The following is a 144,179-nucleotide window of genomic DNA, read 5'->3' as shown; positions in this document are numbered from 1 at the left end:
CAATAAATGAGCTAAGGAACTGGACAGACACTTCACAGAAGAAATATGATTGGTCAACAAATATATGAAAAATGTTCAACATCTCTAGCAATTGGAGATATGCAAATTAAAACTATGCTGAGATTTTATCTCACTCCAGTCAGAATGGCAATTATCAAGAATACAAGTAATAAATGTTGGTGAGAATGTGGGGAAAAACATACACTCATATATTGCTGGTGGGACTGCAAATTGGTGCCTCCACTCTGGAGAGTGAAGATTCCTCAGAAAACTTGAAATGGAACCATCATTTGACCCAGCTATCCCATTCCTCAGCACATACCCAAAGGACTTAAAATCTGCAAACTATAGTGATACAGCTGCATCAATGTTTATAGCAGCTCAATTCACAATAGCTAAACTATGGAACCAACCCAGGTGCCCTGCAACAGACAAATGGATAAAGAAAATGTGGTACATAAACAGAGTGGAATATTACTCAGTCATAAAGAAGAATGAAAGTATAGCACTTGCCAGTAAATGGATGGAACTGGAGACTATCGTGCTAAGTGAAATAAACTAATCCCCCAAAAAACAAAGGCCAAATGTTCTCTCTGATATGCAGATGCTGACTAACAATAGGCAGTTGAGGAGGGTGGAGTGGAGGTTCACTGGATTGAACAGGGGGAGTGGAGGTTAAGGGAGGGGGGATAGAACCGGAAAAGACAGTAGAATGAATAGGACATCACTTTCCTATGTTCATATATGAATACATGACCAGTGTAACTCCACATCCTGTACAACCATAAGAGTGGGAAGTTATACTCCATGTATATATGATATGTCCAAAAACATTCTATTGCCATGTATAACTAAAAGAACATATTTTAAAGAGTAGGAATGTCCAGGGAGGGTTGATGATGGAAATGTTCCATGTAATATACAGTTTAGTACTAGTTTTGGTTTCAGGCATCCATTGGGTTTCTTGGAACGTATCCCTTGCAGATGAGGGGAAACTGCCGTACCTGCCTCACGAGGTAAGCTTGTAAGAATTAAACGAGTTAACTCGAGAAAATGCATTTGGGACAGAGCTGACCTGTAGTCCATCTGTTCCTGTGCTATCAAGGCAATGTGTCCAGGCGCCACAGACAGGGGGGACAAAACAGGCGTGGTCAGGGCTGGGGGAGTTGCTAGTTAGGGTGGTCAGTAAAGGACAGGATGATGCTTAAACCAAGCCCTGAAATCAGCTGTTGGCAGTGGGTGGGGTACAAAAGTCAAGAACCAGGACTGAGGCTGGCACAGGAGGGCAACAGGAAATGGTTCAGAGTCGCCAAACCCCACAAGGCAGTGGGGAAAGAAGAACTGGAGAGGGACATAGACGCCCATCCTGGAGGGCCTCCCCGCAGGAAGCCAGCAGTGGCACCGGGAGGGTGACAGGAGAAGGCAAGGGGAGGGCGAGTTTGGACAGGAGGCGGTTGCCAGAGTCCAAACCAGAAACCAGCAATGATGAGGGTTGACCGAGTGGCAGGAACAGGGACGGGCGGTGCACAGCAGCAGAATGCATAGGCCTCCTTGACCGTCCAGTGTGGCAGTGAGGGAGGGGAGGCCTAAGCCCCCTGCTCAGTTCCGGCTGGTGGGACCCAGGGCAGCCAGGGAAAGATGGGGCTTAGAAAGACAGACAGGGCGAGGCGATGATGGGCACCTCCTCTGAGGCAGGCACTGTGCTAAGTAGTGTTCACTTAGCCCTCAAAACATCTCTGAGGTGGGTATTAAAGTCCCCGCGACACAGGAAACTGAGGTCGAGAGAGCGTCAGCGACTTGCCCAAGTTCAAGTTCACACAGGCCAGAAGTGCAGCCTCAGATCTCTGACTTTTCATTCTTCACCACACTGCCTGTTTATCTTCAACCGTCTCCAGACAAACTGAACCTCGGGGAGGAGAGCGCCAAGCCTTGGCAGAGTGCATGTGGCCCAGCAGAAACTTCACCGCTGAGGCGGCTGATGCAAGCCCCGGCTCTCACGTGACTTACGGACAGTTCCAATTTTGCTTATTTCAACTCAGCCAAGAACTTCAAAAAGGAGCATCATTCCTGGAGGATTTGTTCATCCGTGTGTCATAGTCCAGCTATTGAGCCTACGAGCAGGAAGGAAATGAGCAGGTCCGGAGACCAAAACATCTGTCCCCTGTGCATCTTAAGAAGTTGGGAAGCGGGGACCCAAGGACTCCTGTGGAGACTGGGTTTCCCTCTGATTTGGACAGTTTGGTCATCCCCCTGCCCCGGCTCCCCGACAAACACGCACACTGAGCTAGGGCTTAGAGCATCTGTCCAGTCTTTCAGGCAGGGTGGGAGAAGGTGACAGCAGGAGGCGTTTCCTCCTCCAGGAAGGTGCTTTCATGGCGTGACCCTGTAGCAGGGCCGGGGGTTGCCTCATCTTGCCACCCTGGGAAGAAGAGAACAATCTGCTGCAAGCTACCTTGCTTATGTCCCACCGAAGCTCGTGCATCACTGTCCCCTCAAGGATGAGGAACCAGGGGCTCAGAGATGTTAAGTAAACTAGTCTAGGCCACATAGTCAGGAAGGTGTTGATCTAGACTCCAACAGGTCTCAGGCATCCACCACAGTCCCTTGCTAGTCCTTAGGTTGGCACTTGTGACTCTAAGAAAAGTCTTTCCTTGTGTGAAATCCAGTTCCTTTCAGGTGTTGCTTTTTTCTGTTTCTTTTCTTTTTTTAAGCCTGGGGGTTGGGGTTGGAGCCTGAAGGTGGAGTTTGCTATTTTGCACAAATGACCTGCCTTGCACGTCATCCAAACACCAAGTTCCGTTCGCAGAGGAAGTGAGAGGTGTCCGATTTGGTCATGCAGAACGCAGCTGGCCCGCCTGAAACCGAATGCAGCGGCAGTTCTGAAGGAGGTGTCGTCCCTGGGCTGGGCCGGATTGAGTCAGAGCAGACGCCACTCCCACGTCAAAAAATACCGTGCCATTGTCCCACAGTTTGGCGGCTCACTCAGGTCACTTCCTCCCCACTCCCTGAATTCCACATTCAAGAAGAAAAGGAAAGGAGGCAGGACCCAGGATGGCCAAGGAGCCCCGTCAGAGCAGCCTGACCAGTGCCTATGCCCACTGGGTCATCTTGGCTTTGGTTTTGTCTGGAACCCATGAACAAATCTAGGTTGTGTCAGCATGCAATCTGGCACGCTCCTTAACAAAAAGAATTTAAAGTGATGAAAGCGACATTAAGTAGAGATGTGAATATTTATTTTGAAAGGAGAGAAGGGGAATCTCAGCATTTGCTGACACGCCTCAGACTCGGATCTCCTTAGAGGTCTCCTGGGCAGTTTACCAGAAATGGGGCCAGGCAACACTTCCTGTTTGTAACCCGGCCTCCCTTCCCTGCCTTGAACACGCCTGGCACCTCCCCGTTGTCTCAGCAGGTGGCTGCTCATGTCTCTTCACTTCCAAGGAAACTCCAGTCCACCCTGAAAGCTTGTGACGCCCAGGGCAGGTGCTGTGCATCTTTGATGAGCCCCGGTTTCCTTTAAGAATAGAATGGCAGCCCTGGAAACCTTGCCGGAAAAATCCACAGATACTCAAGGCCACTGGATTTTACATTCACTCTTAAGGATTCTTAGACCCCCTAAAGCCCATCTGTGGAACCCAGGTAGGGAACCCCTGGCCCAGCACATGCCTCTCATTCCACAGATGAGGCAATGCAGCAAACCAGAGGGATGAGTGACTTGCTCAAGTTCAGCCAGTATGCTGGAGCTAGGTCAGGACCAGATCCAGCACCACTCCCTCCCCTCCGACCTCGAGGCCCCTGCCTTCAGCACCAGAGGTGGGTCTCCAAGGAAGCAGACTCCAAGTTAGACCTCCCTCACGGGGTCTTTCTTACGTTTTCTGTTCTTTCCCAGACACATATTTTTTGCTTAATGCAGCTCAGAGAGGGCAGAAATGATGGCATTTAAACGTAAATGCAGACAGGAAAAGACTGCTGCAGTGTCTGAGTATAAATGTACTGAGAAATACAAAGAAGAGAGAGAGAGAAATAGTCAACAAATACTTGCAAGTCTCCTGAGAAAGAACTTGGGGCTGTTCTATTCAGTACCTGGAGACTGAGCCCTGGGGAAACCCCAGTAAGAGACCGAGCTGATTGGGCCCCAGCTGAGCCTCTGCCCACTCCGTGCCACAAACTGTGTGCTGAGGAGGTGGCTGCCTTCTGCCTACACAGCTTCCGCCTCCTCCGGTCTCGGCCACTCTGCCCCCAAAGCTGCCCAGCTGTCTCACGCTTCCTCTGAGCCCCCCACCCCACTTAGACCTCCTGGTACCTCCCACCCAGCACCTGGCTCTTCTCTTCCACAGTGCTGTCCTTTTCAGTTTTGCATTTATTTGTTCCAGGTGCTGGTGCCCTTGAATGATATGGAAAATTACAACCCCCAGTGAGAGCAGAGAGGATACTGATGTATCAGAGCATCAGGATCCGGGTCCCTGTTCCCCTGGTGTTTAAGATTGAACACCCAAGAAATGCCAAGGCAAGAGCAAAGTTTTATTTAAAGGATAGAACAGAGAGAGAGAGAGAGAGAGAGAGAGAGAGAGAGAGAGAGAGAGAGAGAGAGCTCCCTGACCCATTGTGGCAGATAGCATCACTGGTAGAGGAGAGCAAAAGGAGCCAAGAGGCTTCGCGCACATCCCCAGGAGTGATCTCTGAGGAATCTGAGCTGACTCTTAAGAGTAGATAGGAACAAGGTGAGTGTTGACCAACTTGGTCTTAAACACCTGGCAGGAGAGTACAGCCTAAGCACGGTCCTACCTGGACATTTAAAAGGAAAAACAATGGTTTTCTAAAATGAAACTTAAGGTGTATTTGTGTAAGTAAAGCTGGAGGCTATAATGGAAGGGTTCTTGTGTGGGAGTGCCTAAGTATAATGATCACAAGGAACTCAGAGTCGTAAGTTTGTCCTCAGTTAATTTGAGCCTGATCTCATAGACTTACCAATCTTCCTAACTTCCTACATTGATAAACTCAATCTGTTTTTCACTGATATGATTATGAGTTACTGTCTTCATGATGTTCAGAGACTGGCTGAAATACTAATTGCTTTTGGGCTAATTGTTTACAAAAAAGTAACACTTTGCTGTCTTGTTTATTGTTGTCTTAGCATGATCCTTGCCCTATGTGTGCCTTGTCCAGTCACCTGCCATCTGCCACTGTGGACCTCTGACCTGCTCTGAAGCTGAATACCCTTCACTGTCCACACTCCCCGCTCCCCTGCCACCCCAAAAACTAGGACTTTGGGTTACTTCTCCACAACTTTGCCCTCTTTCAGCAGGAAGCACTGTGAACATGTCATTGCCCATTTTCCCATAGAAACGAAATGTAGAAATTGATCGTGGGGAAATGTAATAGTGGGTCACTTTATGCTTTGAATATAGCCCTTGTTGCTCTGCCACTGCAACTTATTTTTAAAATGGACACGTTTCTTTCTCTTCCTCTCTCCCTGTTCCCCACTAAACTCTCCCCATCCCTAATCTCAGGGGAAACAGGATTACCTTTCTTCCCCATCCTAGGCAGAGTTATCTGTCCTTGAGCACACACCCACCATGGGAACAAAGTAATCCAGACTTTGGGGATGGTACCAGAAGGTCTCAGAAAAGACTGTCTTCCAAATTAACAAGTTAACTACAACTCCAAAGGAGAACACGTGGAATGTAGCCTTTGAGTCACCTCTTTAAAAGCCCTCTGTCCCTGACTATGGGCAGAATCACAGCCTCTGGGACAGGAGTCTTCTGTGCTTCTCCTTTGCTAGCAAAGCAATAAACCTTCATTTTCATTTTTCTCAAAATTGCACCTTCATTACTGAAGTGGTGTTGGGGACAAGGACTGAGCTTTGGGAAATATTCAGACCCTCCGTGTCCACTATAGCTAAACGGCAGCCAGCGTGTGACCCTAAATCAACCCCATTCCTGGGCTAGATTTTTGCTGCCTTACTGCCACGTGGATGGAGCAGGGACCTGTACTGGGTCTTCTATTTGTGTTGGCGGCATCCTCCTCCTAACCCTAGCTTCTCCTATTTCTTCCTTTTCTTGAACATTCAGACCCACAGATCAGGGGCTGCTTTCTGCCATCTTGTTCCCACATGCAACACCAGCTTTCTCAGACTTTGGAGAGGTAAGATCCCTTCTGGTCGCTCACAGAGGTGCCCTGCCCAGGATCTTTCACCTTTTGGCTCGTCCAGACCCCCAGGGTCCTCCACCATTGGGATTGTAAGAGGGGGTGTCCGCTCATTCCCTGGTGGAACTGTTTTGTCCAGTGACAGGAGGAATCGAATGATGATGCTTCGACCTGGACCGCACCCCAGTCAATGCCTCTCCGACACGGGGCTCACTGTCTGTACCATGGGACTCCCCCTTAGGTCATCTCATAAAAAATTTAAAAATCCTCCACTTCCAGTCTGATCTCAAAAGTGAACACCTCATGAGGCTAAGTATCCAGATCTGGCCACAGTACAAATTAGACAACCCAAGTCAATGGCCTGAATTTGGAATTCAGGAACTTTGACCCCCCAAATCCTCCAAGACTTAAACTATTTCCTCCAGCAAAATGGCAAATGGTCTGAAGTTCCTTACCCCCAAGCTTTCTTTTATCTCTGCTCAACACCCTCGTTACGTCAATCTTGCTGTACTTTACAATTTATTCTTGCTGACTCCCCACTCCATAAGCCCCCTAGACCAAGCCTTGACCCCTGACCCTCTTCTTTGGGTACTGCCCCCCAAATAGCAGATGAACCCCCTCCTAGCCCACCTTAGAGCAATCCTTTGGAAATATGCCCACTTCCAGCTTTCCCAGCCCCAATCTTTAGGCGCCCCTCTCCTATCTCCATAGGGACTTCTCCCCAGCTTTCCATGCCTCTCCAAGAAAAATGGAAGGGTCCCTTCCAGGTAATCCTCACCACTCCCACCGCAGCCAAACTGGAAGACCATCCTCCTGGATTCATCTGATCAGTCTGAAACTTGCCCCTACTAATGACACCTGCCAATCTAAAGTCTTCAAAAAAACTAGAACTCTTTCCCCCATACCTGAACAGGAAGAAGCCAACAATGAAATGCTCTCACTCAAAGAATTCCACTTCTTGTTGACCACCATTCATTCATATCTAACCCCCTTTCCTCTCCTCCTCTTCAAAGGACACCCCACTTCATTCCCATCTCTCCTTTCCTGGATTACCGATTTATGACTCCAAGGAACCCTCTCTCCTCGTGCCGCCCAGTTACATTCTTTTCCTTCTGTCCCATTCTTATGCTCTACTTGAACTAGCCCCATCCCTTATGACCGCCCCCCACCTCCCAGCTCGGTGGCTGCTGCTGAGAACTCCCTCTAACCCTCCTCAGCTCCTTAGCCACCCTCCTCTTTGAGGCTAATCAACGTGGTCAACCTGTTGGGTGTGCACTCAGGCTTTTTCCACACAATGACTCTTCACCCCTGTGTTTCCCCAACCTTTGGGCTACAAGTTCTCTGAGGCTCTGTCACCACCTATCCAAGGGTTCTATACTCTCTTCAAAAAAATCTCAATCTAATGTCCCTAAAAATGGCCAACGAAGTTCTCCAGACACTCATCTAACAACTTAAACTCATACCCATCCACTCTCTGGACCAAGCTCCCTACTTTCAGCCATATTGCTCAAGGTCTTCCTCAATCCCAAGCCCCCCTCTGCATCTTTTCAGGGAGAAAACCCTCTGGGTACTTACCCAAACTGCTCCCTCACCTTAACTATCCCACTCCCTCTACCCTTAAGATCTCCTGTTCTACCACTACAGGGGGATCTCAAACTGAATGGCTTCAAGTAACACCCACTCACCTGCTTCAAGACACCTCATTTCAGGCCACCACATCCACAACATCAGCCTTTTGTCAAGGCCGAGCCCCCACAAACCGGGGGCGGGGCACATTATGGCTTATCCTATCCTGAACCTTTTCAAAACAACATTGCAAAGGGCTTCCCACCTCTTCTGCTTACCACCCTTTCCTCCACCAGAACGTGGGAAGACTCGCCTCTGAACACCCGACCCTCCACTGTGAGCTCCAATCACTTACAGTGGCACATCTAAGCACCAGCCTGACGGTTTACCGCCATGAGCTGAATGCAGATTGAACAGAACTGCTTCTCCAAGTCACATCCAGGGGACGCCTGGAATCTAAGCAGGGAGTATTCTCCACATGTGGGGATGGGGCCAACTTAGTCCTTCCCTCCAACTGGACGGGAACCTGTACCCTAGCACTTGCATCCCCCTTTATCCTACACCCGGGACACCTCTATCATCTCCATTCCTGCCACCCATTGTCTCCATCTTAGCCAGCAGAGCCCGGGGCCCGATTCCCATCCTTGGGGGTCTCGGAGTTCTCACAGGGTGGTCACAGGAACTGCTGCTCTTGGGGTCTCCCTACATAAGTCTGAGCACTTGGGGAATCACCAGACGAAATAGCTTCCCGACTTATTGACATCCAAGATCAGTTGGACTCTCTGACTGCTGCTGTCCTTCAAAACTGGAGGGGTCTGGATTTAATTCTCATGGGAAGATGAGGTTTATGCTTATATCTGGAAGAAGAACGCTGTTGTTATGTTAAAAAATCAGGAATAGTAAGGGATAAGGTAAGAAAGCTGAGGTAACAAGTCACTAACCTAGCAACCATCTCCTCCTCACCTGGATGGTGGCGAGAACTTCTGACCTGGATTTGGCCCATTATGTCTCCTCTTCTCCTGATTATCTTACTTTTCACCCTTCTTCCTTGTTTCATTAATTTTTTCCCAAAGGTTTCTAACCAAACATGTTTCTACCATCTCCAGGGCCACCACCCAAGGACACATCAAAACTATTCTCCTCCTGCACCCGCAACTTGACCCTCCTGAGGCAGACAAGGGGGTAGTCATCACAATGACTTTGAGGTTCCCTCCCTCTACACCCCTCTCAAGTCGCAGCTGCTGGAATCTTATGGGAACTCAGGCCATCCCTCATCTCCATATTCTTTTCCAGAACTCTGATTGGGGGATCCCCTCCTACGCCCCTTCTCAGTAGAAAATAGCTAGATACGATGTTGTTGCCCCAATTCCAGACCCTTTTAGAGTCTGGAATGAAGGATACGGAAAATTACAACCCCTGGGGAGGGAAAGGGAACAAAGAACTTTGGCTTTTCATAATATCCCTTATCCACAAATGTTCCCCTTCCCACTCTAAATGAGTCCCCCAAAAGCAATGGACAAAATTCCTTCTGTGACTCAGCCCTGCTAAACCTTGTAAAACTCAGACCCTTCTTGCAGTCATCTGCCATTTTCTTCTTGAAAATGTGCCCCTCAGCTGCCTAATAAAGCCTCACTGATCTGTTGAGGTCTGCCTCTGTTTCTTTTCCTCTCTGTATTCTCTTTTCTTCTCCTTCACCCCTAGTGGATGTGAAATTCCACGTGAGCGGGGTCTGGGTCCTTGGTGCCTTTGGCCTGGTATGCAGAGGCTGTCCATGATCACTTGTGACTTAAAGGAATGGTGGCATCTGGTGGTTTGAACTGAGGCACATGGAGTGAATGACCGCTGGCCAGCTCGTTCCTGAAATCCCTGCCAGGTCGGCGTGCTGCTTCTAGGGCAGGAGGGCAAGATGAATGGTACCCAGCCCCCCAGAGCAGACGCTCCAGCAGAGCAGGCACAGACCTCCAGGCTGGGCTCTCTGTGGTTCTGGGGGTTCTGCCCATCTCTCTGAGCTGTAAGGACCTCCAAACCTGCAGCCAGCCAGCCCACCAGCGACTGTGCGAGGGGCTGCCAGCCAACGTCCACAGCTGATGGCTGAGATGGGCATCCCCTGAGGGCTGCGCACACCAGGAATGACTAAGAAACTCAGAAACAGCTCCCTCTCCCGCCTCCTGGGCTCGCCTCCAGATAATGGAGCTGTCTTGAGAGAGCAGCCTGTTATTCATACCCAAGTATTTTTTTTCTTCCATTCCATTTAGTTTGGGGTAGAGTGGTTTTTTTCCTTTGAACCTCACACCCACGACTCCGTGACTGATGCGGTGTGTGACTATCTCCCAAGAGCCAGGGACCCCTGATGGATTATTCCTTCTCCTTCCTCTTGTTTTTCTCAGTTTGGGGCTGGTGGGGTGGGGAGGCAAAGGATTTATATGACAAAGAAGCTCTGAGGTACAACCTGTTTTTCTCCTCCCAGGCTGGCTGCCTGGGAAGCAGAGGCTGTGGGTGGAGAGCCGGATGGCAGTGAAGGCCGGCCTCCCCTTGCTGCAGGCCTTTCTTCCCCTCCCTGCTCCCCAGCATCAGTGAATTCACCTTGGCCGGTGGGTGCCTTCAACCATCTGCTCTTTGCTTCCTCGTAAACGCACTCCAGCAAAGCATCCTCCTTCCTTCCTCCCACCTCAGATGAAATGATCAGTGTGAAAGTATGAAGTTTGTTTTATTTTATTCTATTTTTTTTGCCTCTTGACAGACACCAGGTCCTTCACTTCCTTGCACCAATCGCCTTTGCAGGAAGATGAGAAATAAGCCGTGATAGGATATTTAGGCAACTGAAGCTGATAGGTGCTGATGGGGGTGGTGGTCATCCATGTCTCAGTCTCATCAATTGATCACGAGCAGCTTTCAGCAGAGCCCTACAGCCCCCAGCAGGTGTGAGGTGTCCTCAAGGCCCTGCTGACTCGTCTCTGAGAGTCATGACAGGCCCTGCAGCCTCCCTCCCTGCCTTACTCAACTGGTGACTCCGTCTTAGATCACGGCATCCTGGCTTTAGCACTTTGTCTTTGTTCCGGAAAAGCCTTTGCTGGGTCACAGCTTCTCTCCTCCCCAGGCCAGTGCATCAAAAGAGAATCACCACCTTGCAAATATTTTGCGCTCCCAGGTGAGAGGTAGGCATCATACCTCAGGGTATACGGGGCTGTCAGGAAACTGGAAAGAAAATACCTGAGTGGAAGGAAACAGTTGGCTCTTATTACAGCCCCAAGAACTTGGCCCCCCTTGCAGTTCCATCCTCCTTGAGGAAGGAGGACTCACAACGCCCAGGACTCCTAAGGGAGTGAGATGCAGCATGCAGCGGGGTTTCCCACACGGCCTCTCAGGGGCACTGCCTGGCAGAGACCCTGACTCTGTCACGTGTCCGCTGTGCGAGCTCAGCCATGCTGTTTGATCTGTGTCCCTATTTCCTCACCTATAGAGTGGGGATGGTAGTTACACTAAACGGCTGAAATACTGTCTGACGCTTCCAGCACCGTGAACGTGTTTGCTAGTATTAGTAAGACTAGAAGGATGGTCATTCTAGGGAATTGAAGGATGCTTTTAACCAGGAGCTGTGGATTTTTCTCTTGTAGGTCTTCACCCACCGCGGCCTCCACAAGCTCCTCCTCCAAGCAGGGAACCGTCTTCGCACAGGTCCACAGGCTTCCTTCTGTAAAGGCTCAGACTCAATATTCAGATTCAGACCTGGCAGGCAGGTCATTGTTTCTGTCAGTTACCCGGCTCTGCTATGGTAGCATAAAAGTGGTCATAGACATATGTAAATGGAGGCAGGCTGTGTTCTGATAAGGCTTTATTCACACAAAAACAGAAGGGTGGACAAGATTTAATCAGCAGTCCATCATTTGCTAATCCCTGCCCTATAGTGATTCATTTCACAAAAACTCTGCTCAAATCCTACCTCTTCTAAGAAGTCCACCCAGATCTCTTGTGAGACTTCACTTTCCTCTTCCCAGACTTTTAAAGCACTGGGCTTGGAGGATGCTTAGTCCCCTGGAAAGCTCTGGACCTGCTATGAGCAAAGCACTTCAAATTTTTGGAGACTCAGTTTATCCATGTGCAAAACGGGTATGATTTTTTTTGGTCTCTTTTTCTTATAGGATAGTTTGAAGGTCAAATAGACTAATGCATATGGATGTGACTTGCAAACTGGAGAACATTACACACTGGAAGTGGATCTTCCTGGTGTCATACCTAGTGCTCCGAATAGGATCTGGCCCCTGGTCAGCATTGATAGCACCAAATCCCAGCGGGATAATATGTATGGAATTTTGTATCGCACATTGTTGGAACATGTCTACATGTATACTGATCTCCATGGCCGAATGGAGAGCTTGAGGGACACAGGCCCAGCAACAGCAACTGCTGGGGCAGGTCTGCAGAATGCTTGTGTGCTCGAAATGTAGCTTAGGGTCCGATGGCAGTGGCTCTGGATTGCCACAATAGGCATATATGGCTGGAAATCTGGATTTATTTCCTGAGACATGTAACGACTACAGCTTAAAGCAAGAGAAATTCATTTTCACAGAGTTCTAGAAGCCAGAAGTCTGAAATTTCTGAAATCAAGGTGTTGGTGTGGCTGTGCTTTCTCCAAAGGATCTAGTGGGGAATAGTGCCTTGCCTCTTCTGGCTTCTGGTGGTTGCTGGTATTCCTTGACTTGTAGACACATCATTCTGATCTTTGTCTCCCTCTTCACATCAATATCTACACTTCCATGTCTTTTCCTTTTCTGGCTCTTATAGGGGATATTTATCATTTGATTTAAAACCCTTCTGGGCAACCCAAGGTGATCTTATCTTCCGATCTTAATTTCATCTGCAAAAGTCCCTTTCCCAAATAAGGTCACACTGGTAAGTTTCAAGGATTTGGACATGAATAAAGCTTATAGATGCCACTCTTCAATTCATTCTAGTATCATTATTTGCACCAACTTCTTTCTGAAATATCTCCTGTGCCGCCACTGAGCAATCTTCCAGAAGCATTCCTTTTGATGGCTAACCGCGTTCCATTCTATGGGTGTATCATAATGAACTCCATGTATTTTCTTCTTGCTAGATAGTCAGACTGCTCTTGGTTTTCCGTAATTATAACAATACTTTACATGGGCTTTGGAGTCTTATATTCCCAGAAGAAATTCTGGCTCTGCCATTTACCAGGGATGTGCCCATAGTCAAGTTTCATAATTCTTTCTGAGCCTCAGTTTTCTTATTTGTAAAGTGAAGATCATAATGCTTATTTTATGGGTGACTCAGGATCAGATGAGTCACTTATGTGTAAAGTAGCCAGTGGCAGAGTGTTTGACAAATGCAAATGTTTAGTAAATTGCAACCCCTCTTATTTTACTAATATCAATGACATCTCAGTTAATTTTCTTGGATAGATTCCTAAATGCATTCTCAGATCAAGGTGTAAGGATAGTTTTAAGGTTCTTGGTTTATATTGTCAAATTGAATTCCAGAAAAAGAACCAGCAGAGATGTAATACCACACGGTAATCACTATCCCTGGGCTCAGAAGACCACCTTACCCTATGGATAAGCACAAATTATGAAACTAGTATTAGACTTTGAAAATATTATAATTTATTTGGGGCAACCAAATCGCATGCATGAAATAAGACCCCCCCCCAAAAAAAAGGTGTGGGGGGGTTTCAAATGTATATTAAGCACCTACTATGTGCTGGCTATCCTAAATGATGGATCTTATACATTGGGGAATGAAACAGGAATGACCCTTGTCCCCATGCAGTTTATACTCTATGGGTCAGGACTAAGTTGTGGAATTTCATTCCTACAGCAGAGTTTGGGGGAAGAGTGGAGAACCATGGAGAAGGGGTGAGAAGAGGCTTTAAGAAGGAAGAGAAGGGGCTGGAGTTGTGGCTCAGTGGTAGAGCACTTGCCTGGCCTGTGTGAGGCCCTAAGTTCAATACTCAGTACCATAAATAAATAAATAAATAAATAAATAAATCCATTGATAACTGAAAAATATATGTAAAAAAAAAAGAAGGAAGAGAACCCAGAAATAGACTTGAAAAAGGAGCAAGGACCCAGAGCAGTGGGCCCAGAGGCTTACAATGCACTGCCTCAGGTGGCTTATGGAGGGCAGGAGAGGGAAAGGGCTGGGAGGGACTATCATGGAAGATCAGGAAGGACAGCCTTGAATGTTAGCCTGGCAAGGTCATATATGTTTTGCTTCAGAAAATCAGCCACTCATAAAATTTTCTGAGCAGAGAAAAACCAAGGAAAGGTGTTTAGGAAGGGGGGAAGGTTCTGGATGGGCCAAGCTGGAGTCTGAAAGGCACCCAGTCTTGGGTGCTGCAACACTTGGTGCTATAAATCTCGTCTTGTTTCACAAGGAAAGGCACAGCAGCATGACTTGGTGGCCTGGTTATGCTGCTTGGCACGTGGAGTCCTGAGCCCCTGTCCCACATCCTCCTCCACCCACCGTTTCTCTTGATGACTGGCACTAAACCCACAGCAAGCTCTGTGCTTCTTTGAGTGGTTGCCATTGCTTTCTGGGGCCTTGGGGGTGATAAGATCCTAGCTGTTCTGGTCCTAGGGTGCATCAACCTGATGTTTATTATTAACTTTTTGGTTTACAAGTGTCCCTGGGCCAGTGATTCTTCCAAGAATTTCTGTTTCACTGTGGTATGTTCCCCAGGGAATGGTGGATATCTAATGATTGACCAGTTCTCTGTCCCCGTCGGTGATCAATGTGCTGCACTGGAGGAATCAGGGAGCAGAGAAAGAGTGCCTTCTCCCCTTTCTACCTGACACTCAGCGTGTTTCATGTTCCAGTCAGTGACGGAAGCTGGCTGAGGTGGAGGGGGATTCTAAGGAACTACAGGGAAACCCCATGTGTGCAGAGAAACCTTCATCCAACCCAACCCTTGGGCCCAGTCCTGAGTCACAGGCCCTGGAAGTCAACAGGGGCTCATGTAGAGTCTTTGCAGAACATAGAGCCACTTCTCTGATTTCCTCCCATTCCTGTAAATTGGTGCACTGCTACCCATATAGAAATGATGATTGTCTTGTCTAGGGACAAGGACAAGCCCACTGAGGCCACCAACAGACTCTGGGGCTTTCCAGGGCTTCTCCACAGTGGAAGAAATCAACTCCCATGGATACTAAGCTCTGGGAAACCTGGCGAGACAAAGTTAGAGAGCACTCAAGATCACCTGTGAAGCCCTTCCTGGTACAGAGAGGGGCAGTGATGTGCAAGGTCACCATCCAGGGATGGGGTCAAAGCAGCCTCAACACCCAGAGTTCCTGCATCCAGACTGGAGCCCCTCCTACTGCTTTGCCAGGCCTCCAAAAGCTGGTCTGTCCTTGAAGGTGACTTTCACCAACAGAGGTGTTTTCTCCTTGCTATTACTAGGCACACCCCTCTTTTGTTTAAAAATAGAAAAGTTCCTGAATAGGTAAGGAAAATCCAAATCCATGTAAACTTCAAACAAAACAATCCGGGTAAAAGCACAAAAGTGTACAGAAACGAGTCCTAGGAAGACTATTATCCAACTAAATATGGATGATGCCAAGGGCGGGAGCCAAGATGGGAGAAAGAGAAACTGGGAGACTTTCCTGGTGGCCTCTTTTTGGAGGGGATGGAGTAAAGGGTTTCAACAGAGTGGGGAAGGGAGGAGAGTTTAGTAGAGGGGCCAAAAGAGGACTTGAGTCAAAGGGCCCACAGAGGCTAAGAAACCCTCTTCTGCTTGTACATGGTGGGCACTAGGGACCCAGCAGGGAGAGAAAGAATGACAACAGAAGCCTCCAGTGCATTCAAAGAGGCTGGACTTGCGGAATGAACTGAAGGCTGTACCTCCCATACATCCGCTCTTGCTGCCATCTTGGTCTGATGACATCATAACCATCTTTTCATCATTCATTCATTCACTCGTTCATTATCAATGTGTAATAACAGCTCGGATGATTTCAGGCACTGGACATGAGATACAACGACAAACTTGACCGACAGGGTAAACGCCATCCTGAGCTCGTGTGGGAGATGGTGGGACTGGGACAGACATCAGAACGGTACAGAGATGATTGCACAGGCAATTGTTACAAGATAGTCGTGGTAGGGGCCATGAAGGAGCAGTGTGATTTGTTCTGAGCATCTGATGGAGCCAGGCCTCTGGGGCAGTTAGGAAGGGCTTCCTTGAGGAAGCGACACTTAAGTAGAGCTCTGAACCCCAAGTGTGGATTAATTAGTGGGAAGCAGTGGGCACTCCAGAGTGTGTGCGGAACCTGAGCGGGATGACTTGTTTGAGGAGGACCGGCGGGGCAGGGGGTGGGGGCAGAACTAAGGTGGGATGGGGGCAGAACTAACGTGATCAAAATGAGAGGGTTATTATGTCCCCCACCAGCTGTGGGTTGGGGTCCCAAACCCATGGACCAGGCAGATAAAGTTCAGTGTTGCAGTCCAGTGAGAGGGAATGGGGGTGCGGGATTGTGGAGAGACCATGGAAAGCTAAAGGATATTTATACTGCACCCAAAACTTCTGAATTTAAAGTATGTCAAGACCTATTATTGACCAAAGCAAAATTTGCTGGCTGACAGAATTTGGGGCTCCTGATTTTAGGGGAGCAAATTGCCTGGAAACAAAGCATGTGGGGAGGAGAACTGGGAGGGGCTTGACCATAGAGCTAGAAAAAGAGCCAAAAGGGCCTTTCTGGTCCTTTTTCTTCCCTGTGGCTGTCAGATCATCTGCCCTCTACCCATCCCCTTTGTGACCTCCAGGTTGCGTTTCAGGAATCACCTGTCCCCAGAGTCATCCCACTTTCCCCAGAGTCATCCCACTTTCCCCAGAGTCATCCCACTTTCCCCCAAAGCAGAGTCAAGGCCAGGATGCTAACTGCTGCTTTATGAATGGTGAACCTCCCTTAGCTCAGGAGGGCCACTGACCTTAGCCATCACTGGTCCCTGAGCCCAAGTTCCCATGACTTAAAGATTTAGGGGTGGGTGGAATTGGGGAAATAAATTGAAGGGGGATGCAGAAAGGAGCTGAAACCGATTCATAAGCTGAGAAAATAAGGTTAGAGAGTTGACACACTCCTGGGTTATTTCAGTGTTAATTTCCAAGTAGAATTTTGGGTTATTTGCTTCCCATTATTGATCCCTTCAAAGCTTGAAGGTGAGGGAGCTTATTTAATGGCTTCATCTACTTTCCTGTGCAACATAAAAACAAGAGTGAGTTTATATTAAAAGCAATGTCATATTTAATCAAAAAGAATCATTGGGGCTGGGGTTGTAGCTCAGTGGTACAGCGCTTGCCTCGCATGTGTGAGGCACTGGGTTAGATTCTCAGCACCACATAAAAATAATTAGAATAAAGATATTGTGTCCATCTACATAAAAAATTTTTTAAAATCATTTTCCCTCCTCTGATTTAAATTCCCTTATATGGACAGTGTTGGGGGTTTCTAATCCCCACCATTTTCAAAGTCGCGTGGAAGGAAGATGATCAGCCCCTACACTCTCCTTGCCAGCAACACTGATTAAGAACTACACTCATGTTGCCAGATCTTTGTAGGGCAAACCTCTTTATGTGGCAGAGATGAATTTTCTTCTGTCTCATAAAGGAAGAAATATTTTTAAAGTCCATTTCAGTAGGTAGACACTGCTCTCACCACACACCTGCATCTAATGGCTTGTTTCCACTGCCTGATAAAGCAGACTGCAAAAATATTCCTTGAAAGGAGCTCAGCTGTCTGAGCCAGAATTTTCAAAAGGACAGGCTCATGAACAGCAAGTCCCCAAAATGTGGAGAACATCTGTGGCTTCCTCATGGCCCAGTGTCCATGCCTAGAGCGCCAGGAGAGCTCTGGGTTTATTGTCGGAGGTCCACTCTTGCCCCTTGGTCCACAGGATTCCAGTGGTATTGACTCCTCTTTGAGTCCTGGAAAAGGAATTAGATCCAGACGAGGACAACCAGGCGATCGTGGTCTCTCAGGGAGGGCTACCTGACCTAGAACTGTCCAGAGTCATGGAGGCTTGATTTCAACCAGGAGGGAAGAGAATCCCTTCCCTTTCCTGCTGGACAGAGCCTGGAAGGATTCAGGGTTTGGGCTGCTATGGCTGTCCTGTCCACACAGGGGACCTGGGAGATAGAGACACTACACATAAAGGCAGGACAAGACAGAGAACTTGAGTCCTGGTGATCTTTGAATCTAGCCATATCGAAAGCTGGCTCTACCCAGGGACTTGTAAGCTACAGGGAGGATCAATTTCTAGTTTTTCCCTAAGGCAGTCTGAATTAGGTGTTCTCAATCTTCTGGGTACCATCTATTCAAACCTAAAGTCATGTGGCTGATTCCCAGGTATGATTCCAGTAGAATCTGTCCCACTATTTTGCAGTCAGAACTTAAGCTCGGTATGATACTTTCAACTTCTTAAAGCCCCATGACTAATGTGCCATCCCATGTCATCCAGACCTTGCTCAGGGGAGTTTTCTTACTTCATCCCCATGTGACAAGTGACTCTCCTGATGAGACACAGTACCACACAGAACAGCCCGATTTCCTAGCAGGCACCTCAGAAGACCATTCCATTGTTCACCTTCCCCCACCCCTTCAAAGAAAAACATTTAAAAGACTGCCCTAGGAAACCCAGTCTGGAGAAGGACGATTGCAACAGAGATCCTGTTTCACTGTAATTCCACTAGGAAAAATCCTAGGTAATCATCTCTTGGACCTTCCATATAATAGAGTAGTATAAAGTCTTTAACAAGTAGAACTGAATGTCCTTGTACAAACAATTGTCAAGAAATAGGAGCTAAGGTTGTAGCTCAGTGGTAGAGCACTTGCCTAGCACACATGAGGCACTGGGTTCAATCCTCAGCACCACATAAAAATAAATCAATAAAATAAAAGTTTTGTGTCCATCTACAACTAAAAATAAAATAAATTAAAAAAAAAAAAAGAAATAAAGTGCAGTGAAAAGGCAAACATTGGGGATAGTATGCTGTTGCTTGAAGTTTTGAAACAGTAGAAGCCAGTGTAGGGCTGGGTTTGTGGCTTAGTTGTAGAGCACTTGCCTGGCATGTGTGAGGCCCAGGGTTTGATCCTCGGCACTGCATATGAATAAATAAATTAATTAAAGGTCCATTGATAACTAAAAAATACTTCTTAAAAAGTCAGTGTACACTTAATCTTGCACATATAGAGAGACTGTCTCTGGCAGAAACCGCAGTGTTACTTCTAGAAGGGACCCAGGAGGCTGGAGACAAGGATAAGAGTAATTTTTTTGTACATCTTTTCACCTTTTCACTTTTGCAAAATGTGTTTGCTTTACCTATTTTATAAGTAGATTAACTTTTTGAGAGAGAAATGCAACAACTAACAACTACAAAAACCCCATTTGGGTGTGAACATATCACAGAGCTTCTAAGGAGTTGGTGACTTACCTCCTTCAGAAGCTGGAGCTGAGACTTGTTCTAACTGGATGCTGATTTTTTTGGAGGGGTGAAGACTAAGAGTCAATTTTGAGGGTTCCTAAAAGGAAAAAAAAAAAAAAACCCACAAAGTCTTTTGGAGCAATCAGTTAAAATGTAATGAAATCTTTGTGGGCGGGAAGGGGGAACTGGAAGATGGGCTTCAGGAGTGGGCTTCAGGGACACGCAGTTGGGAAGGAAAACGGGCTGATTATTTTCTAGAGGAAAAGTCAGGTGCTGGGTACCCTGTCTGTGCATTCATCGCACATCTTAACGTTTCATCATGTGCCTTCCATCCAGTCACGATTGCAGAGGCCAGGACCAAGACTGCCTCATTGTCTTGTGCTCCTGGAGGACCTTATTTTAAATTAGAGTGTGTGGCTTGAAAAATCCCTCCTGACAAAAACCATTTAAGAATGTACTACGCTTGCAGGGAGAGAAGAAAGGAATGAAGGATGCAAGGACCTAAGAATATCTTGAGCCCCACAACACCCCCAGACCCTTGAAGAGGTGGCACCAGGAACACAGGAGTCACAGCTGAAAACAGCAGCAGGAGCTGGGAAAACTCTGAGAAAAGCTGGTCACAGCCTGCAAGAGCAGAGGGATGTGAGACTCAGCCTGAACAAGACCTGTGGGTCAAGAACAGGGGCGGGGGATGCTCTCTATGGTAGCAACATCAGCAACAATCAGCATAAGAGGAGAAGACCTGCAGCAGAGAGCCCAGAGCTCCTCCACTCAAGACCCCATCAGGGCCCTTTCTCACCCCCATGACATCTGGACACCAAGAATGGGCCATTTGTAGGGAGGAATAACCCAGCACTGGGACATTACTGAATTTATGGAGTCTCTGAAATGTTCTGCAGATGCTATGGGGAAATCAGACAGGACCAACGAAGCCCCACAGTATGACTAGAGGGCCTCTCCTGCTGCTTACTATTCCAGAGCGCAAATATGACAACATTTATCTGTCCAGTCTGCTATTGGTGGACATTGGCTTGTTTCCACTTTGTGACCATCACAAGTCATGCTGCCATGAACGTCCCTATCCTCAACTTTGGGTTCTCGCACTTTGTGTTGGTTCCCAGGACTGGGATGGGGCAGAGCCGCTGCGTGGGGTTCAGCTGAGTGTTCTCAAGGGTTTCAGCAGGTCTGATCTCCTAGCGCTTGCCGGAGCTCCTACTGCTCAGTGTTCTCAGAACTTTGGTGCTGAGAGACATTTTGGTTTTTGTCGACCTGGTGGCTCTGGGACCTCTGTTATTGTTGCTGTTGTTGTTTGCAGTGCTAGAGATCAAACCCAGGACCTCAGGTATACCAAGCAAGTCCTCTACCACTGAGCTACAACCCCAGCCCTGTTGTGTGTATAATATCCATTTTCCTGGTGACAGTGAAGTTGAATGCTTCTTGTGTTCACCAGGCATTGGTACTTCCTCATACAAAGGGCCTGTTCATGGTTTTTACCCATTTTTGTTTGAATCAATTCTTATAACCCTCTTGATGATATGTCATAAACTCCTGTCTCCCATTTTAAGGCTTATTTTTTAATTCTTTCTATGCCTTTTTATGAAGTGCATTTTGAAATTGTAACATTGTCTATTTCATTGCTTCTCAACCTATCTACAGGTGATGGACCAGTTTTTGTTGTTTTTATTTCCATTAGTGGTGGTCTGATATGTTCTAAAACAAAATAAGATTATTAAAATAAGTTAAAAATAAAAATGAAAACTGTACTAAAGTAATTGTCATGGAAACCATGCTGAGCCCTCTTCTGTGACTTTGTCTCTTAATACTCAGGTTTTCTTCAAGTGAAGCACCTGTATTGAGCCGCACATATTTAGACCCTCAACAGATGCTTTAGAATTTAGAATGGAGAGGATAAAAATATCACACAGTCCTGGATTGCTGGAAATGGAACATGAAAGAAAAGAAAATCGAGCTGGCAGACATGAAAAAGAGGAACACTACCACAGGAGGATAATGACAAAATGTCCTCACAGAGCAGAATCTGAACACAACAAGATTAAGAATGGAATATATTCTACCTTGGCACATTTCTTACCATATGAAACCGTCTACCAGAATCGCAAGCCAGGAACACAGTGATCTTCATTTACATGCCATTACCCAGAATGTTCTAGGGCTTCATCATTTTGAGGAAGAACACTGCTAGCGTCAGAGTTTAGAAATGAAAGCAAATTAATTTTAGAAATGGCAAAATCATCCATTCCACTTGTTCACGGGATTCTTCATTAAAGTTTTGGTCATATATCACTCAACGCCAATTAATCTGCCCAGATTATATCTGGAATATTCTCTAAGCTTTTAAGTTTAGAGAGTTCACTTAGGATTACTCATTTCAAACAGGTCTCCTTTAACAGTCATAGTACACATTAACTTTCTGTTGAGGTCATTTCTAAGTGGGTCACCTTTCTGGGCCAGCTTTTCCATAATTAAAGATAGAGATAGACAGGGATAGAGACAGAAATAAGAGGGAAATGGAGACAGAGGCAGAGAAACCGTAGGGAAAGACAGCATACTATGCTAGTTGTATCTTCATTTGTAAGAACTACCTGCTCATTTTTCTTGATCTTCTTTCTACCAGACTCTGCTCTGGCAGATAAGTGGCATAAAATGTGATAACTAAGGAATAGGAAAGTGGTGGATCTTTCCTAACTCACTTTAGTTCTCCACACTGACCAGCTTTCAATTTCCTGGGCAATCGAGGCAAAGAAATGGGAAATAACTCAGAGTCCTTTAGCATCACAAATGTTTAGGTTGTGCACTGACGTGTGTGTGAGTGTTGAATGAGTGGGTGCTGAGTGTGGATGTTTAGTGTTTATTGCATTGTGTCTGTTGAGTATGTGTGCATTGAGTGTGTGTTGAGTGTGTGTACATGGATACTGAGTCATGCATCTGTCAGGTGTGTGTATAGAGCATGTGTGTGTGTTGAATAACTGTACAGATTAAATATCTGAATGTTAAGTGTGTATGTTATTGAATATGTATCAAGTATATATGTGTATGTGTATGTGTGTGTGTTGAATGTGTGTGTGGGTCTGTTGAGTGTGTGTGTGTGCCTGTGTGTCCCTGGTAGGAATGTGTGTGTAAACCAGAGTTAAAACTCATCCACTTGGGACTGGGGTTGTAGCTCAGTGGTAGAACACTTGCCTAGCACGTGTGAGGCACTGGGTCTGATCCTCAGCACCACATAAAAATAAACAAACAAAATAAAGGTGTTGAGTCCATCTACAACTAAAAAAAAAAACTCATCCACTTTAGGTCACACATGTTGCATCAGGAACCCAAAGAGCTGCTCCCAGCCTCTGATTTCTTTTGTGTGGTTTGTACAAATGGGAGAGCCAAGACCTGCTATTAGTTATTTGGAGGGAATTATTTTGACAAATCTAGAAAAACAAAGAGGACACCAGGGCCAACCTCACAGTTGGCACCTTCTTCGTTATGTCTTCACGGTGACTCACAACCACCTTTCTCCCTTTGGAGTTAAAGAATAAAACTAATTATCCAGAGGCAACCATCTGATGGGGACACAATTCACCAAGAGAATGTGCGGGGCAAAGGCAGGCAACGACAACACACTGACCATCAAGAAATGGTCGCAGGCCATCTTATCTAATTCCCTGTGTAATCTAGACCCTTGGACAGATTAAAAGCTGTCCCAGGTTGGGGGTTTCCTCTCCATTTCCATGCCCTTCCCCCCCAGCCCCCTTACACTTTGCCCTGCTAAGCTCTTGGTGGTAACAAGGACAGGGGCACCGGTGTCCTGCTCCCTGGGGAAGCCTCACTCGGTTGACCTCCGCATTCTCAGCTCTGTGCTCAAGCCACGTCAGCCTTTTTTTCTGTTCCTTGAACCCATTAAGCTTGTCCCCATCCCGGGGCCTTTGCTCTTGCCGTTGGTTCCTTCTGTCTGGAAGGCCCTCACCAACTCTCAGCACAGTCAAGCTGCCCGATTCTACTGGAAGGGCGACTGGATTCAGAATGGAGCTGTCATTGCTGGACTTGGGCAGCACAGACCTTATTGGTCATCCTGACAGGGGTGGTCTCAGTGGCTTAGTGGAGACAGGAGCCCCAACCACAGAGGTTAGAGGAGAGAACAAAGAGGGAATAAGCTGAGATGGTAACTGCAAAAATTTTGCCACAAAGGGAAGCAGAAAAATAGGGTGATGGCAAGAGAGAGGTGTGGGGTCAAGGAGGGCTTGCTGTTTGTTTGCATATTTCCTCTTAAAGCAAGAGAGGACTACAAGTCTGCATATGGATGGAAAAGACACTGGCGTCTGCCACAGAGCCCAGATGTAGGGGGCAAGGGAATCGTTGCTAGGAAGAGTCATTTTAGAGAGGAGCAAAGTAAAAGTGGAATCTGATTGGAGAGTGTTGTGGGATTTCTAGGCACTATTTAGCTTGTTCAGTAAAAGTAATTCTCACAAAATCCTATGAGGTGCGTAGTGTTAGTCTCCTTATCTTAAAGATAAAAAACCTAAGGACCAGTAATGTTAACTAACTTGTCCAAGATCACATTGCACACTGAAAGAGGAGTTGGGGTTTGAAGCAAGTTTCAACTCCTGCTTAATTATGCAATCTGAGTCAAGATTATGAAGGACGGAAAATCAGTTTTAAATAGTCAATAGAGAGGACTTTGAATGGTCCCAACACAAAGAATTGATAAATATATGAGGTGATAAGATATACCAATTACCCTGATCTGATTGTTACACATTGTATACATATATTGAAATGTCACACTATACCCCATAGACAGTTACAATTACTATCTGTCAATTAAAAATAAAAATACATTTAAAAAACCAAAGAAAAGTCAGCTCCTTAATCAAAGGCTATCAGAGGTACAACTAAAACCCAAGGAGCTACAGAAGTGGAATAGCTCCAGTGGTTTATAAATGGGAACATTTTCAAGATTTTGTTTAGCTGCTAAAAAAATACGTCTGTTGGCGATGTTCTACCTCTCAACTGTGAGGAAGAATTTGCGGTGTTTGCACTTGAGCTAAATTACCGATCCACGTTTCTGTTCTGTGTGTTTTTCTTTATGAATGTTATATTTTACAATAAAAGGTTTAAAAATACACCTGTCTTATTGGTAGATATCTGCCTTATGGTTTAGACATTGGTGTGCCCACAAAGCTCCTGGGTCAATGTTCAGAGGTGAAATGATTGGGTTATGAAAGCCATAACCTAACCAGATCATCCTAATTTGAAAGGACTGCTCTGCTGGGTGGTAACTCTGGGCCAACAGGGCATGACTGGAGGAGGGGAATTGCTGGGGACATGGCCTTAGGGATTGTATCTTGCCTCCCTGACTCTTATCTCTCTCTCTCTCCTTCCTAGTCATTGGGAGTGGAGAAGTGCTCCTCCTCCTCTCCTTTCTGCCATGAAAACTTCTGCCATGATGTTTGGCCTTATCTTGGGCCTAGAGTGATGGAGTTAGCCGACCAAGGACTGAACCTCTGAAACTGTGAGTCAAAAGAAACTTTTCCACCTCTAAGTTGTTCTTGTCAGTTTTTTTGGTCATAATGACAAAAAAAGTTGACTAATACAAGATGATATGTGACTGACTTACTAACTTAGTTGTTACTTACTTATTGGTCGTCCTGACAGGGGTGGTCTCAGTGACTTAGTGGAGACAGGAGCCCCAACCACAGAGGTTAGAGGAGAGAACAAAGAGGGAATAAGCTGAGATGGTAATACAAAAATCTTGCCACAAAGGGAAGCAGAAAAATAGGGTGATGACAAGAGAGAGGAGTGGGGTCAAGGAGGGCTGGCCTAACTTGGTTATTCCAAACCTGATCAGTTATCAGAACCACCTGGGGGGATCTTTTGAAATAAAGATTTCTACCTAAGACCCAGCAATTTGCTGAAAACTTGCACAGAACGTGTATCATCAGAGAGCCTCAGTGCCTAGTGCTCAGCCAAGTCTGGGGACCACCAGCCTCAAGTACATCCATTCAGTTAAAATTAGTGTTTTCAATGATGTTGATTCCCATGGCCCTGCAGAAATGCTCAAAATATGCCTCATGCCATACGGAAGTCTGGTTAATTCAGCAATGTTCCTGCCTTATGCACTGAGCGAAACCCATTCTTTGCCTTCCCTCTGATCTTTCTGTTGCTTTGAATCACCGACAGAAAGAAAACCTATGCAAATTCAACGTAAGAAAACTCTTTAGCTTAACCCTAAATGATCATAAACTTGATTGCATCTCTTCCTTCCCTTTAATGTCCGTCTCTCTTGACACCCTCTGGGGAAAGACCTCATACCACCCTGAGAAGAGAGTTTAGTAGGCAGGCCAGGGCATGCATGGAAGGGACCAGCCTCCTCAACAAATGGCAGTTTCTCCCAGCTAAGAGGGCCACAGTAGAGTACCAGGGGAAGGAGCTATTCTCCACATTCATCCTTGATCTAGAGCCACTTGAAGGCCCAGAGCCACTGAGACCACTCCTGGGAAGGAAGGGCAGAGGAGCTTAGATGTGGGCTGGTCCTGGGGGAGCAGGTGAGGAGAGCCAGCCTGTGTCCACCATCCAGACTCATAGGGTCCTTAAGGCAACAGCTCAGAGAGCATCACTTTTCTTCATTCTCTACCGGAGAAAGAGCACAATGGAAGCATAGTTCTATTTGCTTCCCTTCCCAGGAAGAAAGTAAGAAAGGAGCAGTTGGAATCTTTGCAGTTTGAATCTCAGGAATGCATAAGAAACAGCAGTGCTGCCTCTGAGCAGAGCCGCTCTATTGAAATTTGACTCATCTTGGCAGTTTATTGTGTTTCCCCCTCGCCTTCCTTGTGACACAGGAGTGAGGTGAGTAATGCTCTGCGCAGTGAGAGGAAAATAGATCCCCAAATGCCTTCCATTATGCTAAAGGCCTGTGTCACCAGCTGTGGTGGCAGGGGGTGTGGTCACCACCCATTAGCAGGGGAAGATGCAGAACATCTGACTCCCTCTCTGCTGGCTGTCGCAGAGGCTATTTGTGGTTGTAAAAGCCCAAGCAGGATCTGAAAGCTGATCCATGAGGAGGCCGCCTAGAGCCCCAGAGCCCTGCCAGAGTCTCAAGGGAGCCAGAATGGTCAAGAGGCCCCATGCCAGAGCTTCAAGGTCACACAAAAGGCAAGCAGTCAGACCTACTTTCTGCTGCCCAATCTTGCCAGCCCCTTCCCCACAGGTGTAAGAACTACCTCTTTCACCCAAGGGTAAAAATAGCCAGCATTTCCTGAGTTCCTGTTACATACTGAGCAATGGGCAAAGCATTTGTGAGTTCTGTTAGCTAATACGCTGCACGCTTGGGCATGCACTTACACACCTCTGGAGGTACTTTCAGTGTGTCCTTTCTCAGAGTAGGAAGTCGCAGGAAGGTTCAGTAACATGCTCAGGGTTCCTGGGTTCATGCAGGACACAGACCAAGGCCGGCTTTAGGACACGGCTCCAAATACAGCCACATGAGAACACCTGCTTGGTTATATGTGTGCAGTTGTTTGCACAATGAACAAGAGAAGGACAGAAATGTTTCTGTTGCCCCATTTCTTTTGTTCTATAGATCATCCAGGTTCTCATCACAGAAATCAAACTCCGGATCAATAACCCCAGACTTCCTACAGGCATTTTTGTTGTTGTTGTTATGGTTTAAAAGAAGGAAGTGGGGATGAGATTGCTGCTAGAGTTAGATGCTTGTTAACCAGTCAGCAGCGAGTACAAATCACAGGTAGTTATCCTGCAGCTTCTCTCCCCTACAAAAACTTAAAAAAAAAAAAAAAAAAATTAAAAGCCTCCTTTCTCTCCTACTCAATTTTTAAAAAAATATATTAGGTTCTAATAGATCAGAAACATCTTCCCTTTCTGGAATTGACCGAATTATCCTCCTACCCAGGTGGAACCATGCTAGAGAGAAAAATAAATGTTGGTCTCAATGGCATTTTCTGATTCAGCTAATTGATTTTTTAAAATAACAATAATGCTTGAACATCCCACCACCTAATTACCAGCAGCTTTTTATTTGCACTATCATTAACTTCGCAGCTGCCTTGTCGGTGATAAGCAGGACCACAGACATGTCAGCTGCAAGTGTTGGTTTCTGAAAAGAGAAACAGGTCCAACTCCTCTTCTGCCAAGGTCAAGGACCAACTCCTCCTCTGCCAAGGCTGGGGCTGGTTTCAGCAATACCAGTTGGAGAACCATGTTGGGTGGAAAGGACCTTGGAGAGTATCTGGCTCAACTTTCCATTGACAGATAAGGAAGCTCAAGGAACAGAGAGGTTAACTGACTTGCCTAGGATCACACGGCTAGTCACCTTCATTGCTGGAACTGAAGCCTGGCCTCCTGGTTCCATAGTTATCAGAATTTTTTTTAAAACTTGAAACATATAGAAAAAAAAGGTACATGTCATAATTATATGGATTAAGTAATTACCTCTATGTGAACACATCACTGTAACCATCACCCAGGTCAAGGAATAGACCACCTCTAGCAGAAACCCTTCTGTTTCCCTTCCTCTGTCACAAACTCTCTCCTCAAAAGTAACCACGATCTTGACTTCTGTCACCACAGATTAGCTTGACCTGTCAATATGCTTTCAATAAAGAGCTGTTTTATGTGAAGCTCAGCTATTTGGACCTCATAAATGAACTTTATTTTCCATGGAGTGTATTAAGTATACTCCTGACTGAGAATGGGGCTTCCTTTTAGGGTTATGAAAATGTTTTGCAACTAGACAGAGATGGTGGTCACCCACACTGTGAATGTACTGACTGCTACCAAATTGTCCACTTTAAGTGATTGATTTTGTTACATGAATTTCGCCTCAATTTTAAAAAACCTCACCACCACTTAACTGCATTTTATGTATGTAAATTTAACAAGAAATAAACTGTAAAACTATTCAACTTAAAAAAAAAAAGTTTATCCCTACCAAGGGCTCATCCATACTTTCCATGTCTAAGTGGCCCTCCGTGGCAGGCCAAGAAGCCTGATGTTACCACCTGGGCATTTTCCACTAGCTCTCTTCTCCTGACACCCTCACCCCTCCACTGCAAGGTCCCTTATCAGGGTCCTCTCACTGAGGCCAATGGGCAGTTCTCTGTCCTCATCTGTCCTCATGAGCAGCATTCAACCTGGACGATGCTCCCTTTCCCTGAAACAGCTTTCATCCCACCTCACTGATCCCTTCTAATTCTCCTCTGTAAATGGCAGAGTCCAAGGCTCTGTTTGTGACCATTTCTTCTCTCCCTTAGCTGGGTGGCCTCATCCCATCCATTCCTATGTCTGTGATTTACAAATAAGTACCTCCCAGACCAAACATCTCCCCATCTAGCCTCACACCTCACACCCCACGGTCCATCCTGTTGGTTCTGCCACTGAAATGAGCCCTGAATGCAAACATTCATCTCCATTTCCATCTCTGCTGCTCCTGCCACCCCCCAGGGCCCGCCATCATCTCTTGTCCCGATGATTGCATTTTCTACCAAGAGGTCTCTTCCCCGGCTTTCCATTTAGTCTAACCTTCACCCAACAGTCAGAATTATGTTTTCAAGGTAAATCGGTTCTCACCAACACTCCAGCCAGTGCCCATTTTATTCAGAATAAAATCCAAACTCTCACGAGGGCAAAAGGACTCCCAGCTTAGCTAACTCTCCAGCCTGTTTTCACTCTGGCATCTCCTCATGGCGCTGCAGCCACGGTGGCTGCTCCAAGTGCTCCTCCCCAATCTTTGAACAGCTGCCTCTTCTCGTGTCATTACGACCCCAACTCAAATATGTCCTCCTCTGAGAGAACATCTCTGCTTTGATGTCAGGTGTCTCTTGCCGTCTTCTTCTTCTTCTTCTTCTTCTTTTTTTAAAAATTTTTTTAGTTGTCAATGGACGCAGTGCGTCATGCGTGCTAGGCAAGCGCTCTACCATGGGGCTACAACCCCAGTCCTTCTGCCATCTTCTTGATGGCTCTTATTTAGATCTAAATTTTTTAACATATTTATCGTTAACTCATTTAATGACTGTCTCTCACTGTAATGTGAGCTTCTTAAGAGCAAGAACTCCCATTCATGGCTGCATCCCCAATGCTTAGAATAGTATCTGGCATAGAAAGTACTCTATAAATATAAGTTGATCAGCTGGGTCTCATTAACTCTAAGATATCATTTATAACATAGTCTCTACTATTTACATCAAGTTGCAAGTAATAGGAACACAATTCAGGTTATCTTAAGCAATAATAACAGAGAAGTTCAGGAGTACTCTTCTATTTTCCATTGCTAAAACAAAATACCTGCGACTGGGTAATGTATAATGAAAAGAGGCTTATTGCCAGTTTTGGAGATTTGAGGGCATGGTACTGAGATTAGCTTAGCACTGGTGAGGCCCTCACAGCAGATGGCATCGCAATGGTGGGAGAACGTGTGGAAGGGAGAGATCTCAGGGAGACAAGAAGCCAGAGAGTTGGGAGGGACCAATCTTGCTCTTTTATAACAACTATCTCTTGAGAACCAAGGTCCCATATGAACTACTTTCGTACCTTCTGAGGGCTCCAATGCTCTAATGACCTCCCACTAGGCCCCACCTCTTAAAGGTCCTACCACCTTCCAACATTGCCACGCTGGGGACGATGCTTCCAACACACGAATCCTTGGGGACACAAACCACATCTAAATCATAACAGCTTTTCTTCAGGCACAGATAGTACCAGAGACTCCAAGCACATCACCAGGATTATTGTCTTTCAACCTCTCTCTCAACTCCACTTTCCTCTGGGTTTGTTTTACTTTCTGGCAGTCCTTCTCTATGCAGCAGTTTCTGCCAGCTCTGGGCTTACAATGTACATTGTACAACTCAGCAACCTCAGCAGAAACAGAGCAGCCCTTTCCAGCAATTTCAGCAAAATATTTACAATTGATTTTCATTGGACCAGCTTGCTTTATGTGCCCACCTTGAACCTATCACTGTGTCTCTCGGGACAGAATATGCTAATTTGGTAAGCCAAGTCACTTACTCACTCCTAGATGAGAGCGTGTGGTTGGGAGTTGGCAACACCAACCCTCAAGGTGTGAGGGCGGAGGAAGGGGTCTCTCAGAGAAATCTGCAATGTTATCACCAGGGGAGGACACAAGTTGGGTGGGGAATAAAGGTCCATCCCAATTATCTTTTTGTTTCAGAGAACTAAATCATCACTGAAATTTGTGCCAGTCCCAAAGAACTTGCAATTTTAGAGTTTAGGGACGAAGAACTAATGAATGCTGCCATCTCATAACCCAGCCTCAAGACCTCATGCACCCACTGAACATTTGCTCAGCACTGACTGTGTACCCTATCTCACAAGGCCTCTTGGACACCCCTTGGAGGAGCCACCCTTTATCAGGCTCCTTTCTGTCAGCTGGTGCTGAGGTTCATGATCAGAACCTGACATCAGGACCTAGGGGTCGAAGTCCTTGCCTCTCGTTTCTCCAGTGCTCAGCTAGCTCTACAGTCCCTAAACCCAACTCTATGAAGCTCTTGCCTCCCCGGTTCTGCAGTCTTGGCTTTTCTTGCATCATCGTTGACCTTCGTGATTTTGCCCCTTACATCATTTGCTGGTCTACTCCCTCTCATCTCATCCCTTGGAACTTGCACTCTGGTTAACCCAAAGCCTGCCTTCACTGTGGTCATTTCACTTGCCAGGTGACCCTTCCATTTTCCAGTTTAATCTGGTAAGGGACAGTCTTCAAGTTGAAGTCATACTCTTGTAGCCTGCTTCCCTGCAGACAGCAGACCTGCAGATGAGCTGGTCCTACCTCTCATGATTGCCTTGTGCAGACTCAAATATTTTTTAAATATTTATTTTAGTGTTACATGCAGTGCTGAGAATCGAACCCAGTGCCTCACACATGGTAGGCAAGTGCTCTACCGCTGAGCCACAACCCCAGCCCCAGACTCAAATACTGATGTTCAGTAACTTATCAGTTTCCCCTTCTCCCAATTTTACTCATGTATTAAAATAAGATTTTCCTAACTCTTCCAGATTGTTCCTCCCCACTTGGTCCCTGCAATTACCTGTCTTATGCTCTGGGACTGAGATCTAGGAACCAGAGCACTGTAGCTTTTCCTCTTAGTCATAAACGTGAAGACAAAGTATTATTCATGATCCCAGTTGTCATTTCCTTTTTCTTTAACTGCATAAAGTCATTCTGGTGGTCAGGTAAATTCCTAAGCAATGATCCTTTGACACAGGGTTACCATTCTAACCACTTATGCAGGTTGAACCTACTTGCAGAAGCAGAAATGAAGCTTATTTCTCTACAGAAGCTACTAATCTGATCTACAAGTACAGATTTATTCCTACCAGAGTACAAAATCCATGAGGCAGGGATTTTGTTTAGCTGCTATTTACCACCAGCACTTGGCCTATATATGAACTCAATGACAATGAATTCATTCATTCCACAAATGCTTATTGATGTATTTATTAAAGAGGGCACTGTGTCAGGTGATGCTTGAGACAGAAAGAACAAAAATAAATGTAGCCAGGACATTTTGACCATAAGTAACAGAACTGCCCTAACAATTAGGCATTTATTAGTGCAGGTAAGTGCAAGTCCAAATTTAGATCAGCTCAGGTTTGCTCAATCCACCATCCAGAACCCAGGTTTTATACAGCAACCATCTAAGATTTGTTCTCTTTGGAAAAGATCATAAGATGAACATCAGTAAACAAGGATAAGAGTAAGAGAGGGTGTGAAACTCCCAGAAGAATGAGGAAGACTTCTCCCAGAAGCCTCCAGCAAGCCTCTTGTATCTCAGTGGCCAGAACTGGCTTTCATGTCCCCTCCTGAATCACAAATTTAGCCTTAGACCCATCACTTGACAGTGAGGGTAGGATCAGTTTCTGCTGACACAAAGGGGCTGTGTGGAGAAGGTGGACTTCAGAGCTGCTGAGTACACACATGTACACACACCCACATACAAAGGTATATACCTGCACATATACCATATACATATATATATATATGCCATACATATATATACCACACATATACCATATATACATACACATATATGCGCCTGCCTACTTATTATACACATGTACAGTAGAAGTCAGGAAGCTGGGATGGGGAAGCTTTACTACAAATTATAATTAGCATTTGCCATGAAAGTCTGAAGTTTAAAATAGTGTCTGTCTATATGTTAGCTCATTTGATCCTTCAGTGATGGTAAAAAAGTGGTAAGTCTGAATCATCTATGGAATGATTCTGGTCCAGAAAGTCTGAGATGGAGCCCGGTCATTCATAGATTTTAAAAGTTGCCGACACCCAGCCTGCCTTGCATACCAAGGCCATAAACTAAGTGGCACCATCCTACCGGTGTCCACACAAGAATCCAGCACAGTCCCTGCCCTGGGAAGTCTACAGCAAATGTCAATTAAGAGACTTTGGCATACATGCCAGAACAATTTTAAGGAAAAGAAATGTTTTATACAGGCCAGAATGTTAGGGAAGTTCCTGGGAGACAGAGAATGTTGGGGAAGATTCTTGGGAGACAGAGAGACCTCCAAAGATGATTAAGACTTGAGTCAACAAAAAAAATAGACTTGAGTCAAGATCCAGGGGGAGCAACACAGCCAGAAGGGCACAGTATGAGCTGGGAGGGGAGGAATGGAACAGATGTCACAATCATGTGCCATTTTTGTCAAAAGACAGGCTGATCTATGGTTTGTTGCTATACTAGTTCATGGGAAAGAGAAATTTTCTCATCTTGAATCAACAACTAGAGAAACTGAGGGTTTTTTCCCCCCCAGACTTTGGTGAATCAGTGCTATCTGATATTCCTGATACTTTGCTGGAACTATTCACCAAGCTTCCTCTTAGAGCACAAAGGGGATTTTAAGAGGCAGTACTGGGGCTTTCACATATTTATGTTTTTAAAATCAGATACACTGGATGGAAAAACCCTATGAGATCACCTCTGTGCTCTACCTAAGCTGTGCAAGGGGTACACAATCATCTTAGAGAAGGAAGCCTTTCAATTCTCCCCCTCAAAGCAAACAAAGATAAACCAAATCAAATCCAGTCAGGCTGCAAAAGTGATTAGGAGGAAGGTTGGAAACAACCTGAGAGTATGGAGGAAGTTTGTAAATTGGTTGGCAATTTGATTCCATTTAAAGATTCAATTAGTGACAGATTCAGAATAGAGTTTCCTTTAGTGAGTGTGTTAACTAGCAGGCAGGGGCTGGGTGGTTTGCTGATAGTGCAGAAGGTGAGTCATCTAGCATCAGCTCCCTCAGCCAGGCAGGGACAAATGTCACCCACTCACTTTGATGGATGCACCCCATGCATAGAAATATGTGGACAGATATTGATTTTTTGAACTCTGCCATTACTCACTATTCTTGAAAACTTACTTTCCTCCTTTGGCTTACCTTTGTTGGTGCTACTTCTGCTGTTTATAAATTTCTTCTTAGTGAATTCTGAAGGGGTCTCCCTAATGATAAAAGAGAGAGCCTTGGGTAGATAGTTGGCAACAGATGTTCAGTGTATGGCTTAGGCTGGACTCTCTAGAGGAACAGTGCTTCTCCCAGGTTTCAAGACCCCTCCATATTATATGCTAAGTGGTTTCAGGATGAAAACTCTGGGCTAGTCAAGAGGAAGCCACAGATGCACATGTGGCAATTAGCTTCTTAAATAAAAAATATGTACATGACTTCCAAGTAGGGGTCACAATGTAACACTCATAATAGAATGGTTTTCGCCTCAGATGATAGTAGAAAGAAAAAGAGAAAAACATCAGGTCACAGAGGACAGGACTGGCAGAAGCCAGAGAGGGAAGAGTTGAGAACTGGCTCACTCAGTTCCCAATTCTATGCTCAACCAGCTTGGGAAGATAGAAGAGGGAGTAGACATAAAAGAGGTGCATGAGAGGGCAGCTAGTGTGGGGGTGATGCAGCAGCAGAGGCCTCCCCACAATGTGTAAGGTAACCTGTTTAGCCAAGAGAGTCAGACCTTTCTGTGGGTCCCATCTTTCCTGGTCTAAGTAGTTCCTAAATATAGAGAGAATCATTTTCCTAGTGTTAATTCTGCAGACTGCTCTTCCCAAAACCAATAATTCCTGAAACCAATAATGCTGATGAGTAAGAAATAATTGCAAACAAAAGATAATATTTTGGAGAAATTTGAATCTTGTTTCAGCAAATGAGTTACTTGTCAGTTAGAAGCAAGGACCCTAGAAATATGAATAACAGGCATGAATACTATTCCACCAAAAGTAGCATACAAAGCAAACAAGAGTGATCTATTACCTGTAGCTGAGCAGAATGTGAAGTTTCACTGTTCTATACTTCTAAAATTTCCTTTTGATTCTTTATTGAAGTTTCTATTCCTTTGCTGAAGTTTGCTCTCTGTTCATTCATGATGAACATATTTTTGTTGGTGTTCTTGAGCAGTCATAATAATTATTTTAAAAGAAATATATCCTAATTTTGACTTCTGTATCATCTTAGGGTAAATCTCCACTGATTGTCTTTTCTTTTGAATATGGGTCATGTTTTTATTTGAATTGTTCAAGAAGTTTGGATCATGACCTAAACAAACTATAATTTTCTTTGCTCCTGTGAAAAGCTTTGAATTGTTTGTTTTACTAAACTGTTAACTTGCCTAGATAAAAAATCCAAACTCCTTCTTCTCTGTCCTGAGCAATGTTTCTGTTCAGTTATTTCATCATTATCTAGGGTGCCTGAAGTCTACTTATGTGTGTATAATTTAGAGACTAGCCAGAGATTTGGGGAAAGTTGATATACAGTTTGGAGCTTCCCTTTTCTGTGGTTCCTTCCTTTCTAGGATTCCCACTACCATACCATTTTTCAGTTGCTGCAGTAGCTGTGAAAACCTAAAGCTCTATCTTCTAATTCCTCAAATCAGTTCATCAAAACTGTGAGTTTCTACCCAAAATCAAACAAAAGCCTGCCTTCAGGCAAAAAAAAAAAAAAAAAAAAAAAGAAAAAGAAAAAGAAAAACAGTCATTTAAAAAACAAAAACAAACAAAACAGGAAACTCTCCAGTACTATTCCCTTCTTCCAAGTGTCAGCTCTCTGGTTTCTAGTTCATTCTTTAGGCCTTTTTCCCTCCAAAGTTTATCATTGTTATTTGCAGAAGGATTAATACAATATGAATTATTGTTATTAGTAGACATGGAATTCCAGGTGCTCAATAATAATAAATAATGAATAAATTCAAGTGTCCACTTTACATCTCTGTGTTGATCTTTAATAGACAACATACACTTAATCTAGTAGAAATTAAACTCAACTTCTGTTCCTCTTAGTCTCCCATGACCACCTCCAGCAAACCTGCTCCTCCGCAAGTCTAGAAGTATAGCACTTTTTTCCAGCTGTCCTGACATTTCCTCTTGAATGTGTAATAGGTCTTTCACACTTAACATATCCCAAACTAGCACCCTCACACCTTGGAGTCTTTGCACTCACCATTCCTTCTGCATGGAATGCCTTCCACCAATTTTTACCCGCTTGAGGTCTCAAAGTGAGTTTTTCTACAAGGCTTTTCTGACCTTTTGTTATAAAGCAAATACAACCAATCCCTCATTTTGCACTACCCATCTCTTTACTCTGATTTTTCTCCAAAGTGCTTATGTAACTATTACAGAGCTATTTTTTAAATTGCTGCTGTCTCCCCTCACTGCAGTGTAAGCTCTCTGAGCACAAGGCCCTTTCCATCCTGTGACCCTAGCACTGAGGCAACAGCCCGGCAAGGAGTAGGTATTCAGTAAATGTGTATGAAATGAACGTGAGAAGAAAACATAAGGGAGGGATGAACACAAATGTTCAAAGGCTATATGATAGAACAAGAGTCTATAAAATAGACAAAGACCACAATCGCTAAAGGGAGAGAATACAGGAGAGAACAACGTCACAGAAGCCACAACAGGAGTTTCCATAGGGCAGATATAAAATATTACCGAGATCAAGTGAGGTGAGAATTGCAGTGTGAATCTCTGCCTTTGGGAGTTAGGAGGGCCTTGGTGACTCTGTGATGACAGTCATTTCAATGATGCAATGGAAGAGGAAACCAGATCACAGTGAGATATTAAGTGGCAGCAAATAGAGACACAGGGTAAAGGCTGGGGAAAGGTCTAGAAAGCAGGTAAGGTTGAAACTGCAAAGATGACAGAATACTGAGGGGTGAGTGGAAAAGAGAGCAGCTCAGTCTAGATGGAGGGCTTTGCCTCATGCAGAAGGAGTACCTCTCTTCGACTCTAAGATGCAAGAAAAGAGGGGAAGAATTTACTACCCGTTCACTTGATGGACAGTCAGGGCTGCTAAATATGGTTGTATTGGTTATGTCCTACATGCAAACTCCTGGCTGAGAAGGGCATTTTGTTCTCCAAGTCATAAGCCTTGATGTGGGGCTGTGTCTGTCCAGAGGAAGAGTCATTTTTTACTAACAAAGGATGTAAACTGAACCTCTCTGATGTTGTATCTGCTGGAAAGGTATCTTTTCCTGAGATTTAAATTTCAATATAGTCATTACCTCAGCCTGTTTTCTGTTGCTACCTAGCCAAAAGATACGGACTGGGTAATTTATAAGGAAAAAAGGTTATTAGGCTCATGGTTCTGGAGGCTGGGAGGTCCAAGGTCAAGGGCCTGCATCTAGTAAGGTCCTTTTTGCTGGTGAAGACTCTCTGCAGCGTCCCAGCACAGCACAGGGCACATGGTGAGAGGGGCACAAACTGGCTGTTATAACACATCTTGGATAACCCATTACCCCATTTGTTCATGAGGGCAGAGCCCTCATGAATTAATCACCTCTTAAAGGTCACCTGGTCTCACTTCTAACACCTCACAATGGGGATTAAATTCCAACATGAGTTTTGGTGGGGACAATCAAACCACAGCAGTCACATTTTTTTTTTTTTTTTATCATTTCAATGATGAATCAACATGAATAATTTTTAGGTGTGTGTGCTGGAGGGGAGGAGGTATCTGAGGAAATTCTCGTCAAATGACCTTCCTTTACTCTGTGAAGGCGAAACAACTTTTAAGAGATAGCTGTAGAGTTCTCGAGCTTCCTCCTTCAGTCAACTTGCATTAATTGAATCTACATCAAATGTCTAGACCTGGGAGTTGTTGGGGCAGGTGGGGGAGGGGAACGAGACAGGATTTCATACATGGCATTCTGCCTTTCTAGAACTTACCAGAAGACTATTAAGGATTAATCCATGTAGATCTGATACTGCAGTATAAATTCAGAGGAAAAAGAGATGGGTGATTGAATAATTATCTATAGACTGAATCTATCAGGGAAGACTATGTTGACTTTCTTGATATCCTATAAACTTATGAATCAGAGTCTTAGTACTACAAGGAAATAAGGAAATGAGGATGTACTAAAGTTCCAGCCTCTCTGTTGAAGGTCTCAAAGTGAGTGAGAAAAGATTCCACACTAGACCTACAGATTCCTGTCCAGTGTACTATTTCACCTGCTAGTTAAGAATGCAGACAAGGGGTTGGGGTTGTAACTCAGTGATAGAGTACTCGCCTAGCATCTGTGAGGTACTGAGTTCGGTTTTCAGCACCACATATAAGTAAATAAAAACAAAGGTCCATCAACAACTAAGAAATATTCTTAAAAAAACAATGCAGACATGTCCTCCTTTGATCATAAAATAGAGATGTGAGAATGATGCAAAAAGAAAAAGAAGTTAAAAAAAAGAAAATAGAACCTCAATAACAATCAAAATCAACTATAATGTTCACTAACAGAAAGCCCACTGTCATTTTTTTTAGCAATTTTTTTATTTGTTCTAATTGGTCCCACTGTCATTTAATCTGGGCTTACAAACTGTCAAAACTCTCTTTACATCAATTTGTCTCATGAGATTACAGAGAAATACCTTATTCTCAACTTTTTCTCCCAGATAGAACATGAAGTAATAAAATGTCTTAAACCAGGTCGCTTTAAAAGTCACAGTAAGAGAGTAAATTAATGTGGGCACATGTATCTATATGTTGCAGTCACTTTTTTGTCTCAGTTATATGAATTCTGTCCTTTTACTGAGTGTCAGCTTAATTGACTCTGCTTCTTTTTGCCTGTGGAAAAATCAAGTTTGGATGTTAATCAGTTAACACTGAAGAAATAAACCAAAGACATACCGACTGAATTGCTAATTTCCAAGTTGCTGTTACAGTCCTCATTTTTCCTATCTACCTTCTTACCAACACACATGAGCGTAAAAATCACTTCCAACTGAATGTGAGAGACAAGCTGTAATTAGGATCAATCAAAAGATCTTTTTGTTATGAAAACACTTAAAACATTAACTTCTTTTTTTTTAATTTTTTAAAATTTATTTTTATTGTAAACAAATGGGATACATGTTGTTTCTGTTTGTACATGGAGTAACAGCATACCATTTGCATATTCATACATTTACACAGAGTAATGATGTTTGATTCATTCCGAAACATTAACTTCTTATATTTTAGTATAGTAATAAGCTTAGTAATAAATTGATGTGATGTGCACCAGTGTTAGGAAATATAACACCAATTACAAAGAATCTTTAGAATAGTCATGGAAGTGAACTATAATGTTCACTAACATAAAAAAATTGCTTCCTCCATGTTCTCAAGAAGACTGGTTCTCGGTCCAATAGGATAGTCATGCTACAGAGAATCCACTACTGCTAGGCACACCTTGCCAGAGGTTGAAGATACAAGAAATGAGATGTAATGACTGCCCCTTTTGATATGATATCTAGAGAACTGGTTTTAAATACCAATAATACAGAGTGCTCTTGACAGATATAAGATTGCTAGGGGAGCAGAAAAGGGAAGATCTACCTGCAAAAGCTGGTGTGCCATCACTAATACCCATCCAAAAGATGTGTTTAAAGACACTCTTGTATGGGGAGAAGGGAAAGCAGATAAAGTAGAACACATACCAGGAGCAAAAGCAGTAAGGCAGGTCTGAACATGGAATGTACATATCTTTTGAGGCTGTGGCTACACCATGATGGCCTTATGTGGTCGGATAACAAATTGGGATTTTAATATGGGAGTGAGCTCAGCATCTAAGTGGGCATGCTTCTAGATCAGTTGGATAGCCAAGAATGGAGGGAGGCATCTCAGGAAAGGAATTCATTCTTAGGTCATTGCATTAGGCTAAGTGAAAAGTGTTGACAGCCTGGTCTACAGCATACGGGTGAGAAGAGAGGGAACATCTTCAAAAGACTTTAAGGGGGTCACTAGGATTAGTCAAATAAATGTAAGTGAGTAAAGTGATTCCTTCAGTTGAAACTCAAAAAAGTCAGGAAGAACATCAGTGTTAATAGAAAATAAAAGAAGCCAAGGTCAGGAAAAATTTAAACAAAAAATATTTTATAAATAGTTGATCATACATTGATTACTTGCAAAGAGGCTATATTCAGAAAATACCATTTATGCCTCCTCCCCTCCCTTTTTAAAAATCAAATTCACTATAATGGTTTTTGATATACTGTTATAATCAACAACTGTGCCAAAAAAGTTTAAGAGTATTCTTCAATAGAGGAAGTACTTAATCTTCATACCTGAGAAGTTTATGCATAATTAAGCTCTCCTGCAGCATAAAATATATATCTGAAATCAATTTGAAACAAACATGGTGTCATCAGCAGGAAGTGCCAAGGCATTTTTCCACTAGTTTTAATCTGAGGAAAGCAAGATGAGAAGATGACACTGTTTTCATGGGTTCTAAATAGCTTCTGCACAAGAGACGGTGTCAGAGATCCCCAAAAGAGGAGTGATATGAGAAAAGTGTGCCTTCTTCCCGACTGCAGCAGGTATTGTGGCATACTGCCCAGTCTCCACTTCAGCCCTCAGGTACTGTCTCCCAGCAGTGGGAGTGAGCTCAGCTGAATTGCTCTTAGCTCCCTTTACAGGGGCAGCTGATCAACTGATTGAACAATTAGGGTTGGGTACATAAAAAACCCTGGACTCCTACAAGGAAGGGACCAGGCATCTCTGAAGGGACTGGCTGAGGCATAGCAGGTCATCTTCTCCCCACCACCCTTTATAAGTGACGTTCCCAAGGGCACTCTTCAATAAACATCTTGCACAAAAATCTCAGGAATCACTGTCCCAAAAGTCCAACCTACAAAACCTATCAGGACCACAAAGAGCCTTTTGTGAACAGTAATTATAAAGAATGAGAGTGTCACTATAAAAATTACCTATTAAATGTACTGGGTCTTGAACAAAATGACCCACCTTCCTATTTATGTTCTAAAACTAACAATGCAAAGATGCAGCACAAAGTGGTCTATTTATTCATTCATTTATTTATTTTGTGGGGCTGGGGATTGAACCCAGGGCCTTGTGCTTACGAGGCAAGCACGCTACCAACTGAGCTATATTCCCAGCCTCACAAAGTGCTCTAAAGGGCTTTAGATATAAACAAATACACAAAATTTATTAGGAATCACATCAAGGACACATAAAAACATGTTAGAACAAAAATGAGAGTAGAGTACAGGTGACCTGCAGTTCTTCATGTTATGGATACTTAGCTGTTTGGGTTGGTAAGCCATAGTTTTCAAAGTTTGTTTTAACCCTTCTCCCCATAAGCTGCTTGGTAATGTTCGCTAAGGCTCCATTAATGGAGCGGGGGTGGGGTGGGGTAGGAGCATGCTTCAAAAAATGCCTGGATCCTGACTGCCACCTAATGGACTTTTTAGTATTAGGATCTCTAGCAGCTTTGGGGTTGGTTTGTTTAGCTGCTTACAACATATCAATAAAATGGCTATATGTGGCCATGTTAAACCAGGGAATACTCATCTTGAGAGGGCAAAACTTTAGGCTCATTTTGGTTTACATAAAATGTCAAGTTCACTGTCTCCTTTTTCCACTCTACATGTGGGAACGCATATTCCCTGCGATCCGTAGTCATTTGGTTTCAGTAGCCTTCAGAAAAAGATCATTCTATTATCACTGTGCAGTAAAAGAAATATGAAACATTTCACCCTGTTTCTCCTTTTCCTAAGATTAATAAGCTATAGGTGTTATAAATAGGGGGGTAGGAAATGACCAGATAAAAAAGGTGCTCTCACCAAAGCAATTCTCAGCAAGAAGAGTGAAGCAGGAGGCATCACAATACCAGAACTTAAATTATACTACAGAGCCACAGTAACAAAACGGCATGGTATCGGCACCAAAATAGACATGTAGATTAATGGTACAGAATAGAAGACACAGAGACAAACCTACATAAATACAGTTATCTTGTATTAGACCAAGGAGGCAAAAATACATTGGAGAAAAGATAGCCTCTTCAACAAATCATGCAGGGAAAACTGGAAATCCATTATGTAGCAAAATAAAATTAAACCCCTATCTCTCACCTTGCACAAAACTCAACTCAAAGTGGATCAAAGATAGGCACTAGAACAGAGACCCTGTGCCTACTAGAAGAAAAAAATGTAGGCCCAAATCTCCAACATGTTGGCTTAGGAACTGAAATTCCTCAACAAAACTCTTGACTTCACAAGAAGTCAAGTCAAGAATCAATAAATGGGATGGATTAAAACTAAAAAATTTCTTCATAGCAAAGGAAACAAGAATGTGAAGAGAATCTACAGAATGGGAGAAAAATCTTTGCCACCTGCACCTCAGATAGAGCATTAATATCTAGGATATATAAAAACCTCAAAAAACACCAAAAAACAAGTAACTCAATCAATAAATGGGCTAAGGAACTGGACAGACACTTCACAGAAGAAGAAATATGATTGGTCAACAAATAAATGAAAAAATGTTCAACATCTCTAGCAATTAGAGAAATGAGATTTAATCTTATTCCAGTCAGAATGGCAATTATCAAGAATATAAGTAACAATAAATGTTGGTGAGCATGTGGGGAAAAAGTTACACTCATATGTTGCAGGTGAGACTGCAAATTTGGTGCAATCACTCTGGAGATTTCTCAGGAAACTTGGAATGGAACCACCATTTGACCCAGCTATTCCACTCTTCAGTTTATCCCCAAAAGACTTAAAAAATCAGCATACTACAGTGATGCAGTTGCATCAATGTTTATAGCAGCTCACTTCATAATAGGTAAACTAGGTGTCCTTCAACAGATGAGGGATAAAGAAACTGTGGTATATATACATAGTGGAATATTACTCACCCTTAAAGAAGAAAAAAATTATGGTATTTGCAGGTAAATGGATGGAGCTGGAGAATATCATATTATGTTAAGCAAGATAAGCCAATCTCAAACAATCAAAGGCCAAATGTTTTCTCTGATATGTGGATGATAATTCACAATAAGGGGCGCCTAAGGAAGAACAGAGTACTTTGCATTAGAAAAAGGGGAGTGAAGGGAGGGAAGGGGGTACGGGAGTAGGAAGGATAGCAGAATGAATCGGACATTATGACCTTATGTGCATTTATGATTACATGACTGGTGTAATTCTACATCATGTACAATCAGAAGAATGAAAGGTTATACTCCATTTATGTATGATGTGTCAAAATGCATTCTACTGTCATGTATAACTATTTAGAACAAATTTTAAATTTTTAAAAAATAAAAATTTCATATATTCAATAATTGCATCCAAGACTTTTCTATGTCTTTAGTACAAGTACTGTGGAAATCCAGTGATGCATTTGAGTATGACATTATTCAGGATTAAATGATTCTATGCCTTAAGTGGAAGTTTCAGGGGACTTTCAAGATACACATGCCTAAGAGATCCAAGATGGCGGACTAGAGGGAGGCTACGTTCCTTGTCGTTTCGTAATGCCGGTTTCAAGCAGAGGATGTCTGTTTCTCGGTGAGGCAGTTTTTGCTGCTTATCGATCCCCTGGTGTTTACCATTTGTCTGCTGTGATGACCTGCAGTCTGCCAGCATATCTACGCCTTTTTTGAGAGCAGATTGCTCACTGTCAGGCGTCTATCATCCGCCATTTGCCTGCCTCTCCCCTGTCCATTGCCTGCGTTACTCCTATCCATCACCCAATGCTCGAGGTTCACCTCCCAATCATCCGACAACAGTCAGCAAACTGATCACCAACTGCCAGTGGAGCACCAGCTGCCTGCTGCTGCCTGGAAGTTCACTGTTACAGTACCTGCAGATTTGATTACATGTGGCTGCCGCCATTTTGAGACAACAGCCAGGCCCCATAGGACCCCTGGCTGGACTGACTGAGCCCCGTCTCCAGGATCCCTCAGCCCGACCGATCACTCCTTGCCTCTGGGGTCCTCACATCGACTGACTGCTCCCTGCCGCCAGGACCCCCAGACTAACTGACTGCGCCCTATCACCGGGATCTCAGACCGACTGATTGCACCCGGCCTCCAGGATCCCACTAACACAACAAACACACCGGACCTCCAGGACCCCTGCCAGACCAACCGCATCCCGTCTCCAGAACCTCCAGCTGACCACGTCCACCCCTGAGCTGCAGCTCCCCATCTCCCAACACATTTTGAAGCCAGAGAGGCCATCTTGGATAATCCTGGAAGCCGTAGCTCCAAGCTTTGGGTGGGGCAAATCCCATCCTGCGACGCCTGCTGGAGGCTTGAAGCTCATTGTCAGGTACCTCTCATGCATCAGGCTACTGAACACTGGGAGGTTTCATTACTATATGACTGTTATACAGTAGATTTTCTTTTTTCTCCTTTTTAAAAAAATTTAAGTTTTTATTTTACTTTTCTTGCTTTCTTTTCCTTTTGTTTACCTGTTCCCTCAGAGTCTCTTTCTCCCTTTTTTGCATGCTAACATCTGATTTCTTTTGATTACACTATCACCCTTTCTATTATCTAGAACTTCTGTATATTCTTTTCTTATCCCATTAACAGCCACATTCTACATCCCTCTGCATCCTCTTTGTCCTCCATTAGAAACTGCAGACCTTATTGCAAACCTGTTTGTTTTACCGAAGATAATATTTGAACTCATTTTGTTTATTATGACAATTTTGTTATTGTCCCCATAGGGGCTATTTGGTCTAGGATTGCATAGTGTCTGAATTGGGCACTGCTAATATTGATCTCCCCTTAAAGAAAGGGTTTTGGAAACCTAGAGGGCCACTATAAGCCTATAGGGGGAAATCTGCAGTACCCCAGATCTGCACTGCTAGAGGGGAAGATACATGAACAACATGAAAAAACAAGGGAAGAAAATGATCCAAACAAATCTAGATTCTATAGTAATAGAATCCAATGACAATATGTTAGAAGAAATGTCAGAAAAGGACTTCAGATTATACATGATTAAGATGATTTGCGAAGTAAAGGATGAGATAAGAGAGCAAATGCAGGCAATGAATGATAATACCAATAAGCTGAAAGAGCACCTGCAGGAAGCAAAAGATCATTTCAACAAAGAGATAGAGATTCTCAAAAAAAACCAAACGGAAATCCTTGAAATGAAGGAGACACTAAACCAAATAAAAAACTCAATGGAAAGCATCACCAACAGACTAGACCACTTGGAAGACAGAACCTCAGACAATGAAGACAAAATATTTAATCTTGAAAACAAAGTTGTCCAAGCAGAGAAGATGGTAAGAAATCATGACCAGAATCTCTAAGAACTATGGGACATCATGAAAAGACCAAATTTAAGAATTATTGGGATTGAGGAAGGCACAGAGATACAAACCAAAGGAATGAACAACCTATTCAATGAAATAATATCAGAAAATTTCCCAAGCCTGAAGAATGAAATGGAAAATCAAATACAAGAGGCTTACAGAACACCAAAAGCACAGAATCACAACAGATCCACACCAAGGCACATTATAATGAAAATGCCTAACATTCAAAATAAAGATAGGATTTTGAAGGCCACGAGAGAAAAGCATCAGATTACATATAGGGGGAGACCAATACGGATAGCAGCTGACTTCTCAACCCAGACTCTAAAAGCTAGAAGGGCCTGGAAAAACGTATTTCAAGCTCTGAAAGAACATGGTTGCCAACCAAGAATTCTATACCCAGCAAAACTAACCTTCAGATTTGAAGATGAAATAAAATCCTTCCATGAAAAACAAAAGTTAAAAGAATTTACAAATAGAAAGCCTGCACTACAGAATGTTCTCAACAAAATATTCCATGAGGAGGATATGAAAAACAACAATGTAGGTCAGCAAAGGGAGGAACTACCTTAGAGAAAAAAACACACAAAGGAGAAACCAAGCCAACTTAATAATCAAAAATAAGCCAAATGACTGGGACTACAAATCATTTCTCAATAATAATCCTGAACATTAATGGCCTAAACTCACCAATCAAAAGACATAGACTGGCAGAATGGATTATAAAGAAAGACCCAACAATATGCTGCCTGCAAGAGACTCATCTCATAGAAAAAGACATCCACAGACTAAAGGTGAAAGGATGGGAAAAAACCTACCACGCACATGGACTCAGTAAAAAAGCGGGGGTTTCCATCCTTATATCAGATAAAGTGGACTTCAAGCCAAAGTTAGTCAGAAGGGATAAAGAAGGACATTTCATACTGCTTAAGGGAACCATAAATCAGGAAGACATAACGATTGTAAATATTTATGCCCCAAACAATGGTGCATCCCTGTACATCAAACAAATCCTTCTCAATTTCAAGAATCACATAGACCACAACACAATAATTCTGGGCAACTTTAACACACCACTGTCACCACTAGATAGATCTTCCAAACAAAATCCAACCAAAGAAACCATAGAACTCAATAACACAATCAATAACCTAGACTTAATAGACATATATAGAATATTCCATCCATCAACAAGCGAATTCACTTTCTTCTGAGCAGCACATGGAACCTTCTCGAAAACAGACCACGTGTTATGCCACAAAGCAGCCCTTAGGAAATGCAAAAAAATAGAGATACTGCCTTGTGTTCTATCAGATCATAATGGACTGAGAGTAGAAATCAGTGACAAAATAAAAAAGGGAAATTACTCCAACACTTGGAGACTAAATAATATGCTATTGAATGAAACATGGATAACAAAAAACATCAGGGAGGAGATTAAAAAATTCTTAGAGGTCAATGAGAACGATGATACAACATATCAAAATCTCTGGGACACTATGAAAGCGGTACTAAGAGGAAAATTCATTGCATGGAGCGCATTCAAGAAAAGAATGAAAAGTCAACAACTAAATGACCTAACATTACAGCTCAAAGCCCTAGAAAAAGAAGAACAGAATAACAGCAAAAGTAGAAGACAGGAAATAATTAAAATCAGAGCTGAAATCAATGTAATTGAAACAAAAGAAACTATTCAAAACATTGACAAAACAAAAAGTTGGTTCTTTGAGAAAGTAAACAAAATAGACAAAACCTTAGCCACACTGACAAAGAGAAGGAGAGAGAAGACTCAAATTACTAAAATACATGATGCAAAAGGAAATATCACGACAGACACCACTGAGATACAGAACATAATGAGAAGCTACTTTGAAAATCTGTGTTCCAACAAAATAGAAACTACTGAAGACATTGACAAATGTCTAGAGTCATATGCTCCTCCCAAACTGAACCAGGAGGACATACACAATTTAAACAGATCAATATCAAGCAATGAAATAGAAGAAGCCATTAAAAATCTACCATCCAAGAAAAGCCCAGAACCAGACGGATTCTCAGCCAAGTTCTACAAGACCTTCAAAGAAGAACTCATTCCAATACTTCTCAAAGTATTCCAGGAAATAGAAAAGGAGGGTACCCTGCCGAACTCATTCTATGAAGCTAATATCACCCTTATACCCAAACCAGGAAAAGACACGTCAAGGAAAAAAAAATTTTAGACCAACATCCTTGATGAATACAGATGCAAAGATCCTTAACAAAATATTGGCAAACCGTATCCAAAAACATATTAAGAAAATTGTGCACCACAATCAAGTGGGGTTCATCCCTGGAATGCAAGGATGGTTCAACATTCGTAAATCAATAAACATAATCCACCATGTCAATAGACTTAAGGATAAGAATCATATGGTTATTTCAATTGACGCAGAAAAAGCGTTCGACAAAACACAACACCCCTTCATGCTCAAAACACTAGAAAAAATAGGGATAGTAGGAACATACCTGAACATTGTAAAGGCTATTTATGCTAAGCCCATGGCCAACATCATTCTTAATGGAGAAAAACTGAAACCATTCCCTTTAAAAACGGGAACAAGACAGGGATGTCCTCTTTCACCACTTCTATTCAACATTGTCCTCGAAAATCTAGCCAGAGCAATTAGGCAGACTAAGGAAATTAAAGGGATACGAATAGGAAAAGAGGAACTTAAGCTGTCACTATTTGCGGATGACATGATTCTATATTTAGAGGATCCAAAAACCTCCTCCAGAAAACTTCTAGACCTCATCAATGAATTCAGCAAAATAGCAGGCTATAAAATCAACACGCATAAATCTAAAGCATTTTTATACGCAAGCGACGAAACAGCTGAAAGGGAAATGAGGAAAACAACTCCATTTGCAATAGCCTCAAAAAAAAAATAAAATAAAATACTTGGGCATCAATCTAATCAAAGAGGTAAAAGATCTCTACAATGAAAACTACAAAACATTGAAGAAAGAAATTAAGGAAGACCTTAGAAGACGGAAAGATCTCCCATGTTCTTGGAAAGGCAGAATTAATATTGTCAAAATGGCCATACTACCAAAAGTGCTATACAGATTCAATGCAATTCCAATTAAAATCCCAATGACGTACCTTACAGAAATAGAGCAAGCAATCATGACATTAATCTGGAAGAATAAGAAACCCAGAATAGCTATAGCAATCCTTAGCAGGAAGAATCAAACAGGGGGTATTGCAATACCAGAACTTCAACTATACTACAAAGCAATAGTAACAAAAACAGCATGGTATTGCCACCAAAATAGACAGGTAGATCAATGGTACAGAATAGAGGACACGGACACAAACCCAAATAAATACAATTTTCTAATACTAGACAAAGGTGGCAAAAATATGCAATGGAGAAAAGATAGCCTCTTCAACAAACGGTGCTGGGAAAACTGGAAATCCATATGCAACAGAATGAAACTAAACCCCTATCTCTCACCCTGCACAAAAATCAACTCACAATGGATCAAGGACCTTGAAATCAGACCAGAGACCCTGCATCTTATAGAAGAAAAAGTAGGTCCAAATCTTCACCTTTTTGGCTTAGGATCAGACTTCCTTAACAGGACTCCCATAGCACAAGAAATAAAAGCAAGAATCAATAACTGGGATAGATTCAAACTAAATAGCTTTCTCTCAGCAAAGGAAACTATCAGCAATGCAAAGAGAGAGCCTACAGAGTGGGAGAATATCTTTGCCAATCATACTTCAGTTAGAGCACTAATTTCCAGAATATATAAAGAACTCAAAAAACTCTACACCAAGAATACAAATAACCCAATCAACAAATGGGCTAAGGATATGAACAGATACTTCACAGAAGATCTACAAGCAATCAACAAACATATGAAAAAATGTTCACCATCTTTAGTAATAAGAGAAATGCAAATCAAAACTACCCTAAGATTCCATCTCACCCCAATTAGAATGGCGATTATCAAGAATACAAGCAACAATAGGTGTTGGAGAGGATGTGGGGAAAAAGGTACACTCATACATTGCTAGTGGGACTGCATTAGTGCAGCCACTCTGGAAAGCAGTGTGGAGATTCCTTAGAAAACTTGGAATGGACCTACCATTTGACCCAGCTATCCCACTCCTTGGCCTATACCCAAAGGACTTAAAATCAGCATACTACAGAGATACAGCCACATCAATGTTCATAGCTGCTCAATTCACAATAGCCAGACTATGGAACCAACCTAGATGCCCTTCAATTGATGAATGGATAAAGAAACTGTGGTATATATATACAATGGAATATTACTCAGCCAAAAAGAATGATAAAATTATGGCATTTGCAGGCAAATGGATGAAATTGGAGAATATCATGTTAAGTGAGATAAGCCAATCTCAAAAATCCAAAAGATAAATGATCTCACTGGTAAGCAGATGATGACACATAATGGGGGGTGGGAGGGGGGCAAGAATGGAGGAAGGAGGGACTGTATAGAGTGAAAAGAGAGGTGGGAGGGGTGGGGGGGGAAGGAAAAAAAATAACAGAATGAATCAAACATCATTACTCTATGTAAATGTATGAATATGCAAATGATATGCTGTTACTCCATGTACAAACAGAAACAACATGTATCCCATTTGTTTACAATAAAAATAAATTAAAAAAAAACAATGAAAAAGGAAAACCATATTGTTGGAATAAAAAAAAAAAAGATACACATGCCTAAGCTTAAAAGTACCCAACTCTATTGTTTCCTAGGGTTAAATTGTACATACAAATGACATATGAATTTCATTTGCCATCATCCTTTATGGCTTAACATTACTCATAGTAAATAGAGTAACTGGAGGCAGAGTGTAACCAGTAAGTTTGCCTATTTGCTTTTTTTTAAAAAATGTTTTTAGATGCTGATGGACCTTTATTTTATTCATTTATTTATATGTGGTGTTGAGGATTGAACCCAGTGCCTCACACATGCTAGTCAAGTGCTCTACCACTGAGCCACAACCCCAGCCCAACTTACTTTTGAAGCCCATCTGTGTATGTTATTCATTCTAATAAAGAAATTTGTCACAACAACAAAACACCAACAACAAAAGGTGCTTTCAGAGACTGTGATATAGATGGGTCCAATTAACTCCAGGCATAAAAAACAATCTTAAAAGACTACTGCTAGAGCTGTCCTACAAGAAAGCCAAACAGGGTCAAAAAATGAAAACTGTTCCTATCACCACACATCAGAAGGCAAGGCCCATTGAACTCTCTTGCATGTGGGGAAGTCAAAGTAATTATTTCACATTTTAATCATGCTTTCTTTCCTGCCCTTTGAAGAGCTTCCGGTGACAGCTTCTTCAATCTCCACTGCCCCCCTTTCCCATTGAGCCTTGACCCATCCAGCTCTCTAATTTCTGTTGTTTCTGATAACCACATATTCGTCATCTCTCATAATACTTCTGAGCTTTCTAAGCTAATTCCTAGAGTTCCCTCCTGCACTTCCCCACCATTCCCAAACACCCACTCCTCAAACCATTCTAAAAGGTATTCTAACCAGTCTATGAATACTTTTCCCCATCTTTTTATTTTGAAAAATGTCAAACATACAGAAAAACTTTGAGACTAGTACAATGAACATTTAATATACCCTCCACCTAAATTCAATGACTGCAAACATTCTGCCATTTTTTTTCTGTCTCTATATAAGTATATGCATTTTGCAAAATTTTATGTTTTTTTAACCAAACAATTTGAGGGTAAATTTATTGTTTTTTACCCATAGTAGACATGAGTTTCAAAATTACATTATCATTAATACAACTAGCATTAAATCTATGATATTTGAGGGTTTTTGCTTGTTTGGATTCTTTTTGTCCCCAGAATATATACCACAAGAAAGGTATACTTGTTGAGCACCCTTAATTTGAAAACCTAAAATCCAAAATGTCCCCAAATCTGAAATCTGACATCACAAGTGACATCCTGTGATAGGTCAGTCAAAATGCAGGTGCACTAAAAATTCTGTATAAAATTACCTTCAGGTTATGTGTACAGGAATATATGAAATAGAAATAACTTTTGTATTTAGACTTGCATTCAGTTCCCAAACTATATATATGCAAATATTCCAAACCCAAAAAACAGAAATTAAAATACTTCTGGCCTCAAGTATTTCAAAAAAGGGAGACTAAACCTGTCCTGTTAAACAGCACTTCTGAAAAGTTCTAAAGAACTTTGAATAACAGTGATTTCTGATCCTTGTAAAGCTTTAGATCATCATCTTTTTCAAACTGCTCAAATCCTTGTGTTTTTAGTGGCATGTTTTCTATTCCTTAGTGGTTGTTTTCTGTTCTTTAGTGACAGAAAAAACAGAATGGCTGGAAATGCACAACCTAAGACCAGCAAGGTAATGCAAATTTAAGTGGATTGCTACGACCTATGAATATCTAAGCACCTGCAGTTACTAATATCTAAGATTGTTTTCCCACTAGCCTTAAATGGCTGATGCCACCTAGGTAGCATCCCAGGATATGTGTATTCGATGCCCTGTACCCCCAAACACTCAAACACAAAAAAGCAAATAGTTCACCCAGCAGAAAAACTCCATGAAAACATTAGAAACATCTTATGACAAAAGAAACCAAAAAATACATAAGCAAGTTTTAGTACTGTGCACATTTATAATTCTTCTTAGGTATTTGTTGAAGTAGGAAAAAATGTAGGCAAATCTGGGGCTTTTAATCAGGAAGGATACAATAAAAGATAAAAAAATGCACTATCTCATTTGACCAACGCATATTATTTATTGCTTACTCTTTGTCCTATGAGAGGTGGCATATTTCCTAAGGCAGCAGCTATACTATTTTATTTAGTAGTTCTTCAGTTTTCTTTAGATGTGAAAGAAAATAGTTGTGTATTCTGGTGGCAATTTGGAGTCTTTACATTTTATTTACTCACTGGGTTTCAATGAAATAAAGAACCAGAGGCTTTATATATTGCTCTTTTTGTTGTTGTTGTTCTGGGACTGAATCCAGGGCCTCATGCATGCTAGGATACTACTCTTTTAAAGAATAAAAATGAGTGTTTTAAGAAAAATCAGACATGTTAGAGTTTGATACTTCAAAGTGGTAAGTCAGAAAGCCTACCTGAAGTATCACTTTTAGTCAAAGTCTATACTAACACCACACAGAATTGTAAAAACTGAATACACATAAAGTGTTTAGAATGGTTTCTGGTACATACAACTGCTATCATGCCCTTGTGATAATTAAAATTCAACATAACTTTTCTTTATAAATCAAAATTATCTAGTTGGGAGAATTAAAAACAATACTGAAAACAAAACTGCTAACATGGTATAGAAACCTATACTGGAATTTGTAATATTCCCTAATTTCTGATCCAGAAGGTTCAGGGAGACTTCTCATTTGAGAGATTTTTACACACCTTTTAGCATCAGTTCTTAAAATACAAAATTAGAATAAGAACCACTGTCAAAAATTACATTTATTTCAAACCATTCTCTGTTTAAGGAAATGTGCATCCTTCTTGGTTTGTTTTCCACCTTAATCCCAACTACACACTGCTGCCCTCTGCAGCATTTTCAATTCTTGCAAGTTGCCTTCCATCCCAATCACACACACCTGACTTGGTTTTCATCTCTATAGGTTACATGACTGACTTACCATATGGAGTGTGTGTGTGTGTAGGGAAAAAAATGGACAGCTCCTTCAAAAGAAAGCAAGGAAATAAAGCAAGATGTTGTACAATTCAAAAGGATAGCCTGAGAGGAGGGAGGAGGGCCTTCTTAGTTAATCTTCAAGGGAAGGTTTCCTTCCTGGCCGATATTTAGATAGCTTTGGTTTCAGGTCTTTATCTTTTTAAGAAATGAAATAAAATTATATAAATATGGTAGGAAGAGAGGAGGGAAGAGAAGGGGAAGGTGGGGGAGCTAAAAAAAGGTAATGAAAACATTTGGCCTTCATTCCAAACTCTAGATAGGTTTGTGCATCAGACCTCACACACACTGTACTACTGCAAACATGCACACTTAACGAGCCCTTTTTTTTTTTTTTTTTTTTGCAGTGCTGGTAATTGAACGCAAGGCCTCATGCTTGACAGACAAGCAATCTACCAACTGAGCTATATCCCCAGCAAATGAGCATTTCTTTTTGGACATAAATGGAAGTCTAATACCAGTCTACTCATTATTCAAGACTATAACTTGGAGATTGTATCCTATTAGGCAAGATTAAGTAACACCAAATAGGTTTTAACAAATATTTTTAAAATAAATCAACCTCTTCTCCAACAGTTTCTGCCACAATTAGTTTTCTCTTTCTATTAAGGCATCTATTATTATATAAGGCAGAGGTTCTTAAAATTCAGTGGACATCGTTATCACCTGGACAGCTAATTCAGACTGCTGAGCTCTTTCGCAGTTTCTGAATTCCAAGGTCTGGGGCGGGACTTAAAAATTTACATTTCCACTCAATTCCCAGGTGATGCTGACGCTGCGAACTTGGGGACTTCACTTTGAACACTAACAACTAGTATAAAGGCTGTATTAAATCCCACCACAGCTCGTTTAAGAAGGCAGTATGAAAGGACCCGACGGCACCCGCTTCACGATAAATATCCAACGACTACCCACTCCAAGCCGGAACTGAGGTCTGAATAACCTACACACTGCGCGCCGCGCACCCCAACTACGTCACTTCCTTCTTACCAAGCCCCGCCCACTTCACGTCCCTAGCGAGAGCAAGGCGGACAGTCTAGAGGGCGCCAGGAATCACGTGAGTCTAGTTACATCTCGCGATGTTTTTTAAACCTCGCGAGACTTAGCTTGCCTTGTCTTTTCCTCCTTCCAGCGCCCGGTTTTCCCTCCCCTCCCCCTCGCCACCGACGGAGTTCTTCCTTTAGAGACCCGGTCGCCCTGTTGTCGTCGCGAAGATTTTTTTCGTACTGCTGCTGCCTCTCCCGCCACCGCCGCCACTGGGCTCATTTTTCCCCGACCCCTTCCCGCTGCCCCATCCCCAACCCCACACAAGGTAACAAACCCCGTGAGGGAGCATCAGGCCTCGCCGGGCCTCGGTCTCCCCCGAGTTGGAGCGAAGGTCTGAGACCGAGGAGCTAGCCTCGCAGGAGAGGTCTGGGCGCGGGCGTGGTGTAGGAGCCCCAGCTCCTCTTCCACCCAGAGATGATCCTGAGCGGCCCCGGCCTGCGTTGCGGCCTCCGCGCCTAGACAGCGAACACCGCCAAAGTGGGGCGGCCGTCGGGTGGGGTTGGGACGCCCGCGCGGTTCTGCAGAGTTTCGGTCAGCTGTAGGGTTCCGGCGTTTCCCTGGAAGCGGATGTTTGGGTTTCTAGGCCTGAAACAATCGACAAAGTTGTGTCGGGCTTAAAGGTGTTGGTGACTGGAAGAAGAGCTAGCTGCCTGGCTTGCCTTATAACCCTTTGGGGTCTTTCCACATTCCAGGCTTCTGCTGGATGGGAAAACCCCTTGCGTTTGCTTACAAATCATCAAGGAAGAGTTCATTCAAATCTCATTTTCAGGAGAACGTGCGAGTTGTGTTTGGCGAAAGGCAGCGTTTCTTGGAATGCTTACATGCGAGAGTATTTTTCTGTTGTTTTGATTTGCGGAGCTGGGGATCGAACCTAGGGCCTTGTGCACGCTAGGCGTGAGCTTTAGCGCTGAGCTGCATACATCCTCAGCCCAGCCGAGGTATTTGTGTTGCTCCTTAAGAAAATGAATCGACAACTGCATATTTAAGTGACTGGGTGAAAGATTTTTATTCTGGAGAAGAACTACATACATGCTTAATTGATTTGTTCAAGTAAATAGTTATTTGTGTAGTTAACTGGAAATCAGTTTTATTTCTGTCATGTTTGTAGTCTTCAGAATCTGTTACCTCGAAGTTTGTGATTTAGCTCAAGTCTAGTGTAAGTAAAAATAATGGTGATAAATTAAGCTGCAGGAGGTGTTTGGATTAAAACTGGTTAATTCAGACAGGTTAGGGAAATATTTTTTGTGCTTTGATATTTGCCTTAGTTTTCATGATCTTAACATCTTTATTTTCACCAGATGTCAGAGGATCTAGCAAAACAGCTGGCAAGCTACAAAGCTCAGCTCCAGCAAGTAGAAGCTGCGTTATCTGGAAACGGAGAAAATGAAGATTTGCTAAAATTAAAGAAAGATTTACAAGTAAGTATGTTGGACAATTGTAGTTCACATTGCTTAAAAATTTTTTCTATGACTTTCAATTGATTTATATTTTAGAATCCATAGGTACTCAGAACACCCTTGGAGGGGGTACCCTTCCTGTGTGAATACACATATGTGTATATATGTATAGGCACTGAGACTTGTAGAGAAATATGATTGCTTCCTCAGTTTGTACACATCAAAAAGAATTGTGTACTCATAGGATTTTTAAAAAATTAGTTGATTTTGAAAGTGTCTTAGACTTTCAAGAGAAGAAACTTTACAAAAGAATTTGCTTTTAGTTTTCAAGTCTTCGAAAAGAAATTGAGTTCAAAAGGTAAATAAGATAAAAAGAAAATACAATCAGATTAAAATTCTTTTTATTACATAATATTGAGAGTGAAACATTTAATAACATTTTCTTTTGTAGCTAGTGGGTTACACCTTATAAAAACACATCATAAAGATATCCAAAGAGATACATGGTTTTGGTATTAATGTTAGTTAGGTGTTTGAACTAAAGACTGGGTTTTACAGTGTAGTTTTGACCTTTGTCAAGTTTAGTTGATGTGGTAAAAGGAGATCTTAATTTATTGTGGGAGAGTTCAGTAAGTATAAAATTTTTTAAACCTGCACTGAGTTTCAAGACAAACATAAAGCCATGATAGTAATAACTGTTGTTTCTCAGGACAACAGGTTAAGAAAAGTACCATATGTAATTTGTAAATACTGTGTATGTAACTTTTCATTTTTAGAACTTCCTTAAAATTCTGGACCTGATTTTTTTTAAGTTTTCAGGGTGTTTTGATTAGGTGATCTTTCTACTGGTTCCACATCCTATTTAATTAATCTGTCCCTTTACCATCCTGTTACCCTTTAAAACTTAAATTTTGGGGATATTAAAAGTGAAAACAAGTGAAACTTTTCTGAATTAGAATCTAGATTTGGGATTCTGAAAGAACTTATCCAGGCATAATTAAAATGAGTAAATATTTTCAAATTCAGATACTAGATTTAGGACAAACTTGAAGTTGTATGTTGTTTTTAAAAACACAGAAAATATCTGGGATAATTTCAATTCAAACAGAATCCTTTCAATACATAGAAGCCAGACCTGGGGATTTCAGGATTCCAGTCAATAAAAAAAAATTTTTTTTTGAAAATTTCTCCTACTTCGAGACCCTTATGTAAAAATAATCTGGTGGTTTGCTCCTGTCCATTCAGTGAATTGCTCACATGTTCTGTGAGTATACATTGCAGATATGACAAAGGTAAACTAACCTCTTGTCTACTTAATGTATCTGTTTTTTTCTTGCCTCAAAGAGATGTTCAGTCTACCTCTACCAACTTATAAGCAGTTCTTTTTTCTTTGAAGAAAATAAAACATTTTGTGCAATGTTGTATATTGTATCTTGCTTCCTGGGCAATGGGAGGGAAGATGTGGAAATGGTGGAGAGGGAATTGGGAGTGGAATTTAAAACAGCATTATTATCAGGTCTTTTTAATATTTCTGGAAAAGTCTTTAGACTCTGGGTGCAACTGTCTTAATATAACACAATCTAGAGCAGTAAATACTGTAGGGAAAAACCACTGTAGTAGACATTGTAGTGAGTACCTGAAAGACTCATGTAGGGTTGAGTTAATGACTTAGTTGTTTTATCTATAAAATATCCTCCTTTCTACGCTGACATGGTGGTGCTGCAGGCCTGTAGTTTGATCTCTCAGAAAGCTGAAGCAGGAAAATCACTTGAACCCAGTAGTTTTAGGGAATTCTGGGAAACATTGAGAAACCTGTCTCAAAAAACAAAAAGACAATAAAAATATTCTTTTGTATAACTGTGTAGAACAACACTGTCCAATAGACCTTCCTGTGATCATGGAAATGTTCTTTTTTTAATATTTAGTACCATAGCCACTGGACACGTAGGGCTGTTGAATATTTGAAACGCAGGGTAACCAAGGAGCTAAATTTTTAATTTTACTCAATTAAATGACTACACATTGAATGGCACAGATTTAGAAGTGTAAGTGTTAATACTTAAGATAGTGATAAATCAGAATGTTTTACCTAACCAGTCTTGATGAGTTTCTTTTTTTATTCTCATCATGAGAAAATAAAATTGATTTTGGTTACTAGATAGAGGACTGTTAAACTGAAACTACTCAGATGGAAAGCATCTTTTAAGATTAGATTAAATTTTGAACGATATGTGGATACATGTTTCCACCTAGTAATTGTTGTCTTTGAGACTATAGTTATAGTTTTATAGTTTCCATTCTACAGTGTTTTTCCTTTTCTGCAGTGTATCTAGTGCCATTAGTATTCAGTTCTGCCACATTTGGTGAAAAACCTGTTCAGATTATTAAGTCTATGGCTTCCTCATTTTTATAATTTTGGACCATCATATAGTTTTTAGTTTCTCCTATTCCTCTGGAATCATATTCTGATTATTAATTTATTTGCCCTTTGATTTATGATAAAACATTTTTTCTGAACTTTTTTCAGTGACTTCTATTTTTCCAATAAGGTTTCCATGTTTATCTCTTTTATAATATATTGTCTTTCATAGTATAGTTACTCAGCAGGCAGTAGATTAATCTACGGAGTCCTAACGGCCTTTTCTTTTTTCACTTTAAAGATAAAATAGGTATATTAAAATCCGGGCTAGCCAGCTGATTAGCTCCCCAGGCAATCTATGATAATCACAAAAATAGTCAATTTATTAGGCTGTTTTGCTGAATAAACTGGTTCTAAAGGAGGCAGGGGTCAAGTCACTTGTCTCATATATTACAGTGGCTCTCTGCATCCCCGAAACGCCTTCCTTCAGTAAGCAGAGTGCTTGAGTGCACCCCCTTTGACCTGCTGATATGTAGATCACAACACCTGATGCTTCCTGGAATTGCCGATTACTGTAACTGCTGCCCATCTGTCAATGAAGGAGCAGTTTCAGAACTCAGACTTGGGGGAGGAAAAGTAATTAATGGTATGTACCTTCAAGAACCCCCTCATACATAAAATAGTTTTCTGATACTTTCGTCCATATGCACATGTGAAGAAAACAAAAAATTAGAAGGTTCATAGTTTGTTGATGTATATGTAAAACTATGGCAGAGTTAGTTATAGGACATTAGGGGTAAATGCTCTGGATTTTGTTTTTGTTGAAAAGGGGTCATTTCAGAGCAGGACTCTGAAAATTCTTTATAACATGCACAGCTTTTTAGGATCATTTTCCTTAAAAATATTTTTCCTTATGAGTAATAGTGGGAAATGTTCTGTCTTAAGAAGAGTTCTGAATATGAGGTGTACAAATGAAAAATTTGTATTTGAGCTTTAATGGTTAAACCATCTGTAGGAGGATGGTGAAAGTATTTAATGGCTCTTGAGTCAGGTTTATTGGATATATTCCTGGCTTTAAAAGGGGTTAAATAAAAACAAGACTGGGAAATTTACCATTCACTGTGTGACTACTTCATTTGGAACATCTTTGCTTTATTTGCAAAGGACCGTCTTAATTAAAAAGCATTTGAGGGGCTGGGGTTGTGGCTCAGTGGTAGAGCACTTGCCTGGCATACGTGAGGCACTGGGTTTGATCCTCAGCACCACATAAAAATAAATAAAAATATTGTGTTCATCTACAACTAAAAAAAAAAAAAAAAAGTATTTGAGGACTGGGGTTATAGCTCAGTGGTAGAGTACTTACCTAGCATGCACAAGACCTCAGTTTGATCTCCAGTGCCACCAAAAAAATTTAGAATACAGTCATGTCCTATCTTCAGGGACTATGCAAAAGAAAAAAAAAAGTGTTGAAATTAACTATGGCAGCTAATAGAACTTTGAGATACTACTCTACTAAATCTTTAACTTAAATCTGAGTCTTCTTGTTCTTTAATCCACAAAATCAGCCTTCCTCCAAAGGCTTACTACTTTTTCTTTTTCTCTTCTGTTTTTTTTTTTTTTTTGACCCAAATATTAGTTTTTCAGAAGTAGCCAGTAAGATTTAGAAACTTTAGGAGAGAGATAATATTTAACTGTCTTGGCTACTGAACCAGAACTACTATTATGAAATCTCAGAGTAAGCCAGAAGAAACTAAGTAGAGTTAACTTTGCCAGTTTTTCTTCCCAAACACACAGTTTATTTTAAATAAAACAATGTGGGGGAAATAGGTATGCAAGCTTTTAAACAATCAATAAAATGGTGCATAACTTGGATCTTCATTAGAGTAAAAATATAGCAGATTGGTAGCAGAATCTATTAATTTGTATTATTTCTCAAGTTTTAGAACCATCCCTAACATACCTTTGAAGGAAAGCAATAAATGTGAGCCTGATTTAGAAAAATATTAGCCACACAGAGGCATTACCTGTCTGTGTTACTTTTGTTTTTTCCTTTTAAATGAAGCTGTGCTGATGTACTTATTAAATATCAAGGTGTAGGATATTTAAATTAACTTGATGTGTGCTTATTACTCAGTTGATGTGAAGTTTATAATAAATGACTAGGAAGACTACTGGTTTCTTTTACATATGCCTACAGTGTTTTAGTAGAAATATGTGTAAGTGGGAATATTTTTGTTCACAAATAAGGTAGTTTAGTGTTTTGGGAATTGGGGAGTAGGGGATGTTGGCTACACAGTTAATACAGCTACTAAGTAGTACCTACAAAACAGAACAGTTGCATGAAATATACATGACAATAAAAGTAAAAGGGACCTCAAATCTAATTTAATCCCTCATACTTTATTTCTCATCTTTAGAGATTATTTGCTAATAAGCATTTTGAAATAATGCATGTCATATGTTCAAGTCTACTTTATTTCTATTAGTATTTGTGGTTAAGTTGAAGATATCTATTAGGCTTAAATCATAGCTCCACTACTTGTGTAAAATACTATCACAGTTTCAACAAAGAGATAATCTCAATATTTTCTTAGTAGTGTTATAAACTATGTAGAGTACTTAATAAACGCTGTGTGGTTTGAGAGCTGTTATTGAAAACTAAGAAAGTAGTTAATAGTGTGAATTATAAAATTAATTCTATGGTTTTGTCGTCCTTTTTAGGAAGTTATAGAACTAACCAAAGACCTCCTGTCAACTCAACCATCAGAAACTCTTGCAAGTTCAGACAGTTTTGCTTCTGCTCAACCCACTCATTCATGGAAAGTTGGAGACAAGTGTATGGCAATCTGGAGTGAAGATGGACAGTAAGTGTAGAAAAAAAAAAAAAAAAAACCTCTAACTATAAAATGAAAATAATAAAATACAATGGTAAGATTTTTTATTCAGTTTGAACTACTGTATTTTAATCTTTCCATATAGGCAATGTGATTTATAGAGCCAGCTCCTGGGTGGTTGTCATAATGAAGTTTAGTTTTAGCTTTAGATAAGTTTGAGGGAGAAGAATGGCTTAGATCCCAGGGGAGAGAACCACGAATAGGTATTTTCCAAAATAATCTAAATTATTTTCGCCTTAAGTTGAAAACTGAGTGAATAGTTGGTTACTTCAGATTTCTATGAAGTGCATATGCTGAAATCATTCCTGTAAGAATTTTTTTTCCTCAAAGAGATGAATTAAAGCACATTGAGTAGATATATATTTAAGAGACTTTCCTGGTAATATTTTTTGTGGTAATATTTAGATTAGGGCTTCTTTTTTGATAGCAGATGCCTAACACCAACCATTCTTGATTTATTTTTGTCAAAGGGGCCAGTTAACTACAGAAGTTTCATTTTAGTCACATATAATAATTGAATCTCTGCAGTATAAGTCTTGTAGGCTGAGTACTAAATCTTTACTCACCTGCTTACAGCCATGATATCTTTACAGGTGTTACGAAGCGGAAATTGAGGAGATAGATGAAGAAAATGGCACCGCTGCAATTACCTTTGCTGGTTATGGCAATGCTGAAGTGACTCCACTGTTGAACCTGAAGCCTGTAGAAGAAGGAAGGAAGGCAAAGGAGGACAGTGGCAATAAGCCCATGTCAAAGTAAGTAATTTTGGCATTTTAGATGTTCCCCATTTGAGTACTTGAGGTAGTCTGCAAATAGAAACTATATATAGGCTAGATTGGGGTGAGGAAGTTAGACTACTATCATTGGGGGGGTTTTTTGTTTTTGTTTTTTGTAATTTTTTTTTTCCAGCTGTAAATGGATCTCTTTAAAATTTTATTTATTTATACATGGTGCTGAGTATCAAACCCAGGGCCTCATACATGCCAGGCACATGCTGCACCACTGAGCCACAACTCCAACCCTATCATTCTTTCAAAGATTAGTGACACAGCCTCAATGTGGTCTGTTATATGTATGCCTAAGTAAAGTGAAGACATATTGGTTACCTCCTGGGCATTCCATATTCGGAGGATACAGTAGTGTAGTAAGTAGTAAGAACATCCTCCTACTATGTTTTTTATAAGCCAGGTGCTAAAACTACACTACAATGAATACCAACTTGGGCCTTGTTTCTACTGAGTTTATATCCAAAGAGAAAACATAATCAAAGAAGCACTTTAATAATAAAGTGTAGAAGTTATGAAGGGATAGAATATACATGTGAAGGGAACAAAGAGGAGGTACTGACACTGCAGTTATCCAGGGTAGTTTTCTCAAGAAAACTGCCCTACTAGAGGGATATGGAGGTAACAGAAAGATCCTTGTGGCAAAAACTTGGGACTGGAAGGTGGCATTTTCAAATTTTAAATTGCTACATAAATATATTTGAATTTGGGAAAATTTTGTCATTTGTTAAAATAACAAATAAACATCCCCAGTAAGAAAAATTAGATTGTAAAACAGTGTATAATCTGGTTTTAGTTTTTTGGCTTCTGTGTGAAAAGCCATACTTAGGGCTGGGGAGATAGCTCAGTTGATAGAGTGCTTGCCTTGCAAGCACAAGGCCCTGGGTTCAATCCCCAGCACCACAAAAAAAAAAAAAAAAAAAAGAAAAGCCATACTTCATGGTGGTGATTACATGGCATAGGGGATCTAGGTTTTATTGCCTCTCTCAGATTTATTTCTTCATTCTTCATTTGGTAGGTATTAACTGAGTGAAGAGTTTTGGTAGTTTTAGGCTCTAATCCTGTTTAGAATCCTGTGTAGGATTTTTTTGAAACTCCCAGTTTTTTGCTTTTTTGCTTTTTGTTGTTGTTTTTAAGAATTATTATGGGTTGGGGTTGTGGCTTGGCGGTAGACTGCTTGCCTAGCACGTGTGAGGCACTGGGTTCGATCTTCAGCACCACATAAAAACAAATAAATAAAGGTATCATGCCTGTCTACAACTAAAAAAATGTCTTTTTTTGTTTTTTAAAGATTTGTTATCTGTGATTTCCCTTGTGCTGCTGCATTCTCCCAATCTAGGTGAAATAGTTTTATCTGCATTCAATCTATTTATATACTTTTTCAAATGCTGTGCATTGTACTTACTATGTCTATTTGGAAATTGATTTTTAGCAGCTATTAATATTGAAATTCAACTTATTTCTAAAACACATTTGTGAAAGATATATAAAAGTGAATTAAAAAGTGCCAGGTGTGGTAGTGCATGCCTGTAATCCTGGTGACTTGGGAGGCTAAGATAGGAGGATGGCAAGTTTGAGGCCAGCCTTACCAACTTAGTGAAATCCTGTCTCAAAAAATTTAAAGGGGCTTGGAACATGGCTCAGGTTAAATATCCTCTGGGTTAATCCCTGGTACTGAAAAAAAAAAAAAAAAAAAAGGTCAAATATAAAGTTACAGTTATGTGCATGTATGAGTATGGCATAATGAATACCACTATTATATATAACTATATTTTACCAATAAATATTTTTTAAAAAGTCATAGTTGAAATATTTGATTTATATTTGTGAGCGATTACATTACATATGAAAGCTTTCAAGGATACTAAAAACTTTAAAAAAAAAAAAAAGTATACTAATGCCAGGTGATTGGCATTGATTTTAATGATTCAGTGCTTTTATTCATGGAGAGGTGTGTATACGTTTATCGGGTTTTTGTTTTTGTTTTTTCTTTTATGCACTTCTAAGGCCTACAAGGAGTTTGTTTTTTAAATCTTAATAGTTGACATTTAACTGTTTTTTTACCACATAGAAAGGAAATGATTGCCCAGCAGCGTGAATACAAAAAGAAGAAAGCTTTGAAAAAAGCACAGAGAATAAAAGAACTTGAACAGGAAAGAGAGGACCAGAAGGTGAAATGGCAACAATTCAACAACAGAGCCTATTCTAAAAACAAAAAAGGCCAGGTTGGTAAATCTATTTGTTGCACTTTGCAAATCTGAAAAATGCAACTGTCATTAAAATCTTAAAATGAAAAAGGAGGTATGTAGATTTTTGAAATGATGATTAACCAGTTATATGCAAAGTCCTTGTCAGTCCTCAATTTTGCTTTTTGAAAAATATCTCATTAGCCACTGTCTCTACAATAAAAACATTACAAATGAGAGAGTTTGTATCAGGAACGACAGACTTGAAAAATTATTTGCTGCTTTACATACCACTTAGGGACATTGTGCTGAACTCTGCTTTATTAATATGCCTTTATGTGCATCACGGTTAGATCTTATTTAAAAGGGCTTTTCAGTTTTGTTGGTTAAGTTTCTGAGTGTTGGGTAGAAAATAACCATAGCGTCCATGGAAGTTCAGAGTAAGAATAACCTGGCTTTTGTTCACATCTTTGTTTTCATTGCTGTCACTTACATCGGTAGACATGATTTCTGGAAAATAGTATTTCCTTTTCATAAAGATGTTTATTTTATGACGTAGAAAGGGCATAGAAAGGGCTTCATAATTTAGACATCCAACAGGCCCTGCTATAATAAACTTCAATATAGTTAGAGTTCTAGTCATGCCAGAATCAAAGACTCATATTGCAAGTTAGGATTGGATTTGAGACTGCGGAGCTATAATCTGGAGACATGTTAATGCCCAAGTGTTATGAGTGTTTACAGTGTGTAGTGATATTTTTCACAACTTAAAAGTTAGAATAAATAGCTTCTAGTAGTGAATTTTGACTCTAGCAAACAAGAGCAATGAGCTTTTCTTTTTTTAAATGTTTGAAACTATAGAATATCTTAATATTAAAGTTTGAAATTTGCTTTTTCTCCCAAACTAATCAGAAGTGGTTTCTGTTCTTTCCACTAGGTAAAGAGGAGTATTTTTGCTTCACCTGAGAGTGTTACTGGGAAAGTTGGAGTAGGAACTTGTGGAATTGCTGATAAACCTATGACACAGTATCAAGATACCTCTAAATACAATGTCAGGCATTTGATGCCCCAATAATCAGAAAAACTGTTGGATTTCATCTCTGCAGGGCTTTACATTTACCTTTTTATCCTTATATTTTTCTAAAGGTAAATTATTTGTTAGATGAGTAAGGAAGATACCATTGTTGTCATTGTTTGACTTCAATAGAATGAAACTTGAAGAAATTGCATTTGATAACTGCTATTCATTTAACTTTTCATTTCTACTACCACAGTTCCCTCAGTTTGTTGAATAAGGCAACTTTTCTAGATAGGTGCTGCTTAAATCAGCACTTAGTTGAATTGTTGATCTTCCTAATATCAGGCCCCCCCACTGGACTGATGGTGTGAACTTTTTGTGTCATAATTTTCAAATGCTTTGAACTTGACACATTCTAGCAATTGATTGAAACATCAAGACAAAACACCAACTTGCTGAAGAGATCTTTTGATGTCCCCCCTCTCCACTCCGCCACCTTTTCTTCTACTTTAAAACTGAGCTCTTATCCAGACAAGCCAAAATATGGGTTAATTTGTAAATGGCAAAGTTTGTTTTGAGGTTTTTTTCCCCTTCCATAACTCGTTTTCTAAGCCTGCACACCATCTCTAAAATTGATCTAGCTTTTATTTTATTCATTGAGTTAGTTTTATGTAAGAAACCATGTTAGGATGAGCTACCTTTCTAAAGTGTTTTTTGTTTGGTGTTTTGTGGTTTTGTATGTTTGCTTTTTCTTTTGTCGGTTTTTCACTTATGGTTAGTGGTACCATTTTTGGATGTGTAATGTTTATATGGGAAAACAAAAAGCTGATGTATAGCCCTGTATACAGTGTAGATACTATTTTTGTAAAAAACCAAGGCTAAATTAATGAACAAGAGTACTGAATGTTTCATCATTAAAAATTTCTTGTATTTCTTGTGCATTAATCTTGACCATAATTTCCCTGTATATTATGTTCATGTAGCTGAGTTTTTAATTTTTATTAACTAGATCAAGTTGCCAGCATTTGTTGGTGTGAGCATCAGTTATCTTGAGTTAAAGCCAAATACATTCATAGAAAAGGGTCTTCCTATTAACGGAAGATGATTTTTAGAATGTGTGTTAATTTCAGTTTTGTATGTTTAACTTTTATTAAATAAAGTGTTTTTAAAATCTCCAGGGTGTGTTAACAACAGGATGAAGTCTTTAGCTTTGACATGGTGATTAAGTCTCAAACTTGCATACAGAATTGCCACTAAAGAATATTTTGATTATGATAAAGGTTTCAATAAATCCTTAAGTATTCCTTCCATTAGACATTAAGAGTTGTATACCAAAGGACCACCTAGTCTTATTTTAATGGCTTGTGCTATGTATTGGGGTGTTTGCAAGTTTTTTGCACAAGGGGAAAAATCAAATTTTTATTTCACAAATGTTAAATTCTTTGGTAAATTGAGACTTTTAGGATATCAGTAAGAAGTAGAATTCTTTCCCTTCCTCCAGACCCAAAAACAGGCATAGATTACCTAAGTGAAAAGGCTACTTAAAGCCTAAAAACTTGGGAATAAAAAATTTAAAAGTATACTAATACTCATTATCATTGTAACAACTTTTAAAATTTTTATTAGGGTTTATTCAATCTTAAGATTGAGATTTCGTAGCTGTATGGTTTTCCCATTGTAAAAAAAATCAGTAGTGGCCTTAAAAGATAACAAGAGAACTTTTTGAATGAAAGTGCACTGGCAAGAAATTGGGTGTAATTATGTGATCCCAAAATATGTTTTTTGTTGAAATTATCTTGTTCTGTTTGTTGGGATAGTAGTTCACCTGGTGTTCGTATAGGCAGCACTGTTGGAACTGAGACTTATTCCTCCTTTAACCCTATAGACCTTCCTTTCTGCATATGAATGGAGGGCTTTGCAGTAGGAGAGAGAAAAGGAATAAAAGTAACCATATCATAACAAGTATTTGTTTAGAAAATAGGCGCCATATAGCGGAAGATCAAGAGCCCTGTGTCAAAGACCTAGATATTGCCCTCTGGAAAATCCTAGTGTCAGGAAGGAAGATGTTGGTGTCTCTGGACTAAAGTGAAAATTAGAACTTCTGGGTAGATAGTACCTGCCACAGTTTGATGCTGAAGTTGAGAAGATACTTAATGAGAAGCATGATTTTCTATAGTATTTTACAAATGAAAGTGTGTAAGTTCTGTGTATTCTAAAACTGAGTAAGAATCTTGGCCTTACAAAGCTTTTTGTATAAAACTTGGTGTAGAATTTCTTCTGTCAAGAAAGGAGACTTGAAGCTCTGAAAGGGTGACGGACTAAAATGTAAACTACTGATTTATGACTCACAAGTAGGAATGCCTGCATAATCAGCGTTTGACATTTCACTTCAGTTACTGACCATTTCAAGAAGTGAATGGTCCTAACACTCCAAAAATTAGTAATCCAAATCAATTTGGGGGCGGGAGGTACCAGAGAGTGAATTGAGGGGCACTCAGTCTCGGAGCCACATCCCTAGCCCTGTTTTGTATATTATTTAGAGACAAGGTCTCACCAAGTTCCTTAGTGCCTCACCATTGCTGAGGCTGACTTTGAACTCTAAATCCTTCTGCCTCAGTCAGCCTCCTGAGCTGCTAGGATTACAGGCCTGGCCCCAAATTCATTTTAATAATTGCATAACCAGTGCTATTAATTAATATGTAGAAAGGTCCATAAAGCATGTTGGAAGAGCAAGGATTCCTGGCTCCCCATTTTTAGCTAATGTTTATCACTCCTCTGCTTCACTTTTCTCCATGGAATGGACTTAATAATACCTGTTTCCTTAGGTTTTAAGGATTGAATTAATATATGTAAAGAGCTACAGTGTCTGGCATATGGTAAGCACTATAGAAAAATCTGCCATTTACTAAGTGGCAATGGTGAATAGCTGATCTTTTTTCTTTAACTTGAACAAAAGGAGTTCACATTGCAGTGGATAGTAATACCCGCTTGCTTGTGATTTCAGGTCCCCTGACTCCCAATTGTAACTATTATGGAGATGTTACCAAATTACCAAGAAAGATAATTAAGTAAAATCCTAGAAAGGTTTAAAATTGTTCTCCATACAAGGACATATTTCTTAATGGAAAAGGGAGGAGGTTATAAAAGTCACCTTTAATTCTTAAAGAGGAATTCCTGGGTCTGGTTCCTATCCCAGACTTACCCAGCCCAAGGTACATGACTTGACAAACACCATAGATGATTCTGCTGTACATCCTTAGTTGAGAACCATGTTTTTAGGTTAAATGTAAAAAGTTTGACTTTTGAAGAAAAATTCCATTTAGTGGCACTTTTATTAGCCTAGTTTTGAAAACTAGGCATCAAAAGCAAAATACATCAAATTATTCTAAAACTCCCATTTTTTTAAGCTTGTTTTTGTAATAGTGAAAGGTGGTGTGTCTATTTTCATATGATATGGTTTTAATGCTCAGTATATCTCACTTGTAAATAGCAAGGGAAAATACCAGGTAACAAAGGAAAATAGATTTTTTTGTGATCTGTAGATTATAATTTTTATAATTATAATTAGACCTTTTATAGGATGAAAAATATCATTTGTAAATTTAGCCAAAAATATATTTCAAGCTTTCATTTAGCTTTTTACCTAATTTGGATAAAACTGAAATATAAAAGAATATCTATCTAAGCCAGCAAGTTTTTGTATTTGTTAAAATCTTTAGAAGATTCAATAAATATCTGCTGAATTGTATTACTTATTTGTATTATACTATGAAAGTCAGTATAAACAGCAATTTGTAAGTTCAACAGTAAATGTAAACATTCTTTATATCTAGGATTTTTGAGTTGCAAGTTAAACTGAATTTTTACTGCAGTGGAGAGGAAGAGCATAGCAGGCAAAATAACAGGTAATTCTGTAGTTTAAACAAAAAACCCCCCAACAATTGAGTCCCTGTCATCCTATATAATTTTTTTTAAAGTATGTCTATCTCTATAGATAAGTTCTTAAGAGGTTCAGAAACCAATATTAGAGATGGGACATCCTATGAGTGTTTTGGATTAGGCAAGAGTAATTAATAAAAGATGACAGAAGATGGTATTACATTTGTGTAGTTTTTCATTTTTTTTCCCCTGCCTTTTCAGCTTATGTATGTAAAGGTGGTTCTTTTGTGGGATAAAGCAGTTCTGAGAATTAACAGTGGGTTTGTAGTGACTGACAGTGGAACTAGCCAAAAATCTCAAATTTGGGATACTTAATTTACCATTTCAGTTCCCAGGCAATAAAAATTAGATGTTTACTTCTTTTACACTTCACCAGTTGATTTTATGAAACCAGCGTAGACTCAAGTCACTGAAATTATTTAAATTATAACTTGTTTCCCCAGTTAGTCTTTTTTAAAAGCAAAGCTAACGGGGCCATGCTTATACTCATTAGTAGGAAAGGTTAAGTTTTTGTTTGAAGAGTTACTTGAAACAAGTTGGGACCCAAAATAATGGTTATTATTTTGTTCTTTGATTTCCCTTTCTTAGTGAAACTGATGTGCTTTTGTTTTTTCCCTTTCAAGCCCTGTACTTACTTTAGCAAGATGCAGTGAATTTGTGACCCAAGAAAGAATTCAGGCTTGGAGGAAACTTGATTCCATATCCTGAGAAACTAGAATTGAAGCCTGAGATCTGCAGCTAGGCTAGTCTTTATAGATGGTAATTGTCCAGTTGTTCATTGCTCAGAAGTAGCAGGAAGGAAGAGTAAGTATCCCTTTGGTTCTTTTGCCTGGAGTTGTTTTTTTTTTTTTCCTCCAAAAGTGCTGTCAGGTTAGTTGACCTAGCTTTCAGAAAGTGATGATGTGTTACTAATTTAGAAACAACTGACCTCTTAAATTTATATTCTTTTAATATACATTTTAGAAATACTTTATGGCTTTTGTTACAGTTTTGCAATGCTATTCTGTGCCCTGGTGTGAACATCTAAAATAAATATCCCAATTATTGCCCTACCAAGAAAAAATTTTTTAAGCATTCCCCATGGCAAGGAGCAAAGAATTGGACTGGAAAAAATTTCCAAAATTACAGATTAGTTGGCAGTATTTTAAGTGCATTTCATTTGAGCCATTTTTCATAATCATGACTTGGAAGAAAAAAAAAAACCACCAAGAAGTAAAATTGTCAGCCAGTATATCTCTTGAACTGCACTGTATTAAAACAATTAGATGTAGCCCACAAGAAAACCAGTTTCCCACTAGATCTGGAACATTGGGCCAAGAAGATAGCTGCTGATTTTCTTTACTTGGCAAGATCAGCACTGAATGTTAACCCAGGGCACTCATCACACAGGGGTTATCAGTATGGAATATGTTCATTCTCAGGTTAGTTCATTTTAATAAAGAGCAGATAATAACACTAAGAACTGATGACACCTTAATCTTATAAAGCCTTTAAGAAATTTTATAAGATAATCAAAATTCAAGCCGGGCATGTACACCCTTACTTCCAGCTGTTTGGGAGGCTGAGGCAGGAGGATCACTTGAGCTCACCAGATCTAGACCAGCTTGGACAACATGGTGAAACCCTATCTCAAAAGAAAAAAGAAATATTACCATAGAATTGTGTTAAATATGAATCAATATTTAAGAAATAGCCCTTTTCAGGGATAGGAGTGTAGCTCAGTGATAGAGTACATTCTTAATATGCATGAGGTCTTAGATTCAATCTCTAGCACCACAAAAAAATATATATAGTTTTTTAAAGTACTTTCCCAAGACAATCAGTTAAAATAAAATTCAGTTTTATTTATTTTGGTGCTTGGAATTGAACCCAGGGGTGCCTTACTACTACACTACCAGCCCCATTTTATTTTTTGAGACAAGGTCTCAGTTGCTAAGGATGGCCTTGATTTGGCAATTTACTGCCTCAGGCTCCTGAGTCACTAAGATCACAGGCATGCACCACCACACCTTACCTAAAATTCAGAAGGAAATTAGAAGGTTGTATTCATCAGAAAAAATAGATAAGTATATCTCAATTTCTTTTTTGGTACTACTCATGGATTTTGGGGGTAGGGTGATAAGTTACATGTATCAGCCTGATCCTTACATTTCAAGATGAAGGTAGTATTTATAGCAACTTTCCCGGAGGAAACAGGCTCCATGAAGAGATTAAATAACTAGCTTAGAGTCTGCTGAATGTCAGAATGGGATTAAATGAAATTAAAACCCTTTCTTTCCCCACATTATGCTGTATTGGTAGGTGAGTTGGAATCTGACTTTGATTTGGGTTTGGGATATTTGAGGTGGAAGGATAATAAAAGCAGGGGAAGAGCAGTTGTTTATTCAAGTGAAGGAAAAAAATTTCTCAGAATTCCTAAAAGGCTAAACAGTTTGTTCAGAAGGTAGGAACCCAGGAGGCAATATGGTATCAAGAGTAAGGAGCTCTGCCTCAACAATTATCATTGCCTTTTTAAAACCCCTTCATAATTCTAATAGGCATTGCCACACAGGCATTGTCATGGGAACAAGAAAAGGCTTTTTTCCCCCTGTAGTTTTTGTATCTATGCTAGTCTGTGTCAGTGACTTCATCAGAATCCTTTGGCAATCACTCAAGAAACATTTTACTAGAAGAGGATCCAAATAAGATTAATGGGGGTGAAGGGGCCAAATGGGAACTTGGAGACTTTTCAGCTTCCATAATACTCTAGCCAAAGGGATTCCCTAAAAAGTTAGAGATCAGATGAGGATGACAACTACCTGAAGCAGTTAATGGGTACATGCAGTTAGATATGCACCTGTTTAAATTTTGGAACAGAGATAGCAATTAAGTTTCAAACTGCTGTTAATTCTGGACTTCTGACCGTACCAACATAAACATTTAGGAGACATTTGTGGATACTCATCCATATTTTTGCCTTCATGGAGAAGGGTGTTAGAAAATAACTCTGGTATTCTTTATTCAGTTTTTATTTCTTGTGTTAACTTCTGTGTCTTCATTTTGTCTTTTAAAAAATTAATACTTCTTACTCATACAGTCTTACCATATCCCCAACCCCCAAAGGAAAACAAAGCAGGAAAAGTATAGTTTTGGGGGCAGTTGAAATATGTACTATAGGTTTGTGACAAAGGCTTCCCAGGTCATTTTCCTGTTCGTACACAAAATGGCGGCACCTCAAATGTGCCTGAATGTTGTCCCAAATTCCAGCCCTATGCCAAATGATGCCAGTGAATGCCATGGGAATGAGAAAAGGGAACTTAAGTCATTGGCTTCCATTTACTTTCCATGGTAATTTTAGTACAATCTTTAAACTGTCTCGCTTGGGAAAGTCAAAAGTAAGCAAATATATAGAGCAACATCTTGACCCAGCCAGCAATAATTATAAATGAATCCAGAAACAGTTTACTTGGGCCACAGAAATGAATCTGTTTTGTCATATTTTTCCTTAATTCCCAGCACCTCAAACGTAGCAAGTTCTAGTACTAGATTTTAAAAGCATGCAGTTTTTCACACACACATCTATTTCAAAGAATTTCTTCCACTCAAACACAGCACAATCAAGGAAAAGATATTTTTGGAGGCACAGAAAGAGCACAAGAACAAGTGAGTATATATATGCCGAGGCCTTATGTATGACCAAGCTGGTACACTCCATATATAAAAGTAGTGAATGCTGTTAAAGTGCTACTCACAAAAGGATAGTCTAACATTAACACACAACTCAACTGCACTGCTAAATATGGTTGTCTTTATTTTCTTTTTCCTTGCCCAGCCCTATCTAAACATAAAATAAAACTACAGGACTGAAATTAACAACCCATTAAAATCAGCAATAAGTTATGAAAATCATAAAGCTTTTTTTTTTTTTTTTAAGTAATTAAGGGTAGTTAAATTATTTAAAGTATACAAAGTCCAAACAGCTGGGGGTAAGGTCTCCAGGAAGGCTTCCCAGGGTAAGAGAGAGAGGACCAAAGGAAAACCTTGGAGTTTGAAAGACAAAGGGAACACATGACATCAAAGTGCAGGCTAGAAATTTCACTTCGAAGAAAATAACATTTCTGAAAACATTTATAAGAGCAACAATAGCACCTGCACAGTGGGATTGTGAAGAAGACTGCCTGTAGAAAATGGAAGCAAATCTTTACATTAAAATGAGACAAGTGCTGAACTTAACTATGTTAACTATGATAGTGTGTCTACTATGGATATCAGATGGTTAAAAGCTGGTAAAAGGTAATGATTCTAAAAGAAAACAAAAACAGCATTGACCTTTTTTTCTACCTAGCCCAGACCTCATTCATTTTGTGCACTATAAAGAGTGAGGTGTGAGGTGTTTTATCATTATCAAATGCTGCATCAAAATAGATGATTTTTCCCATGTGTTTTTCCACTATAAAAGACATCTATGTTTACTTATGGACAAGCTTTAAAAAGATGTCATTTTGGTTTTCAACACATATAAACAGTTATCAAAATCTCAAATAAAAATGCTGCCGTGGCTCCGACCTTGGCCTGCTAATCTGAGTGCACAACTCTTCTGACCCATGCAGACACAGGCACGTGGAGCTTTTTCCTTCTGGCTCCCCAATCCATACTCATAGGCCTTGTGTGATAGAGGCTGTCATGCATGGACTGCCCCCATGCAGCCCCGAGGCCATGGGATGGCGAGATGGCGGCTGGGTGCCCTAGTGCTAACAATGCAGGATAAGGTTAGCTTGTTTAGCATGGAATCCAACAGAAAGCTGAGCTGCATGATGATCCCTTTCAAAAGGCTTCATGGGAGTCTCTCCTTTTGTAGAGCATGAAATGAGTTTGGGTTTGTTTCGTTTTTGTTTTAAAGAATTGATCATCCACAGGCTTCATGATAAGCTGTCCCAGGCTGAGTTTTAATAGCTCTCCTTTGCTATCCAAGATTAATGCCTGATTATCTTTTCTTTACTATAGGTTTTGATTTTGTTTCTAGGGCCATAAAGCTCAGGAAGGGTTCATAACCCCCATCTTTCAATGTGTCTACTCAATGTATGAGCAAACTAGAAAAAGAGGATGGAATCTCCAGTGTCCTCTTTGAAATCAACTAAATCAAATCAAGATAATTTCACACAAGTTTTCTGTTGTCATTAGAAATTGTGATTTTTTTTTTCCAATATGAATATTCTGAGTATATTTGTTCTGCTGGGGAGGCTCTACCCCACTTTTTGCTAAGTATTTGCTTAAATACAGGTCTTATGACCCTTTTGTTCAAGTATAGTTTTGTTTAGCTTTAAAGAGGAGACTGCATCATGAACCCAATTTAAGAGATTGTACTGAATTGGCCCAGTGAATATTTTGCCCTGCACTGTTATGTCATGCTGGGTTCTAGGAAGTGAACGAAAGTTTGACACTGGCACTGGAGTAACCCTCATCACTCCCAATACTCTGCAGGCTGCTGTGGTCATCAATGTCACTGATGCTGGTGGTACTTATATTGTCCACTTCTCCATGGGAGAACTCTGTGCTTTCAACATCCACTTCAATCTCCTCTGCCAAAGGAAAAAAAAAAGGAAGAACATTAATAATCTATGTGCACCTTCAAAAATTAAAAGGCATGTAAAACAAAAGTTATACAACCAGTGTTTTATCAGTGATCTCTGGAGAACAGAGAAACTAAAGGTCAAAAAAATACTTTCTGCACAGGGGAATTTCTGGTATACAATAGTGGTCTTAATTTAGGCAGCAAGTTTACTAAAACCCTTTTGACGCCAGTCTGTCTGGACCTCCCACAAAAAGTACTTGGGCCTATTTGGGAATTAGTAATTAATATTAAAAGATCCCAACCCTAAGTAGTTTAACAACATCTGTCTTACATTAAACCAAAAACTAATTCTCAGTGCTGTTTACTAATCAGGGTTGACTAGGAGATGGGGAGCATAAACTTAAAAACAGACAATCTAGGGGCTGAGGGTATAGCTCAGTGGTAAAGTACTTGCCTAGTAAGCACAAAGCCCTGGGTTTATTCCAACACTGGAAGGAAAAAAAAAAAAAAAAAAAGCAAACTAGAAAATTTATTCATTCAGGTCTTTGGAGATACCATTCTATGGATAGTTTTACAGACTTCTATGATTCATAGTGAAGATAGTTTGATATTTAGTAACTAAAATAAGACAATTGTTATAAAGCAGATTTTGAGGGATTTGTCTTTAATTTTCTTGCACCAAATATAGCCTGAAGTTCCCTCCTCTTCCCCTGTCTAGGGATGGAACCCACAGTCTTCTTGTGCCTGCTAGGCAAGTGGTCTGCCACTGAGTTATATTCTCAGCCCCAAATATAGTTTGAAATAAAAGCCTGAGTTTAAAATAAATCTCTGAATTATAGTGAGATCTATAGGATTACAGGAAAGGCATTTTGGGTGGTGGTATTTAATTTCAAAACCCAAACATAAACCCTTAAATACATACATGATGCCTACAGATACCCCGTCAACTACTACACATACTATCACCAATAATACATAATAACAATACACATTTTTAAAACAAAGTTTAAAAATTGTTTTATCCAATAAGAGCTAGAATGAAAACAGGATTTTTCATTCATGACAAACTATGCTTGATGAGTTTCATATCTGAACTAGATGAAACAAGAATGACAATGTTGACAGCTATTATAACTGAATGATGGGTACATGGGAGATAATCTATTTTCTCTACTTTTGAATATGCCTGGAAATTTCCATTAAAAGGGCGAAACAAAAAAAATCAGTCATTTGTATAAATATTTTAGAATCCTTAAGATCCCATTAGTTCTGTTTTCTCAAATTTAAGGCTTAAAATCATCAAGATTCACCTCAGGATCTTTTATTGTAGTATAAGGCCTGAGGTGGTGGAAGCTATAAAGTTCAGATTGTTTCATTTCTGGTTGATTTCTGGTCTATAATTCTCCCAAAGACAAATGTTCAAGGACAGGCAGAAAGAGAAATAAAGGGTGTGGTATTTTAAAATATACATAAAGAAAATAATATCACCAATAATAAAACATAACTCAGCATATTTTCCTAGAACAAAGAACTGAAGGGCACATCACTTACGTGGTATTTCTTGTCCCAAATGTATACCCTCAATCCAATAATTTAAAAACATCAGACAAACTCAAACTGGGGAACACCATATAAAAAGATTGTCACATTTTCTTCAAAGTATTATGGTCATGAAAGAAAGACTGAGGAACTAGCTAATGCAGTAGCTAATGCAGTAGCGAATGCTGCATAGGATCCTAGACCAGGCAAAGACCATCAATGGGAAAACTAGTAAATTTTGAATAAAATCTGCAGATTACTTAATAGTATTATGTCAGTTTAATTTCCTAGCTTTAATAACTCTATTATGGTTACATAAGATGTTAACATTAGGGAAAACTGGGTTAAGGTAGATGAAAACACTACAATTTTCTACAGAAAACTTTAAAAGTATTTCAAAATGGAAAGTTTTATATAGACAGATATATATAGACAGACAGATAGATATATAGATAGATAATCCCCCAGAGAAAAAGAATTCCACAGTTAACACAGGCAGGACTATACAATGTTGTGATTGCATAAAATATCAGAGTTGGTGAAAAAGAAAAGCAAATACAGTGTGCCTCCTTATCCAGATAGAGAGATGCTTAGTATTTCATTAGAGAAAAGGCACACTGCCTACCTCGCTCTGAATCAGAACGATCTGAAGAAATAGTTGATCCAATGCTGTCCATTCGTATTCGTTCCATCTCTTGAGGACCCTGCAGCTGTTCCAGTCGCCGCTTTAAAAATCTCTGTTCTCGTTCCAAGTTCTCAAGCTGGTGCTGGCTTTTCCTTTCAGCTTCTTCAAGTTTCTAGGATGATGAAATGATATTTATATTTGTGGATAGTCCAGTACAAACATTAACTGATTTCTACCTGATATCTTAAAAGAGTTTTTTTGGCTGAGAAAACATAAGTGAATATACATGTGTTTGCATATATAAAAACATAAATTCATATTCTTAAACAAAAAGAGTCCTGTCTTATTTGTGTATGAATGCATATGAACAAGACAGAATTTTAAAAGTCTGTAAAGTAATCTTTATAAAGGACAAACTTCCTCTGCAGTGTGGTATTTGATGGAAAAATACTGAGGGACACAGCCAAATTAAGTCATCTCCACCAGAGGGCACAACTGTCTTCCTTCTGGTTATCACAAGAGTAATTGTTATTTTCCTAGCATTCTCAGCTCTTCAAAACAATTTAGTTTTTTATCAGGTTATGTTGTTCCCATCAGATTAGCTGATAAGATTTTAGAAAAGATTTGTCTGAGGTCAGTTATTAAGGAGGGCATGGTGAGCTAGCTAATGTATATGAACAGGAATCATTGCTAATAATTAAACCAGCCCAGAAAATCAGTACAAATCTGAAAGTAAAAACTCTCACCTTGATGTGTGCTTTGGCTTTATTGAGCAAACCAAGTGTTGTGTGCCTGGTGCAGTCTGGTCCTAGTGGAATCAGAACTTTTAAGCGTTCTAAACACAGGCGCAGATGAGCTCGTCTAAGACAAAAAAAAAAAAAAAAAAAGTAAAATGAGTACAACCTGAATGTTTCACTGGAAACATCATAAAACCTATTTTAAGAAAATAATTTGGGATTATTCAGCCTATAAACAATTCTTCAAAGTATCTGCAAGTATAAGGGTGCCTGCATTTCAGTCCCTCCCATTTCCATTGTACTCAAGACATCAGTCACTTCCTATTATCCCCAGTGGTGATCTGTCAAAGACAGTTTTAGCCTACACTATAAACTGTCAACTGTATTAATATAGAATAGTAATACTAGAGCAAAAGTACTTGATTTTGAATGCCTAAAACCATAGGCTAGAGTAGGGGTTTTCAGATAGGGTACCCCAGGAGGTATAACATACACACAAGTATCTATTTCCTCTCTCACCTTTTAATTATAAAATACAACCCTACCTCTCTGCAGTTGTAGCCACCCTACAGTGTGTTACATATTGTTATTATGTATTATGCTGAACCAAATGAACTGCTGATCCTCAACCATTTCTCACAAAAACTGCAATTTCATATGATCAACAAAACAGAAACAAAATTCTCTAACTACCTAGGATAGGGTTAGACAACATATAAGGCCCCTGTGGTCAACACTAACTAGTGAAATCACAACCCATAAAATAGTTACCAGCTTCCTATCCATGTAAAAGAATTAACTTTTCTTTTTTCTCTCTTCCATTCTCTCATTCCTTGCCTCTACTCTTTACAAGGAAACAGGTGACAATTCTCTACTAAAGTCATAAAGTCACTGCATCCTCAACTCTATCCATCTTGAGGAAAAGTCAGGGAAAGTTTCTCTTGCGAATGCTAGGAGAGCCTCATGGATTTACCTTCCTGTGCTCTAAAAGAAGCTATGATCATGATGATGAGAATGAGTTCAGTACCTAGTTTCACCCTGAAACAACATCTAATCTTTGGTTCTGTGCTTCATAAACACAATTCAGTAGTTAACAGGGTATATGAAAAGAAAATAAGCTAATGTGTTCATAATTTCCCCTTAACTCCTTAGAGTTAAATGAATTTTTAGCAACTATTTCAACTGCACTGGGAACAAAATGTGCCCTCCCTATTTTCTTCTCAAAGAGGACCAAAATGGGTTTAACTAGCTCTGTCAACAAAATATGCTTTCTCTGTCTTAATACACAAGAAATAATAAGTGAAATCCTCTAAAGCTAGCAATGTTAAAGAAGGGTAGGAGAAGGTGATAAGCAGCCAATTATGTCACTGACAAGCAAGAATGATTAAGGGTAGTGAGGTCAGAGGTTTGGCTGATGTATTGTCAAGATTCTTTTAGCGCCAACTAGCCCAGCTACGGTTAGAGGTCTTAGAATTTCCATTCCAAATCTATTGCACTCATTGCCTCAAGTCTAATACTTGGTTCTAGGTTGAAACCTGATGTACTTGATGTGGATAAAGGAATGTTTTTATTTTCTCTGAATTAAAGGTGTATCACTGGATTCCCCTTAAGATATTTAACAATTTCAAAGTCACTATGTGCCTCTGCTATGCTACCCAAATCTCTTAAAATGAAGATCTCATATGATCACATTGCTCTAGTTGAGCAGACCAAATACAAAAGCCATAACACAAAGTAAAAACTGCCTTTAAATTCTTCATTAAGATTATCATGGCATATGCCAAACAACTGTACTTATATAAGATTGGAGGATGGAGAGACTGGTGGTTCTCTGCTAATTAAAGGTTCAGCTTTGAATTCAGTCTTATTAAAAAAAAGTTAACAGAGCAACTAATAAAGTTAATAAGTAGTACATTACCACAAGAACAGCTTTATCAATTTTGTTCAAATCCTTAATTTCATAAATTTGGTATATAATTATTTTTTTATATTTCAGTTTAAGAAACTTGTGACTTAGTATAGTTTCATATCAAGAATAAAAAGGTGGGTCAATTTTCTGTTTTCTGAGACTTACTAAAACCTACACATAATATTAAAACGTCTTTTTTCCTCTCTCTTAAACATTATTCAATTGTGTACTTATTTCATGATTTTTGTGAACTCAGAATTTGTTCCAGATATTTGCTTGAGGGAGAAGAATAAAAAGTGAACTCTTAAGAGTTTATAATCCAGACTATAGCATGAAACATACTATTTGTTTCATATTATTCATTTTGAAGTAAGTTGTGTAGATATCAAGGGCAACACAGTGAATAAATGGAGAGATTCCATTTATGGAATGGAGGAGGTAGACTTGTAAAAGAGGCTGAAACTTGACTTTGGATTTGAAGGATGTTAGACTTGTCTATGAAGAAGAAAAGTTTTTCCAGATAATTAAGAGAATGAAAGGACCTAGGTTTATAGCTGGAAAATAAATTTAAATCTAAGATTAAAAATAACTCAGTTTCATTCATTCAAGAGAAAAACAACTTAGTTGGCATTCTATAAGGAAGAATCAGCTAAGTTCAAGAGTCTGGAGACTTTCAATAAATTACTTAAATTTATTAAGTAATAAATCAGGAGCTGCCAAGACCAAGAGAGGCTTAAATAATGCTAAATGAACTGAAAAGGCAGAGTTCCCTAAAAAATAGTTTTATTATTAAAAAGACACTCCTAAACATTTCTTCAGTTATGTAATTGTAAATCTGCTCTAAGATACAGCTTACACTAAGGAAACTGCGAAGTCGTGTCTTACAAAGGCCAGTGGTGCCATTCTCCATGCTTTGTAAACATGGTTCTTCAAAACAGACCCTGGTTTGAAGGATGAGCACTGGGTGATGTCTGCTCTTCGATGGGAAGAGGACTATCTGCGGAGCTAACTGTAATTTCCTTCAGTGTTTGTACTTACAAACGAAACAGGCATTTGGACAGAGTAACAAAGGGTAAACGGAAGCAGAAAGCCAGCAGCTGATCAGGTGGGAGCCACACTTTTCAGAAGCCATCTGTAAATGCGCTTTCCCCCTGTGTTTATATGCCGCTCAGGCAAAGGCACCCTTCCAAGAGCAACGGACATAAACTGGAAAGAGTTAAATCACATTCTTCTTGCATAAGTTTTTTCTCTCCAGCAAATTTCTAGAAGAAATGCATGGCAAAGTATTCTTCCCTTACCATGGTGCTGCTCTCTACACTTTACCCTACAGTCTCCCTGTTGGTAACCAGATTGCAAGCTTAACCACCAACGACCTAGAAAGGCATATCTTTTGATGCCATCTGGCCTTTTCTTTTCTTGCCTTCATTCTCATGTGACTGGCGGCTCAGGATCCTCCTGTATGGGGTTGCTAAATCATGGGTTGTAAGACGCTGTAATCATGGGGGAAGGAAAGAAGACAAGAAACAAAGAAGAAAAAAGCTTGATTTGATTTGAAAAATTCTTATTTACTGAGGAAAAAAATATGCAAGTATCATACAATGATGTTTTTCAAGTCTCCAAAGATTAGAAGAACTAACACAGAGAATAAAGATCTGGCAAAGGCATGGTCCTGCACCTGACATTATAAAATTGATGGAACTAGACTTGATGGAAAGTTATTTTTTAAAAGTTAGCCCCCTGGTTAGCATTTACTTAACTTTTATTTAAGACACATGGATAGCTCAATAAAAGTTATAAAGCCAAAATCGTTTCTAAGTTAGTATGAGTGACAGTAAAGCAAAATTAGGATTAGACACTGCAGCAAGAAGGTGACCTAAGAGAAAATTCAAGTCTCCTTGCTGGCGTTGGGGGGAGGGGTAGCCTAGAGAATGAAGAGATACCAATGTACTTTTATTTTCAAAGACTCTATGAAGGTTGTTTTAAAATGAGATTCAGAAGTGGGTTTTACCTAGGATAAAAGGCAATTTGCAGTCACTAACCCTGTTAGGTGCGCACACCTTCAGAAAGGGCAAGCCCCTTCTGAGAAAAAATTGTATGCTTTTTGTTTGGGTAGATTTGGATCATTTTTCCCTGAAGGAACCAGTGCTGCTTTTGGTCTCAAACCCTGTAAACTTTACTGCCAAACTGATGTATCATAGAACACGGCCCCTCCTAGCAGCTGTGATATTTTAAAGCACAGGTATATCAACTATAAGAAGCATATGTTGTTGTGGGAGGACAGAGGAAAGAATTTCCCCTGGGGGTGGGGGGACAAACTGCAAGTATCATACAATGATGCTTTTCAATTCTTACATTTTGTCAACTTGCCTCTGGAAAAACTAGTCCCCCTAACCCAACAATAAGAAATCTAACTCCTGCCCACCCCACAAACTATTCACTGGCTGATGCCGCTGGAGGCACAGTCCTGCACTGGAACTTGCTGTCTTTTATTCCTCCACTGCAGGATACCAAGACTTTGCCAAGTAACTAAATCAAAATGGAAAACAAGTCAAGTGATAGGGACAGAGCTTGTATTTTCCTCTCTGCTGAATGTTACGCAATGGCCTATGAGTCCTCCCATGAGCCACATTCTTCAAAGCTGCAGTGGCTTGTGGCCAGGTTTCTCAACTTCCCACAAACACACCCCTGTACACGACAGCAGCTAGCTGCTTATCCTACACATTGTGTATACCAAAGTTTCTCTAAAATTTAATGTTGAGAATATTATAAAACTCTCCAAAGATACACACTGCCTTTTATGAAAAATGATATTTAACACAGATCCAGATAAGTCTAACACTATGCTGCTCATGAATTTTATTTTCTAAAACATATATGATCATATTCTGTTGTTTAGCTATTTCTGTTTATGAAATAAGCTAGATAAGCTATTCCTATAAAATAAAATCTGGTAATTATATGTTTCACCTACAACTTACAGATTATCTACTTCACAGAAAATAAACTGACTATTAACTCCCAGGTAGTAACTTGGCAAGTGGCATTTCCCTAGTGTCAGACTTAACTATGGTAGTCATGAGACTCAATAACACAAATAAAAACAGAAGAATAGCTTGAACCCTCTTCTCACTTTTCATAATGAGACCCTCTTCTCACTTTTCAAAACGCAGCTGATTTCACTTAAGATTCCTCTTAATTGGTAACTTGTATAATAACTAAACTGTAGTATCAAGTATTATAATGACATTTCAAATTACATAATATAAGCTATATAGTATTACAATAATACAATTTTTTATTGTACCGTTATCAACCTCAGCACACGAGTAAGAATTAACATCAGTTCAAATACTTGCTGTGGGAAAGCTTTTTAAAATGACTTTCTCCCAATAAAATCAGAACCGTTCCAAGGGTTAGCTATGTATACCCCTGGGGTATCCAACACTAAGCCAGAGGATATTTGAAGTCATAAGGTTTAATATGGTATCCTTCCCAGAAGTCATCATTTTCCCAGATTTGGAAGAAAACCCCTATTTTACGTAAAAGCAAGCACAGAAAATGTACAATGTCCATTTGTTAATTTATTCATTTATTTTTTCAGCACTGGGGATTGAACCCAGGGCCTCACACATGCTAGGCAAGCAATGAGTTACACCACCAGCCGTTTTTTATTTTGAGACAAGGTCTTGCTAAGGATGCCCAGGCTAGCCTCAACTTGTGATCCTCCTGCCTCAGCCTCTAGCGTGGCTGAGATTATAAGCATGTGCCACCATGCCCAGAAAAATACACTTTTAAAATAAAAGGCAGCTTCAAATAAATTCCACACTATTTCATACCACATCTCTGGACCTCTAGAAAACTATGTTCAAACTGCTAAGGCAAATTACTACATATCACTATTAGAGCTCTGAACTTCAGAACATTATTTCTAATTTATGGCTGGGATTATGTCTCCCAAATTTAGAGAGAAAGGGACAGGGGAGCAGGGATGAGGGAACAGGAAGGGGAGGGCAGCAGGGAGAGGGGAAAAGGAAAAGGGGGAAACCTTTGAATACTTAATAAATTCATAATGATAACAGTGGTCATTTTTTTCTCAAACTACATGGATTCTCACTGGGCTGAAATATTAATCCTTTACAACACACGAAGTGTCACTCAGTCAATAACTCTGATCATCAGTAAACAATTAACCCCACCCTATTATGCCACTAAGCTAGATGCTGTGAAGATTTTAAAGTTGCCAGTAGTCATCTTTTATCTGTGTGAAGACTATAATTTTGCCCTCTGCTTCCCACCTTTCCAGTCTTATTTCCCATTACTCAGACTCTTGCAAACCTCTTCTACGACCAAATGTGCTTTCTGATTGCCAATTACCTGGACTGCCCTTCTTTCCACTCTCTTCCTGGTAGCATCTAACACATTTTTCTGCCCACAGCCAAACTAATGTTTCTTCCATGAGACCTTCCTTGCCAGATTCCTTCCTCAGATGATTAATCCTTGATTTTTATGCTAATCACACTGTATTTTAATCGATACATACTTTTACTGCATTGCTTATTTTTAATCATTTCCATTTTTTCAACACCAAACAGACTGACTAGCATACAATGGGAGGAAGAGATGTAACATAATTTCTAATGGATGCTTCTGGAACTTTTCAACTTACCAAAGTTGACGTAACAATCAATACTGTTATCTCTGAACAGTATAATCAGATACCAGGCCAGCATTGAGAGAGATGTGCTTATGAATCTGTTGTTTCTGAAGTGCTGAGGTGAGCCGTATCAAAGGTGTCTACATGCAGAGCAACTGCAGTCTCCAATCTGACTCCTGATTAAGAGTTGGCGCCTTCTGTGTGCGTGTGGTGCTGAGGTCGAACCCAGGGTTTTGCACCTGCTAAGCAAGTGCTCTACCAATAAGCTATGTTCCCAGTCCCCAAGCCTCTTGGCACCTTATTTTGAACTATAGCCATTAAAACAAAATGACTTTTATTTAAGTATTTACAGTGGTAAGGGACTACCACAACAATGCCAAATGAAATTCAGAAAACTGAATAAAATTTTCTGTCACAAATTTTCTGACCTTAACAGGCCTCCTAAACTGGGCATTGTGGCACATTACTGTAATCCCAGAAACTTGTGAAGCTGAGGCACAAGGATGACAAGTTCATGGCCAGCCTGAGCAACTTAGTGAGACCCTGTTTTTAAAGAAAGAATGAGAGGGGGAGAAAAAAAAAAAAAAAAGCCTCCTAACATGTAGAATATTTGACCTATTTGACCTAACCTAACTTAAATTTAAGCTTGGCCTGTTCAAGAAGTAGTGACCATATTAAGTATAATGGCAGGAAGGCAATCACTAAGGAGAAAATAGAAAAAGAAACAGCTAAGAAAACCCAGGTATGAGAGGGAATTCTAAAAAGAAATACTCCATAATACATGAGATAAAAAACTTAAAAGTTTTTATTCTCACCTTTAAATGAGAAACTAGTATATGCAGAGGCTTACAAGATCTCTGGACTGCTGATCAGTTGACAACTGTAAATAATTATTGTCCTAACATTCACCCCTAAGAAAGACTTCATTTTGACAGCCTCATTTGAAAATAATAAATAATTAAAATTGTGTTCCAGAAGCAAATATTCTTCACTGGATCCTCCTACAAGGAACATAAAAACTTGATGTCCATTCTGCATTAAATTTAGCTTCTGTATATACATCTCCTCTTATCTGTTTATAAGGATTTGGTTCTTAAAAAACAAAAACAAACTTGATCATTCATTCAACATATTTCTTCTTGGGTCACACAAGAACTTTCTGTATTCCAAGTTTCAAAGTCTGGGAAATAGGGCTACATCACTGGAGAAAACAGTGGCAATTTGTTCTAAATACAAAATAGCTTATTTTCCTTTGGCAAATCTCCAGGGGATTTGGGTGGAGGGAAAGGATACTCCTCTCTGGAGAGATCAGGCTCTGGACCTGGACAACTGTCAAAACTTGCTGTGGGTGGAAGAGAATTTTTAAAAAATTATTTATCTTTCACATCACTCTGGACACAGATTAAAGATTTCTGCCTTATTAACAGTTTTCTATTCTTTGGCCTTTTGTTGGTGCTCATCCCTATTCTGGCAGCCCCCATTAGCTGATTTAATGGTACCAAAGTGCTGAGAAGTATTGCTGTCCAAAAGAAAAAGCATTCTCTCACAGGGACTGGGAAGGCAATCTGCGATCACAACAGTAGCTACTTGTTAATTTTCTATTTGAAACACAGTGATGTCAATAGTATTGTACCCTGCCAGCCACCATGGGGTAAAGTACATTTTGAAACCAAAACAAACTTCCTACGTGCTGGCAAGTCAGATGTGAGAAACAGTTGATAACCATGGTGTAAGACACTGCCTTAGTTTTTACATATGAAAAACACAAGAATTACATCTAGTTTTCTATAGAAGTTTAATTCTGTCACAGCACCACTCCTACCCAGAGCCCAGTGCAACTGTTTTATTATATCAAATTAATCTCTGGGATGACTGAGAGAAATGAAGAAATATTGTTATGGATCTCTAATAAAACAGTGATCACAACATAGCACAAACAGCACACATGAAGAATGCTTTGTAATGTAACTGTTCATTTAAAAACATAAAATGAAAATAACAAAGTGCCCCACTAATCAGATGAGATTAGTTTAACAGTTCATTTCAAGGGGTATATTTCACTTTGGAGGAAGGACATGTTTTATTAAATGGAACAGGAACACTCTGGCCTAAGAGCAATTCATCTAGTAACCTAGAAGGTAAATATTCACAACTTGTACAGAATATAAGTAACCTAAAATGGAGCGCTAAATGACTAAAAGTGGTAAATAACCATGCTTACTATTAGCAGACGGCAAATGGTTTAGACATTGCTAGACATCTGACAATTCAGTCAAGTCAGACAACTATTATTTTTAAAGTCCCATTTTGGCAAAATTTTCCTAAAATAAAAAAAAAAAATGTTGCTCATTTGTTGGTAGGGAGGGATATAAATTTTGGGGTAAGAGAAGGATAACAAAGAGCAACTGCTGGCCAATGTGTTTTGTTTTGTTTAATAAACCTGAAGCATATATCAATTACTTGGAACCTCTAGAAAAATAAAATTCACAGAATTGAAAATATGCCTATGCCGTAGTTCTAGTAATGACCGAACTGACATTTTGATGTATCTTTTTATATCTAAACTATTTAACTGTTCTGAGCTTTCTCTTTTATTATACTATACCACATTTTTTTTCTGACCCAACTAAGGAGAAGTTTTTGAATTATTTTTGGAAGCAACCTAGCACAACACAATTACCTGGCACCAATCCTGAGCATACTTTCCTTTGATAAGGCAGAAATTTCTTCAGCTTTGTATTAGGGCACTGACAGATGAGCATTCTTCCGAAGGTAGACTGTGAACATGCCTTAAGCACTACTTTACTTTTTAAAACCCTTCTGAAAAGGGAAAGGTGTTCAATGGATTAACAACAATTACAATAATCTACTAAAAGGTTTTTACCAAGTAAAAGACTGGCTTCAAGTTGTGAGTGGGTGGTAACACTACACTCTGTGACTTAATTCTGTTCATATTTGTCTAAATCTTAGTTTGACTCTCCTCTGGAAAAGCTCAGAAAAAGATTAATTGAGAGAGGAATCAGATCTCCAATATTTATTTAATTTTAGCCTTAGCTCAATACCATTATAGTTTTCTGTTCAAGGACTACTTCACAAGTAATACGGTACTTTATTCTGTTTATTTTTAATTCACAAACAATAATTGTACACGATTCTATCAATAGCTCAGAACAATCCAGAAAAATTATATAGTTCCATGGATTTGGGAAACAGAAAGAGCCAGCCTGAGGGAACACGTTTCATTTTGTTACCACTGCCAGTCAAAATTGTGGCTGTTCATCACAACAGTTTGTGTGGCTCTCTTGCCTTAACACATTTCAACATAAGAATATAAGAACTATTTCTCCAACTAAAGTTTGGAGATTACATTTTCCAAATATGACTACATTTCCTTTCAGATACTGCAAGATAAAAGTCCAAAACATTTTTCATGATCAGAACATCTCTCATCTCATAGAACAAAAGCTACATAAGGATTCTTTGAAATGGTGAAAAGTGAGACCCAACATTTATTCAGTATTTTCTTCCAAGAACACCAAAATTTCTTGAATACTGCAAGTCAGCAAAACTAAGCTTCCTCTTCAAGTGACCCAATACACAAAGCAGTAAGTTCTAACTGCTTTCATAAGAGCTAAGAACCCAGTATCACCAAATTGCTCTTTAAGAAAAGCATTCTCCATTTACAAAAATAGCAGTCCTGTAAAGTCGTTCAGCTCTGTCTAAATTGTGTTATGTTTACAAATGTTTTAACTGCAAAGATGGAATTTCTAATTGAAAAAGAACCTTATTTAGAAGAGACTGAATTTTTTTTTAAACAGCTCTGCCAAACACAAGCTGTTCTGTAAAGAAATAATTGTGAATCAAGCTGGAATAAAGTGAATCAAGACGAAAAAAAAAAAAAAAGACATCACAATCCTAAAGAAAAATGCCACAATTGGTCATACCAAATGATCCAAATGCCAGAGTTTGTCAGTGATACCACAATAAAACTATGATGGTTGCCCTCCAAGAAAGTAGCCCTATACATTAATGTACCCATAACATCTTTTACTAAAACCCAATAGCATTATCAAAAAATTGATCTAAACTTGGTTTGATTTTTTTCCCACTTTTATTTAGGGTAATAAGTCCCTCTATAGTTACCACACATTGTATTTAGTACTACTATTATTGTTGCTTTTTTTTAATCTGAAAAATTTCAACAAGTTTCAGAGGGGGTATATGCCCAAATTTTAGTCATTATGATTTTGGTGAAGAAATCTACTAAGTGTACTCTTCCTTAACTTCTAGATTTCTCCCTTATTCCAATTTAGTTATTACATTCTCAGATTAGAAGGCCCATATCTTTCTTATATTTAATTTTAGATTATTTTAATGACTGGAAATTCAAGCATTCCATGAAGAATTGAATGCATGTATATATGAATTATGTTATGGAGATTGAACTACATCTCCAGCTCTATCTTGTATTTTGAGACAGGGTCTCACTAAGTTGCCAAGGCTGGCCTCAAACTTGCAATGTTTCTGACTCAGTCTCCTAAGCTGCTGCAATTTTAGGCATGCACCACCATGCCTGGCTGAGTAGATTTTGTAATGGCAGAAAACCTCAGTTTTTAGGCAAGGGTAAAAGAGACAGGTTTGGGGTCAAAATTTTTTTAAAAAATCAATCAATCATCTAGGGTTGATGTACTAGACGAGGCAGAGAGTATCAAAATGCACAGGATTTCCCATGCAGTCATCTTGAGGATTAAAAGGACAAACTGAGAAGCACTAAGATAAAATATAATTGACAAGAGGAAATGCAACTGACCCTTGATCAATGTGGGTTTGAACTAAATATAAGGAGTTTTTTTGGAGATGTTTGATAATTTGAAAAAACTTCCAGGAGAACCATGTAGCCTAGAAATACCAAAAAAACTGAGGCATTACCCAATTAATATGCTAAATTTTTATGTTTCTACAAAGTACCACTTAAAAAGTAAGTTATTTTAAAAAGGTATGTCATAAAAGCATAAAGCATACATAGGTAAGAGTTTATCATTTACTACCACAAAATATTCATAAATCTATTATTAAAAAGTTAAAATTCATCAAAATTTATGCACACAGACCACAGGTGGCAGCATTCACAAACGAGAGAAATGGAAACAAGGGAGAGATGCAGCATTAAACTGCAACTGTACAAAATCAACCACAGTACATACTGTACTACTGTAATAATTTTACAGCCACCTCCTGTTGCTATTTCAGTGAGCTCAAGTATTGCCAGATCTGCCTAAGACACCATGTGACATTAATCACCTCCCCATGAACAGTTCATCTCTTCAGTAAATTTTATATGGCAGTAAAAAGTGGTATCTTGGAGTTATTTTTTACCAATATATATCAAGTACAAAATATGGTTAATAGAATGTTTATGTTTATCAGTAAGGCTTCTGGTCAAAGCAGGCTGTTAGCTATTAAGTTTGTGGGGAGTCAAAAGTTATATACCAATTTTTTACTGCTTGGGGAGTTGGCACCCCTAACCCTCATGTTGTCCAAGGGTCAACTACATGATCTCTAAAGTTACTAGGCTCTTCATCATATAGGACTTACATTAAAACTAACATTAACAATACTCCAAAACAAAATAACATCTACGAGATTCTGCAGGTCTGAGGAAATGGCCTTCAGTTTCCTTATATACCCAGAGTTACAACATTTATCCACTCTGGTTGAAGTTTTTGGTTGTTTCCACAAGAAACTTAGGCCTTCACCAACACTGCCACCATAAAATGAGAGAGAACCATAGTAGACACCTCTTCACAAGGAAAACAGACACTAAAAATGACACTGTAATTAGGAAAGCAACTGTAAATTAAGAGAATAAAAAGGCTGTATCACATTCTCCAAATGAACTCCCAGGCTCATATCTATCCTATTCATGTTCAATTAACTAGAAGTTCACTTTTACTCCAGAATAAGTAATAAATTAAAGATTTAAGATAGAGCAAAAGAGATTCCTCATAAAAGTTCTTTCGAACCAACATACTGAACACATGATAAAACCAATTATGGTAAACTCCTAAGACAGAAGAACCATGCTAGCTTCAGTTTATGATAAACCGCTGCTGTGTTTACCTCAACTCCCATCTGAGACACATACAATTTAGCACTTAGTTACATTTTTTGTTGTTGTTGTTGTTTTTGTTTTGTTTTGCAGAACTAGAGAATTAACCCAGGGATGCTCTACCACTGAGCTGCACTTCAAGGGTTTGTAAACTTTTATTATTCTGGGACAGGGTCTTGCTTAAATAGCCAAGGCTGGCCTCAAACTTGCTATCCTTCTGCCTCAGTTTCCCCAGTAGCTGGGATTACAGGCATGCACAGCTATTCCTGGTTTATCATATCCTTCTCAAAGGGGTTTTCTAATAGTATCTTTTGTCTTTTACCTAGACTATAAATCCTCAAGAGCAGGGCTCAGTACTTCTACCTATTTTATCCTATCCCTAGTACCTAGCGCACAGTCAACGCCTAATAGGTGCTTGTCAGTTGATCTGTAATTACCTTTAGGAGTCCTTTGTCAGTGCCAAGAACTAAGCCACTTCAAATGAATTCCCACTTTCACCAAAGATTTCAAATCAGAAAACAAGATCTTGGGGTTAATGGTATATGGGACTACTAAGAGACAGTCTTATGGGTATCTAACAACTACCCATTATTAGTCAAACTAGACTGAGTGTTCAAAGCAAGTTCAAAATAAACCCTAAATTTTCAAGATCAAGTGATCAAGAAAATCTGAAACAAACCGTAAGCCTAAATTCTCAATATTTCCTAGTGCAAAGGCTGGGGAAGGGGAAAATTTGTGAGAGGGGCCAAACTGTATTTTAATGGGAATTGTAAAAATGCTGCTAAAAGATGAATAATTTTAACTACTGCTTATTCCTAACCACTGTTGGACCTGTAATAGTATCCTAAAGTACTCAAATTTCTAATTTAAAAAAAAAAGAAAAAGGTTGAGAAACCTCTGATTAACCTTCACTTGACAAAAAAGATGGGTTCACTTTGCAAGGTGAAGGTACCAAACTCAAAGTGTTTGTGATAATGGTTATTCCATGTTCAAACTAAAAAATCCTAGATAAAAATAGAATATAGTTTTTTATACCATTTCCAAAAAAGTTTTTCCATTAGAAAAACGCATTTAGAAAAAAAATTATTTTAATATAAAAGCACTAACCAGTGCTAACATGTCTAAAAAACCATTTTTTATATTACTAAACTAAGCACTGTTGACTACAATTTTTAAAAAAAAGGAATTTTATTATCTTTCTGTGGCAAATTCTAAGGTCAACTGAAATTCAAAAAATAATAGGCAAATGCCTATTCATCATGACTAAATTAACCTACATAAATTTAAATGAAAATTAAAAATGTATGATTTTAAAAATAGTGAAAATCAACCACTATTATCTTTTCTTCCAAGCACAGAAAATCAGAATGTGCTAAACATAAAAATTTTTTAATTTCTAATAAAATGTTCAACAGAGCAAGAACAATTTTAATATACCATATTTGAAATTCACTAAAATAGTTACAGATCACTTCCTATTTAATAACTCCTATAATCTTTACCTTAATTATTTCACAGCTTTCAAATGAGCCAAACTTATAATTGCTTTTTTTTACAGAGATGTATCTTTGTAGAGATATGAAGATGTGTATATGTATGTATACATCACATACTCACACATGGGCGCATGCTTTTTAGTTGTGGTAACGTAAGAATGACTCTAAATGAACACCTGTAAGCACCAGTTGGCTATTTAAGTAACAATCTCCACAGTTAGCAATATTTACAGAAATGAATAGCATCCTATTATGTTTTCCTAAAACTACTAATTCTAAAGGAAGAGAGACATTAGCTTTCAAAACAAGTGTAAGTCTTCCCAAGATGCCCCCCGCAAAGAACACTGTTCCAGCTGATTATGGAAACTTCCATGAAAGACTCTTATTTGTTTAAGAATATTACAGACTTCTAACGATGTCAAATTAAACTTATGAGAATAAAAGTTACACGCAAAAAAGGTCAGAAGCAAAACAGGTTTAACACAACTGCAGATAGAAATCACAGAAAAGAGTCTGTATCCTAAACCAGCTAAAGCTTAATAAGATGTTAATATTAAGATAAAGAACTATGTAGACAGAACAGGGTGACACCACCTCAGCGACAAGATACTTGTATAAATTTGAGACATACTGAGGAAATGTTTTCGTAATAACCAAAAAAGATTTGTTGCAGCTTCTATGCTAATTATAGTAAAACTTTAAGACTCAGTTGAGGTTCTCCATCTGCTGTACCAGTTCAAATATAAAAGTGTACCCTCATCCATAAAACCATCACACTCAGGAGGCATTTTCCCATGGTACACCAACCTTATCAGAAGTCCCATTATAAAGCACAATCACTATGTATTTCTTAAGTGGGTCATATTACCTAGAATAAACTATGGGGACAAACTGTTCTCTTTGAAGCCAGAGTAGAGAACAAAACTATTATCCTTGGAAAGGGAAGATGTTTTCAGGGTAGCAAATATTTCATTGTGTGTCTTCCTAAAATATTTTCATTCTTCAAGTGGCAGGTTTCTCACATACACAAACACACAAAACACAACTATTTATTTGATTTGGCATTTAAATTTTCTCAATATAACAGAAGGTGCAAAGCTTGCTACAGAAACATTCATTATAAATTCAATGAGTACTTACTTTGAGTACTGAGTGCAAGGTACTATGTTTAAAAATACAAAGACAACCAAGTTGTTTATGTCCTCATGGAATGCACACGATTCAGAAAAAATATACATGATTCAGAAAAAATATACACGATCCACAAAGAGGGGAAACTACAATGTAAAGCAGTGTGGATTAAAATTCATGTAAGTGACAAAACCAGTGAATCTCAGGAATTTAAAGGAGAGACTACTTTGGATAATCAGGAAAGACTTTGTGAAAAGTATGTATTTAGCTGTGACTTGAAGGTAGTGTGAAAAGCTGATTTGTAAATCAGAAATCCTACACTTTGATTCTGACTTTGTCATCAACCAGCTTGGTGGAATTGTGCAGCAGATAACAGAGGGACTTTAAGTTCAGAGGACTAGACTAGGTGATTTTTCTTTTTGGTGGTGCTGGGGACCGAACCCAGAGCCTCACACACGCAAGGCAAGCGCTCTACCACTTGTATATTCCCAACACCAGACTAAATGATTTCCTAACATCTCATTAAACATTATGATCTATGTAAGTATATGAATAGATTTACATTTATTACCTTTCTAAAAGTTTTTTATTATTTTTAAGTTCACAAGTAAGGTGCTCTTAGGAGCTAACAATAAATCAGCATGATAGCATCCCCTGGAATCTCACTTCCTTTTTCAGCTACCTGTATATCAGTTTGACAAGTATCTTTTATGACATGTATCTTTTACATGCATTTAATACACATGCATGTACATATATAAATACATGATTTTGCTTTATTTTTCAATGTAATAAAATCATATTGGAAACACTAAGTTGCAATTTGCTTTTTTTTTTTTTTAACATAATGTATCTTGGAAATCTCTCCACAGATACAAATACAGGTCTACATCATTTGTTTTTACCTGATGCAAAGTACAGATGTATCATCATTTATTTAGCCATTTCTCTAGTGACAGAAATTCATATTACTCCTAATTTGGGGTTATTATAAACACTTCTGTTATTCTTGTTCATGCCTCTCTGCACATAAGAAGAAACTCACAAGACATGTGGTTATAGACAATGAATCTGAGTCAAAAGTATACAGGTAGAAAATAAAGAAGATATATAGAGGCAGAAAATGTAGATGATGAAGCAGCTCAAACTAGGCATCTATATTTTCAGCAAAAGAAAAAATAAGCAGTGGGAGAGCACTTGCCTAGCATGCACCAGGCCCTGGGTTTGATCCCAAGCACTGCATGAAAAAAAAATAAAGAAAGAAAAAATAAGGAGTCACAATAGTATACTAACAATAGCTTTAGACCAGGAGACTAGAGAAATGGGTCCTAAGTCCTTGGTTCGAAAACTAGACTTGAAAGTGAAAAATGGGATTGGCTACTTGAAATCTTAGGATTTTTTAAGACTAGAAGAGATTTCTTTCTTCTGTGTTGGAGATCAAACCCAGATCCTCAAGCATGCTATGCAAGTGCTTTATCACTCACCTGTGTGCCCCACCCCCACTCCAGCCCTCACAAGAGCTCTTAAAACACATTCAGTTCTATCATTTCATTTTAGGGAAACTAAAAAAGTCTTATCTGTAAACTAGAATGTGATTTTGATAAATGACCCTTAGCTTTGTGCTTCTACCCTACACTCTGGAGAGGTTGAAAAGAAAAAGAAAAAAAAAAAAGTTTGAATAGTCACTGCAAGTACTACAGGGAGACAACAAGTGAGAATGGTCAATCCATAGAAGTGAGAATGGTCAATCTATAAAGATGTTTCAATTAATGACAGCATAAATGTCTAGTGGACCCAATCAGCAGAGCTGATTTCCAGCAACCCTTACCAACTGAAAGCAAAATAAATAAATAAATAAACAAGCAAACAAACAAACAGTAGATGGCTCAGAATTAGGAACAAGCTCTGTAGATTATCAAAGCAGAGTGAGGACATTACTAAAAAGCTACTTTACTGTCTAAATGCTAAGGAAGAAAGATTCTAATACACTGACCTGCAGCAACTTTCTCTTCAGATTGTTTATAAACAAATATTTAGATGAGTTAAACTAAGCTGTCCTTTCTTGTTTTAGATAACAGCAGTGTGCTTTTTCCCTCTGGTATAGCATATTAAATGGACTGATTACTCATAGCAATACAATACAGTTAAAATTATAAAATGGACTCTCTGAAGCCTGAGCAAATATATATTTATCAGAGAGTACAGAGAAAGAAAAAAGTGTATAGAATAATGAATAGAAAAAGAATAATGTTTAAAGATTTATTTGTAAAATTTCCTTAGAAGTCAGTGGTAATAATATTCATTATTTAAATCTCAGAATTTGCATCTATATTTATGTATGTATATGTGTGAATACATATACCCATATACATACATCTCTACATATAAAACATTCAGCTTTGAGGAATGTGTTTACAGTATATATACACCCACAAATATATGCTTCTTGGGGAAAATTTAAGTTTTATTTAAATATTTACCACTTAATTATAAAATAAGGCCTTATGATTATAGCTAAAGAACTACATATTATAATTCTTTTTTTTTTTTTTTTGGTACTAGGGATCGAACTCAGGGCCTTGTGCTTACGATGCAAGCACTCTACCAGCTGAGCTATCTCCCCAGCCCCCATATTATAATTCTTATTTTACAAAGTACCAAATTTTAAATGAAATAGAGTTCTAAGCTGATTTTTCCAGTTGCTCTTTCACTATGTGTGTGGGGAAAGGGTTATTTATTTATGTATAAATACACACGTATGCACACACACACACACAATGTGCACATATATGTATATCGATACATTTATATATTCTTACATATATAAATACATATGTACATGTATATATACATAGAGATATATTCATATCAAGGAAATGCTTCAGAGCAACAAAAAAACAAGTTTCTGTTAATGCCTGTTAATTACTACACTGAAAAATACATATAACTACAAAACTTTTCATGTTGAAAGGATTTCAGAAATCATCTAGGGTTTTTTTTGTTGTTGTTGTTTTTATTTTTGAGACAGGGTCTCATGTTGCCTAGGCTGGTCCTGAACTTCTTAATCAAGTGATCCTTCACCTCAACCTCATGAGTAGCTAAGACTACAGAAGTGTACCATCACACCCAGCTGGCCTCCTGTACAGCCAAAAAAAAGCAAGATGCCCCAAAGCCAAGAAACTTACACAAAATCTACAGCCTATCAGTGGGAGAAAGGAAAGGAAAAATGGTATCTTTTGGATTCTGGTACAAATCTCTCACCAAAGCATTATATATCCCAAAGAAGCCATCTGTGAAGGATTCCAGGTATCCTTTTTCACCATTTGGCTGCTACACATTGTTTAAGTATTAAAACTTTCTTCACTGGCTTTCCCCAAAATAAAAACAAAACAAGGAAGTCATCTGCTTTTGAGTTAAGTTCCAATCTTTCCTGATTTTAGAAAATACAAGGAATATGTCATGTTTATACCAGTGCTAAATTAGTTATTTTCCAAGCAAATTTGTCTTCAAGAACTGGTTAGCAAGTTATGTTCTCATTACTGAATCCTTATTTATACCTGTGTTTTTTCACTAGCTAGTAACACTCATGAGAATTTCAAACTGACATTATGTACTAGAATAAGTAGAAACAAATAAAAAATACAAAATAATTATCCTCCTCTCCACAACAGCTAAAATACACTTATAAAAAGATTTCTTACTAATACACTTGGCATAACTGCCAACGTTTGTATATGAATAGAAATTTCTTTAAATGAAGATAGTTTATGAAAAAATATTTGAATCCTGGCTATTAAACTTCCAATATTTATCAAGAGTATTTATACTGCATTAATTCCTTTACCATATGCAGCAAAAGAATTCAGTAAAATAGTGTACTGACTTAAAACTCTAGAAGAATTTTCAGTAATTATTGTAAGCATAATTACTAATCAGTTTTATAGATTAACGTATTTCTCAAAGATGTAAATAAAGTATATTTTAGTATACTGCATCAACTAAAATAAATTAATAAATTAAATAAATTAAATTCTTCCTTTTTTTAACTACAAATTCGTAGTTTGAGAAGTGCATTCTTAAAAAAGGTACAGCTACACTGAGATAGATTTCTGCATTCACCTGCTATGATATTCGCCATGTCAATTATTCAAGATCTGAATTACCCATTTACTTCTACAAGTAATTTTGAATCCAAATTTGTAAGTTATAAAACCTCTGGATTTTTTTTATAAAAGCTAGAGATCTTATCTCTTCCCATACATCAGTTGTAGAACTATTTAAACTTTGGGAATTAGACAGATGAAATACTGAGAATACTTGTTTCTAGAATGCAATTCTTGTCTTTGACTCAAGTCTGTCACCTTACAGTATATATGTAGCCAGGTCAGGGAACAGAAAGCATAGTCTTAATGAGCTATTTCTGACAAAGGTCAATATAGAAACTATCTATCTAGACACAACTGCAATGACTTCATTGCATAGACTGCATTTTAGATGTGTAATTTTATCCTGGCTACACTTCCTCTATTAACCATAAATTTTATCTCCAAAACTCACCCATTACTTCATCTGTATCTCATATAACATTCAATTCTAACTCTAACAGGTGCTTATCTCTGCATTCTGACAGCTATTTTTAGTTGTCTACAGTTTTCAGCATTCTTACTCCTATAAAATATTTAAAACATTCATTTACTTATTTAAAAAATACATCAATTACATGTCTCTGACAAATGATTGTGCTATTCTTCTTACTATTTGATAATGTTAACTTACTTTATTTTTTATTTTTGGCAGTACTGGGGATTGAACCCAGGGGTGTTCACCACTGTGCTACACCCCAAGTCCTTTTTATTTTTCCTTTTGAGACAGAATCTTGCTAAGTTTTCCAAATTGGCATTAAACTTGCCATCTGTCTGTCTCTGTGGCTGGGCCACATGTGACACTGCACCTGGCTTCAGAATTTTCCATACATAAGATTATAATATCTACAAATATAAATGGTTTTACTTGTTTTCCAATCAAAATCCCTTTCATTTCCTTTTTCTTTCCCAACTACCTTGGATAGGACCTCCAGTATAATGCTGAGTGTAAGTGGTGAAGGCATATATCCTTGTCTTATTCCTGATCTGAGGGGGAAAGCATTCAGTATTTCATCATTATAGATGATACTGGATGTAGGTTTTTTATAAGTGTTCCTTTATCGGGTTGAGGAAGTTACTAGAAGTGTTTTCATAATCAGACATGCTAATATCCTTTGTATCTTAGAAATAAACAAGATCTAAGAAAAGTCTGACTACACTTTTCAGATAAATAGAACTCAATTCAAAACTGCAGACTTTTAATCCAGCTGAGGCTGTAGGTTAATTTTAAACCTATAATAATAAAGGTTTGGTTTCCCCAACCCCATAAACTTGCCTTTAATGCAAGCAATTGTACTTACCCTTTAAGTACAATTAGTTGAGGTAAGAGTTTTAATGAAAGTTCTTGCCAAACCAATCTTGTTTTTCCTCCTAACACGTATTTGTTTTCTCTAGAATGTGCTTCCTATGTATGAAAAGTGTACGTTATTTTTAAACAGATGTCATACAAAGGCACAAAATATGTAGCTAAAACCAATTAAGGTATGTTCCTCCCATCAAGGAACCCTAAATAATCATATGATATACTAAGAAACCATTGCCCAATGATTTACTCATGTTTTGTTCAAAAATAAGGCAGACAATTACTCCATCAAAATATCCATCTTTAATGGGAGCACAATAGAGTCTAGGAAAAAAATATGACATTCACTATCACATCCAAACAATTGTGATAAACATAAAACATCAAAACTTCTAATGTATATGAAAGTTGAAATTATTTATGAAATTCTAGTCTTCAAATACATAAAATGTTCCCTGTAAAAATGTTTACCAATCTCAGATCATGGAATGAAAAAGGAATAAAGATCTCACAATTGGAACATAAACTCCATTAAATTGTTCTCCTTTATAAAAATTACCCATCCTTGTCTTAGTGTAAAATATGATGCCTCAATGAGCTAAGAGTTAATAAGCCTCTAAAAAAAATTCACTGATTCTCTCCTTACAAGCAGGATGAAGTCCTGCATGGTAAAAATCCTTTAAGATGTTCCCACTTATTGAGTTTTCTCATATAACTTATTTATATTTCAAGAGTTCGTTAAATTTCCATTCCCTCCTAAAATTATTTTTGTCTGCTGAGCTCTCATGAGTATGTGTACACACACATACGCACATATATATATATATTACTTTTCACTTGTCAGAGTTTGATAACTTGTTGATAACTTGTTGATTTTATTTATTTTCTACTTTTTGTGGTGCTGGGGTTTGAACCCAGGACTTCACATATGCTAGGCAAGTTCTCTACCACTAAGCATACCCCCAACCCTGGGTGATTTTAAATCTATTCAATATCACCTATCATTCTTTTTTAAAAAAATATTTTTTTTAGTTATCAATGGATCTTTTATTTTATTTATTTATATGTGGTGCTGAGTTTCAAACTCAGGGTCTCACCCATAATAGGCAAGCGCTCTACCACTGAGCCACAACACTAGCCCCTCACCTATCATTCTTTTACTCAATGACTACTGTGTCATGACATAAAGTTCCTACCTTCTTGAAACTTATATTTTAGCAAAAGAAGTCAAATAACACAAATGAATAAATACTCCATGCAGATATAAATGTCATAATAACATAAAAGGCAATGGAATAGAGAGTAACCGGCAGGCAAATCTTGTTCTCTCAGATGACCTAAGAACTAAATAATGATGAAGTAGAGCAAGGGCTTCAGGAGCAGAAGGAACACCAGGTGCAACAGTCCCAAGATGGAAAGAAGCATGGCATGTCTGAGGTATACCACAGGGGACAAGTGAGAGTGCTAGGACTTTGCAAACCATAGATTTTATCTAGTTGCAATGGGAAGACAGTGAAGGATTGTAGAAAGAGAAATGACTTATCTGACAGATCCTCTGAAAAAAATCATACTTGCTATATTATGTGAAGAATGAAATGTTAGGAATGAACAATAGCAGTTAATGGAATATAATATTCTTCTTTTACAGTGTATCTTAGTTCTCTCTCCTCCTTCCTGTTCCCAATTCTGTGACATGGATTAATTTAAAAGCATTCAAGCTATTCTCCCTACTTCTATAGATAGACAATACTTTCTTTTAATGCTTTAATCATGCCTTTTTACTACAAAAGTCTCAAATATCACTGCCGACAAAATAAAATCCAAATTCCTTGACACTTGATAATATTCCACAATCTAATCCCAAACTACTCTTCCATCTTCATCTTCCACTCCACCATTCCACTCAACATGGTCTATTCACTCTCTCCTAAACACAACCAACGACACCAACTTCCTGCTTCCGAAACTCTATGCACACTGATGCTTTCCCTTGCTCTTTTTTTTTTTTTTTTTTTTGGTGGTGGTGCTGGGATCGAACCCAGGGCCTTGTGCTTGCAAGGCAAGCACTCTACCAACTGAGCTATCTCCCCAGCCCACCTCGCTCTTTTCTAATATTCAAATTCTCTCTCTTCCTCATGGCTCAACATTCATTATTCTTGGCTATCCAAAGCAGTAGCTTTTTAACTGACCCAGAGGATATCATGATCCAGTTTACATAAGTTTCACAAGTCTACATTTAAACTTACTTCAGGCAATGCATTTTGGCATTTTCTATGCTATTCTATTTCCTTTCTTTTTCAAAAGAAATCATCCCACAGAACACTAATGAATTTTAGCTTCCCATTATTAGTGCACCTAGACATTAACTGATCACTTAACTATATCAAGGTACTGAAAGATGAAACATTTAAATACCAAACTATAATAGCCCTAACTTTAAGAATATAATAGGGTCACTATTTATTCTTCATTTTATCTATCATCATGTCCAGCATACTATTTACTAATCATTACTGTAAAGAAAGACTGATATTAAAGTTATAATTCATGATGAGACAGGATCATGATTAGGAGTGCTTTGTATTCACATCACCTTGTTTCAAACTGTAATTATGGAAATCAAAATGGTCATTTTCAATGATACTGTAAGCCACACTTCCTGCTTTCCTACCTTATAGAATTATATAACAGCCTTCTTAGTAAGAACTCTGTAAGTGCTAATTTTCCTCTTTCCTTAAGGAAATGTGAGAGTTCCTATATCTGGAGGATACCTAATACCATTCATAGGACATCGTTCTCTTTTAGTACAAAAAATCACTTCTTTGCCTAGGAAGGAATTATTAGTTCAGTGTCCTCATTTGGTCTTTCCAGCTTTGCCAAAGTTTAATAAGGGTAAGCCTTTTGTTTTGATGGAATGACAGCTATTAAAGTTGAATGGTCTCTCCTGCAGTCAGCACTTAGGTTCTTGACCATTAAAATCCTGTTTAAAGCTGTTGACTCTGTTAAAAACATCATCAGTAATTTGAATTAAGAAAATGAAAAAGCAATGAAGCGATCTAAAATCTGTACTGAATAGTTTCTTCTCTGGCAAAGAACCCAATTCATAAGATAAGCCAATAGGCAAAGTAAATTCTTAGTTCTTCATTTTCAAAGATTCATTAAGTTTACCATGATATAATTCATATAGATTCCTGAGGAATGCAGAACATTTAAAGGTAGTCTGCTTTCTCTCCATTTTCACCTTCTTAGACTGTTTTGACCTGTTGTAGGTCTAGGAGTACAGGAATAGCATACAGGTAATAAATGTTTTGAACCATCTAGACCAAGCTCAACATAATCATAGTTTTAGGTAGAAATCAGTCCCCAGGACAAAATTAAAAAGAATGCAAACTTTTATATTCAGTCTAAAAATTAACCAAAGTTCCTTAATATGCTGTAGGTATCCTGATATAATTGTGGGTCTGAACAAACTACTCTGGGTGTCTCAGGCCCCAAATCTCCACCACTAGGCTTCCCTCTGAAATTTGGGAGTATGAACCTCAACACTTGTTAGCTATTGTCTCAAGGACAGAACTCAGACCTTTCACAATCTTACAACTTTATTTAAGAGAGTCATTTGGAATTACTCTGCCAATCACTAACAATTTAAATTAATTACTTTAATTCTTGCTGCATCTGCCCAAGTAAAAACAGAGATTTATATCTAAGATTTTAGAACCAAGCTTAAAAGGAAAAAAGCATTTTCTTAAATAAATAAATAAATAAGTAAATAAATGTGTGTGTGTGTGTGTATGCATACATATACATATGTATATTTACAGTGGCCAAATTTCAAGAATATGAATTATTTCAGAAATGCCTTTTCAGAATGAAAACAAAATTAAATTTACCATTTGATGGTGAGTTACTTTCCTCACATAAGATCATGCTTAAAGGCAAAGGACAGGTAAAGGCAAAATTCTATTTATTTTAAAGGATGCCAAAGATAGATTAACTTTTTTCTGTAAAACATCAAATAAAAAACTATGCCTGATAAAAAGGGACTATTAAATAAAACTGGGTCGGGGCCTAAAATTATAGTAACAATACAGGCTTAAATTTTTGAAATATTTCTGTGCTGCTTTCCTGCTAAACATCTCCCCAGTCTTTAAATCTCCCTGTCTCTTGTTAAATCACAAGCTGGTAAATTTTCAGAAGTGGGGTATGGGTATGAGTTTTTATTTTGGCACTGATCCTCTGACACAAGCTACTAAATTAAGAGTTTTATTTATAGTGATAAAAAAAACTTTGAAAAACATCTTCAAAAGGTTAATCCTGTATCACCTTTCAGCAAAGGCGCAGAGAAGAAAGGGAAGGAAGATAAAAAAACAAAACAAAACAAAACAAACATGAAGAGAGCAAGGAGAAGAAATAATTTGAGAAATAAAGAAATAAAGAATGTCTACTAGCCCTTCCAAATTAATAAAGAATGTATATCTATGAGCCCTTTTAGGGCTATCAAAAGAGCCCTTAAGTGAGGTAGCATAGTTAACCATTCAGAAAAATCTTAGACCTAAGTAAACAAAATAGAATCTCAGTAATAAAATAGGAACAAAAGGCCTTCACTGGAGACTGCTTACAGCCAAGGTAATACAAGACATGCATGTTGTACCGGTGTCACAGTCAGACACTAGGTTAAACAACTTATAGGGCATAAAGTAATACTACGAGTGATACACATATCATTTTCTGAGGTTTTTAAAGTTATCAGTAAGCCAGATATGATATGCAGAGTGCACTAAACAAAATTTACTTAGATTTTAAAAGCTGCATTCCAAAGAGTTACTAAAAAGAGTCTCTTTCAAGGGTTAAAACAAGTTTTTGCCAGGTTTCCAATGGGGGTCTACCAAGGGTCATATCCAAATGGAGGACATAATTACAAAAGTCACATATTTACTAGTATTTAACCCTTGTGGCCCAAAATGTACTCTATATTCCTATTTAAAGCTCAATGTTAGGGCTTAGTTTTAGAATCCTCAGAGATACCATTTCTTCATCTTTTCATGGTCTTTCCTGCCATGTTTTAAACCATCTATAACTTTAATATACTAGAAATGTAAGACAGAAAAAAGATTTTTTAAAAAATGGAAAATCTCCTGATAAGCTACACTGTCACTAACAAAATATCTTTTACTAGACCCCTAAACTTTTAAGTTCCAATTTTATTGTTCATTCAATATTAACGCCATCATGTATCATATATGCATCAAATCTCAGGCACTGAGGATAATAAAGTGAACAAAACAGAATCCCTGCCTTTGAGGCAGTCAGTCTAGCCATCTGACAGAAGAGACATATCAACAAATAACTGCAATACTACATAATCAGTCTTACCAGAGGAGATAAGAATAGAGCAATGTACACACAAGTGGTAAAAATCACTAAGTCTGCCAGAAGGACTCTGCTAAGTTTTTTAAAGAAGTTTTGACATTTAAACTAATCAGCAAGGAGGCAGGTAGGCAGTCAACCTGTAAGATCCTTCTAGGAAAAAAAAAAAGAAGTATGACAAAAGTTGAAAAGTCAAATCATGTTTGTCAACAATTTGCAGGAAAATAGACAGAACTTGAGAACATTATGTTCAGTGAAATAAGCCAAACTCAGAAGGTTAAGGGTCATGTTTTTTCTCATATGTGGAAAATGGAGAAGAAAAAGAAAGGTGTGGGGGGTTCTCATGAAAATCAAAGGAAGAGGAGTAGAATAGAGAAAAGAGGCACGGGAGGGGGAAGTACTGGGGAGTGACATTGGCTGAATTATATTGTTATATGCACAAATGAATAGGTAACAACAAATTCCACCATTAGGTAGAACTATAATGCACCCATTAAAAAAATGTGGAAAAAATGATTACCCCTAAACAATTCAGAGCTTGTTGGTTATTAATCTAATCTCTATACCAAAAGAGAATAACTCCTACAGTAATGTTTTCTCTCAACTTGTTCTCTTCCTATATTTCTTTCCTCAATAAATGGCAATTTCATCTAAAATTTAACTATCCAAATCCAACTAATCACTAGTTTCTATTGTTTCTTCTCCATACTTTTTGTCTGCTTCTGCCTCTATAGCTACCATAAACTCTTACCTATATTAGTACATTACCTATATTAAACTCTTACCTATATTAACTATATTATTACCCTTTTTAAAAAGGGTCATTTTGCTGGTATTATTCTCCCAACCAATTCTTCACATTATAGTCAAAATGACTTTCCTGTTCCTTTTTTTTTTTTCAAACTAGGAATTGAATCTAGGGATGCTTTACCTCTGAGGAAGGCCCAAACCTATTTTTTTTTTTTTTTTTTTTTTGAGATAGGGTCTAAGTTGCTTAGGGTCTCGCTAAATTGCTGAGGAACTTGTGATCTCTGGGATTATAGGCATGTGTGCCACCAAGCCCAACCCAAAAGTGCCTTTTTTTTTTTTTTTTGCAGGGGGGGGGGGAGCAAGGGAAAGCGTGGATTGAACTTGGGAGCACTCAATGAGCCACATCTATGCCCAGTCCTATTTTGTATTTTATTTAGAGACAGTGTCTCGAGTTGCTTAGTGCCTCCCAGTTTCTGAGGTTGGCTTTGAACTCGCTATCCTTCTGCCTCAGCCTCCCCTGAGCAGCTCAAAGTGCTCTTTCCAAAACAAACCTTTTAAAAATTTTTTTGGGGAAGTGATACTGGGGATTGAGCCCAGGGGTGCCCTACCACTGAGATAGAATCCTAATCCTCACCCCCAACTTTTAAGAAAAATTTTAGACAGGGTCTCACTAAGTTGCAGAGGCTGGCCTTGAAGTTGGGATTCTCCTGCCTCAGTCTCTCAAGAAGCTCAGATTATAAATGTACACCACCAGGCCAGCTCCAAAACACAAATATTTTAAAATGAGTATGTGCTACCTATTGCTAAGAGACAACTTTTCAGCATAGTTGACAAAATTCTTCAATATCTGATGTGCTTTACCTTTGCTACAATCTTTTATACTCATACTAAACGACTTGCAGTTTCCTTAGTATTCAGTGCTCACTCACCAACCTCTGCAGAGCTTTTCAAGACTACAAAAGGGAATAAACTGAACTTCCAAAATGATCATTCAGCACCCTCCACCATCCTCTGCCTCCCATTACATACTTATTGTGTTATACAGTATTTTAATTACTTCTTCTCTAACAAAGCTGTGAGTTCCTTGAGGACAGAAACTATCTGAAATATTCTTATATTTCCTATGTAAAGCCTGCAATGATGTATAGTTCATGCTTGATAAATATTTGTCAAATGCATGAATAAATGAACAAACTGCAAATAAAGGTTTAATGCACTCCAATTTTTCATGTTTATTACTATTCCAGAAACCCAATCCTTTAACAAGAACATATTTAAGCCATGAGCCTACCATGATTAACCTGTTCTGAAGACAGAAATCAAGGAAGCTACCCCATAAACTCAAAATTCAAATGAGCTTTAAAACGTGTTTATTTCTTCTAGTTTAGATAGTATAAGCTTAGTCATTTTTTGCAGAAAATACATATATATCAGAATCACGACAGGCTTTATATTTTAAAAATAAAATCACAACTACATAAGCACTATTACATTATTTTCATAGGTAAAATGATGAGTTTGCTTTTTAAACACAAGTGAGAGTTGCACCCTCTACTGACTCACCGGTTCTTTTCCAGCTCATTGTGTGTAGATCTAAAAGAAAAAAAAAAAAAAAAAAAAAAAAAGAACAACATTAGCCACACTTGTTAATAAGGCTTTTAGTTATTGCTATGCCATAGCCCTATAATTTAACAATGCAACATATGGTCACACTTCTACAATCTCGCACAGCAAAAAGCAAAGTCTACATTTATTAGGACTTCTCTTTCAGACAGTGTTTTCAGTTAACAGTGTTAAATATTCTGAAATTGGTATTTGTCATTCTAATGAAATACTAGCACATGCCCTCCTGCCTATACATAAGAGCATCCTCTATTTTGTTAAAGATATTATATTAGAAATTTTAATTCAAACATTTAATTCAAAATTCAAATAAACTTAAAAATGTATTTGCTTCTTCTAGTTTAGATATCATTTTTATTTGAAAAGAAAAAAGATGTGTATAGTCCTCTATCTCCATCTACTCCTAAACATAGGAAAAAAGAAGTTTTTGCTAACATAGGAACAAAACAAACTTGCCTAACTGCTAGGTGGCACAAGCAAATTCAAGCCTTTCTGAATTTTATGTGAAATAAATGAGAAAAAAATATACAAGAAAAATATACAACATAAGGAAAAAATACACATAAAAAAATCAAGAAACAAGCTTAAGGACTGAAAAGAAGTGACTCAAAATGCTTGGTATTTTTCTTTTGTTGACTTTTTTCATTTGCCTCTCAGCATTTGTTAGGATACTTACCATCTATTGAACAAGCATAGTACCTAACACATATTATCTCACTTTATTCCTAAAACAATTCTTTGTTTTATAATCAAGAATACTGAGACTCAGAGACATCAAGAAACAAACTCCCATCCCAGTAGTATTAGCAGCAATGAATTACACCCAGGTCTCTCTTACTTCAAACCCTCAAGTTCTTAACCACCTGATGAGAAGCAATTCTGAATAAAGATTGAGGGCACAGACTCTAAGACCAGACTGCCTGAGTTCAAATACTTGTGGCTCTGGTAAAGTCCCTTCATTTTTCAGTGCTGTTTCCTCATCTATGAAACAGGAAAAACGACAATATAAATTAGCCTTCCATATCTATGGGTTCCACATCTGTGGATTCAACCAATTGCAGATTGAAAATATTTGGGAGAAAAATGTATTTATACGGAACACATACAAAGTATTTTGGCAAAATTAATTGAAAAATATAATATAGTAACTATTTATATAGTTTTAAATCATATTAGGTATTATAAGTAATCCAGAGATAAATAATACAGGGAAATGTACATAGGTTACAAGCAAATATACATTTTATATAAAGGACTTAAGCATCTACAGATTTTATCTTGGGGAGTTCCTGGAACCAATTCCCCACAGATACTGAGGAATAGCTATAACTGCCTCATAGGATTTGTTATAAGGACTAACAAATTTATACTGAACAGCAATATATAATAATCTATATAAAGTTTGCTACTATTAGGATTATGTTTTACAAACTAGTTCCCTTGAATGATACTGTATTACTTTTATAATAATTTAGCATTAACGAGAATTTTATAAAGGAGAATTTAAATTTCTATCACTAGGCCTAATACTTTATAATCATTTTATATACTCTGGTTAATGTCCAATGCCTTCAGAATATTTTACATAACATTACTTTAATCTGATTCATTATTCCAATGGATATTTAACAGCAGGATTCCTAAAGCTTAACGATTAAGTGTTTTTGCAAGCCTCAATTTGTGGAAATTTCACCCAATGTTTCAGTTTAAGAGCTGAAAGACTTGGAGTTACTCTCTCCCATCTACCTTCTGCTTTCATAGCAGTTTCACAAAGTATAAGTGAAATGGGATGAAAAAAAAACTGAGATTCATCTTAAAGAGTTTATCTTAATAAACATATCGCTTTTTCAAAATATGAAAAAACAATCCTAGGCTGTTTCAAAACAGCTATATTAACAGCAATATGTATAAATCAGATTGGAAAAAGTATAAAAACATAGAATTTGTAGAATTTAACAGATTCAAAGCTCAAACCCAATAAACAATGAAACCCCATCTAACCAAAGTATTTATAATTTTTTTTAACTTCTTTTTTTGTTTGAATGAAATGTTAAAGCAGTAAGCTAGAAGAGGAAAATGGCATATTTTAAAGAGCTTTAAAACTAAAAACTCCCTTCAATAACCAATTGTTGAATAACAATATCATATTGAGCCTATTAAAAAATCAAGCACTAAAAGAACATAATCTGACTCACTGATATGACCAAATTAAAACATCAGGCTCTTTCTACCTCTCTCAAACAGATTTTTCTTACTATTTGTCTTCTTCAAAAAGAAAAAAAGAAAAAAAAAATTAGGCTAAGACTCCACCAAACCAAGAAATGTATGCCATAGTTAGCTATGCCATCAGGATAATAAGATTTCCAAATAACAAGAAACAAAAATTATCATAAATATACTAATCATTACCATATTTTTAAAAATGTATCAGTTTACTATTATTTTGATGAGTTTTTGCCTATAATATCAAGTCAACAAATATTAAGTACCTTGAATGTTCGAAACTGATGTTGGCTTCAGGGAATTAAAGACAGTCTCTAGCTCATAAATTAAGACATATAAAAGAATAATTAAACCCAAGGCAAGATAAATATATGTAGAAAGGTACAAAGTATTGTGAGAGTTCAAAAGAAACAGAGTTTACTTCCAAATGGGATTTTAGAGAAAGTTTAGAAAAAGGTGGCATTTCAGCTGGGGCTTAAAATAGGTACATTTGTTACAAGTGAAGTCTGAAACCTGCTAATGAGTACCATTCCAAGTAGAAGGGAAAAGATAAGCAAACAAGCAGAGTTGTATAGTCCAAAGCAAAACCTAGGGAACAATGTATATGGACAATAAAGACCTATGCTGTTAGAGAAAAAAGTTCTGAAAATTCTTATTCACACTACTCTGTAACTTTGTGACAAATTAACAACGCTAATTCCGTTTCCTCATTTGTAAAATATTACCGTATTTATGAAATATTACCATATCCCTTAGCTTGGTTACTGTGAGGACTAGACAAAAAAATAAAGCATCTAGCACATAGTAAGTATTCAATAAATGTTAATTACTACCCAGACTTTTATTATTTTTTTTTTGCAGTGGGTACCGGGGATTGAACTCACAGGGACACTCAACCACTGAGCCACATTCCCAGTCCTATTCTGTATTTTATTTAGAGACAGGGTCTCACTGAGTTGCTAAGCACCTCGCTTTTGCTGAAGCTAGCTTTGAACTCATGATCCTCCTGCCTCAGCCTCCCAAGCTGCTGGGATTATTGGCATACACCACAGCACCCAGCATATTTTTTTTTGAACAAGATTAAATATATCCTTCTCAAAATATGTGAAGTTTGCTATATAAGACAACAGTTTGACAGGTGTTCAGTTACACTTGGAATTAGCCTGGAAACAAACAAGCAAACAATCATAATGACAAAAAGAGAAATGGAAAGAAAAGGTAAGTGACTAAAACCACTTGGTCATTTAGTCAGCTATGAGGACAGGTCTAAAAGTATAACAAAGAAGAGTGAAACAGACATTACTACCTCATGGACATGTATGACTGCATGACGGATATGATCCTGCAATATGTATAATCAGAAAATGAGAGATTACACTCCATTTATGTATGATCTATCGAAATGTATAAATGCATTCTACTGCCATGTACAACTAATTAGAACAAATAAAATTTTAAAAATTTTGAAAAAGAACAGGTCCTAGAAAAATCTGGGAATCAGAAGGAATGCCTGTTTCCTGCCACAGTTGCTACTGCTGGTGTAGGGTACTATGTAACCAACCAAACAAGGAGGTTTCCAAAGCTGACACACCCAATGCCTTGAATTTCACTGCCAGGTTCAACCATGGATGTCCCTACCCAAACCCAATCTGACTTTCAACTGTGCATTCCTAGCTCTTTCAATTCACCCATTTTCCCCTCAAGGCAGAACACCTTCTAAATCAGAGTTCCCATCACCAGCCAGGGATTATACCCTGAAGCAATTTATACTCAATTTATACTCCAACATAAATTGCCCTGTGCTGTTTGGGGTTAACTCATTCACACTCACTCCTTCCTCCTGTAAAGTGGTCTCTTCTCAGAGCTTCTGCTGTCCTTCCCTGTACTCAGACTTAAGTAGACTTTACTCAGAATTTCTAAAGTCTCCTTAGGCACCTTGTAAATTTGTTGGAAAACACAAAAGTGGAGTGGAGATTTAGCCAGGTATCTAAATACCTTGAAGGAGTCACTGTTTTACTGGGGATTGAACCTGGGGGTGTTCTATCACTGAGCTTACCAGAACGAAGTGAATCTGCACAAATGTGAATAAAGTTTCTACTCTAGAAAATTGCTTCTAAATTTAAAATGGCAGTTGACCCTAGTTCTTAAAGGGTCAGTAAATAGAACCAAGTTCTTGTCTGCCTGTGTACTCTATAAATAATTTTTTGTTGTTGTTATCTAGGGCAGTTTGGAATACATATTCATGAGAATGAGAAATGTGTGCCCCTGGTTCTCTTGAGGTGATGTGGTATAATACAAAATAGTGTTCTGATAATAGTAATGATACCAATTCATTGACTGCCTACCGTTATACTATACTAGTTGATGTGTTTTGTTATTTTATTTAATCATCACAATAACCTTACAAAGTGGATATTTCCATCATTTTCACATCACAGATGAGAAAACTTGAGCACAAGGAGTTTAAGCGACAAACTAATAAACGGCAGAGCTTGTTTTGGGGGAAAAAAAAAGAGTATAACAAAAAGAAAGAAGCCTAATTAATATGTACTCAGAGAAAATAACAGTCCAAACAGTGCCGGCAATAAATTAGTAATTGACTGTATCACACACTAGCACACTCAGCAATGATCCCTTTACTTCTCTGAGCCTGTGTGTCCAACCAGGTCCTTCCAATAAAGTGTCAATGAAGTACTCAATAATGATCAATTTCCTGTAAGATTCAGATGTTCTGAATAATCCATTTTGTTATCAGCCCACTTTTTTTCCTCCAAATAAAATGCACCTCTGAGAGAACACACTAATGAACTGCCTGGTTTCCTTTTAAACACCCTTACTCTTAATACTTAACAACTTCCAAGAATAGAGAGAAAGATACTTCTATCATTTTATCATGAACTACAGGTAATCTTTTTAACAAATAACATGTTTTGAGAGAGAATCCTAATGCCTTTCCTATTTAAATGAGAGTCATTACTTAACCAGGTCTGAGTTTTCACTGAGTACAACATGGCTCTAATACATAAACTTTCAATTCTTTAGGGTGTAGTTTGGTGGCAGTCAATAAAACAAAGCATAGAATTGAAACGGCACAGTTTGGCTCAATAGTGCTGCCGTGGAAGGAACATAAAAGCCCCCCATTCCCAGAATACTCTACTCATAGCAAAATAAGAGATCTCTATCCTTGTTGAATTAATGAGCCAACCCCCAATTCATTAACATTTTTGATTCACTTACTTTCTAAACCTAAAGTATCTAACAGATGCTGCCTTCTACACAATGAAAAGAACACATTCTATGACGCTAGATAAGTAGCTTCTAACCCGGAACCTGAAAGGGGCGGTGGGGAGGGAATTATCCATCCATAACCAAAAGGCAAGAAAAACAGAAAATTTCAGCTACCATAAAGCAGGGGTCTCTGTGGTTTATATCCAAAGGGGGTTACAACTGGAATTAGCCTGGAAACAGACAAACAAGCAAAGAAACATAAGGTCAGGGCCAGAGATGCTGCTAAACATCCCATGATGCCCAAAACATTATCTGGCCCAAAATGTCAATAGTGCTAAGGTTGAGAAACACTGAAATAGAGAAAAGGACAGAATGAAATAGAAAATGGGGAAGAACAGTGAATATCAATAAAACTTAAAGCAGATTTTTAAAAAAAATCAGTAAAATTGATAAATCACTTCTAAGACTAATGAAAAAAAAAAAGGAGACAAAAATTACAGTGCAAAAATAAACAGTACCAGAAACAAAAGTGTGTATCACTATAATGCCTATATACAATAAAAGGATAAGAGAGCTGAGATTGTAGTTCAGTGGAAGATTGTATGCTAATGGCCCTGGGCTTGATCCCAGTATCAAAAAAAAAAAAAAAAAGCTTGGAGGCTTATACCTGCAATCCCACCTATTCAGCAGGCTGAGGCAGGAGGACCACAAATTCAAGGTCAGATTAGGCAACTAACTTAGTGAGTCCTTGTCTCAAAATGCAAAATAAGGAGGGCTGGGGTATAGCTCAGTGATAGAAACACCCCAGGTTCAATCCCCAGTAAAAACACACACACACACACACACGATTATTGAACAACTTTACACCAATCATGTTTTTCCATATAATTAGATAACAGCCAAATTTCGTGAAAGGCAGAAATTATCAAATCAACTCTAGAATAGAAACATTGAATAGTCCTGTATCTATCAAAGAAATTGAATTCATAATAAAAAACCTTTCCACACACAAAAAAACTCCAGGCCCATAGTCTTCATTAGAAAATTTTATCAAACACTTAAGATTAAAAAATAATCCCACATAAAATCTTTAAAAAAAAAAAAAAAAACACGAAAAAGCAAAACAGGGGAAGAGGGAACACTTCCCAATTAATTTTATGAGACCAGTATTAGCCTGATACCCAAACTTGACAAAGAAATTAGAAGCCAATGTGGTGGTAAAGGCCTGCAATTCCAGCCACTCAGGAGGCTGAGGTGGGAGAAACACAAGTTCCAGGCCAGTTGGGACAACTTAGCAAGACCCTGGTCTCAAAAATAAATAAATAATAAAAGGACTGGGAATGTGGTTCAGTAGTAAAGCACTTGCCTAGCATGTTCGAGGCCCTGGGTTTAATCCCCAGTACCTAAGAGAAATAAATCACATGGAAAACAAACAAAAAGCAAGAAACCATATAAAATCACTCATGAATATAAACACAAATGTTGTTTCTTGGTTTTGTTTGTTTTGCAGGCTAGAGATTGAACCCAGGGCCTCACACATTCCAGGCATGTGGTCTACTGGTAAGCCCACAATCCCCAGCCCTAAACCACAAAAGTTCTTAACAAAATATTAATAAATCAAACCCATCAACATATAGAAAGTATCATTGTTTTATCACAGTCTGGTTTTATGCCTACGTCTGAGACACAGCTTCTAAAACCTTGGAATCTTGTGAATAGGAGTGTCTTCATTGTTATGATGGGCTCCTGTACTACAACTGAGTTCATGCTAAGGGAAATGACTCAGAATGGAGGCTGGTCATGGTGAAAAGATCAATAATGTGACTATAGAGTTGAGACTTTGAATAACTAATATCAGTTCAATCTCCAGGGTGAGGAGAAGTGCTAGGGTTTGAGTTCAATCACATAACCAATGACTCAATCAAAGATGCTTACATAATGGTACTCCAATAAAAATTCTGGAAAAGTGAGGCTTGGGTTACAATTCCTAGTTAGTGGACACGTTCACATGCCAAGAAGGCAATGCATTCACCCTGATTTTATTATGAGAGGGGAAAGAGTTTGTGTCCAGAACTCTCCCAAATCTCAATCTTTGTGTCTCTTCATTGGTTGGCCCTGATTTATAAAATTTATAATAAAACTTGAAATTAAAGTATAGTGCTTTCCTGAGTTCTATGAATAGTTTGTAGCAAATTTTCAAACCTAAGAGGGGTGTGGGAATTCCTGAACCCTGTCACCAGAAGTGAGAATGGCTTGGGGACTCTTGAATTTATGTCCGTCGTGTATAAGAGCAGACATTTTGTAGACTGTGCTCTTTAACTTGCAAGTCTGTGCCAATTCTGGATGGTTAATATCACACTGCTCTGGTACCAAATATAACATGATGAAGCTTATTACAGGAATGCAAAGTAGGTTTAAGCCTTAAAAATCATTGCAGTTTTCACATTAGCAGGAAAGAAAAAAAGAAAAATCATGGGATCATCTAAAGAAATGAGAAAAGCATTTGACAAAATTCAGCATCTATTCATGATTTTTTAAAAGTTAAAAAATTAGGAAAGGGAACTTCCTCAGCCTACAAGGCATCTATAAACATCCTACAGATATTATACTGAATGGTAAAAGAATGCATTTTTTTCCAAGATTAGGAATAAGACAAGGCTATTCACTTAACAACTTCTATTCAGCACTGTAGTAGAGGTTCCAGCACATGAAATAAGACAAGAAAAGAACACCATATACAATGGAAAAGAGAAAATAAAAATGTCTTTACTCACAAACAACATTATTATCTACTTAAGAGTCTACAGGTATACCTCAATGATAAACTACATGCTTAGAATGTGCAAAGGCCTGGGTTCAATCCTGAGCACCACTCCTCCCCAAAGGGAACATTATTATTTAGAAAATCCAAGGATATATAAACTACTACAGCACATGAGTTTAGCAAAAATCAGTTTACAAGGTCAATATATCAAATTCAATTGCCATTTACAATAGCATCAAAAAATACTTAAGGATAAACTTAACAAAGTATGTGTATGACCTGCACCATGAAAACCAGTTTATTGAAATTTCAAAACACGTAAATAATTGAATGGAAAGACACATCATGTTCATGAATTAGAAGATTCAATAATGCTAAGATATATCTAGTCTCCCCAAATTAATCTAAAAATTTGGGGCTGGGGAGATGGCTCAGTCGGTAGAGTGCTTGCCTTGTAAGCATAAGGCCCTGGGTTCAATCCCAGCACCAAAAAAAAAATAATAAATAATAATAATAATAATAATAATTCAATACAATCCCAATCAAAATTCTAATAGGTTTTGTCATAGAAACTGACAAGCTAATTCTAAAATTTATGTAAACATGTAATGACCTAGAACAGCTATAGGAATATTTATAGAAACAAGCTCAAGATATTCACTACCTGATTTCATGACTTATTAGAAAAACCACAGTAATAAAACTATAGTACTGAATTAAGGATAAATATTTAGACCAAAGAAACAGGACAAAGAACCCAGAAATAAACTGACACATATGTGATTAAGTGATTTTTCACAAAGTTGTCAAGGCAATGTAGTTTAGCCTTTTTAACAAATGGTGCTACAACAACTAGACATTTACTTGCCAAAAAATGAACTACAACCCTTACCTCACACTTTCTAGACAAATGAACTACAGCATACATGAGGGCCTGGGTTCCATCCCCAGCAAACACACCACCACGTGTGTGCACTCACACACCCCCTCTAAATTTCAGATCTAAATGTAAAAACTCTTTACTATAAAACTGCTAGAAGAAAATGTAAAAGAAAATTTTTGTAGGCTGGGGTTGTGGCTCAGTGGTAGAGCACTTGCCTAGCACGCATGAGGCACTGGGTTCGATCCCAAACCACATAAAAAACTAAATAAACAAATAAAAGTATTGTGTCCATCTACAACTAAGAATAAAAAAAATTATGATCCTGGATTATTGTATTTCAGAAGCATGAACCATTAAAGACAAATATGACAAACTGACTTCCTCATAACAAAACATTTTGCATCCTTCAAAGACAGTTACAACAAAAACAATTCACCCATAGGAAACTATTTACAAAACACATATATATAAAGACTTGTGTCCAGAATTTACAAGAAGTCTTACAACTCAGTAACAACTCAAACAAAAAAGAAAAATAGACAAAAGATTTGAACCGACACTTCACAAAGAAAATATATCCATGGCCAAGGAACATTAAAAAAAAAAAAAAAAGATGTTCATAAGGAAAATGCAAACACACACACACACCACACATCTACTATGATCTAAAAATAGCTAAATTAAAATTAAAAAGACAAAATCACATGCTATCCAAGATGCAGCGCTACCTTGAAGTCTCACACACTACTTCTAAGAACATAAAATGGTACAGACTCTTGGGGCACAGGCAGTTTTCTTTATAAAGTTAAATATATGCTTACTATACAATTCAACAATTCCACTCTTAAGTATTTACCTAGGAGAAGTGAAAAGATATGTCCCACAAAATATCTGTTCATAAAGGTTCACAAGATCTTTACCTATAGCTAAAAGCAAATGGCAACCTAAAAGTCCATACGTTGATGAATGAATAAATAAATTGTGGTAGGTCCATAATGGAACATCACTCAATAAAAGGACTGAACTATGAATACACATACAACAACGTGAATGAATCTCAAAAGACAATGCTTATGAAGAAGTCAGACACATAAAAAGTATACATATGCAATATGGATAAGCTTCTTATTTAGAAATATGAAGGCAAATGATAGAAGAAAGTACTAAATTATTAGAAGTGGTAGGCTATAGGAAACAAAAATTAGATGGGAAGATATGGGGCAGTTATTTTTTTATAAGTTATTTAATATTAGTTGACTTTTTAAACTATATGCATATGTTAAGAATAGATTGAAAATAACTAGTTCACTTTCTATTCTTCATAAAGAAGCATCTTGTACATACTACTGTTATATATTACTTAATAGTAGTAAGTAATAAGGCATGAAATATCCATTCAGTAAACACTTGTTGGGAACAAAATGAACAGCAGCATAATTAACAGTATCACTCACAAATATAAAGCCCACTTTTTCAAGTTGATCCTAAATTTTAATAATGTATTCCACTACTCCTATCAACCAACATTATAATCTCTTTCAAAGATTTTTACTAAGAAAATTACACCACAAAAAAGTGGTCCTCCAACGAAGTACGAGAAGTTCACAAGATAGCTAAAATCTCCTTGATCTGGGAGTTGTTAGGAAGTGGAGATACCATCTTTCAACAGGCAACACTCACCTGAATCAGTTTAAGTTTTAAAGGAATTAATGCTACTATTCATTCATTCATTCATTCATTCATTCATTCCATTAGTTCTTCACATCTGTCACATGTTCAAAACTCTCCTAATAAATAAGAACAATCTTATTTAAAACAGCTTTAGTTTAAAAAAAAAAAAAACAGCTTTATTGATGTATAACTGACATGCTACAAAATTCACCACTTTCAGTGTAGAGTTCAACGGCTTTAGCAAATTTATGCCATTGTGGAATCTTTACTAAAAATCAGTTTTAGAACACTTCTGTCACCCCCAAAATGTCCATGTGCAATAATCTCCATTTCCACCCTCAGACCACCACTGATCTACTTTCTGTCGTTATATTTTGCCTTTTCTGTAAAGTTCTTAAAATGGGATCGTTCAAGATGTACTTTTCTTTATCTGATTTCATTCTTTCATATGTTTTTGTGGTTCATTCATTTTGTTGTATATAAGAGTAGTTTGTTTCTTTTTGTTGCTGACCAAGTATTCCACTGTACCAATATACCATATTTTGTTTATCCATTTATCAGGTGGTAGACAGCTTCCAGTTTGGGGTGACTACAAACACTGCTATAATCACTTCCATGTGTCTTTGTGTGAACATGCAGAATAGGAGATCTTCATCTTCAAGGATTGTGCCTTATACTTGTTACACTTTGTCATTAACATCCAAGGTACTTTTCACACTTATGAAAATGGCCAACATACTGGTACTTAATAAATTCACATTTGTTAAAAAATTGAGAGAAACATGTTACTCCGCTATCTCTGATAACATGGGTCTCAATTTCAAATGTTTTTTAAAAAACTAATGTTACCTTCAGTGAGTATTCCTGCTACAAATAAAAATGACAGTAAGAAATAGATACTCAGTATCATACAATCAACTGACCACAAGTTTCTCTAAAAGTCATCTCAAAGATATCAATTTTTCATCAAAAATATCTTCAGATCTCTGATCTTGTTCAAAGTATTCAACCATTCATTTGTTCAGTATTTATGAAATACCTATATTAAGAATACAAATATTCGTGCAATTGTGCATGCCTATAATCCCAGCAGCTCTAGAGGCTGAGGCAGGAAGATCTCAAGTTCAAAGTCAGCCTCAGCAACAGTGAGGCATTAAGAAACTCAGTGAGACCCTATCTCTAAATAAAACACAAAAAAGGGTTGGGATGTGGATCAGTGGCTGAGTGCCCCTGAGTTCAACCCCTGGTACCAAGAAATAAAAAAAATACAAATACTCTTAAATTACAAGTGCCTCCCCTCACTGAGCTCAGATTTCATCATTTATCTTTTGAAAAAAAATACATAAGGCAGACTCATTAAAGAAAGAAATTAAATAACAAGACATTATGACACATTTTACATTGCTAGATAACTACATGATTATTTAATTTATATAATTTAAAAATACTTATATTTATATAAACTGTTTCTTAGATTAAGTATGATTAGTAGACAAATTCTATAAAAATATTGAATTTTGACCTTTTAGTAACTGAAACACCCAATCAACAATGATTCTATAGAAAAATGAAATCAATTATTTCTTTTTGACTATTTCCAGGGAAATAATCTGTCTTACAAAGGACAACTTACTGGATAATAACAGGCAGATGTTTGGTATACCAAGTATACCAAATGGCTTAGCAAAGCCTTGCCTAGAATTCTAAATTTTAAATTAGTAAACCTAACTGCATTAACTATTACAACAAAGAATACAAAAACCAATTTAGTACACTCAGTACTGATGACAACACACTGTCCAGTTTTGTGGTGTCTGAAAATCAATGAATTCTATTATCCATCTAGAAGATACATCCTACACCACATGAGACTATGTGGTATCAAAATCAAACACCTGAAAACTCATTTTTTCTTAATGCCAAGACAAATTTACTATCTTTTTTATTATATAAAATGCAAAGTTACTTAGTTTCTCAAAAGAGAATGCTAAATTACCTATCTCAATAATCAAATCATAATAAGAAGCATCAGTTGCTCTATCAAATACACTACTCCTTGAAGACTAAAATTATGTTCTTCTACAGTTTAGAAATGCCCATTTCAAACTTCTAGTCACTTAGCCTCCAAAAATAGTGTTCTCCAGGGCTGGAGGTTAAGCTCAAAGGTAGAGCACTTGTCCAACATATGTGAGGCCCTGGGTTTGATCCCCAGCACCACAAAGAAAAAAAAAAAGGTGTTTTCAAAAGACTCTCAAAAATACTTCCCACAACAGACAAAGACAAGGAAATAAGCACCACATAGAAACCTTTTGTCCAATGTCATAAACTAAATAAAAAGAAAATTCTTAACACACTCCCCTGAATGTATGGCAGTAACATTAACAAAATTATGTACTAATCCAAATATTTCTTATGAGAAATTAGTATTCCTCACATAAACAGAAGGAACTCTGTTCAATTCCAAGCATTATAACTCTACGTCTCCCTAAATATGTGCTTAAGGTAATCAATGGATAAGTACAGATTACAAATCCATAGCATTCTATAACATATTATAATCTTTTTTTCTATAAACAATTTATCATCTATACTTTCCATCTGACACAAATAAAAATGGCTGTTTATAACATTTTACTGCCCTGTATTATAACATACAATAAGCTCTTCTATGCCAAGGAAAGCATACAGAGCAACAGTTCTACGTAAGCTCAACGAATCTGTTGCTAATTACCTTCATGAGACCAGTTTCAACAGCTAGTGAAAAAGGAAACCGCAAAGAGTTAAAGAAAAAACTGAGCACTGGTAGCGAAGGCAGTAAAAGTAACAGGCAGAGACCACACATTTCAAGAATTTGGCAGAGCAGAAAAGCAGAGCACAAACACATAAAATCTCAGTTTATAGTCACTGAGTCTTATTTTAAAGTAAATTATTACCAAAAACTGTTTGCAGAGAAACAAGTCCCAGGGTTTTATCTCATCTCTTACCTCACTAGGGATAAAAATTAAAAAATGGGGAAAATAATTGGGACTTATACCACACGAATTATTTGTAATTCCAAATGAGATGATTATATTAAAGGACTTTATATACAAGTGGTATATTAAATGCAAGGTGGTATTATTTTTATTGAAGATGGAACCTACCCTTTGACCCAACAATTCTAATTCCTGTTATCCTAAAGATACAGGTGAACAAAAGCCAAGGTCTATCCAACAGTGTTCAGAACAGCCTTGTCGGAGTGACAAAATAAGACAATCTGGAAAATAACATCAACATCATCACCTGTTTGGAAATTTAAAAAAAAAAAACTTGAAAACAACAATGTTATCAATGGAAAACTCGCTTAATAACTTATAATACATGAAACAGAATATCAAACAGTAATTTTAAATGATGCCAAAATATGTAAATACAAACAGAAAAAAATTGCTCAGGACAAATAAACAGCAAGACTGCAAAATGTTTAACCCCAAGAAGCCTTCCCCAATTCATCAAGTTTGATCAAGTTCTCTGCTATATACTTCACAGGAGCTTCTATTTTTCCTATGTGAAGCTCATCACATTTTGAAAATAATACATTCACATGTTTATTTGACATGTTTTCTTCATTAATGGTGAGTTTCATGAGATGGGAGAAATACAATGTCTATATAAACCAATAAATGCACACACTAGAGAAAAAAAGTGTCCATATTTTGAAGTAGAAACCAAACAAACAAAAAAAATCTAAGGGGGGATAAAAAAAGAAAATTTTAAAAACATAAATTATATCAGCACTAATCAGACTAAAATAGGATCTGAAATATATTTTGTCAAAGCATATGATCAACCTCTTTGATTGATAATATTTAATAACTGACCTCATTGAAAAAAATTTAAAAGAATAATGCTATTTCTAAAAGGAAGCAATGGTGTTTCATTTCTAAGAAATGTAGAAGAGCAAGCTTTCTTCAAGTCAACAGCCTTGCTGTTTAGAATGATGTAATACTATTTAAAATCTAGCTTGCTATTAAAGTCAATCACCACCTGTACTTAAGCAAATCACTTAAACCATCCCTTGGCCACATGTACTTTAATCATAAAATGAGTGATAACATCTTACCTTCATAAAGCAAGGAACTATACCAGATAAAATTCGTAATTCCCCTTATTTATGATTTTCTATGTCATATATTCAACATCTAACGAAAAGTCCTCTCAAATAGGAAGAAAAGCAGCTGTCCTACTGATTTACAGGGCATGATCATGAACGAGACCTTCAAACAATACTCTGTAGAAGGATATATCCATAAGAAACGATAGCAACAGCAAACTTATGCTTCAATGAAGCATTTAAGGGAAAGCCTCAGTTAGTTTAGTGTGAGACATATAAATAATTCTTAAGAATGTTTTCACTGGATCCAGTTTTGGGGGAGACAAACACCATAAAATACATCTCAAAAGATATGCTCATCATTCAACATGTAGAAATAGTGAAAAAATACCTACAATATTAAGAGTTTAATTGCTCCTATTTTCCATTTTCGTCCTGAAACTTTATGAGTTCCCCTTTTGGACAAGAACTCAGAAATATGCTTTTTAATATAGAAAACTTAAAAAACAGAATAGTAGAAATTTCATGTAACAGTCCTAATTCAATTCTTCTATGAAAAAACAGGTACATATTTAAGGATTAAAACAAAAGATAAAAGTTTCACAAATTACTTCTACTGGAAAAATCCTCTCTAACCTCTCTAATCTGGAAAAAGAATTCACCACCTCCCTTGCCCAAAATAAAATAAAACAAAAATCCACAAGACAGCCAAAAGGAATATAACACTGAAAACATAACAATAAAATTCTTTTAAATAAGACAAAAACATTTCTTTATTATTTAAGAAAGTTAAACCAAAGCCTTATAAGCAATAGGAAAAGTATGTGTTTGTTTAATGTCCTTGGATCTGAGTAGGTGGAACTGCTGACATCGTGAGATTCTTTAGTATCCACAGGACACTAAAGAGAAAAAAATTATTCATCAATTGAAATGCAAGCATAGGGGCTGGGGAGATAGCTCAGCTGGTAGAGTGCTTGCCTCGCAAGCACAAGGCCCTGAGTTCGATCCCCAGCACCACCAAAAAAAAAAAAAAAAAAAATGCAAGCATAAAACTGGTTGCAACTTTCAGGTCTGCTCAAAACAATGCAATTACTATAGATGCGTCACAGGGTCATAACAATATTGCCAGCATCCCTCACAAATGGACCATTTTCCAAATATCCAGGTACTGGGAATTTTACAGTCAGTTTCCCTACTTCCATGAAACAGAAACTTCAAGGAAATTTCCATTTAGGCTAAGGAGAAATAACTTTGAGGTTTCATTTTAACATACTCACTCTCTTTCATAAGCCCCATGCCAATATTGACAGGCTTCTGGTTCTTTTGATATCACTTTATTTCTAATACCATAGTATGGCAGTTAATGTTTCTTTAAATGAAGTATAGTTTTTCTGTAGTCTACTATAATACATTTTTTATAAAACAGTTAAAAGAACCTGCAATTTACAGATTTGTATTCTTCAAATACTATATGATGTTTTTCTTTCCAATGTATTAACAGCTCTTAGAACACAAAGTAAAATCAAAAAGCCTGCCAAAGCAGCAGATGTTGAATTTTCTTCCATCATTTCTCCTCCCAATCTAATATGAATTTTCTTCCATCATTCTCCTCCCAATCTAATATGGTACTCAGCAAGGAAAAAAAAAAAAAAACAACACTCAGTTTTCATTTAAGACAGCCTACCTGGAGTTGGAAAATCTTCCATTCTTTGGAAAACACCTACTGTGTACAGAGCACTGCCAGTGTACAGGTAGTAAGATAAATGTTTAAGCAGAAAAGACTCAATCCCTATCTCCATGGATTTTAGTCCAATAAATGGATCACAAACCTACAAAATATTCAGATAACTATATTTCTATGACTGTGATGACACTATGAAGAAAAAGTAGGGGTTCCATGAAGTATGTAAAGATCTGATCTACCCTGGCAATGAGGAATGGGCTTTCCTGAGGAAGTCATGATTGCAATGAAGGAAGAGTATTATTAGATGAGAGATAACTTGGCAAAGAGGGAGGAAAAAATTATCGTCAGCAGGGCATAAGAGTATGTGCAAAGACCTTGAGGTAAAAGGAAATGTGATATGTTAAAGGCACTGGAAGAAAGTCAACTGATAGAATTCATGAGAACGTGGTTGCGAGGATATCAGGGAGCAGGTTACAGCAGTTACGAGAAGACGGCTGAAATTAGGATAGCAAAGAAGTTAAGAGAAAAAAAGCCAGATTCTAGAGATATTTAGAAATATCAGGACTAGCATTTTAAAGATGACAGATCTCAAGAGTTTTTAGTTGTGGGACAAAACAATAAAGCTGAGAATCTGAGTTTTGATGTTCCCCAATGAGCCAGATAATTATTGTAGATTCTCTAGTGGCAGTCACATCTTAGCAAGGTTGATTTTAGGAAGAGTACTGGAAAGTTGTGACCAGGATTACAGTGAAATCAAGCATGTGTTTAAAAAATAATTATACATTATAGGTCTCACCTCCCAATTGTCAGTTAGATAAAAATTAATAGGATATGCAAGGTTCACATTGGTAACATCGCATTATATCATTTGTTTTCTCTCCTTTGTGCTTCATGAGAAGATATGAAGATTTAGGGAAAAGGAGGCTTAGGAATTTTATTATGAGTAAACTAATCCTCAGCATAAATCTATAAAATATCACTCTGCATTAGGAATACCATAATATACCTGAGAACATAAGGCAAATAAAGTCAACCACCATTCATTACATCTTAAAGATGCTACAATGTCAGAGAAACAAGTGTTGGGGGTTTTTTGTTTTGATCACTGAGTTATATCCCCATTTCTTTCTTTCTTTCTTTTTTTTTTTTTCTTTTCTTTTGAGATATGGTCTTTCTTGCTTAGTTGCTGAGGTTGGTCTCAAACTTGTGATCCTCCTGCCTCAACCTCCAATCACTGTGATCACAGGTATGCATCACCATGCCTGTCACAAAAGCTGTTTTATGACATAGGATATCGATGTTTCAGATGTATAGTAAGAGTAGCCACTTCTACACAAGTAGCTTTTGATCTAGAAAAAAATATGACACACTTATCATTCCTTTCTTTGTTTCAGATAATAAACATAAGTTTCTAAAAGTCATCTTTCTGTTTTATGTAACCAGTATAAAAAATTTCTATTAAATCCAACAATAAGTTTAGTTAATAGGAAACCTACAGTGCCCCTTTACAAAAGGACTATTTCCTGAACACTCCAGTACCGGAATTTTCAGTTAGTTTCTCTACTTCCATGGAGCAGACATTTTAAATAAATGGCTTAGGAAAAATAATTTCTAGTGTTTCACTTTAAAATACTAATTCTCTTTCATATGCCATAGCCTAAACCACATAAATTGTGGACCTTAAGAAAATACATTCTAAAATCTTATTCTTCCTACTTAAAATTCCCATGAAAAAATTACTCCTTTTAGTCTTAAGTGGTCAATGTATGTGTATTCTCCCTTGTACACTACCCAAATAATACAGCACGCTTATAATTTCACAAACTTTCTAACAGGCGGTGCTAAAACACAGTAACGAATACTGTAGTACTGAAGAGGAATACTAGCATGAAAGAAAAACACCACTTAGTCAAACCCTAAACTGAGCACAAATAAGAAAACTAAATTACACTTTCCTATTAGTGACCTATAACATAATTAGTAAAATCCAGAAATGTCTTATTTATGCCTCTGTAATCCTTGAGTTGCTAGTACAAATGACATATGCGCAAGGATAGGGTGATATACTGAATATATATTATTATATTATACTAACTAATCTCTAATACTGTCGACAAATCAGTCATAGAACTTCAGGGGAAAGGAGGACCTTGGTGAGTATCATACATCCTCTTGTTTTACAGATGGAAACAGTGAGGGACAGAGAAGAAATGTAATGAGATCATATATATCTGATTTCTGACAAAGACTTAATACAGCATGACAGAACTCACGTCTGGTTTCCTATATGGTACTCTAAATTTTCAAGTTTAAAAAACTTTTTTGTTCTAATCTACATATGAATTGAAGCTTGAAGCACACATAAAGTCCCAAAAGGGTTTAATTCCTGATAGCTTAAGGGTTTAATTCCTGATAGCTTAAGGGCAAATAAATTTATATATATATATATATATATATATATATGTATATATATGTATGTATGTTTTTTTTTTTTTTTTTTTTCGGTGCTGGGGATTGAACCCAGGGCCTTGTGCTTGCAAGGCAAGCAGTCTACCAACTGAGCTATATCCCCAGTCCTTAAATTTATATTTTTAAATGTTGTATATCATACTACATAGTTTCACCTCATACATACTATATGACACCAAATCCTCTAGATTCAAAAACACATAAATACAAAATATTAAACTTAGGGCTATTTTTGTAATTAAAAAATTAAGTTTTAAAAAATGCAGAATAGTTTTAAGAAGTCAAAAAGGAAACATGCAGCTCTAAAGGCAAATCAAAGGGAGAAGAACAAATCCTAGTTTTGCTTCCATGATATCTAAAAAGTACAGTGGGAAGATCCAATCTCATGCTCTGTTATCTAGGACCCTCAGATTTTTCTGCATCAAGATCTCCTACTGTTCCCTCCTCAACATCCCTCCCCAAATAACTACCCAAACACCTGGATGGAGTTCCCCAAAACCTCAGGGAAACTTCATTATTCACAATTCACTCTGCTCCACCCCAAAAAATGAATCATTCTCTATGTTTTCTAGGTTTAGGAAATCAGAAATAAAGGTCTCATTTAACTTCCTCTTACGGATGGAAAAGGTAGTAACTATTTTAAGAAATGACTTTTGAAGCTGAGAGTAGTGGTGCACACTTATAATCCCAGCAACTTGGGAGGCTGAGGTAGGAGTATATGAAGGAGTATACAATTGCTGGAGACCCAGCAATTTAGGAAGACCTAGTCTCAAAATAAAAATTAAAAATGGTTTGGGATATACTCAGTAGTAAAGTGCCCCTGGGTTTAATTCCCAGGACCAAAAAAATAAATAAAATGAAGAACTTCTGAAAACTTCATGAGATTAAGCGTTGGGAGTCACTGGCTTCCCAGAACAAAAACAATGAAGAGACAGTCAGACACCACCAAAAATTTTCAGAAATTGAAGTCAATTATGTCTGAATGCATCTAGATAAGCATATTCTGAAAGAGCTATCTACTTGAAGAAAAATCATCTTTTGTCTTTTTGCATTAGAGCTCCCTTACCAATCCAATCTCATGATTAAATAATGCAAAACTTGCACAGCATGGTCTTTCCCCTCTGCCTTAAACAACAAAACAGACCATGCCCACTAACTTCGTATTCTACCTAAATATTTCTATTTCTTTAATGCCCTTGATTCTGCTCTATATCCTGCCAGAGCTGTTTCTGATTTTTAAAATTTATTCTTGGATCATCTTAAACTTGGAAAGAAAAATGAAAGCTGGCCCAAGATTACTTTTGGCATGTGGCTACACGCATGGACTCATGCTGCCAAGTCTCTGGACTTGCTGTCAGCTCAATCAGAGACCTCTCATCTTAACAGTCCCAACGAGAACTCTGTCTTTCTATATTCTATGCCTTCTCTTCTGCACAAAGCCAGGCTATGATTCCTAGACCTTATTATTTTAAAGTGCCAAGTCCCCAGGGTAGTGATAAGAAACCCATATTGAATCGCTCCAGAGTTGGCATTAGAGCAAAACCACAGGTCAGTAAGACCGGCACCTCCGGGTTTGTGCTCCCTCCCTCCTAGCGTGCTACCTGTTGGCAGTGCTGGTGGTGCTGCTCCCGCTGCTGTGTTTCTGTGCCCGGCTCAACCTCCGTGGGGGCTTTGAATGCTGTAGCCGGGGGTTCGGCATGGAAGGGAATGATGAGGCGTAGCCATGTTCACACTCTAAAGAGAGCGAGAGAAAGAGACTTCAGAACAGACATCCCCAGATGCACACATGCAGGGGCCCCGCAGCCATGGGCTTTGGGGAGCAGCGCTCTCCGGCTAGAAGACGACCCGGTGCTGGCCGGGGCCTCCTTCCTGCCGACTCAAGCCCGCCCGGTCTTGAGGTGCCGGACGGTCCTCAGACCCAGTCTTGCCTCCTCCTCCAACACCTTCTGTGCTTAGAGCTCTTCTTGACCAAACACCCGCATTTCCCAGACCCATTACCGGCCACCCCCGTGGTTTCACCTCAGAACTCCCCACTAACTCTTCAAGCTCCAGGGTCTCCCAACGCCCCACCGGTGTCCTCCCAGTATTTCACCGGCCGAGTCTCGGGGGCTTCCCCGCTCCCGACGCCAGGCTTCCCGCTCTCGGTGTTGGCGTCGCCTCCCACCCCGCAGGGCCCCGTCTCGGCGCGCGCCCCACATGCCCACTTTCCTGGCGCGGCCGCCCGAGCCCACAGACGCCCCTCCCCGCCCCACGGCGGCCGCGCTCGGCTCGGGTCGCCTTGCCAGCTGGCCCGCCCCCCGGCTCCGGCCCTGCAGCCTGGGCTCCCGCACCGCCCCACCCTCGGAGCAGAAATGCACGCCCACACGCGCCTCCCTTCACGCACGGCTGCTGCCCTCCCACGTGTCGTCCTCCCAGACCTCGGCTCAGAACTCGCCTGCACCTCTGGGCACACGAACCTCCCCTCGCAGGCGCGCGCACCTCCACTCACGCGCGCGCCTCGCCTCACGCGCGCGCCTCTCCTCACCAGCTGCACCGCACATTCCACGCGGAGCAGAAGCGCGCGGGCTCAGGCAGCGGCGCCCAGCCGTTACCTCGCTCCCGGCGCTCCAAAAACTCGGCGGCCTCCAGCAGGCGCTGCACGTTGATCATCCGCACCCGCTCCATGGGCACCGCGGGTGGCGACCCGGCTCCTCCGCGCTCCCGTCCCTGGCCGACAGGAGGCGCCACAGGCGGCTACAGCCCCGCGCCGCCCCGGGACATGTGCGGCGGGCGGGCGGGCCAGCCCGGCCGCGGCTCGGCGCGCTCTCCGCCGCCCCCGCCGCCTCCGCCGAGCCCGCCGCGCCCGCCGCGCAGCCTGCAGCCCGCGCGCGGTTTGTTTACCTCTCCGCGCGAGCACGGGGGAGGGGCGGGAGCAGCGCTGCGGCCCGCCTCCTCCCGCCCCTTCCTCTGCCCCCTGGGAAGTGTAGTCACGCCCCGCCCACAGCATGCCGGGAGTCGTAGTTCGCCTGCCGCCTCAGTGGGCCTGCGCCCTGCGGAATTCCGCAATGGCCGCTGGGAGATGTAGGCTCGTATGTTTCCTTTTCTCCCTGAAGGGTGGAAAGACTAAGTTGCCAGGGCTTTGCTTCAGAGCGGGAAGGATTTGAGCGAGCTGTCTGCTCCCGAGGCGGCTCGTTTCTCAGCCACTGTCCGCCGGTGCCCAAGGACTGGAGTATTCCTTATCCAAAGTTGCCGCATTCCAGTTCTCTACTAAATACTTTCTGATGTAACTTTTGTGCCTCAGTTTCCTTGTCTACAAAATGAGGAAAGCAACATGTTGCAAGAACAGCACACGCAAAAACATTTAAGTCAAGATCACTGTTCAAAAATAAGGGATCATTTCATCCGAACTGGAGAGGGCTTCCATGAGGCTCCGCTTCCACCTCAACTTCCACAGACAAGAAGGTTTAACAACAACAAAAAAGTTAACTTTATCTTTCCTCAGTCCTTAATTAGTGCTTTTAAACACCAGTAAAACCATTCTGGTGCCACAAGAGAAGGCTATAATTCAGTGGGTATGTGATTCGGTGCTGGAGTTAACACCAAGTGCAGATCAGTTCTGGGCCGTGCTACTTCGGCAGTTAGCTGTATGAACTCTGCATACCTCACTTTCTTTATGTATAAAATGGATATAATGCCTCCACTTACCCGTTATGTTGAAGTCCTGCCATAAGCCCAGCACTGAACCAATGTGTACTGGATGCTGCTCTCAAGGAAAATATATACTTAGCAGTCTCATTGTGAAGAGTAAATGAAATAATTTCAATACTCAGCATGTACTAGGCACTCAAATGGAAGCTATGAGGCTGAAGGGAGGAAGAGGTAAAAAGGTAACCTAAAGCAGTGGCTGAAGAAGCAGAGACCACATTAAAAGCTCTCACTACCACTCTTCCCAAGTTCTTCATCTAACAAATCCTCCATGTCAGATCAGGTTTCTCAATCTTGACATTACTGCCATTCCTTCTTGGACGAGCAGGGGGTTCTGTTGTGCACTGTAGGATGTTTAGCAACATCCATGGCTTCTACCCACTAATGCCAGGAGCACACCACCACACCTCAAGCATGACACCCCAAAATGTCTCCAGACATTACCCCAATCTCCTGAGACATAAAATCACCTCCAATTCAGAACAACTATCTAGAGAGAGGAGGACAAGAGGGTTGGAACTGCCAGATGATCTAGGAACTGTGTAAATACATCCATAACATCTCCCCACTCTATTTAAAACTGCTGGTGAACATCTAAAGTAACAGGAAGTTCTTGGTGAGGGGAGAATTCCCCCTTCCCTGTGGCCATACCACTGGCTACTGCAGTAAATATCATGTTGGGATGGATATCTTACCCTCTCAAAAATGTTATGAGTCTCATGCTTTCATGCTGCATTTTAACACCCTCTCCCTCTTTTTCCCCCCGAAGTGAACAAGATCTCCAATGAGGTCAGGAGCCGCAAAATTCTGCTAGCCCATTTAAATGTTACACTTGGCACAACATTTAAGAAGCAGATGTTACATCAAATTCAGGGAGACCCAAAATGAGAGGTGTTCATAAGCCACAGGAGAATTTTTTAAAGGCTTTGAAAAAGGGATTGTGCTTTTTCAGCTGTTGGCTAGTTCACTTCAGATCTGTGCTCTCCCACTGGGTGTTCGTAACAACCATCCTACACCCTCAACAAGGAATGTGTCAGGTAGAGGTGGCAAGAAATGGTTTAAAATGCCACTCAGAACATCTGTTAGTTGAGGGCAGAAATTATTCAGTTGAAAGTTAGTTTCCACCATTTCCAGAAGCACTATAAAGTTTTAGAGTCTCCACTGGAAAAGGCTATCCCAGGAACTTGAAGGAGGCAGTTTTATAACAAATGAAAGTTTACTTTACCCAATGGCAAGTAAATCTACGTGATATGCAATCAAGAAGAGTAATAAACCTGAAAATACACATTAATTCAAGATGGGTTTAATTCCACAGATCATAGAGCCAGAGCACATTAGTAAGAGAAAGCTAGATAGATATGTGGGGCCCATGCCTGGCCCTTGGAAGTTGACCTTAGGGTGAATTTGCAGCCTTTTCTCAAAAGCTATGGCCAAGAGGCAGATGAGGAGATGGAAAACAGCATGAGAGTCACCCAAAGGCTAAAGGCCACCAGCGCATGGTGAAGAAGAGGAGAGGCAGTGGTGATGGTGGGCAGTGGGCAGTGTGAAGGGCTGGTTTATGCACAGACATCTCCAGCATTTTCAAGCAACAACTGAGGAGCCACTTCCTTCTCCCTACTCTAGACGCCCCCTGAAGGCTCTGCATGGCCACCAGGGCCTCCCACAGCAAAAAGCGCTGGGTATCATCCTCCGGAGAGTGACGCTACCCACAAACCACCCTGAACACCAGCTTCGGTCTGGGGCAACGCAGAGACAACCATGGCTTTTCTTTTGCTCAGATGAACGCAGCTTGCACTGCAAATGTAGACAGACAAATGGGAAGGGTAAGGCTTCCAAAATCTACTGGCAAAGAGAGCCTGGAATCTTACCAGTGATTCTGTCCTCTCCCTAAAGTATTTCTCTCTCTGGGGAACTCCTTTGAAAATGGAAGTTCTCCAGAGTCCCCCAGTCCTTTAATGATCACAACCTGGACGGGGACAACCTGCCTTCTGAAAAGAGTAGGTGAAGCTCTCAATTCTTTGGGGTCCTCTCCTCTCCGCCCCCACCCCTGTATAGTCTACTAAATGCAAATTTCCAAGTGATTTATTGCAAATTCATAACAATGAAGGCTGATGTATCTTTTCTGCAGAGAGGAGAGATGGAGAGGGAGGTTAAGTTGCAAGTCCAAAGTCACCCTGTTGACACTTGGTACTTCATACCATTTCCCTGGATCTGCAAAGTGCTTAGCCATGTAGGCACCGTTTTCTGCAATTATCTTGAAGGGTGGAGGTTTTCAAATAATCAAGGTTGTCCACAGGGGAGGGTAAGCTCTGAGGTCCTAAATGAGAACCCTAACAGTTAGATATCTTTCCTTCCCCCACCCCAAAACGAGACCACAGCCTCCTCCCCTCCTCTTCCCCCAGGGCCCAGAAACGTGAAGAGCAGAAGAAACCCTTCCTCTGCCCAGTGAGTCAGCCTTGCCTAACTTCATGCGTAAGCTCTCCTCGAGTCAGCGGCAGCTCAGAGCTGCGGGTCTGTGTGCAGCCGAGATAAATTTGGGTCTAGAAGGGATGACGTAATGCTAAACCCGAGAGGTGGCTGCCTCCTCCCAGGGCTCTGGTCGCCAGGGCTGCCGGCTGACATCCCAACCACACGGAAAAGCACCAAGCTACCCAGGTGCCCCAGATGGGAAGAAAGGGAAAGGACGTGGGGAGGGGGCAGCGGCAGGGGGGGAGGGCAGTGTTAATCTGAGATCGCTGAATCTGGAAGTTTGTTGTTTTTTAACTCCAGTTTTTCTGGTGAGATCAGACCACTGGCAAAGGCTCAAACAGCTGCACTTGACTTCCATCCTGACCCAACTCTTCTCATAGGAAAAGGCTTCTTCCATTTTATTAAAAGCCCCTTATTTCAGCAGCTATTTCAGTGATTATAATGGATGTATTAATCTCTTGAATGTCCCTTTCCTTTTTCTTGCATGAACTTGGGTCCAAGAAGAAATCTGCATTGCAGGACTCAGTTAATATGTACATGTAACTGGCTTGCTTATCCCAGAGCACCCCACTTGGGGTCATACTAGGGTGCAACTGGTAAGGGATTCCGAAAGGGTTTGCTAAGGCTGTGCCAAGTGAATGTTCACCCAAATGGGTTCATGGTTTATGTCACAGAAGTGTATATTACTGAACTTATTTCTCAATCCAGTCTCTATTTTTCACTTGAGGGCACTGAAGCTCAGAGAGGTATGGTAACTTGCCCAAGACCACAGAGCCAACTATCAAACTGATGGAGAAGGGTTAGAACCCAAGCTTAAACCCCATGCTCTCTTCTCATCTCCATAATTCTTCTTCTGTTTAAATCCATGTTTAAAGGGGGAGTTAAACTAAAATGGTGCAAGAAGTCTGATCTTTTAAACCTGTGGAGCCCCAATCCTTTAAATATCAAGATCAAGTTACATTCCAAAAGAATCTGAAAGCTGCTTTGGTTTTCTGTTCAAGTTTCATTCTTCCCTAAGAAAAGCCTACTCCCAGAATAACTCATTCTCTCCTGGGGACGACCCCAAACCCTGGCTCACTATGCCACTTTAATTAAAAGACCACCCACCACAGATAAACAAGCTTTTGTTGTATCAAGTATTTGCCTCCATTAGGAATGCCTCCCAAATACTTTTGTCAAATGATTTTTTTGTCATTTGCCACTGTAGCCACATACTATTCTCCTGTCATCTGTGTCTGTAATTGTTTATACTGGTAGATTTCGTGACTTTCAGCCATATCTGGCAATGATCTGGTCAGTCATGGTATGTTACTCTTCCGAAGCACTGCTCAATTCCACACATTAATATTTTGTTTAGAATTTTTGCATCTATATTCAAAAGCAAGAATAAACTAGTTTTCCTTTGTGTTGCATTTATCAGGTTTCAGTATTGCAATGATCTAGTCTTTCAAAGTTAGATGCAACTTGATTTTAAAGCTTTAAAAAATAAAAAGACTGCCAGAGACTTTCTGTGGCTCCTAAGAGGATGCCCCACATTCTTGCCACCACCCTGGGTAACCCTTCCTCCTTGCCAGGAGCTGGCCTAGAGTGGCCCTGCCCCCACCTCTTGGCAGCACCACCTGCTTTCAGGTGGCACAAACTTGTAGAGGTTACTCTTAGGCCCACTGGAACTTGGGCACTAAATCACACATCCAGCCCCTGCTGGCTCATGCCTGTGCAGAGCCTCAGGTGCAGCATTTATAGTAAAAACACCAGACTCTTGTCTGTCCGAAGACATGGGTGATCTCGCCCTCTCTTCCAGCTCTAGCATTCTGATCCTAGGATACTGAGACTCTCCAGAGAGTCTGGAACGAATGTCTCCATCAGCCCTCTAGCTGTTGGAGTAAAACAGAACTGACCATGTGCATGGTGCTGCTGGTAAGAGAAAACTGGTTAGTCTAATGGTCTCAACAAAGGAAAATCCTATTTCTCCAGGAGGCTTTAAAAATGTTCAAAAAATGTTTAAAAAAGTATCACAATGACTAGAGGGTTCCAGTGGAATTCAGTCATGGGAACCAAGGATGTTAAGTTTTGTAGTATTACACGTTAATCTGCATAAGAACTGTCCCACCAATAGCTCTCTTGCTAAGAAATACTAGGTCAGAAAGTTAAAGGCAGAAAACTCATCATTCATCCAACATATATTCCTTAAGCATCTATCATATGCTGGCCACTAGGATGCCAAAGACAGAATAACGAACTAAACTACTTCTGGTCCCTGTCTGACGGACTCATAATAATCAAGTAAAATAACTGTAAATTGTGATAACTAGACTGACCAAGGGTTAAATGATAAAGAGGGAGGTAGCTTTAATGAGAGGGATTCTGGGGGGGTCTAGGATATCTTCTCAAACTTTATGGAGCACAACTGTCCAAGAATGATGGTAAATGCAGATTCCGATTCAGCAGGTCTGGGTGGGGCCTGGAAGCCCCGTGTCTGACAAGCTTCTGGGGAATGCCAAGGCTGCCAACCCCCAGAACCACACGCTCTCTAAAAAGTAAAGGTGAAGTCATAGCAGGGAGTTTAGATTTTATTCTAAGCAACACAGAAAAGAAACTTCTGAAGGGCTTTAAACAAGTAAGTAACGTGAACCTGGTTATACTTAAGATCACTCTTGTTTCCTAGATCTTGTTCTGGGAGAAGAGGAGGCTGGCTGCACCTACGTCACTTGACGGGAACCACCTGGTCCACACTGTCACAGTGGCAGCCGGAGGTCTCCAGCCCATCTCTGCAGCTCACACTTGCCTCTCTCCTCCCGCTTCTCTCCAGAAGCCCTTGGTTCCAAGCACAGGCCAGTCCAGTTGCCCTACAAGCTCAGCGCCCTCCAGGATCCTAGTGCAGCCTGACAGGGTGTGGAATCACAGCCCTGAGAGCCCAGCATGCAAAGCCACAGGAGCCCTACTGGTTGGGTGAGTTCCCCAGGGGCTGCTGGGCAAGGTGGCACAGCACATGCAACCAGCAACTCCCTAGACCATCGTCCTTCAGAGAGAGGACTTCAGTGTCAGTCCCTGAAACGCCCAGAAAGGTTTTGGCTGCCTTTTCTCTGCCCTAGGATGAGCAGGGAGAAAAGGAAGTCACTCCAGGGAGGCATCCCCAAGGGACCCTCAGCCTGGACTTCCAACATTCCAGATTCTATTTCTTGCCTCTTCCTAACTTCATGTTCCCTGAGGCTTCTCCCAGAGCCTAACGAAGGAAGAAGAACCTGGACTTGAGTCTCAGCTCCACTGTGGTTAGCATGTGGCCTTGGGAAAGCTAAGGCTTTCCTCCTCTATAAAATGAGGGTAATTTTAGCACATGCCTCTTGGATATCCGTGAGGATTTCATTTAAAGCACTTAGCACTGAGCTGGCATATAGTAAATGCCCAGTAAAAGGGGGCCCATTGTCACTATTCCTTTGGAAAACAGAGAAGAGATTGCACTTGTCAGCAGCCCCCTTGGGAACGGGTTATCAGACTCCCAGGAGACAGAATAGAATTGTTTATTGGTTTCTATTCGGCTAATATTTGAACTGGAATATACAACTAGAACTGGAAGCCATACGTGCTTCACTTTAGAAGCACCAAGCAAATTATGTGTTGCATCGAACTAAATTTTACATCTGGTACAAAGAATGAGCATTATATGCAAGGTACTCAGAGGTTTGGGAGCCAAGAAACAGGATAGGGATGGTCAGGCTATTGTGGAGGTAAGAGGGAGACGGCACAGGGACCCCAGAAGGTAACTCTGGCCCCTAAAGAAATAAAATCAAAGGCCATACCAACTCCCACTTGCCACCCATGGCCAGAAACAGCTCAGCCCAGGGTCTGCCCTCCACTTCAATACAACAGCCTACCTAGTCCCAAATCATCTTTGCTCTGGTGTCCTTGCTAATGGCAGTAAGATAACAGAATAAAATATTTCAGATAGTAGGAAATCCAGGTACCACTTTTGGGCTTAAGTTTGAATTTCCCAACCTCCTTCTCCCTCGGGACAGTGTTTATCTTTCTAATTTCTCTGTGTTTAAATATCCTTAGCAGACACTGGAGCTGGATATTAGAGGTATGTGACCAAAGGCATCCCAAACTGACGGGAGAGTGGGCTCCTCAGTAAGTGGAGCAGACACTCCTCCAATGCAGGAGGCTCCATCTGTGAAGAACAGAGAGCGGAATGTGTTTATTTACAAGGCTACTTACATGGTACTTGGTTTCCTAAGCTCAGGCAGGTTTTTTTTGTTGTTGTTATTGAAGTCAGGTCTGTAGAAATTACAAGGACAAACCCAAAAATGCAAAATATGTTAAACGCTGGGCTATGGAGGGTGGGCGGCAAGGGAAGGAATTACTCCTTTTGGAAATCAGGATAAGTTTTTATCCTGTCTGTGCTGATGGTCAGGACCAAAGACACGAAGCCTAAGTCAAATGCCATTCCACACTGTTGGGGCTCACGATAAGAAACCGAATTTCCAAAGCCCAGCCCTGGGATAGAGTGTACACTCCAGGAGGACAGGGCAATACTGCCAGGACCGAGCACGTAGATGCCCTTAAATACCAGTTTAATGACTAAAAGAGCAAACAAGTGCACAGAACAAATTTAGAGAGAATACTGGCATGCAACATAATTCTATAGTCTATCAAAGAAGTTGTTGCAACAACCTTTTCAAGAAAATATTTCTAATCTAAAGTTTTTTTTTTTAAAGGGATTCTATTTGCATATATTTCCTGGAAATTTGTTGCTCAAAGCAAGGGTCACCTGAACTTTCAAAATGTTTCACAAGGGGCCCAGCACATCATTCTGCAAGATGAGAGAGAGGAGGAGCCTGTAGCTCAGAATAATGATGGCAAAAGCCCATTAATTTAGTTGAGAAATCAAGTCAGATGTTGACAGGTTTAACAGCTCTGGCCAGGCTCCCTAGGGACAATGATATCAAAGACACTTGCTTCCCTTAAATTTAGCAGAAAAATCAGATAGCAGGTGTCTGGTCCTGCAGAACTGAAGTAAGGTTCTCTTCTGACCCCCCACCCCCTACCCTGCCTCAGTGTGAGCTCTGTACTCCCCCTATCCTCAGAAGGAGGCCCCTGGGAAGACCTGAATTCCTCCTCCTCACAGTTAGGATTTGGGGTAGCCCTGTCATTACTGTCACCACCTTCTGGCTCCTCCCCATCCCCTATGTAAAAGAAAATATTTTTCTAAGTATGGCAAATTCAAATTAGCTTCATTTTGAAAGACCATTGAGAATGTTGCAATGACCTCAGCAATAACCAGACACACCCTGGGATCAGTAAACCAGGCTGAAGAATTGCTGACTTTATGAGCACCTGACCTGTAAAACAAAAGCTGTTTGGGGCTCTGTCTGTGACCCATTCTCATATCAGGCAGGAGGGAACACAGCACAGAAGGACCTGGTTCTGTCTCTGCTGTGTTACCTTGAGTGAGCTACTGTCCCTCTCTGGGCCCCCACCTCCTTGCCTGTACAGAAAGGGTATTAGAAGCTCTGTGACCTCAAGGGCTCCTTCTGGTTCTGATGCTCTGTTCTACCACCTGCCTCCTTTAAACATGAAACCCAAAATTGAGAGGAAGAAAGAATGGGAAAGGGAGAGGATGGTACAGAAGGGAGACTACCATAAGCCTCCCCCATTCCTGCCTGCTGCGAATTGCTGGCTTCACACTGCAAAAAGATTCTAATTTCTTGCTGGGTTATTGCTTTTTTACTTTTCCTTCCTTTCTTCTCTCTCTCTCTCTCTTTTTCTTTTTTCTTTCTTTCTTTTTTTGAATCTCGAAAGCCACAAAACCACAACTCACCTCCCCAAAGCGGGTCACTTGGAAGCCAGTGCTGTCGAGGGTGAGGTGTGTCAGGTCTGACATACGGGTGGTATCTAAGTGAAGACCAAGCCAGGGCAAGCATGTGCTTCTCCTCCAGAAACCCAGTTTAAATCAATATTTATCCAACTGTATTTATAGAAAGCAGTGGTGGTAGGGAGGAGGGGGTGGGGTGGGGAGGCAGGGGGATCTAAAACAGAAAAAGCCACAATGACTGATCAAATCTTTGTGGTCAATTCCCAATTCGTTTCTGCAGGGCCTGGCTTTTTTTTTTTTTTTTTTAAAGGCAAAAGACCCAGCTTTTGATGAACCTGCTGTTGGCCCCAGTACCATAGCAACAGCCCCAAGTCCTCTAATATGCCCAGAGGACAGACTTGGAAAAGGCAGCGCAGGAGGGGGTGGTGTTTCCTAGGAGCCCTAAACTTGAGTTAGTGCCAGGCGGTTTGACGGACTCTGGAAAACAAAAAACCCTCTCTGGTTGGCTCTTCTGTGGCCAACCTCACTTGCAAGCCTTTTCTAAGCAAGGTGTGTGCAGGAAGACCTTGGACAATCATCAGGGTGTTCCAAATACCAGCTCTGCTTCACGTTGCCGGGTGACCTTGAGCAAGTCATTTCACCAGTCTGGACTTCATTCCTTAGCTGTAAAATGAGCACACGTGTATATAGTGGAGACCGCAGGCTCTGGAATTGGAAGCCTAGGTTACAAGTTCAGCTCTGCCACTTACTAACCATGTGACCTTTGGGAAAGTTACCAGCATCCCTGGCAACCTCCTGGGTTACCTACTCTGTACAATGGGGATAATAAAACTGCACGCGTCTCAGGCTTGTTGTGAAAACTGGAGAAGACAAGTGTTTAATTGTACACTTAGTATACAGTCAGTACTCAATCAATGTCAGCCAGTACTAATATGATGCAATGCAGGTAGTTGTTGCTGCTACATAATGGAATCTTCTTCATTTTCCTCGGTTTCACCCCTAGATTTTTTTAATCTTTTATTTAATTAATTAATTCATTTATTTATATGTGGTGCTGGGGATCAAACCCAGGGCCTCACACATGCCAGGTAAGTGCTCTACCACAGAGCCACAACTCCAGCCCTCACCTCTAGATTTTTGCCAGGACATCCCCAAATGAAAATTCCCACTTCTGGGTGTGCCGGTGGGACAGCATGTGGTTAGACACAAAAGATTCATGAGCAGCTGCTGTTTTCCCTCGGCAGCTGATGGAATCTCCTTTTTCCCCCAAAGCAGGATGACTGAATTCAGCTTGTCTAACTTCCAAAGGCCTTGTCCCCCTTCCACGTCTCTGGACCCCCTTCCATGTCTCTGGGAGCTCTGGGACTCTGAAAGTCACAGTGATAGGCTCAAAATTCTACCTTTGGCATTGACCAGTGGGCGGAGATCAACTTAAATCTGGGGGAAAAGAAAGTTGAATACAAGGAACATAAGTTAAGATACAGAGGAAATAGAGGGCCAGTTTAACAATGTTCTTCACCCAACTTTCCTAAAAACCCTACTCCTCCACCCACACCGTAAAACAACCCATAGAGTTGGCAGAAAAAAAGCCAATCGAATATAGGAGATGCTCAATAGACAATTGTGGAATGAGTGAATTCATCATAAGATGTCCCCCCCCTACAGAAGTGTGACCCAGTGGAGTGTGACTTGCCATCAAAGCCCTCCACGTTGGCATAAGTCGTGCCAGCGCCCTGCTTTCTAAGTCAGTTAACTTTCATTCTCAGGGTCCCAACTAAGGGCAGAATACAGTTTCAGCTCTCCACGCCTGACCCATCATCTCCTCGCGGGCCCTGTTCTTATCAACCCTGGGCAGCCAGAGATCAGTATTTCCAATCCTTCTCCAAGTTTTTAGAAAGTCTATCATGTTCCCTGCCCTTCTAACCTGATCACCATGCCATAGCCAGGAAATGACAGATCCAACCAATCAAGAAATCTATATCAAGTGTCCACTTGTATGCCCAGTGATGTGCTACAGGTAACAGGTGATATATACTGAAATACTGTAGTTGATTTTTTCCCTTAAGATGCTAATAATCTCCCTGTGAGGATAAAGCCAATGCACAGGAAGCAAGTAGAGAATTACATGGTACTGACTGCCAAAGCTCAGAGAAGTTACTATTTATTCAGAACCTATTATATTTCAGGTACTCTAAATGTCTAAAAGCGGTGCTTCATTTAGTTGTTCAGCAGTGATGAGGTGCTATCATTTCACCCATTTTACAAAATGGAACCTCAGAGAGGCTAAGTAACTTGTGTCCAAGGTCACACAGCCAGTAAGCAGCAGAGTAGAAATCTAGGCTCCTGCTCCATGTGACTGCAAAGCCTTCATTCTCTCACCTCTCTGATTCAAGAAATAGAGCCAAGTGGGCTGACACAGCAGGGAGGCTTCATGGAGAAGGTGGGAACTAACCTGTTTCTGAGGGAGTGAAGGATGCAGAAAACCCAGGGGAGTAAGAGAAGGAGGGTATTCTCAACAGAAGGAAGAGTCTGAGTCAGGCACAGAGGCATGACTGTGAAGTCAGCTTGCTGGTGGACCTGCTGGACAAGAGCAGAGGTTTCATGGTTGGGCAGAGAGATTAAGTCAGGAAGGCAAGGTGGGGCCAAGTGACACCACACAACACCAACCTCCAACAGCAGCTTCCTCCACCAGGAGGAAGAGGCTGCTGTGAGGCCTGTCTGTGCCCTTAGGAAAACACTCTACCCGTATACCCAGGTAATCTACTCCAGAGAGCCACCCCACCCTCGGCTTTCTGCTCCCATCTAATCATCCTTCCTATCTTAAGTGTCACCTCCAAAGTCACTGTCCCCAGACACTGGGAAGCTAGTTTCTCTTCTCCAGACCGTATCTGCCCTCATAGCTGTGAACCAGTTTTATGCACATAACATCCCTCTGTGAACCTCTTCTTCCCTTTCAGTTCTAATCTTTTCCAAAGCAGGAACTGAATCTTTTCCTAATTATTAGTCCTTAATTGCCACCCTTCCACTGGATTCTACAAGCATGTAGGTGATGATGCCACAGGTATATTTATTTACATATACGTTCTGAATTTGTGATAACAGGGTCACAGCCTTCATGATTAATATTTCTGGAGACCTTCGAGACTCGTAGGTATTCCTATCTGTTTGGCATTTGAAGAGGTTTACCTGCACATTCCCTTACCTGGCTCACCGAGGATGGTCAACACTGAGTAACTCAATTTGAACCCCTTTCCCAAGAAAACTCACCCTATCTACTGGAAATAGTTCAGCGCTGTGACCACAGTTTGGAGAACACTCCTAGTACGGAAACCTCAACGAGGCAATGAAAAGCAGTTCTGGCTACAATGGAAAATAAGGCAAGTTCCTGCCAAGTGAGTACTTTGCAAACAGTAAAAACGGAACTTGTGAACTCGTGACTGGGGACTATCGGTGCATCTCGGGAAGGTCTCACAGAACACGAAATGGAAGGGCCAACATTAGTCTCTGGGGAGAAAAGCGTCCCTTTAAGAAGCGACTGGACCAGCTGGCGGCACTACAGCTCCCAGAGATTTCCTGGCCTGCATCCTGGCCCCGCCCCCTCGTTTTCGGCCTCAGCAACGCGTGACGTCATAAGAGACTGACGCTGCGGATTGGCTGAACCACGCAGCTAGGTCAAGTCCAGTCGGAGGAAAGAAGTTTGTCTCCATGTGGAAACCATGTGTCTCGAGCTGGGAGGGGGAGGAGGAGGAGGCGGAGAAACTGAGATCAAGTGATTACAGGGGAACTCGCTGAAATGAAGGCGGGGAGGTTGTGCACCTGAGCCGGCCAGCAATGCCCTTTGCAGTAGTGACCTAAAAAGAAGATGCACAACAAACAAAACCTGGGCACCCCCACGCCATCATACTAATTAAAAAGCTAGGGTCCTTGCTTCCTTCCAAAAACTAGGGACCTGGGAAATGCTGGAATCCTATCGGAACGCCTAGATCCCTCTCCCTCCCCCAACAACTGAATGATGTAAGCGTTTCGGAGAGCAGAGCTCTGGAGCAAAACAAGCCCCGCGCGCGCGGAGCGACCCGCAGTGCCCGAGCCCGGCGCACGCACGACCCGCCCCCCGACTCGCGTTATTGCTGTGCACACGCGGACCGCCGTGACGCGCGGGCATTGTGTGCAGCCAGCAGAAAACAACGGCGAGCGCCGCCAGCGCGAAGAAGCGCCCCCAATAAAACGAGACAGATGTAGGGCCCGCCGTTTTCCGTACCGGGAGACCGAGACCTGGCAGGGGAGGAGGAGAGTGGGAAAGATAAGTGGCTCCCGTGGGCCGCTCCAGTTTGCGGCGGGGATAATGGAGGGTCCGGCGGGTGGTCGCCTGGAGTTTGGTGGAGATCACCCCCCCGCCCCCGTGAGCTGTTGGGGAGCGGGCGAGGGCCTGGAGCCGGGCCCCCGCAGCGGAGCCCGGCACGGTGCGGCGCCCCACGCTCTCGGGGAAATCTGGGGGCCGTTGGCATCACGTCATTTACAGCCAAACAGCGGTGGCGAAAAGAGCCGAGAGAGCTAAAAATACTCCCTTGGGGAGCCTGCCGAAGGAGGGGGGCTGCGGGGCCGAGGGGTGATTACGTACACGAAGTTGACTTTGACTGGGGCGCTAAGGCTCCCGAGCCCCTCTGGGGGGCTGGCAGTTTTGCAGCGCGGATGGTTCAGGAGAGGGACCGGAGCAAGCCCCTCGGCTTCACCGGCCTCGGGAGCCCCGCTTGACCCTCGCGGGCCCTCCCCACACGGGGCAGCCCGGCCCGGCGCGCCGGGCTTTCTGCTTACGTGACTGGTGGCCACGCCGGAGCCCCGGCACCGGGTAAACAAGGAGGTGGCGGCGGCCAGGGCGGCGGGGGGGTGGGGTGGGGCGGAGGGAGGTCTCCGATTGTCTGCGGGTGCGAAGGGGGGGACGCAGGACGCTAAGGAAGCTCTGGCCGCCTCCTCAATACGCCTTGCTGGGGTGTCGGGAGGGGGGGCAAGCCAGGTTCGCTACACACTGCCAAGGTGCCCTCTTTGGATGCACCCCCAGTCAGGGCCGGCGCCACGGGACAGACTCCAGAGACCAGGGACCCGGGAGGGGACGGCTAAAGAAATCGTGCCCCTCCCCCTGCAACAAAAGCAAACACACCAAACAAAACCACGTCTTTACCCAGCTCCCCACCAGCTCTGGCTTTTCAGAAACTATCCTTCAGATGAATGCACCCCCCGCTCCACCAACACACACACACACACCCTTAATAATCTCTCAGCGACTCTTGGCTACACAGCCTGCGATGCACCTCTCACAACCCAAGCACTCCGAGAAAACAGGCGAGAAGAGAAAGAAAAGAACGCACCACCGACCTCCCAACACAAAATCCTTGTTTTGGTCTTGCAACGTCTGCACAATTGCACTGCCATCACACCGTTACTATAACCCCGAAGCCCCGGGGTGTCGGTCAGCGAAGGTGTTTTTGTTCTGAGGGTTGTTGTTGTGTTGGGCTGGGGGTGGGGGGGTGCAAGATCTGACACGTTGCAATCGGATCTCTCTCTCCTGCTCGTTCTCTCTTGTTCTCTCTCTCATGTCTCATTGATCATCCTACTTGTTCGGACACATTAAACATCCCAGTTTCCTCCTGTTTGTCGGTCTATCTGCCTCGGCCCCTTCTTCCTTCTCGCAGCTATTATTCTGAGGACGGTGTTGGAGACGCCGCACACGCGTGCCCGCGTAAGGGCGCTGAGTCGACTGCCCGGGGAGGGCTGGGAACCCGGCTGGCAGTGACAAAAATGAAACAAACAAATACAAAAAGGAAGCCAGGCCTGGGTGGAGTTCTCAGCACCCCCCGCCCCAACACACCGCATCACTCACCACCTGAATCTGGGGGTCGGGGGACAGCAGAAATCGACCCAGGAAGGCGTTTGCCTTGCTCGCTCTGCGCTCTCACTCGGGAGCTGTCTCCCGAAAAATAAAGAAATCGCACACAACAGCCCACACCTTCTTCCCCAACTATTGTTTCTGCGAGATACCAAAGTTTCCTTCTAGCCACGTCTCCCTAGCCAAGTTTCCCCGGCGCAGGACAGCGGGTCCGCGGCGAGCTGCTGGCGCTGTCTGGCCCCGCCGGCCTGTTTCTTTGGGGGCTGGGGACAGTGGCACCCCAGGGAAAGGCAGGCGGGCGGGGGGGCGCTGTGTCCGTGGACCGGATGGCCTGAGCTCAGTCCTACTGCGAGTGGGGAGGAAAAAACGAAGTAGACAGACGGGAGAGACAGAGCCCGAGCCCACGCCGTGGGTAGCTGCCCGGTGGTGGCGGCGGCGGCGGCGGCGGTTGTTATTGTTTTAGCGTGTGTGTTTTCTTTCTGGAACCCCTGAGCTTGCTTCGGTTTCCAACTTTCGGCTTCTAATCCCCACCCAACCCAGGAACGAGCAACAGAAAAACAACACTTGTCTGCCCAAGAAGGCTCCGAGGAGGTGGGGGGGAGGTGGAGAAAGGCGACCTCGAAGAGATGAGCTCGCGGCTCAGTTGTCAGCAAACAACAACACTCCCCCGCTCCGCCACGGGGCCGTCCCCCCAGCCTGCGGGAGACGGACAGACCAACGCACGGACAGGCCCCCCTCTCCCCTGACTAGTCTTTGTTACATCTTTAGCAGCTTTGTGCGTGCGTGCGTGTCCTTTCTCCGGTGTCACCGGCTTTACTGCCCAGGGTTGATGTGTGTGTTGGGGAGGAGGGGCGCGGGCCGAGCCGGCGACAGGGGTCGCCCAAGTGGGCGAGAAAGAAAGAGCTGGGAGCGGAGGAGGAGCCGGGGCCCCCAAACTTACTTTTGTTTTCTTTCTCGATCTGCTCCAGGTAGCTGGCGGCCTCGAGCAGAATCTGCACGTTCTGCAGAAAAGTGTTGATGTGCTTCTCCATCGAGTTCTCGCTGGTGTTGAAAATGTCCGAGAAGGGGCACCTGGGCTTGGCCCCCGCCGGCTCCTCCGGCTGGGCCGGGGGCTGGGGCGCGGCCGCGGCCAGGGGCGCGGCGGGGGCCAGCCCCGCGCCCTCGCCGCGCGCCTCCTTGCGCGGCCGCCCGCGTTTGCCCATGGAGGACCGGGGGTCCGCCGAGCTCCTCCTCTGACGGGGCTTCGCGGCCCGGCCGAGCTCCGGGCCCCCAGGGAGACCCGGCCTGCTGAAGCGGAGGAGGCGCCGGGACGAGGAGCCGGCCTGACTTCCAGAGCCTGGCTGCGTGCAGTTGTGTGTGTGAGTGTGTGTGAGTGTGTCTCTGTCTCGCGCTGTGGGTCTGTGTGTATGGGAGATTGAATGAATCTACAGGACAGACGGAGGCGCTCTGGTGCCTGGGTCCTAGCGCGAGACTGTCGCCATCCGACCGGTCAAAATAAAAGGTGGAGACTAGCGAGGCAGGGACCGCCCCCTGCTGAACCCGCACCCTTCCCCTCCTCTCCCCAAATCCTAGCGCTAGGAGAGCTCCGTATTTGGACGAGAATGCAAAAAATACCCGATGTCTCTGGGGTACACCTGCACAAAACATGTTTTTCTTCCTCCAAAAAAATAATCTCTCGAAAGAGTCCAGCAAAATGCCTGGCCCACAGTAGGTCCCCCCCACCCCAAATGGTAGCTGCTCTGAATTTTTAAATATACTTTTAAATTATTTATTTATTTATTTATTTATTTATTTATTTGTTGTTGCTGCACTGGGTATCCAGGGACACTCTACCAAAGAGCTACATTTTATTTTTCATTTTGAGACAGGGTCATGCTAAATTGTAGAAGCTGGCTGGAACGTGCTATCCTCCTGCCTCAGTCTCCCTTGTGGCTGGGATTACGTGTTCGCCACCAAACCCGGCTTTTTTTTTTTTTTTTCCCAATTCAAATGAGAAGAACTGAACCATGTAAACTAAAGTTCCTTTACACACACACACACACACACACACACACACACGGAGGCACCTGTGTTGTGTCTTCACACAGCCAAATGAAATCCCCAGGACTTCCAAGTCCAGGTTAACAGATTTACTCACTCCTTTACAACCCTTCAAATGCAAAGTTATTTTGCAGGAAAGGGGAGGAGATGTAAGCATCTCTCCCAGTCCTCTCCTAGCCTTGGTCCAGCTGTGCAAAGCTCACACCAGAGCACCTCCACACCTGG

At 39.9% G+C, this 144,179-nt stretch overlaps 2 protein-coding genes and 1 long non-coding RNA gene across 6 annotated transcripts; 1 reads left to right on the top strand and 2 right to left on the bottom strand.

Moving 5' to 3' along the window:
- Positions 1-53,613: 53,613 nt before the first annotated feature.
- Smndc1 (survival motor neuron domain containing 1) lies at positions 53,614-65,358 on the top strand. Of its 2 annotated transcripts, none has more exons than XM_047554483.1 (6): positions 53,614-53,807; positions 54,841-54,960; positions 60,020-60,162; positions 60,786-60,947; positions 63,049-63,202; positions 64,101-65,358. In XM_047554483.1, exons 2-6 carry the CDS (start codon positions 54,841-54,843, stop codon positions 64,236-64,238), a joined length of 717 nt encoding a protein of 238 aa, XP_047410439.1. In that variant the 5' UTR covers positions 53,614-53,807; the 3' UTR covers positions 64,239-65,358. The 2 variants fall into 2 exon arrangements, with proteins under 2 accessions (XP_047410439.1, XP_047410440.1); XM_047554484.1 differs by lacking the exon at positions 53,614-53,807 and adding an exon at positions 57,755-57,944 and having other exon boundaries at positions 54,835-54,960.
- On the bottom strand, positions 55,324-61,716 carry LOC124985860 (uncharacterized). Its single transcript, XR_007108884.1, has 3 exons — positions 60,759-61,716; positions 58,662-58,740; positions 55,324-56,751 (listed from the first exon to the last, which is right to left on the bottom strand). It is a non-coding gene; the product is annotated as an uncharacterized LOC124985860 (long non-coding RNA).
- Positions 65,359-71,885: 6,527 nt separating the features above from the next.
- Positions 71,886-143,335, bottom strand: Mxi1 (MAX interactor 1, dimerization protein). 3 transcript variants are annotated; one of them, XM_047554479.1, is made up of 6 exons: positions 142,855-143,335; positions 125,673-125,805; positions 104,997-105,026; positions 76,582-76,696; positions 75,836-76,007; positions 71,886-73,678 (listed from the first exon to the last, which is right to left on the bottom strand). In XM_047554479.1, exons 1-6 carry the CDS (start codon positions 143,114-143,116, stop codon positions 73,515-73,517), a joined length of 876 nt encoding a protein of 291 aa, XP_047410435.1. In that variant the 5' UTR covers positions 143,117-143,335; the 3' UTR covers positions 71,886-73,514. The 3 variants fall into 3 exon arrangements, with proteins under 3 accessions (XP_047410435.1, XP_047410436.1, XP_047410437.1); XM_047554480.1 differs by lacking the exon at positions 142,855-143,335 and adding an exon at positions 126,663-126,968; XM_047554481.1 differs by lacking the exon at positions 142,855-143,335 and adding an exon at positions 126,596-126,613.
- Positions 143,336-144,179: the final 844 nt, after the last annotated feature.

The sequence above is a fragment of the Sciurus carolinensis genome, chromosome 5, assembly GCF_902686445.1.
Source record: "Sciurus carolinensis chromosome 5, mSciCar1.2, whole genome shotgun sequence".
Classification (NCBI taxonomy): Eukaryota; Metazoa; Chordata; class Mammalia; order Rodentia; family Sciuridae; genus Sciurus; species Sciurus carolinensis.
Note: the sequence above shows the minus strand (reverse complement) of the source record. Positions and strands in the feature narration are given on the sequence as shown.

Coding starts and splice junctions, on each gene's coding strand:
- Smndc1 (XM_047554483.1), top strand. CDS start 54,841: ATGTCAGAGGATCTAGCAAAACAGCTGGCAAGCTACAAAGCTCAGCTC. Junction 54,961..60,019: donor AATTAAAGAAAGATTTACAA/GTAAGTATGTTG, acceptor CGTCCTTTTTAG/GAAGTTATAGAACTAACCAA. Junction 63,203..64,100: donor CTAAAAACAAAAAAGGCCAG/GTTGGTAAATCT, acceptor TCTTTCCACTAG/GTAAAGAGGAGTATTTTTGC.
- Mxi1 (XM_047554479.1), bottom strand. CDS start 143,116: ATGGGCAAACGCGGGCGGCCGCGCAAGGAGGCGCGCGGCGAGGGCGCG. Junction 125,806..142,854: donor GATCGAGAAAGAAAACAAAA/GTAAGTTTGGGG, acceptor CGCTCTCTTTAG/AGTGTGAACATGGCTACGCC. Junction 73,679..75,835: donor TCGTTCTGATTCAGAGCGAG/GTAGGCAGTGTG, acceptor TTCCTTTGGCAG/AGGAGATTGAAGTGGATGTT.